The sequence below is a fragment of the Schistosoma haematobium genome, chromosome 7 (genome assembly GCF_000699445.3).
Source record: "Schistosoma haematobium chromosome 7, whole genome shotgun sequence".
Lineage (NCBI taxonomy): Eukaryota > Metazoa > Platyhelminthes > Trematoda > Strigeidida > Schistosomatidae > Schistosoma > Schistosoma haematobium.
In genome coordinates this window covers 2,477,526-2,613,091 of record NC_067202.1, presented here as the reverse complement: position 1 = coordinate 2,613,091, position 135,566 = coordinate 2,477,526, and the positions used below count along the sequence as shown (strand labels likewise).

Here is a 135,566-nt window from a genome sequence, read left to right as displayed (position 1 = left end):
AGTTAAGTAGACATTTGACAATGATGATTGTGGAGATAGTTGACATGAAATTGATCTGCAATTAATTTTTCCCATTGTTCGCATTTTTCAAAATTTCACATGATTTGTACAGTAGCTATTACTAACTGTAAAATTTTCGTTTAAAATACTTTGACCATGATTTTCTGTTCCTGAACTCTCGTAGCAAGTCGGATTGACTATCGCTCACAAAAACACTGCTGCATACACATACTTCTCGTCCTCACTTATCAACCCTGATATATTTGCTGCCCCATCACGTGATTACCCTTTATACATATCTCGGATTTTATCAATCATATTGAAGATGCTACGGGTATTTGGAGTTTGATAACGCTTTAATCAGTAACACCGACGACTGAATCGTACCCACCTGGTGAAATCAAAAGTCAAAAGCGAGGAGGTTCGAAGATTTGTTGACAAACTATCAATACATCGAGAATCAACAGATGTAAACTGGCTAGTGATTGCACGAGAAGTTGAACACGGCGTTCCCACTCGTGATCGTGTGCGGGTGCATGACCGGGGGCCTTCAGCTAGGTGGATTCATTGAAACTAATGTGGTCAGCATCCAATGTCAAAGACTAACAGAGCTATTTATTTTGAGGATTTATTTGCCTCTATAATATTAAGAACCTTTAACTACTTAGAACCGTGGATCACTGAGCGAAAAAAGTACTCAGATACACCCTCTTCTGATAATTTAAGTAACATCCCAAATCTTCCTTTGTATGTGATTTATACTTCGGCATATTATGTGCTGTCTCTACATTTTTGTAACAACTTTATCGGTATTTCGGAGTTGATATATTTGGTACACCACAAGATGCATGGCCGGTCGCCTTCAGCTAGGTGAATTCATTAAAACTAGTGTAATCTAATGTCGGAGACTTACAGAGCTGTTGAAGATTTATTTACTACTACAGGTCACTCCCTCTCAGTTGTGTAGTGATGACCGTAGGACGTGGCCAGCCTTAAGTTTTAACCCCCAAAGAGTTTGTCGCTGGTAAACACCTCTGATAACTTTCAACGTTCAACAGATTCTGGTCGTCTTTCTTCACGTGCTACAATATAGTAATAGAGAAACAGCTAGAATGAAAATTTCGGTTAATCTTGGACTTCGTCGCTCTTTTTTCGTCTTTTTGAGCCTGAACGAAAACGGAAAAAAGGTTGTGTAAGTGCATGTCGAATTGCACTTATACGCACGTAAAGACACAAAGCGGGCGACAAAAAGGAAAACTCATGCACATGCGACAGCGTCGAAGCGATTTTTAAAGAATATTTTTGGGGATGTTTTTGAAGAAAAAATTGAATATACACATATTAGCAAAATATTTTGTTTGTTTTTTTGGAATAAATATGTATATCTAAGCATATTAAAAATTTTTTCATTCTATGAAATGCAAAGAAGGATAGAAACATAACAAAATATTGAATAGTGTCTTACGTGCAATAATCGTCTAAATGTTCTGGAAATCATACTCTTCGTCCAGAACTCGTCGTTTCGAGTTTATTTTCAAATACTGCCGAAGTATCATCGCGCATGTTGGCTATCAGATCAAGTATTATGAGTGTAGAAGTCGTGTTGTGCGATTGTACCGAAGGGAAATCGTCGTAGATGAGACTTCCTTCTAAATACGCTGCTTTGAGGCGATTGATGCTGATGCTATCGTTAGTTACGTTCTTATCGACTATATAGTACTTCGGTTCGCGTTGAAGAACTTTGAAAGGTCCTTCATATGCTGATTTGAGAGGTCGTCGATGCGAGTCTCGACGAACGAAAACGTGTGTACTATATCGTAAGTCAGGTTGAACGAAAGCATCAGTTGATTGAGGTCGAGTGGAAACAGGTTTAACTGAACGCATTGCGTTTGTAAGCCTGTTCGTGTAGGAGGTTAGATCCATGTTCACTGAAGAGGACGAAGGATCCACGAATTCTCCTGGAAGTCGAAGTGTCGTTCCATAAACGGGTTAAGCCGCAGTGTATCCAATGTCAGCTTTCACTGCATTGCGAATACCTAGTAAGACGAGTGGAAGAGCGTCGGTCCACTGTGAAACGTTTGCAGCTGATAGCGAAGCTTTTAGTTGTCAATGAAGACGTTCTACCAACCTGTTTGCTTGTGGGCGGTAGGCAGTTGTTCACAACCACGTTACTCCTAATAGTGTAGTCAGACAAACGTCCAGATTCGAGCCGCCGTCCACGGTCTGTAGTGAAATTTGAAGGGCAGCCGAAGTTTGCTACAAACCGTTCGACGAAGGCGCGGGCCACTATTTTAGAAGTAATGTTCTTGATGAGTACTGCTTCTGGTCACTGAGTGAAACGGTCTACGCAAGCCAAGAGATAAAAATCTCCATTTTAATCTGGTAAAGGTCCTACCAAGTCCAGACGAACATCGTTGGGAGTTTTGAATGACAAGAAGGGACATTTGTTGTGTCTAATAACCTTATATTTCTGGCAGCTTACACAGGAGTGCGCCCACTCCCTCACGGCTGTATTTATACCAGGCCAGCAAAACCGTTCTGCTGTAAACTTGTTGGTCGCACAAACACATGGATAAGAAAGTTTGTGCAACGTATTGAAGACGTTGCGTCGATAATATTTTGACACGATTGGGCGATCCCTACCTGTAGATGTGTCACATAGTAAGGTTTCCTTACCTGTTCCCATCTGTTTAATGAGCAGTTTAAGGGTTGTTGAGGATGACTCGTGCTGAAGATCAGTGTCTTCTTTCTGAAGTTGGGTAAGTGCAAGAAGGTCGATTCCCTGAAAACCGTCCAAAGAATTTATGCGAGACAAGGCGTCTGCGACTACATTTTTTGCTCCAGAAATGTGTTGTATATCTGAAGTTAACTAAGGGATGTAGTCCAGTTGTCGAGACTCTCGAGGTGAGTACTTGTCTGGAGTTGACCTTAAAGAGAAGGTAAGAGGTTTATTCTCGGCCTCCTATAGAGTGTTGAGAATGCCGTACAGCACAATACAGAGGTAGAAATTTTCTAACAAAAGTGTTATACCTCGACTCGGTGTCTAGCAACAGTTTCGAGAAGAATGCCGAACGTTGCTAATTGTGATTAACATATTACTGTAAGACTCCTCCGATTGCTCAGTCGGATGCGTCTATTGGGATACTAATGGGTGCTTGGGTGTCCTGGTGTCCAAGTATGGTTGCTTTGCGGTAAGTCGCTTAATTGTGAGGAATGCTTTTTTAGCGGTATCGTTCAAACTTACGGATTTCGCGTTTCCACGAAGCTGGTCGGTTAGAGACGCGCATTTTGGTATGAACCGTCTATAGAAACTTACTGGGCAGTTAAACGTGCTTAATTATTTGATTGTAGTCGTTTCTGGGTAATCCAGAATAGCGACTACTTTTCTTCTCAGATGCCTTGAGCATCTATAGTGTGTCCGAGGAAATCTAGTGAGTCAGTTCCGATTTGGCATATCTGAATGTTTTCAATAATGCCGTGCTTTTTCAGTCGTTCGAAGACAAGGTTCAGATGCTGCAGATGGGATTCTCTGTTTGGACTTGCTATCAGGCAGTAATCAACATACGCATGTACGCAGTTGAAGCCTCGAAAAACGTCATCGATGAATCTTCGGATGGTTTGGACAACATTTAGTAAACAGGAATGCATGCGCAATACTCATAGAGACTGAAAGTAGCGATGATAGTGGTTTTAGGAATACCGTCACTGGCCATAGGAATTTGGCTATAGGCTTTAAACATGCCGATTTTCGAAAAAACAGTTGTACCTTTCAAGGTAGCTGTCAAACCGTGAATATGGGGCAACGGGAAACGATCAGGAATGGTTTTTGCTTTCAATCGCCGATAGTCACCAGTTGGATGCCAGTCGTTGCTGTCCTTCTTAGGTACCATTTACGAAGGAGATGCACATGGACTGTTTGACGATCGAATGATTCCTAAATCTACCATGTGGTCGAATTCGTTTCTAATCAACCTCAGCTTTTTGAGAACCAGTCGGCGCGCTTTCGAGAATGCAGGTGGTCCTGTAGTCATGAAGTTATTTGTAGCATTTGGTATATCCCAGAGTACTTATCGAGCAATTGCTAGAAGACTGGATCTATCGTGTGCCTAAATGTGACTGCAGATAATCTACAACCAGAAAAAGAAGTTACACAATTATATAAATTAATGTTTCCGTCTACTAGCCTCTGTTTCCTCGCGTCGATGGGTAACTTATTTTGTAGCCGGTCTATACCAATGATTAGCATAGAAACGCTAACTACTGCGCCAGTATCAATGAGGTAGCGAACTTTCGTTATCACATCTGTGACATGACAGAAGTCTTTTTTCGCTGGATACGGTTGCCGTTAACGCGTGTCGGCTGGGAAGTTTCCGGAATTGTTTTTCGTGCCGATCGATTTTGATTTCAGAAAATGACAGGGATTTCTTTAATTACTGGAGGATGTTTCGTACTGGTTATTAAACCAGTAACAGTCGGGGATATGTCTCTCGTGGTCTAGAGACAGATCGCTTACGTGACGTACTTCGTCGCGAGGTTTGTGACCGCTTACGGTCATTACGAAATCAAAGGTAACGTGTCAACGTATGACACAGTTATAATAACGATAATAAATTATTCTCAAATAACAGTTTGTTACATGAGGAATGCCAGTTTACAGGCAAAATCAAATTATTACGAAAGATACAATTTTCACTGTAGTAAATTACTCAGCTGGGTTGATACTTTATAACACATGAATGTAGATGGTTTTAATGAGGATCGTCGTGTCAGTATCGCAGTTGGCGCGCTTTATGAAGGTTGCGTTGTGACGTGCAACCGATGGTCGAGAATAGATCCATGTTAAGTTGGGGGCTTCTAGAAACCACAACCTTATATCCCTCTGGAATATCTGAGGCTTTAATGATGGTTCAGGAAGAAGTCATCCGTTCCATATCTGTTTTCAGTGGCATATCCCAAGGGGCTGAAAAGGGATGCAAGAAAAAGAAAGAACGAGAAGCAGAGTAGACAATGTTTATGAAGGAATAGTTAAGGCATGACTACTCAGTTCATTTTTTTACTAAGGTATTTATTAGGCAAGAGCGTTCTAATGGGTTAAAGACAATAAGTGTAAATAACGTACGAGTGGATAAACAACTGACAAACGGAGGTGGTTCAAAAAGAAGCTGAAAATATGGGATTATATGTAGTTATAATATACAGCGCTGAAAACAATATTCCGATACACGAATGGCTGTCTCCCTTTTTTGTCGAAGCTTTTTCAGACCAAGGAAGGCCAAAGAACACCTTACGTTGGGAAATAGAAGCAGATATGAAATTAATGAATAACAACTGGAAAGATCTGGAAAGGATTGCCCATGACAGGGTTGGATGGAGAATGTTGGTGAGCGGCCTATGCTCCTTCACGAGTAAGTAAGTAAGTAAAAAGTATTTCAGCCCATTTTTGTAGATTTTATAGGGTCTTGAGCAGGCTTCATTTTTAGCAAATCGTCTAGTTTGCTTGTAATAGGATTACTCGGTAGGAAGTGAGACCGATTCAGCGTTCTAAACACGATTTAGTGAGGTATTTCGCATAATAAATCAGCATCAATACTATTGGTTCGTGACATTGTACTAGACCATAAGGAGTCGTAATTAAACAAAATTTTCTGCCCTACAGACATGGGAGAATTGAAGTTATCTCCTCACCATCATGTTTGCTGGTCATTAACGCCTCCCTCTCTCCTTTTGTGACGTTAGGCTCTCTTACGTGTGTGGCAAGTATTAATATTGCTTTAATCAAAGCCCATAGTTGGAATACACTGTCTCTACTAGTTCCACGTTACAAGCAGATCAGATAGTCAAAGCAATCCTATTATGAGTTAGACATCCATATAGTAGATCACACTTTTATGAAGATAACTAGTGGTAAAAGTTAAATAATAATATATTTCTGCATGCTCAGGTACACGTCAGTTTTACAGGAATGACCTACAATTTACAACACTTGTTGGCGCACAGCATGCTTCTCAACTTATTAAGTTTATAGTTGTTATAAAGTAGACTCGTAGAGTGCTTGCTGTAAACCATGACCTTGAGGAGACGCGTACGTCAAGTTTGTTCCAGACGTCAGAAGTTCCATAGCTGTGCCCTCAAAGCAGGATTCCGAAGAAAGAAAACAGAGAAGCAGAAGAGCAGCAAGGCACTTGGATATGAACGCCAAACATCGCTTCACATTGTGTAGCAAAACAAACAGAGGTATAATAAATTAGGTTAAATTCATATTATCTCTTGTTAGAGTGAAATGAAGTCAGAGGCTCCATATAAGAGAATGTAGTAATAAAGAACAACGATTTGTGATGTTTAACAGGTTGGAGTAAGCTCACATGAAGGAAGGGAAGTCAAGGTTGGTACAAGGAAAGCGTTTTATTAGAGGGGAGTGTGCATATAGAGGGTGAAGTGTTAAAAATACTAGTGACTATATCTTTTATTGTCTTTTTTTCTTTTCTTTTCTTGTCCACCCAATGTCAGCCACGCAATTCTAGTGTAAAAGTCCGAGTTAGCATGTTGTAGGTTGTCTTAGTAGAATAGCTATACGGCATAAAATTGGAAACATGAGTCTGAATGGTGAGCGTAGGAAGAAAATCCATATCACAGATTGATTGACCTGTTCTCAATCACCAAGAGCCTGATACATACTAAATGTTCTGCCCCACAAACATGGGTGGATTGAAATCATCTCCCTCAACATCAATGCTTGCTGGTCAGTAACTCCACCCTCCCTCCTTTTGTGATGTTAGGCTCATTTAAGCTTATTTTTGGATATATGTCATACCTCACACAATCCTCTGTGTTTCATAACCTGTTGGAAAACACTATTTCTATGAGTACCATTTTACAAGCTTATCAGGCAGTTACAAGTTATGGACTGTGGGTAAGGCATCGATACAGTGCTCTAATTGACTATAGTATAAAGTATAGTTTGCCAATCAGAGTATAAGCATTAAGAAGGGTATAACGTAGGATAGTTGTTTATTAAAGCAGGCGGAAAAGTATGGAAGTATATGAGTTGTAGATAAGATACCGAGTGAAGAAATAATAACAATAGCTAGTCAACATAGTGCACGGAAGAGTAAAAAGCTAATGAAGAATAAACAGGAAGAAACTCACATCAACTTGGTGCTGATGTTATTTTGTGTTGTGATAACCAGTTGATGGGTAACAGGCTTCATAGATCCAAGACCACTGGTAGTAGGCAGTGGGTTGTGTGGTCCTCTTGAATTTTTAAGGTGGTAGTGAGTGTCCATTAGCGACCGAGTTTAGTTGAACATCATCGATAGATCCAGTGAGTTACCTGTTTACTTCAAGTGAAGAACTAGGCTGGAAAAAGTAACTAATACAACCACAAAGTAGGAAAAATAAGGTAAACTGAACTTGACGTCCATTTTGGTCTGGATGTGTAAAGAGCCTATAATGTATGAGTGGGGCGCAGATGTGTTCGTACGTGCTGGATCAGTGCAATTGAGGGCTTGATCGAGCAGTTTCACAAACGTATGTAATTCATCTGCCATGCGTATTTCGGAGGGAAGACTGTTCCATATTATTGCATACTTGATGAAGAAGAAGTTTCCCCGAGTTTTTGATCTGTATTTTTCAATTTTGACGGTAGAAACTTTGTTACGAAGTTCGTATTCATGTGAATCTCGGGCGAGAACTATCTTACATTTTGAATAAGTAAGTTTTTTCAGTAGTTTGAAGTAGGGAATCAAATTAGACCCAAGCCTTCTCTCCTAAAGTGGTGCTATTCCTAAAACTTGGCGTCGGGAACTGTAGGCAATGACTGAGTCAGTCTTAAGTATTTTGCGCGTTAAGTCTCGTTGTATTCCTTCCACCTTTAGTATATCAGAAAGCGTAGGTTGGAAAATAAGAACTAGCAGTATTCAACGATGGGTCTTACACAAACTTTATAAAGAAGGATTTTAGATTCATTTTGATAGAAATTACGGAGAATGAAGCCAAGCGATTTCTGCATTTTAGATGCTCTGGATGAGATGTGTTCAGAGAAATTAAGACTGTGTGAGCAATGTACGCCTAGTTCAGTTACTGATGCTAGTCTGGGCAGTGTGTTGTTGTTAAGTGTTAGTTTTATTTTAAGAGACTTGTCTCCTATACATAACCAGCTGCATTTCTCTGTGTTGATCTCTATTATTATTATTATTAGAAGCTTTATTCAACATTATATTTTTGGTACAACATAGAATTCTCAGCATAAAGTATTTCAACAAGTTTCATTTTCTTATACCTTGATCGATTGTGACGATAAATTTTGAATGATGACCAGTTAGGTGTTAGGAGTTCGGTAATCCACATTTGATTAATGTTCATTCGTTTCAATGCATATTGCCGGCCACCATGATGTTGCTGATTGTGCCTTTTTGTATCCCGTATAGCGAAAGGTTGTAAACTTTTCATAAACGCGCCTGAATAGATTGTGTGCACAATAGACATAATGATGTGCTAAAACAAACAACAAAACAAATAACTTGATGAAATATCTAGATCGGAGGAACAGGTAGCCCAGATATTCAAGCAGGCCACCTGTCTAACGTCCAGCGTTTGCATCAGTCGTCTATCATGTGGAGTTCATGTTGGAACGTTTGCATGGTACTACGTACATCGCAAATGTAAGTTTTATAGATGACTTTTAAGTCATCAGCGTAAAGGTAGGTCTCACCTGTGCTAAAGCACGTGCATATATTTTTGATGTAGATTATAAAGAGCAATGGACCCAAGACACTACCCTGCACAATACCACTGGTTATTGGTCGAGGTGTAGACGTTTTAGAGTTAATCTTGGTTATTTGGTACCTGTTCGTAAGAAAAGACTTGATCCATTGCAAAAGGGGATTTATAATTCCAAGTGACTTGAGTCTGCTGATTAGAAGATTGTGAGGTGCTTTATCAAAGGCTTTCTTAATATCGAAATATAGTATAACCACTAGTTTCTTCTGGTCACGTATGCGAGTAACCTCGTTAAATAAGTCTGTCAGACACGACCTTGTTCTAATGAGGCCGTGTTTTGACGGGTCCATTAGATCTTCCTTAGGTAGGTGACCAGATAGTTGATTTCGTATCACTTTTTCCATTATACGTGATATAACTGGAGTGATATTTACGGGTCTGTAGTTTTCGACCAGGTTTCTCGGTCCGGATTTGTGTTTGAGAAGAACATACGTTACCTTCCAGGTTTCCGGATATGTACCTATCTCTAAAGATAATGTGTATATTTTGAGTAGTAGCGTCTGTATATCCGGTCCTGACATTTTATAAAGGATTGAAGGGATGTCGTCGACACCGGAACTTGCATTTGGCTTAAGGGTTTTAATGGCAGTATGTATACTCCTAATGTCGAAGTTTATGGTATTAACATAATTTTTGCTGATGCACTTTAAGTTGATATCTGGAGCATGAGATGTATTTCCATTGTGGGAAAACCATTCACTTAATAGTTCACATATGACAGTTTGGTCATTATACGTCACTCCATCGTGCAGTAAGGAGTGAATGCTGTGATCTGCGTTCTTTCTTATGCGTTTTGTGAGGAGACGACATAGGGCTTGGGCTTTAGATACAGCAGTGAGCGCAGTACGTTCATCTACCTGTTTATGCTTGTTGTTTTGACTTTGTATTCCGTCAAGTACAAAGTATATCTGGTGCAGTACAATGAAGTCTTTTGATATATAGTACGTCCTTTTCAGTTTTCGCAGTTTAGACCTAGTCTTTTGGTTTATATGGGGAGTAATTGTTTTAGAACCAATTTTAGGGGTATAGTAGTGTCTAGTGCAGATTTGGTGGTGGTATTGAATATTTCTAATGTTTCTAAGAGGTTATCACTGATAAAGAAACTGCTCCAGTCAGAGTGCTTTATTAGAAATAGAAAGTTTTCCCAGTCAGCGTTTTCATAGTCTCTATATTGGAAACGCGTACTTAATGTCATTAATTTGTTGCACATGGCAAGAATCGGAAGGGTGCATAGAAATATTTTATGATCGCTGTTGTGAAACCTTTTGCTAACCACAATTGATGTTGGTATGACATTATAACAGAATATCAAGTCAAGAATGTTGTGATATCGTGTAGGCAGGTGTACATGTTGTTGCCAACCGTGTATGACTAAGGACCAAAGCATACTTTCAAAGCACAATCGGCCAGGATGTGTCGTCCAGTTGATGGTGGGAAGGCTGAAATCACCACATACAATTTTGTAACTGAAGTCGAGCGAGGCAGCCTGAGCAAATGACTTACTTATAATAGTTCCAGTTGAATTAGGAGTGTTAGGAGCTCGATATATGCATCCGATTAGTATTTTGCATACATGAGTTTGCACAGTAAGCTATATCGAACCGGGAAGTTTTCTGAGGACATGTCAGTCAGTCAGAACAACGTAGAACTTCGTACGTACGTACATCAGTTCGAGTTGCCACACCACATTAGCACAGAGACGCCAGTTGTCGACTCAAATCCCGTAGTGGTAGAGGTAGTAAGAGTATAAGCAGTAATCGGAAACATTAGGGTTTGGAGATGTTATTTAAAGAGTATAATACAGTGAAATAAATTTGGGAACAGAAAAAAGAGACAAGGAGGAATCAGGATATTAGAGTTTGGAAGAACACAAAGAGTGGATGCACCTGCACCATTGCAAACGATTTTGAGACATGTTATTCAGGGTCTCTAACCATCGGTTGCTATCATCTCGCGGTCCCCAACTACGTAGTCTACACCTACCAACATGAATCAGTCTACTTGTCAGTGACTTCATGGACTTGTGCCATGTTTTTGTCTGGCCGCCCCTAGCTTTCTTCCAACCTACTCCTATACCATCGAACATCGCACGTCGGGGCAGTCGGTGGTTGAGCATACGTAACATGTGTCCCAGACATCTCAACTGATGAAGTTTCACTACTTCATCAATGGATTTGCCATCCTTACCTAGTACCCGTTTCCCAACAACTGCGTTACTTACTCGATGGTTCCAGGATATACGAGCAATGTTTCAAAGACATCTATGATCAAATACTAGTAGCTTACGAATATCCTTTACTCTTGCAGGCCATGTTTCACTGCCATAAATTAGGACAGAACGAGCTGCTGAGCAGTAAACACGTCCTTTGGTTGGTAGACGGATAGCTCTCCTACGCCATAAATGACGTAGGTTGGTAAAAGCTAGTCGAGCCTTCTGTATCCGTGCTGAGATTTCGTCACACACCAAACCACAAGGGCTGATGAGACTTCCGAGATAAGTGAAGAGGTCGATACGTTCAACTACTTCACTCCCTATCATTAGTTCAGGAGGCCGCCACAGATTTCTGCTCTCAAATTTTTTGATGCATAAACAATACAACCACCACCCTTCTTGGTGACTTGATCACAGAGGAAGAGCTCATAGGTGTGTATTTGTAGATATGTGTCTGTGGTACCGGAGGACAGCTAACCTTCCGTTATCAAAACAAGTGAGGGGTTGTTTAAAAGTAATAGGGTGCGTAGGTGAGTCATCTTACCTTGTACAGATCGAGCGTCGATCAACATAAGTGTTAGGTACGGTGAGTGTTTGTCTAGTAGAAAGGTATGATGTAAACCCAGTGGATTGTCTGTTTTGCTATGATAAAAGGAAGAATTGGGAGTGTTGACTTCATATTGATGAGCGTTTAGTTTATTAACAATAGGGTTAATGCGAGAAAGGTAGTTGGAGGTTAGTTTGGTGAAAGAAGTATGTTTAAGAGTGAAAGGTAGAGTTGAATGGTTAGGTAGTGTGTTCGGAGAGTTATCAGGAGGTTAAGTCAAGGAGCTTTTAAGACTAAAGACAGTTATCGACGTTGAGAAGGATATGCCACTCCCCATTAGGTCGTAGTATAGAGACGGTCTCAGAATAGTGAGATTGTTGCCCCCAACATTTAGAGACCCCATAGGAGCACTATTGAAGGGGGAGTGATAAAAAAATATGAGATGGTGTATATGTCGAATTAGGGGGGATTAAAGAGTTGTGTAGGATGGCTTGACTTAGATAGTATCTAGAATCAGTAGGTGGGTTCCCAAGTAGGCCAACGTTATGCCTTCCTTGCGTGCGGTGGGCAATTTTAGTCCTATTATGGGTAGTTGGGGAGGTTGCATGTTTCTGGTAAGGAATGAAGGATTGCCTGATAGTGTCGCCAAGAGAGATGCTTCTGTTGTGTGTAGTTGTGTGCTGGTTTATGGAGCTTGCAAAGTTGACACTATATGACTTACGGGTATCACGTTTAGGTGTGTTTCTTTTCGAGTGTCGTCTCACGTTAGGATGAGTGGGCGCTACCAATTCACTATGTTTGTCGTATGGCATCCTAGTGCTATGACACGGTGCGTGTTTTGGGTTAGGGGTGCTGGAGTACTGGTGGGTTTTTACAGAGAGTTTAGTATTACTTCGTACAGCGGTGTCTGAGCGTCTGTAGCTGTTAGCGCAATTTTGGGAGGGTCATTTTTAGGCTTTTTATTGGGTTCGCCAGGGCAATACTGGGGTACTATTGAGGCCTAAGTGGATTGGAATTTTGGGGTAGCTGAGTGTTTGAGCCGAGGATGAGTGGTTGCAGCTACTTTATGTGCAGTCTTGTTCCTAGAACTAACAGCAATATCCGACGTGCCTCCGTTTTTGGGAGGGGTAGTGTATGATGTTTTAGGATCTGTGCAGTGGCAAACGCTGTAACTACCGTGGCTACGTAGTGTGCGTTGATTAGTTTGTGTTCCATTGAAGATTCGACGGTGGATAGCAGTTTTGTCATGGATGATTCTAATCATTTTAAATGTTGGAAAACGTCTCAGTAATGACTGATTATTGAGGAGGTGATTAGCCTCAGTGGTACTACCAAACTGAAAAAGAATGGGACAGGAGGCTTTAGTGTGTGCTTTACGTAACCTTATTGTTACACACCAAGATTGCGACAATCGAAATTCTTGTAGTAGCGTATTTTTAGCAATCTTCACGTTCGCACTGTCAGGTATATTATACACAATGACATTCTGAATACACTGAAGTCTTTTCAACACTTCAGATGATATATGGTCAATTACTTTTTCAGTGTTTTTTATAATTTCGAGATCGTGATTTTCTGGAACATTGATTAAATATTTGTACGATAATAAGTCTTGGATAGTTTGGGTGATGCTAAGTTCTGTTTGGCTGCTTTTAGATCTACCAGTGGCGTTATTATTAGAATTTATATCAAAGTTTTTAAGGTCGATGTGGTTACATACAGACCTGTTGCAACTGTCTACCGGTTGGTCACCTTGTGCATACTTAGTTGGGGGACGGAGTATATGTCTGGGTGAGTAGTCAAGATCTACATCATCGGGCTGGCTATGTAGGCGGCTTACATGTACTCCGTGGGCCACTACTCAGGATGGCCGATTGTAAAATTGTCGGGTGTTTGGGGTCCGCCACACTGTCTAAATAATGCTCACATGTGATACTTTTGTTTCGACTGACAAATGGTGTCGACTCTAACGGTATGTGACTGCTCTTATTTATATCTACAAGCGAGATACAAGGTAGTGATATGTCATTCCCAAGTAAACGATGCACGTTTAGTGTAGCTAAGGGAAGATCAGAGTAGGATGCAGACTGATCAGTGTATTTATAAGGTTTCACATTATTCGCTTTAGTGACTGATTTAGATCTTTTGCAGGTGCTATAGGCATCAGTAAAAGATTTTTAAATCTTATTTTATTCATTTATTTTTTTCGATCGCTGGTTTACTTCAGGGGTCGATATTCATTACACAGTCATTATTCTTATCATCATGGTTTAACCTTGTCACATCGCAACGCAACGTCTATAAAGCGCGCCAGCTGTTATATTGACAATACGGATCTTACTATTATTATTTGCATTCATATCTGAGAAGTATTGTACCCAATACTTCTATGATCAATGTATGGAAATTTATACCTTGTCCTATGATGGTAGTACTATTCTGTATCAAAATCTTCCCATAGTATCCAACCCCTGATCTTTTGACACGCTTGTGACATTGTACATGTAATAATGGAGTTTTACATCATAGTGTGAGACACAGAGTTTACAGTATGATGTAATTCTGATCAAATCATCACCTTGAAAGTGCAAACGTCAAAAACAAAGGGTTTGTGGAGTTGCTGACCAACAAACACCTGGGGAAACGTTGAAAGTTTCAATCCGTCAATGTTTGTGCGATGAAATATCTCGTTCGCTTCAAGCTTTAACGACCGAACCGCCAATATTCGTTGTGAACGCAGAACTAACGATCCAAAATTTATCCGATTAAACCAGTCTACGTTCTTCTGTATAGCGTACGAAGCGTTTTTGAGTTGCTCGTATTAAATTATAGCAAAACACAAACTCTGCTCAATTCAAACGGTTACTGTCTGTACATCTCAGACTTGATACAACCACAAAGGAATCACGGAATGGAGATGCTGGCTCCAGAAAACGTAACGTCAGAATGACAAAACAAGATCAGTGACGTCAACATCACTGTTTCCTTGGCAGTGTATCTCTTTATCACGTTATGGATTATCTTAGGAAGGCGAGTTGTCATGCTTATTTCCTCCACTTTGTTTTGATCATCTTGATTCCCATTTCAATATCTGTCTGCGGACACAATTCAACGAGACAAACCAACCCAACTTAATCCGTATTTTGTTTTATGTTACCGTCATCGCACAAACGGTGTTAGCCTGGGCGTGTTGTACTGGATTTAACGGATGGTTTATGCTAGTATCTTATTCATTTATGCAAATTGGAAGGAAATCTAGCAACCTCACTGCCCCAGAATAAAAACATTTAACTTTGCCGAGGACACATGGACCTACGAACAACTGTCAATTTAAAAAGTATTATTGAGAACGAATGGACAACAAACATATCTGATATGGAACTGTACATTGGAAGAAGAGTGAAAAGATTATAAAAATAGTGTATAAATAGTTCGACATGTAGTACAGATAGTTGTTGGTTTAAGTTTATAAAAACTGGTTCACCAGAAAAGTAACTAGATTTTAAGATAACAACAAACGGCAAATGGACTTTTAATTTCGTATGTAATTATCTTTAGCATTCGGCTTGAATTTTTCTGAGGTTTTCAACTGACATTATCAGATGCCTGAAGCCGTAGCGAAATGATATGAAGCAAGAGCAAAGAAATCAACTTCTCGTGCAATCGCTAGCCACTTTAAATCGGTTGATTCTCGATGTATTGATAGTCTGTCAACATATCTTCGAACCTCCTCGCTTTTGACTTCACCAGGTGGGTACGATTCAATCGTCGAAGGTGTTGTTGATTAAAGCATCGTCAAACTCCAAATACATGTGACATCTTCATTGGTGAGCCCGACGTGATCTGGTACACCGAATTGCAAACTGTGAGTCTTTTCATTTTTGGAATTTCAAATATCATTGCTTTATTTTAATTTTTACATAGTGATATTTTTTCCACGTTCATTCCTGTTTTTCATATTTGCCATGACGGAACAGACACCTAAGGTACTTTAGTTAAAGACTATGACTCTACCTTTATTCTAGCTAATGCCCGTTTGGCCAGACATCATTGAAGCCCGGTTCTGCTACGCAGATGCTAACTTCTACGAGTACGGCGTGAACGATACATATGCACAGTTCCTCGCGTTAATCAAGGTACTACCACGCGACGTCAGCAGATACGTCACAACCGGTATGTTTACTAGCGATATTTTGGGACCTTACGAAACTCTTAAACGCTGAGACACAGCCGATCAACAAAGGTTATATCAGCTCTTTAATAATATCGATATGCAACACGGCTCAGCGACGGACATGTTGTTATGAATGAGAGAGGCGATTAGCCAAAGAACTTTTGACGATGGCCTATTCAGACAATTTTTTTTACCTAAACACCCTCAAAAGATTCAAGCTGTGCTGGTTTCGTTCCAAAACAGCGCCGTAGGCGACCTGGCTGCATCCGCCAACCGCATTATAGAAGTCATCAAATCTACTAACGTCGAGGTTTTGTAAGTCAAACAAAAACCTTAAGCGACACAGAATAACATTAGAATGACACTGCTTCTCGAACTATTTGCGACATCGCTCTCTACAGCGTGTTACCGTACTGCCTCGAAAGCTACACATATCATGTCGAAAGTTACCGGCCCATAAACATAACTTCAGTGGTATCTAAGGTGATGGAAGAAGTAATTAAGGCGTCGGTAGTCTAACATCTACTTACTAATAATCTCATCTCGACCTCCCAGAATGGGTTTCTTAGGTCTAAATCTTACGATGCATGCCCAGTAGACTACCTGAATGATATAACTCTGAAATGAGACAACGGACGCCTTGTATCAGTCCTATTCTTAGACTTTAAGAAAGCCTTCAATAAGGTCCCATATAAAAGGCTTCTCGTCAAACTAAAGTCCTTTGGAATAAACAACCTACTATATTCAAGGTTTGCTTCGTTATTAACAGAACGTAAACAAATGGTAAAGTACAATGACTGTCTCTCATCACCTAGACCAATAACCAGTGGAGTCATCCAGGGCAGCGTATTAGGTCCACTCCTTTTTCTTATGTATACAAACGATATACGTAACATCATAAAATTAAGGAAACCATACTTATATGCTAATGACCTCAGGATAGTATACAACTATAGGCCTGAGACTATAAGTGAAAGTGTATTCCTGATTCAAAATGACCACAATAACTTAACTATCTGGAGCAAAAAATGGCGATTACCACTTAACCTCAACAGGTGCAGGATCATGCACATTGGAAAGCATCTGATGATGTCACAGGTATTCAGTGTTTGACAACGCTTCTACCAGTAACACCTAATACATTTCGTTCCCACCAAGAGAAATCAAAAGACAGAGTCGAGGAGATCGGAAGAGTGTATTTGGCGATTACCAATATATCGGAATTCTCTGATCTAGTCTGGCTAGCGATTGCGGTAGATGTTGAGCACGGCGTTACCACACGTGATCTGGTGCGGATGCATGACCGAGTGCCTTCAGCTAGATGAGTCCACTAAAACATATGGTCAGCATCCAATGTCGAAAACTTAGAGCTATTTATTTTGGGGATTTATTTACTGCTACACATCCATATCAACTGCAACTTTACTTCAGTAAAAGTAGGGTCCAGACACTCAAATCAGTACACGATCTAGGAATTATTTACACAGGAAGCCTGAAATTTGAAGAACATGCCTCCTCTATCTAGACGGCTAATTGGTTTTATAGTGAAATATTTCTTCACAACAGAGGCTAAGCTTACCCTCTACAAATTGTGTACGACCTTCCCTTGAATGCTGCTGTTTTATCTTCTCTAATATAAATACCACAGACAAGATAACAGTAAAAGATGTTCAAAGACGCTTCACACGCCATCTACTAGGAAATGACTCCACTCTCGATTACACAGATAGATGTAAGCACCTCCCTTTAGAACCTTTAAGGCACCGTAGGCTAAAGAACAATCTAATATTTCTCTATGAAGCAATATATGGACTCTCATTTCTAACTTTTTGCCCAACTATGGTCCGTGAAACAGACTACAGACCAAGAAACAACGCATATACACTAATTACCGTAAAACACCAAAAACATATGCGTTGTAAGTTTTTTACAGTGCGGTATAGTTTACTGTGGAACAGGTTGCCAGTGCCGTTCCGTAACTGTGACATCTTTATCAAATTCAAAAGGCTAATAACCCTGTTACTAGACTCTAGAGAGCTTCAATTATTCCTTGAACTCCTGCCCGCCAATGAGGCACTTTATTATGGACCGCCTAACATCTAGACGGAACATAAATATAACGTGCCCCATTGCTATAAACATGAATATAACTAAATTACAGAACACACGGTTTATCCTCTCCTATTATTCATAGATTTTTAATCACGGCCTTATGCTCCTAACCCTCACTTTCAGATTCTACATCTTTCAAATGTTTAAAGATACATCATTCTTCCTAAGTGTCAAGTCCTTTTTTTCTATTGCAAGTAGACAGATAACTCACTAGATTTATGGATGCTGATCAACTAAGGCCTATGATAAGTGGCTCAAAAGTCTTAACTTCTTGTGAGTTGCCCAATGTTTTACTTTTATTACCCTGAAAATCTTACAATCTTATACCCTTTCATATTCTTTGATTAGCTATTAATCCTTACCATCTTTAAATCACATTTAATCTAACCTGTCAAATTTGAGAAATACAGATCAAAAACTCGGGGAAACTTCTTCTTCATCAAGTATGCAATAATATGGAACAGTCTTCCCTCCGAAATACGCATGGCAGATGAATTACATACGTTTGTGAAACTGCTCGATCAAGCCCTCAATTGCACTGATCCAGCACGTACGAACACATCTGCGCCCCACTCATACATTATAGGCTCTTTACACATCCAGACCAAAATGGACGTCAAGTTCAGTTTACCTTATTTTTCCTACTTTGTGGTTGTATTAGTTACTTTTTCCAGCCTAGTTCTTCACTTGAAGTAAACAGGTAACTCACTGGATCTATCGATGATGTTCAACTAAACTCGGTCGCTAATGGACACTCACTACCACCTTAAAAATTCAAGAGGACCACACAACCCACTGCCTACTACCAGTGGTCTTGGATCTATGAAGCCTGTTACCCATCAACTGGTTATCACAACACAAAATAACATCAGCACCAAGTTGATGTGAGTTTCTTCCTGTTTATTCTTCATTAGCTTTTTACTCTTCCGTGCACTATGTTGACTAGCTATTGTTATTATTTCTTCACTCGGTATCTTATCTACAACTCATATACTTCCATACTTTTCCGCCTGCTTTAATAAACAACTATCCTACGTTATACCCTTCTTAATGCTTATACTCTGATTGGCAAACTATACTTTATACTATAGTCAATTAGAGCACTGTATCGATGCCTTACCCACAGTCCATAACTTGTAACTGCCTGATAAGCTTGTAAAATGGTACTCATAGAAATAGTGTTTTCCAACAGGTTATGAAACACAGAGGATTGTGTGAGGTATGACATATATCCAAAAATAAGCTTAAATGAGCCTAACATCACAAAAGGAGGGAGGGTGGAGTTACTGACCAGCAAGCATTGATGTTGAGGGAGATGATTTCAATCCACCCATGTTTGTGGGGCAGAACATTTAGTATGTATCAGGCTCTTGGTGATTGAGAACAGGTCAATCAATCTGTGATATGGATTTTCTTCCTACGCTCACCATTCAGACTCATGTTTCCAATTTTATGCCGTATAGCTATTCTACTAAGACAACCTACAACATGCTAACTCGGACTTTTACACTAGAATTGCGTGGCTGACATTGGGTGGACAAGAAAAGAAAAGAAAAAAGACAATAAAAGATATAGTCACTAGTATTTTTAACACTTCACCCTCTATATGCACACTCCCCTCTAATAAAACGCTTTCCTTGTACCAACCTTGACTTCCCTTCCTTCATGTGAGCTTACTCCAACCTGTTAAACATCACAAATCGTTGTTCTTTATTACTACATTCTCTTATATGGAGCCTCTGACTTCATTTCACTCTAACAAGAGATAATATGAATTTAACCTAATTTATTATACCTCTGTTTGTTTTGCTACACAATGTGAAGCGATGTTTGGCGTTCATATCCAAGTGCCTTGCTGCTCTTCTGCTTCTCTGTTTTCTTTCTTCGGAATCCTGCTTTGAGGGCACAGCTATGGAACTTCTGACGTCTGGAACAAACTTGACGTACGCGTCTCCTCAAGGTCATGGTTTACAGCAAGCACTCTACGAGTCTACTTTATAACAACTATAAACTTAATAAGTTGAGAAGCATGCTGTGCGCCAACAAGTGTTGTAAATTGTAGGTCATTCCTGTAAAACTGACGTGTACCTGAGCATGCAGAAATATATTATTATTTAACTTTTACCACTAGTTATCTTCATAAAAGTGTGATCTACTATATGGATGTCTAACTCATAATAGGATTGCTTTGACTATCTGATCTGCTTGTAACGTGGAACTAGTAGAGACAGTGTATTCCAACTATGGGCTTTGATTAAAGCAATATTAATACTTGCCACACACGTAAGAGAGCCTAACGTCACAAAAGGAGAGAGGGAGGCGTTAATGACCAGCAAACATGATGGTGAGGAGATAACTTCAATTCTCCCATGTCTGTAGGGCAGAAAATTTTGTTTAATTACGACTCCTTATGGTCTAGTACAATGTCACGAACCAATAGTATTGATGCTGATTTATTATGCGAAATACCTCACTAAATCGTGTTTAGAACGCTGAATCGGTCTCACTTCCTACCGAGTAATCCTATTACAAGCAAACTAGACGATTTGCTAAAAATGAAGCCTGCTCAAGACCCTATAAAATCTACAAAAATGGGCTGAAATACTTTTTACTTACTTACTTACTCGTGAAGGAGCATAGGCCGCTCACCAACATTCTCCATCCAACCCTGTCATGGGCAATCCTTTCCAGATCTTTCCAGTTGTTATTCATTAATTTCATATCTGCTTCTATTTCCCAACGTAAGGTGTTCTTTGGCCTTCCTTGGTCTGAAAAAGCTTCGACAAAAAGGAGACAGCCATTCGTGTATCGGAATATTGTTTTCAGCGCTGTATATTATAACTACATATAATCCCATATTTTCAGCTTCTTTTGAACCACCTCCGTTTGTCAGTTGTTTATCCACTCGTACGTTATTTACACTTATTGTCTTTAACCCATTAGAACGCTCTTGCCTAATAAATACCTTAGTAAAAAAATGAACTGAGTAGTCATGCCTTAACTATTCCTTCATAAACATTGTCTACTCTGCTTCTCGTTCTTTCTTTTTCTTGCATCCCTTTTCAGCCCCCTTGGGATATGCCACTGAAAACAGATATGGAACGGATGACTTCTTCCTGAACCATCATTAAAGCCTCAGATATTCCAGAGGGATATAAGGTTGTGGTTTCTAGAAGCCCCCAACTTAACATGGATCTATTCTCGACCATCGGTTGCACGTCACAACGCAACCTTCATAAAGCGCGCCAACTGCGATACTGACACGACGATCCTCATTAAAACCATCTACATTCATGTGTTATAAAGTATCAACCCAGCTGAGTAATTTACTACAGTGAAAATTGTATCTTTCGTAATAATTTGATTTTGCCTGTAAACTGGCATTCCTCATGTAACAAACTGTTATTTGAGAATAATTTATTATCGTTATTATAACTGTGTCATACGTTGACACGTTACCTTTGATTTCGTAATGACCGTAAGCGGTCACAAACCTCGCGACGAAGTACGTCACGTAAGCGATCTGTCTCTAGACCACGAGAGACATATCCCCGACTGTTACTGGTTTAATAACCAGTACGAAACATCCTCCAGTAATTAAAGAAATCCCTGTCATTTTCTGAAATCAAAATCGATCGGCACGAAAAACAATTCGGGAAACTTCCCAGCCGACACGCGTTAACGGCAACCGTATCCAGCGAAAAAAGACTTCTGTCATGTCACAGATGTGATAACGAAAGTTCGCTACCTCATTGATACTGGCGCAGTAGTTAGCGTTTCTATGCCAATCATTGGTATAGACCGGCTACAAAATAAGTTACCCATCGACGCGAGGAAACAGAGGCTAGTAGACGGAAACATTAATTTATATATTTGTGTAACTTCTTTTTACAGCAAGCACTCTACGAGTCTACTTTATAACAACTATAAACTTAATAAGTTGAGAAGCATGCTGTGCGCCAACAAGTGTTGTAAATTGTAGGTCATTCCTGTAAAAATGACGTGTACCTGAGCATACAGAAATATATTATTCTTATTAATTCGTCTCAAATAAATTCACGTTTCAGGTCTTAATATTCCAACTGCAAATCTAAGATCGATGTCCGTGCAGTAGATGGTGACCTAAAGGTCACCCACATTAAAATCGAGCACAACCAACCCTGCCTAGAACGGTATATTTGTGTAGATTATTCGAGACGAAGGTCAACGCCCAGAGAACGATTATTCTTAGGGCCGTTTCCCCAGTAATGCGAAAACCCATGGCATTCGGCATCTGGTTTTTAGAAGTTCTACAGGTAGACTACCAAGGACGATGTTGCAAACATCCGGTCACAGTTGTATCCAGTTTGTTGAACACATATTCTAACTCATTGATTTTAGACATGAAACATATCAATAGTATTTTACAACGCGCCACAACTATCCCCTTCAAACTTCACACTACCCAAACAGATCCACAAAACTCAGTATTCTTTGACAGTGATTCGATTCCAGGTCGCTTAAATCGGTCTTGTCAATGGACAGAAATCTGCAGCTTAGTGATACTACTAGGATGGCCTCAGAAATGCATTGCTCAATAAAGTGCTAATTGGTAGATCTTTCGTCCAACCCTTACTACGACGTTGGGTGGGGCGATTACCAAACCGTTCATTCGTCAAGATCATAATCTGGGTTGAAGAACAGAGGTCTTATCAACAGAGATGTGTGGCTTTTGTCACTTCCATTCTATTCAACCTTTAGGGCAGCAGTAGTAGCATGGTCGCAGCTACCACGTCGCCGATAATCGTTAACAAACATTTCATAATGTGTAACTAAATATCATCTCCACTTCCAATTATTTTCTAAGAGCAGTGGAGCGAACCATCAAGTTTGGCCGATTTTATGCGTGCATTTACTCATTGAGATAGACTTTATTTTATTCTTTCGACTTTGAGACGAATTAAGAGGCAAACGGTTAAACGCCTGATGGCCGAATAGATGATGGGGAAATCGTATGTAACGCCACTCCCTCACATATTATTGCTTCTTCACCTTGTTCACCTCACTAACTCCGGTTCTCATATGAACGATGAATATGAAAAATCACAAATGATAATTCATAATGAGAACATACATGTTGCTAGGGATGGGAATAAAATACAATGAGAGTAGGTGCCCGCAATAAGTTGCTTATAACTGCTAGATCGACAGTATTTGTTATCTATGGAGAGTGCCCTAATTTCAAGTTCTGAACATGCTACGGAATCTCTCTACAAGGTGACGACATTTTCCACAGCTACCAAACAACCATGTTCATAAACATAGGGATGTCACGGATATTCAGGGCTTGACCACACTGTTGTCCGCAACACTTTTATAACCGAGTATCTCAAACCCAGTGAAACCAGAAACACTGAATGAAGGAGCTCTGAGACATGTTTGGTTGAAAGTCGATATATATATATGTATCGAAAACTGTGTGATGGTGGAGAAGATTTGTAGCTCAGGTGGATGATTTTGGTGGTGTTTTGTTCTCTGAGCTGGATGGTTTGGTCGTGGAGCTTTCATCGTTCTTCTGAACGACATCATCAGCACAAACTTCAGATAGAAGTGAAGTGTTCGAATTTCTCCATATGTGTTTCACAGCTTGTTCTGTGCACCTCGATGTTGATTGGCACAGAACAAGCTGTGAAACACATATGGAGAAATTCGAACACTTCACTTCTATCTGAAGTTTGTGCTGATGATGTCGTTCAGAAGAACGATGAAAGCTCCACGACCAAACCATCCAGCTCAAAGAACAAAACACCACCGAAAACTGTGTGAGCTAAGCTGGCTAGTTGTAACGAGAGATGTGTAGCACGGCGTAGCGAACGGTGATCTGATGTGGATGCTTGACAGAGCATATTCAGCTAGAGTGTGTTCGATGAAACTGATGAGATCAACATAGATATTACAGATTAACAGAACCATTTTTTAGATTTGTCTACAGCTATGAATCACCCATCTCCTGGTAGTGTGATGATGACACTAAGACTTGGCTGACCATAAGTTTAAGCCCGGCATATGTGACCTTGGCAAACTTCTCAAATAGCTGGCTACGTCTAACAGTGTATGGTGGACTCCTCCAACTTTAGGGAGTAGTACGGTACACAGTAACAATCAGGAACGTTCAATGACAAGATCAGTTCATAGTATTCCTCCTTGGTCTCTCATAATCCTCAGTGGTTTCGGAAGAGAAAAACTAAAATGTAAGTGCGTGTTCAAATTAACTTAGACTCACGTAAGCAAGAAAAGCGTGAGTAAGCAACGCGATATATCTGTAGTATGAGACAGCGATAAAATTCATAGACAAAAAGGTGATTTTCTGGCCCCCTGTGAAAAATGTGTATACATTACAAGTCTGACCTGTTTCAGTCTGAGAGCAACTGATTTTCTTGCACTGATTTCCAGATAGCCAGTGTAAGTGAGCGTACAAAGTTATTCTCCACTTTACACATATAGAAACAGTACAACTGATATCAGGGAAGGAAACCAAAACCATCGACAATGCTATTTAGTATGATTTACTGAACCCAATGACATAATAATGTGTATGCGTCTGAGTGGAAACAGTCAAAGAAACCCACCCAGTTCTCTTGTCTAAATTCATCGTCCACAATTATCTTTCAATGTGGTTTTATTCGATTCCAACTTGGTGTCGTGAAATAGTAATAGGAAAATGTATTGATTATAGGATTGCTCAGTTTAATAACAATCTGCCCAGTAAATGGAATATTCACTTAACTCCGAAATCACCATTATGCCACTGATTTAAAGTTGCTTGTTTTGTAATTGATTTCTGTTTTGTTTGATAATTTGAAATGTAGTCACATTATTCTGTTCACAGAAAATTGTTGAAAAACAATTCCATTGAAACATGCCGTTGTGGAAGTGCAGAAATATGATTTGTGATTCTCTGTTGAGAAATCCGTACTCAGAGTGGATTGGTTCAATGAAGCTGTCGTTTTCGAATTTGTTAACTTATATTTGCACTGTGAATCGATGAGATATGTAGCACACAAACTTCATGGAAAATAAAAATCTTCAGTTAGTTGCAGAGTGCTGCGTGCCTATAACAATCGGTTTGGAACTGGTGATAGATATTCTAGATGGTTGTTTATTAATAACATTGTACCAGTGTAGATTTTGTAGTTATATATTGGATTTCGCTGCCACCAATAACGAAAGTAGTGTAAAATGAACAAATTGCTATTCGTTACTGTTTCATTTCCTCAGAGTATTTCACATACTGAATACTAGAGAAAAACAGCAGTTAACAAATACAGTGAAACAACTTCAGCGATCACCGAAGTTCAATTTGGAGAAGACTTTCAGAGGACTACAGAAACGACTGAAGATTATTCGGTAACTATTTGATATTTAGTAATGATTGTACTGCTTTATTTTCACGGAAGAGATCAGAAGCTCAATATTCGAGTAGGACAACATTTAACCAAGAGGTATACACGACTTCAGCAATGAATGAGGATGAGTTCAGGGAATAACCTAGAACTAACTAATCAACCCTCAGATAACTGAACATGACTTCGAAAATGAAGAGCAAAGAAAGTCCAACCATTACTTGCACACTGTCATACCAATAGTTGTCACATTCATTGTTGTATGCATTGGATGTGCCATATGGTTATGCTTGTATAAAAGAAGGAAAAGTAACTTATGATTGTCCAACTTGTTTTCATTGATCTGACTGTTTCTTTGCTTGATATTTTATCAACAGTCTTCATATTTTGTTATTTATTCATTATTGTGGATATTGTTCATGTGGAATGTTGTGCACTGTGTATAATTGTTTATGTAAATATTTGTGTAGTTTCCTTCATCACCACAAAATGTCATACATAGTTTTTATTGTGTATGTGACTGTTTACATTGAATAGAAAAACAAAAACTAATTTGTGTTACAAGGCTATTAAAATATTTTATTAGTAAATTAGCAGTATTGTGTAAAGGTGATATTGTACTAAATGCGATCAATATTGAGTAGTCCGTTGTGAGTGTTATGTTTAATGAAAAACGTCATTAGAATGCCGTTTCTTTATTACTACCTAATTTACTAATAAAATATTTTAATAGCCTTGTAACACAAATTAGTTTTTGTTTTTCTATTCAATGTAAACAGTCACATACACAATAAAAACTATGTATGACATTTTGTGGTGATGAAGGAAACTACACAAATATTTACATAAACAATTATACACAGTGCACAACATTCCACATGAACAATATCCACAATAATGAATAAATAACAAAATATGAAGACTGTTGATAAAATATCAAGCAAAGAAACAGTCAGATCAATGAAAACAAGTTGGACAATCATAAGTTACTTTTCCTTCTTTTATACAAGCATAGCCATATGGCACATCCAATGCATACAACAATGAATGTGACAACTATTGGTATGACAGTGTGCAAGTAATGGTTGGACTTTCTTTGCTCTTCATTTTCGAAGTCATGTTCAATTATCTGAGGATTGATTAGTTAGTTCTAGGTTGTTCCCTGAACTCATCCTCATTCATTGCTGAAGTCGTGTATACCTCTTGGTTAAATGTTGTCCTACTCGAATATTGAGCTTCTGATCTCTTCCGTGAAAATAAAGCAGTACAATCATTACTAAATATCAAATAGTTACCGAATAATCTTCAGTCGTTTCTGTAGTCCTCTGAAAGTCTTCTCCAAATTGAACTTCGGTGATCGCTGAAGTTGTTTCACTGTATTTGTTAACTGCTGTTTTTCTCTAGTATTCAGTATGTGAAATACTCTGAGGAAATGAAACAGTAACGAATAGCAATTTGTTCATCTTACACTACTATCATCATTGATGTAGAGCGTGATCGATAAACGAACCCACAAATGAGAACATGAAACTCTCACTTCCATATTAACTGTCTTTCATGTTGTCTGACTATACTTTGTTTATTGATCAATCGTAACTTTGTATTTATCATAAACGATATTCGTTTTGTTGACTGGTTTTTCCCAACCTCTAGTTATTGTTCTGTATGTTATTTATGTCTCACGTTTTCTGTTCAATAGACTGTGTTGATTTGTTTATTTTGTATATTAACAGTGTTAATTTACGTTTTGTGAACAGATAAACTGTATCAATCCAAATAGCTTGCTTGTTGTGACTTTGGCTAAGCTAAGAAAGTGTGTGGTGAACAGTTGAGGGAATAGTTTAGAATTGCATCTGTAGGGAATTACTTCGTCGAAAGTTTTGGGATAGTAAATTCTATAAACCCACTGGAATAACTTCGAAGAAGTGTAATAATTCTGAAGAGATTTCGGAATGGTCATCTCATCATGATCATCTGGGATATTATGACGAAAACCAACTTGAAAGGGATGGACCTGATGAGTAGTAATTCATTTCATTGACAGTTAAGAATAAACAAAATTAGTCGGTGATGTGAAGGAAGACTGGTGTGTTATTGTCAATTTTTATTTGGAAGAAGAAAGTGAATTTCAGAAACCTTTCTATAGATTTGAAAATGAGATTGATTCAAGAAGGTAATGGAAAGATGAGTGTGAAATGGATAAAGTTTGCTGTTGTTAAGTAATTCACAGAAATGTGAAGACAATGAGAGTAAAGATATATTATCGTATAGTGTTCAACTATAGATCAGTGGTAATCTCTTGAATTCCTATCCATAGGTCTACAATCTGAAGAAAATGGCACAGCTGTCAAGGTCATACAACCACATGAATGTAAGCGACAGATTGTAAATGGAAGTAACAGATAACATTAGTGTAGATGATTGCGGCTGGTGTATGAGATAATCGGTCCATCCATCGCCATCAATGATAATGTTTCTATGATTCACCTGGTTAATTTCAGTCTGTGATAGATTGTCGCACGAATTCTCGAGATTTATCTCGAATTATGTCAATAGTGAGTACAAATAACTAAAGTTTGATATGTGGACTGTTGGACACCACCTTAGTTGTCTGACGGTTTATTGCACTGAGCCATGTTGGTAGGTGTAGACTACCTGGTTGTGATCCTCGAGACGATAACAACCGATGCTTAGAGGCCTTGAATGGTGTGGCTCGATATCGTTTGCAAGGGCGCAAGTGCATCCATTCTTTATATCCTCCCAAATTCTAATCTTCTGAATTCGTCACATTCCTTTTTTACCATTTTCAAATTTGTTTCACTGGTTTATACTCGATGATCCGTAGTGTTGCAATTTGGTCTGTGCACGACCTATCCTTACGGAATCCAGCTTGTTGATCTCGAAGTTGGGCGTCTACTGCATCCTTCATCCGGTTCAGCAACACTCTGTTGAAGACTTTCCCTGGTATTGACAGTAGTGTAATGCCTCTGTAGTTTTCGCATTTGCTCAGATCTCCTTTCTTTGGAATCTTGACGAGGTGTCCTTTCCAGTCCATCGGCACTTGTTCCTCCTCCCAAATCTTTTTGAACAGTATGTTGTCGGGTCCTGCTGCTTTCCCGTTCTTGATTTGTCTGACGGCCATTCTAATTTATTCCGTCGTTGGTGGGTTGACATCTATAGGAAGATCTATGTGTGCTGCTTCGATGTCCGGTGGATTCATTGGAGCCGGCCTATTCAGGAGTTCCTCGAAGTATTCTGCCCATCTGTTACGCTGTTGTTGAACTTCAGTGATTGGCTTGCCTTCTTTGTCTTTGACCGGCCTCTCTGGTTTACTGTATTTCCCTGCTAGTTTCTTCGTTGTATCGTGAAGCTGTTTCATATTTCCTTCTCTAGCAGCTTTTTCTGCCGTCGTTGCTAGTTCTTCCACGTACTTCTTGTCGGCTCTAATGATCCTCTTCACTTGTTTGTTTGCTTCTATGTATTCAGCCTGTGCTTGGAATTCTCTGCTCGTGTTCGGCTGTTGTTTATTGCTGCCTTCTTGTTCTTCCTTTCTTTGATCTTGTCCAGTGTTTCTGTAGAGATCCATTCCTTATGATGGTATTTCTTTAGACCCAGAACCTCTTGACACGTTGAAGTTAATGCTTCCTTGATGCCTTTCCAGTTGTCCTCCATAGTAGTTTCTTCTTCCTTCAGTAGATCTTGTAAGGCTTGGAACCTGTTGTTGAAAGTTATCTTAGATTAGTTGAGTTTGTCAGTATTACGAAGGAAGGCTGTATTGAACCTTTGTAATGCTGTTTGTCCAGTTGTACAGTGTTTCTTTAGCTTCAGTTTCATCTTGGTCACAACCAGGTGGTGATCTGAAGCTATGTCAGCTCCTCTCCTGATTCTTACGTCTTCCATTGTCCTTCGGAATTTTTTATTGATGTAAATATCTATCTGGTTCTCTGTGGTGTGATCCGGTGAGACCCACGTAGCTTTGTGTATACATTTGTGTAGAAATATTGTGCCGCCTATGACCAATTTGTTGAATGCACATAGATTTGCAAATTTTTCCCCATTTTCGTTTCTCTCTCCCAGTCCATGTCGTCCCATGATATCTTCACATCCGGTGTTGTCCATTCCGACTTTGGCGTTTAGATCTCCCATCAGAATGGTGAGGTCCTTTCTTGGACACTTCGCTATGATTTATTGCAACCTATCGTAGAACTGATCTTTATCGTCGTCATTGTTATCATTGGTGGGTGCATAACACTGGATAGCATTCATTGTAATCCCCTCGTGTTTTGTTTTGAATGATGCTTTGATGAATCTGGATCCGTGAGATTCCTATCCTACAAGTGCATTTCGTGCTTGTTTGGACAGCATCAGAGCAACTCCCTGAGTGTGTGGATCATTTTCCTCTTCGTGACCGGAGTATAGCAGCACCTCTCTCGTATTTAGCCTTTGCTGTCCAGCTTGGGTCCAATGGGTTTCGTTGATTCTCAGTACTGCCGATTTGTATCTCCTCATTTCCGTTGCTATTTGACTGGTCTTCCCGGTCTCCCACATTGTCCGGACGTTCCATGTACCTATAAAAATTGTTGCTCGAGTTGTTAGAAAGGGCATCGGCCTCGTGACTTCCGAAGGAACTCGGCTTCTATCATGAGGCGTCATAATTATTCCTTCAACTCAGAGGGCAGAGTTTAAATGTTTTAAATTGTTTATTCTGATTAGCGTTTTTCTAGCAAGGTTATTTCCTTTGGAATGGGGCTTCCAACTCCTGCTCAACCCTCCTCCTTTACCCGGGCTTGGGACCGGAAGTAACTCTAAGAGGGCTACAGGTGGAGTTAATGGAGATAATACGTAAATCATAATTCCTACTCGTGTTATGGGATTCATTATCATTTAACAAATATAAGCCATTTAAGTTCAGTTTCATACGAATATGTCTCCAGTAAACTAGATTTCCTAGGTGCTTGATATCTTTTCGTACTCATTGGCGTGTGTATACTACAGTGCTGGGACTTTTGATTGTAACCCTCTAACTACTGTGTAAACAGTAAATAAGAAAGGAGGGTTTCTTAGCTGAAATTATCTATTCCACACTTCGACTTCCAAAACTTCGGTGGTTAAACCCACCCACTATTTTATAGTGGTCCATTAATATTTCACATTAAATGTCCCATTATTGTGTTGTCTTCTGGATCAATTTCATTAAAAAGCAACCATAAACATAAACTTAGTGTAAGCCCCTTGCTCAGAGAATGATCAAACAAATTAAATTAACCCAAATTCACTTGTTGTTTGCTTTTTTACGACTGGAATCGATCAGTCTCTTGTTGGCATATGTGCATCCTGTGGGGATGGCCTCGACATTGCCTTAAGTCATAAGCATTACAAGCCAAAAGTGATGGTGGCTAGCAGTGAAATTCAGAAACAGCGTTTCTTGTTATGTAAAACTGCTTGCTGGCTATACTTGCATCCCAGAATTGATGTCTACTCCGCGACTCGAAAACAGTAACTTTCCCTTCGAACACCATCGCTTTATCTACTTAGGTATTGAGCTAACGAGTCCCAAATAGGACGAAATACGCATTCTGGATCCCACCACTATCCAACATCCATTTCGGCTTATAAATTAACACATGGTTAGATGGTACAAAGCAACATAGGAAGAATATTTTGTGCAATCAATCAAAAATAGGTCTGAACAAGTCAATATCATACCATTCCGGTCAAGGTGACTTATATGAGACATCTTTCTGTGTATTTGTGTGTATGTATGTTAAGAGATAAAAGAGGTGTGGAATTTGTAATGTGAAAGGAAAGAGTTGAATTTGTGTGTACGGTAATGGTGTGAGATGTGAATAGAATCAGATGTGGTAGCACGAATAGATGGTGCAAGTTGGATGGATAGTGAGGCCTTGTTTTCGATTGATAACAGTAGGATTAAGCGATATATGGAAAGTTTGAGCTACTTGCGTTTCCTTGCAATTGGAAAAGCCATTTTGTATTATTTTGATAATTTTAATATTGACTTGTTGGTTTTTGAAAATGGCATGAACTGCTATTGCCGATATAATTTGAAGTCTTTCCAGTTTTACAGGATTATTCGGCGATTTCTTTGTGCAACTAAGATAGTCTCTGGCTCGAGTCAACATTTCATGAAATGACTGTCCAATGTAGAAGGCATCACAATCGACACATCCTAAGTTGTAGACACAGTTCTGTGTTGACAAAAAGGTGGAAGTTTTCCTTCAAGCAAACTAAAGAATTTCCAATGGTGTGCGTTGTTTCATCATATACCTTAATTCCATGTTGTTCTAAAATTCTTTGAATTTCTTCTGTTGTGTCATGGCATCTTGGTGAAACGACAGTATCGATCCGTGGTATTTCATTCAGATTATTATTTAGAAGTAAAACGTCTCGTTTTATTTCACTTTTCGTAGTCGTCATAGGAAAAGTATCACATTTAAAGGTGTTAATTATATGCATTTGGTCCTTTTGTTTGTCCTCTTCAGATATAATAATGTTGTTTGCTCTTCTGAAGAGATTTAGGTTTGGAGGAATTTTTGCACTGAATGGATGTGCTGAATTGAAGTCGATATAACGATTTGAATGTGTTGGTTCTTGGTAGACGGCTACATTTAAAATAAACAACTGTACCAGGAAACATGGGCAACTTATGTAGCGTGGCGTCGTGTTGAGATTAACACCGCTACCAAGAAACACGTGCCAAATAAATCAGAAGGCGAGGGTTGAACGTAACCAAATAAATCCATAAAATCCCCGAGAAGCCAAATACCAGAAGGCAATTAATGGACCATATCGAGATATATATTTGCTGGCGATCTCGTGGTATCGAAAGGATACCGAGATCGTGCCAGGATACAAGCTTGGTTACAGAACGTAACCGAATTCGCGCGAAGTCACAATCAAAAGTGTAAGTATATGAATGGAAGCACAAAATAGCTGTCATTAGCACAGTCAAACAAAAGCACATTAAAACAAACACTGGTACAGTTGGTTATAATAATAATTGTTTTTATTAAACCAGTCGTGTTCTCGTGATAAATGTGAGTCACTACACTTACATGCACATTCCAAGATGACTATAATTTCTGTAAGCTGGTGCTTTTGATCTTCAAATGTAAAATTGACACTGAACCACATGAGTTTATTTCAATATAATGCGGGTTTGATCAGTCTAATTTAATCCTGAATTTACTTCTCTACGTTACAATTTCGGGATATCCCATTGCCAGTGTCACTTCTTTTCTCATACGATTACTGGTGATTCTGAGTGACAATGTCGACATAAACCTAATTCCATTGTGAACTGATCTGATTCTCGTGTTATTCCATTGCTACTACAAATATTACTATTTCAATACAGTTGTGTCTTATTAGTCCTACCAATCTTTGATTGTTTATTACTAATTCACACGCTAATGAATTCTAGTTCTTGCTTAACTCATTTATATTCTGTCGAGTATAGAAATAATGAATGTAAAGGTCCTCCACTTGCAACAGTGCATTCCCTTCTTGTTGTTAGTTGAATACTGCATGGCTGCCCTATACGTGGTTATTCAAAATGATGGATTTCCCAATGCGTTTTCACTTGAACTCCACAACCCTATGCGCAACTACCAGTAATATCGCATTTATCAGGCCTTAGAAACATATCACAATATGAAGCATCAAAATGTTTTGCAATTCGATCTTGTACCAGTGGAAAGCCTAAAACACCCATTAACTGTCTAAAAGAAACATTTTCAACCCCGAAATAATGTGACTCCCTTTCTGTGCATTTTCTATGAGTTTCATATCGTTACTTAATGCCTCTAAGGTGTTGCATAGCTATACCGTTTCGCCTACCTATCTGCTTCTGTTAAATCATATTTTGTATGGAAACCCGTACGTTGTCCTCCGGTGGTGGTACGATGCTGTTTCGATATCTTCCCATGGTCTCTAAGCCCTAATCGTCTGATAGGTTCGTGACATTGTCCTTGTGATAATAACATTTCACATCTGGTTGTGGAACCTAGAGGATACAGTATGATGTGGTTGTGATAAAATCATCAACCTGAAATAGCATAACATCACAAACGAAGGGTGGGTGGAGTTGCTGACCAGCAAACATTGATGGGAACGCTGACGATTTCAATCCGTCCATGTTTGTCGGACGGAAAATTACGTTCATCTCAGGCTCTTTGCGATGAAGTTGAAGTAGCTGGTAAATGATATCTAAAACGAATGATTACAGAGAATGCTGATTAATTAAATGATTTCAGTACATACAGTTGATGCGGTCACCATGAATCCGGATTTTATCTTCATCATGTTGAAATGACAACCAGAAAACCGGAATTTTCAGCATTCCTATACATATATTTTAAAATATTTACTTTTTTTGAGGGAATAAAGTTGATCAATCTGTATTGTAGATTTATTGTTTTCCGTGCAGTTAATCTATTTCGTGATATATACGATCATCATAGAATTAACTAAGTCAATTACGGTCGCTAGTATTTAATCAAATGGTTGACTACTAACAGTAACTCGAAATCGCAGTGGTTTGCTCTATTCTCCTCTTCACGAGCTTTGGTTAGGCGTCGAAGTATCATTGAAGCTAATATTTTAGACATTATATTAGTCAAACTGATTACTCTTTGGTTGTCACAAGAGGAATTCTTGTCCTTTCATATAGACAGACACAATCAGTGATTGAGACCATTCAAATGGGATTACGTATCGTCTCCAGATTCCACCTAAGATCTCAGTTAATCTCGCTGCTAATAATGGACTGCCATCCTTAAAAACCCCAGGAGTAAACCTGTCGGGACCTGCTGCTTTTCCATGCTTCAGATGTGGTACGGCAACTCGAACTGATGTACGTACGTACTATGTTCTACATTGTTACTGACTGACTGAGATAGAGGAATTGTAATTTTATAAACACGAATAGTCTGAGACATTTTTTAAACCACTAATCTTTTCTTCATGATGTCTCATGATATATAATGGAATTTCTTATTATTAACTAATCCCATACTCATATACAACGCACAAATTCAGTCCATTCACCGATTTATCCTTATTACTATTCTTACTTATATTTCTTACGTTTATCATAATTGTGGTTATATATATTTTAGCGTAGAAACCACACACCCTTCTGACAATTACAAGTAATTCACATAAAATGCATGTGTGTTTCTTATTTTTGTTGTTGATTCCATTAACCTACTCTTTTTATAGGTTTCGAAGTAGTAACTGAGTTAAGATAATTTCATTGGTTTATCACAATCGTTATATATGCAACCATCCAATATTCCTTTGTTTGATTGCCTATCTACCGATCTATGGTTTCCGTACTAATTGATGATTTCATTGAACCTGGTTATGTGCTTATCATAAATTCCAAATATGATACATCCACTTGTGCTCATCCAGTTCTACCTGGCTTAAATTGAACTATTCTGGGAATTATGAGCTAGCACACTAATTCGATTACTTACAGTTATCATATGATCGGTCAGTCAGAAAAAACGTAGAACTTTGTACGTACGTACGTCAGTTCGAAATGCTATACCACGTTATCCCAGATATACAATTGTTGATTCAAATCCCGTAGTGGTAGATGTAGTGAAAGTGTAAGCAGTAAAGATTGCACCCAAATGCTATGGTACAGCTGAGAGTTAAGAGAGGCAGCTCCACCTCTCGAAATGCTCTTATATGGTCACGTGCATACAACCATTGACAGGGAAGTCCTACTCATTTCGTTCTCGCATCACGGGTGTTGTTTGAGAAATTGAGAGGACGAAAAGCGAATGTCCGGCGCTTTAACCGGGTTGATAGACACGGAGAGTTCACCCAGGGGAGTTGGAAAACCCTGACTCCAAACCAGTGGTGTACATGGGCTCCAGGATGCTGAAGGAAGCCTGTCGGTCCACTCCGAGTGACCGTGAGTTTGACCACAGACGACGACTGTTACATAATGAAATTGAGCAAAGCTTGCGTAAAGACCGAGAATCCCAGCGGTCGGAGCGTGCCAATGAGTTGGAAGCAGCAGCTGCATCTGTCAGCTGTCGGAAACTCTTTCAATTCATCCAACCCAATGGCAGCAAGAACTCTGGTGTAAGCGAAACAATCTGTGAAGATGACGGGACGCGAATCACAAACGTTGTATTGGACGATGGGCAGTTCGACTGGTTTGCTGCCCCGACAACATCGATCAGACTGCCCTGCCCTCCATGGCCGGTGACGACTGACCCACCAAATGAGGCAGAAGTCCGCAAGGAACTCCAACTCTTGAAACGCTACAAATCACATAGTCCAGATGACTTACCTCCAGCCCTTTTTAAAGATGGTGGTGACTTTCTGACTAAGGAATTGACGACGTTGTTTACAAAGGTTTGGAAGTTAGAGAGTGTTCCAACATCATGGAATGAGTCGATAGTTGTCTCTATCTTTGAAAAGGGTTCGCGTCATCTACGCAAGTACTATCAGAGATAAGTATACTTCGGATTGCGTCCAAACTATTTGCTTCCGTCATACTTCGTAGATTGTTAAAAACCAGGGAAAAATTGACTCGCAACGAGTAGGCTGGTTTTCGTCCTGGTCAACGATGTATTGATCGTATCCTCACCTTCCTCCAAATGTTAGGATATCGTCATACTTATTACAGGCCAACAATCGTAGTGTTTCTTGACATTAAAGCCGCCTTCGATTCGTTGGAAAGGACTGTTCTCTGGGATTGTCTATTGAAGAAGAGTGTGGCTGAGAAGTTTATTAACATCCTAAAGGCCCTATATACAAACACCTCAGGCAGAGTGAGGGCATACAACCACCTCTCTCCATTGTTCCATTCGAGCAGTGGGGTTAGGCAGGGTTACCCAATCTCACCATTCCTCTTCAACTTTGCCATCGATGACATTCTGGAAACAGCTCTGATGGATGTAAGTAATGGCGGTGTGGATCTGTTGCCAGGAGAACGACTTCTCGACCTTGAGTATGCGGACGATATTGTCTTACATTGCGATAATGCCCAATCCATGCAATCCGCACTTAATCAGTTAGCAATTAGTGTCCGTTGGAAGTGAATAGGACACACATTGAGGAAAGCACCCAACTGCGTCACAAGACAAGCCCTCACATGGAATCCTCAAGGCCAAAGGAAAAGAGGAAGACCAAAGAACACATTACGCCGGGAAATGGAGACAGACATGAGAAAAATGAATAAGAATTGGATGGAACTAGAAAAGAAGGTGGAGGACAGAGTGGATTGTAGAATGCTGGTTGGCGGCCTATACTCCATTGTGAGTAACAGGCGTAAGTAAGTAAGTAATTTAGTAATTAGTGTCCGTAGGTACGGTATGTGCTTTGCACCTTCGAAGTGCAAAGTACTTCTACAAGACTGGCAGGATTCTAATCCTGTACTCACCCTGGATGGTGAACAGATAGAAGTAGTCGAGAAGTTCGTGTATCTAGGTAGCTGCATAAGTGCTGGTGGTGGCCTGGGTGATGAGATCAATTAATGTATAGAGAACGCCAGAGCGACTTGTACCAATCTGGGCAATCTTTGGAGCCTTCGTGATGTTAGTCTGGCTGTACAAGGTCGGATCTACAACGCGTCGGTGAGAGCAGTTTTGCCATATGCTTGTGAAACCTGACCTCTCCGAGTTCAGGGTGTTAGACCACTCTGTTTGTCTGATCATCGTTGTCTCCAAAAGGTTGCTGACATCCAGTGGCAGTGCCATGTTAGTAATGCAGAGGTTCAGCATCGTGTGTTCGGACACAGAGACGATAATTTAGTTGGTCTCACTATCATGAAACATCGACTTCAGTGGCTCGGACATGTTCTACGAATATCGTCCCGGAGAATTCCACGTCGTGCATTGTTTACCGACTGGTTGGTATAAGCGGAGAGGTGGTCAGTGTGTGTCATGGTGTCGCGGTATGAATGAAAGCTGTACAGGACTGGCTTCTGTCGATTCTTTACGGCCCCCTGGGTGGGGTCCTAGAGATGGTGCAACGCAGTGCTAGAGACGTTATCAGATATGGTTCAAAATAGAAGCCAGTGGCGATCCTGATGTAACTTTATTTTACTTTATTCATAGAAAAAGACGTAACCTCTTTAAGAGGAAGAATTCTCTATGGCTGTACTTTTGCTAATTGGCCAGGTACTCCCGTTATTGATATTCCATTATCATACACTAGTTTCTGTACATTGTTGTAATTATTTTTCCTTAAAGCACCTTAAATTCTTTATGTCTTCACATTCTCATTATTATTGTGTGGCGTACATATATCTGGTTCCCCTTTGTACCAATATTTCTGTGTTCAAATAAATAAATAAATAAATAATCGGAAGGATTAGAGTATGAAGATATTACTCAACGAGTATAAACCAGTGAAATAAATTTGAAGATAGTAAACAAGGAATGTGACGAATTCAGAAGATTAGAATTTGGGAGGATATAAAGAATGGATGCACTTGCGCCCTTGCAAACGATATCGAGCCACACCATTCAAGGCCTCTAAGCATCGGTTGTTATCGTCTCGAGGATCACAACCAGGTAGTCTACACCTACCAACATGGCTCAGTGCAATAAACCGTCAGACAACTAAGGTGGTGTCCAACAGTCCACATATCAAACTTTAGTTATTTGTACTCACTATTGACATAATTCGAGATAAATCTCGAGAATTCGTGCGACAATCTATCACAGACTGAAATTAACCAGGTGAATCATAGAAACATTATCATTGATGGCGATGGATGGACCGATTATCTCATACCCCAGCCGCAATCATCTACACTAATGTTATCTGTTACTTCCATTTACAATCTGTCGCTTACATTCATGTGGTTGTATGACCTTGACAGCTGTGCCATTTTCTTCAGATTGTAGACCTATGGATAGGAATTCAAGAGATTACCACTGATCTATAGTTGAACACTATACGATAATATATCTTTACTCTCATTGTCTTCACATTTCTGTGAATTACTTAACAACAGCAAACTTTATCCATTTCACACTCATCTTTCCATTACCTTCTTGAATCAATCTCATTTTCAAATCTATAGAAAGGTTTCTGAAATTCACTTTCTTCTTCCAAATAAAAATTGACAATAACACACCAGTCTTCCTTCACATCACCGACTAATTTTGTTTATTCTTAACTGTCAATGAAATGAATTACTACTCATCAGGTCCATCCCTTTCAAGTTGGTTTTCGTCATAATATCCCAGATGATCATGATGAGATGACCATTCCGAAATCTCTTCAGAATTATTACACTTCTTCGAAGTTATTCCAGTGGGTTTATAGAATTTACTATCCCAAAACTTTCGACGAAGTAATTCCCTACAGATGCAATTCTAAACTATTCCCTCAACTGTTCACCACACACTCTTTCTTAGCTTAGCCAAAGTCACAACAAGCAAGCTATTTGGATTGATACAGTTTATCTGTTCACAAAACGTAAATTAACACTGTTAATATACAAAATAAACAAATCAACACAGTCTATTGAACAGAAAACGTGAGACATAAATAACATACAGAACAATAACTAGAGGTTGGGAAAAACCAGTCAACAAAACGAATATCGTTTATGATAAATACAAAGTTACGATTGATCAATAAACAAAGTATAGTCAGACAACATGAAAGACAGTTAATATGGAAGTGAGAGTTTCATGTTCTCATTTGTGGGTTCGTTTATCGATCACGCTCTACATCAATGATGATAGTAGTGTAAGATGAACAAATTGCTATTCGTTACTGTTTCATTTCCTCAGAGTATTTCACATACTGAATACTAGAGAAAAACAGCAGTTAACAAATACAGTGAAACAACTTCAGCGATCACCGAAGTTCAATTTGGAGAAGACTTTCAGAGGACTACAGAAACGACTGAAGATTATTCGGTAACTATTTGATATTTAGTAATGATTGTACTGCTTTATTTTCACGGAAGAGATCAGAAGCTCAATATTCGAGTAGGACAACATTTAACCAAGAGGTATACACGACTTCAGCAATGAATGAGGATGAGTTCAGGGAATAACCTAGAACTAACTAATCAACCCTCAGATAACTGAACATGACTTCGAAAATGAAGAGCAAAGAAAGTCCAACCATTACTTGCACACTGTCATACCAATAGTTGTCACATTCATTGTTGTATGCATTGGATGTGCCATATGGCTATGCTTGTATAAAAGAAGGAAAAGTAACTTATGATTGTCCAACTTGTTTTCATTGATCTGACTGTTTCTTTGCTTGATATTTTATCAACAGTCTTCATATTTTGTTATTTATTCATTATTGTGGATATTGTTCATGTGGAATGTTGTGCACTGTGTATAATTGTTTATGTAAATATTTGTGTAGTTTCCTTCATCACCACAAAATGTCATACATAGTTTTTATTGTGTATGTGACTGTTTACATTGAATAGAAAAACAAAAACTAATTTGTGTTACAAGGCTATTAAAATATTTTATTAGTAAATTAGGTAGTAATAAAGAAACGGCATTCTAATGACGTTTTTCATTAAACATAACACTCACAACGGACTACTCAATATTGATCGCATTTAGTACAATATCACCTTTACACAATACTGCTAATTTACTAATAAAATATTTTAATAGCCTTGTAACACAAATTAGTTTTTGTTTTTCTATTCAATGTAAACAGTCACATACACAATAAAAACTATGTATGACATTTTGTGGTGATGAAGGAAACTACACAAATATTTACATAAACAATTATACACAGTGCACAACATTCCACATGAACAATATCCACAATAATGAATAAATAACAAAATATGAAGACTGTTGATAAAATATCAAGCAAAGAAACAGTCAGATCAATGAAAACAAGTTGGACAATCATAAGTTACTTTTCCTTCTTTTATACAAGCATAGCCATATGGCACATCCAATGCATACAACAATGAATGTGACAACTATTGGTATGACAGTGTGCAAGTAATGGTTGGACTTTCTTTGCTCTTCATTTTCGAAGTCATGTTCAGTTATCTGAGGGTTGATTAGTTAGTTCTAGGTTATTCCCTGAACTCATCCTCATTCATTGCTGAAGTCGTGTATACCTCTTGGTTAAATGTTGTCCTACTCGAATATTGAGCTTCTGATCTCTTCCGTGAAAATAAAGCAGTACAATCATTACTAAATATCAAATAGTTACCGAATAATCTTCAGTCGTTTCTGTAGTCCTCTGAAAGTCTTCTCCAAATTGAACTTCGGTGATCGCTGAAGTTGTTTCACTGTATTTGTTAACTGCTGTTTTTCTCTAGTATTCAGTATGTGAAATACTCTGAGGAAATGAAACAGTAACGAATAGCAATTTGTTCATTTTACACTACTTTCGTTATTGGTGGCAGCGAAATCCAATATATAACTACAAAATCTACACTGGTACAATGTTATTAATAAACAACCATCTAGAATATCTATCACCAGTTCCAAACCGATTGTTATAGGCACGCAGCACTCTGCAACTAACTGAAGATTTTTATTTTCCATGAAGTTTGTGTGCTACATATCTCATCGATTCACAGTGCAAATATAAGTTAACAAATTCGAAAACGACAGCTTCATTGAACCAATCCACTCTGAGTACGGATTTCTCAACAGAGAATCACAAATCATATTTCTGCACTTCCACAACGGCATGTTTCAATGGAATTGTTTTTTCAACAATTTTCTGTGAACAGAATAATGTGACTACATTTCAAATTATCAAACAAAACAGAAATCAATTACAAAACAAGCAACTTTAAATCAGTGGCATAATGGTGATTTCGGAGTTAAGTGAATATTCCATTTACTGGGCAGATTGTTATTAAACTGAGCAATCCTATAATCAATACATTTTCCTATTACTATTTCACGACACCAAGTTGGAATCGAATAAAACCACATTGAAAGATAATTGTGGACGATGAATTTAGACAAGAGAACTGGGTGGGTTTCTTTGACTGTTTCCACTCAGACGCATACACATTATTATGTCATTGGGTTCAGTAAATCATACTAAATAGCATTGTCGATGGTTTTGGTTTCCTTCCCTGATATCAGTTGTACTGTTTCTATATGTGTAAAGTGGAGAATAACTTTGTACGCTCACTTACACTGGCTATCTGGAAATCAGTGCAAGAAAATCAGTTGCTCTCAGACTGAAACAGGTCAGACTTGTAATGTATACACATTTTTCACAGGGGGCCAGAAAATCACCTTTTTGTCTATGAATTTTATCGCTGTCTCATACTACAGATATATCGCGTTGCTTACTCACGCTTTTCTTGCTTACGTGAGTCTAAGTTAATTTGAACACGCACTTACATTTTAGTTTTTCTCTTCCGAAACCACTGAGGATTATGAGAGACCAAGGAGGAATACTATGAACTGATCTTGTCATTGAACGTTCCTGATTGTTACTGTGTACCGTACTACTCCCTAAAGTTGGAGGAGTCCACCATACACTGTTAGACGTAGCCAGCTATTTGAGAAGTTTGCCAAGGTCACATATGCCGGGCTTAAACTTATGGTCAGCCAAGTCTTAGTGTCATCATCACACTACCAGGAGATGGGTGATTCATAGCTGTAGACAAATCTAAAAATGGTTCTGTTAATCTGTAATATCTATGTTGATCTCATCAGTTTCATCGAACACACTCTAGCTGAATATGCTCTGTCAAGCATCCACATCAGATCACCGTTCGCTACGCCGTGCTACACATCTCTCGTTACAACTAGCCAGCTTAGCTCACACAGTTTTCGGTGGTGTTTTGTTCTCTGAGCTGGATGGTTTGGTCGTGGAGCTTTCATCGTTCTTCTGAACGACATCATCAGCACAAACTTCAGATAGAAGTGAAGTGTTCGAATTTCTCCATATGTGTTTCACAGCTTGTTCTGTGCACCTCGATGTTGATTGGCACAGAACAAGCTGTGAAACACATATGGAGAAATTCGAACACTTCACTTCTATCTGAAGTTTGTGCTGATGATGTCGTTCAGAAGAACGATGAAAGCTCCACGACCAAACCATCCAGCTCAGAGAACAAAACACCACCAAAATCATCCACCTGAGCTACAAATCTTCTCCACCATCACACAGTTTTCGATACATATATATATATCGACTTTCAACCAAACATGTCTCAGAGCTCCTTCATTCAGTGTTTCTGGTTTCACTGGGTTTGAGATACTCGGTTATAAAAGTGTTGCGGACAACAGTGTGGTCAAGCCCTGAATATCCGTGACATCCCTATGTTTATGAACATGGTTGTTTGGTAGCTGTGGAAAATGTCGTCACCTTGTAGAGAGATTCCGTAGCATGTTCAGAACTTGAAATTAGGGCACTCTCCATAGATAACAAATACTGTCGATCTAGCAGTTATAAGCAACTTATTGCGGGCACCTACTCTCATTGTATTTTATTCCCATCCCTAGCAACATGTATGTTCTCATTATGAATTATCATTTGTGATTTTTCATATTCATCGTTCATATGAGAACCGGAGTTAGTGAGGTGAACAAGGTGAAGAAGCAATAATATGTGAGGGAGTGGCGTTACATACGATTTCCCCATCATCTATTCGGCCATCAGGCGTTTAACCGTTTGCCTCTTAATTCGTCTCAAAGTCGAAAGAATAAAATAAAGTCTATCTCAATGAGTAAATGCACGCATAAAATCGGCCAAACTTGATGGTTCGCCCCAACGGTCCCGAGCATTTTCGTTCTTTCGGCGTTGACTTTCGTCTCGAATAATCTACACAAATATACCGTTCTGTGCAGGGTTGGCTGTGCTCGATTTTAATGTGGGTGACCTTTATGTCACCATCTACTGCACGGACCTGGATTTCAGATTTACAGTTGCAATATTAAGATTTGAAGTGTGAATATATTTGAAACGAATTACGCAGAGATGATCAACATTATCTTCACTGACTGGTTTGTGATGGTGGGTCAGGTGTATGATCTTCAGAAGAATCTAGCAGAATGGCATGAATTCATTTTATTTCGTAGGTTCTCGTCAGCTGCTTACAAGCTGTGATCTTTTAAATCATAATGGGTTCGTTGTCCACTCATATCATACCTACGCTTTTTTCTTTTAACCTGCTAGAATGCTCTTGCTTGAAATGTACCTTAATAATAGAAAATAAAACTAAGTGTTCATACCTTTACGATTTCACCACAAATGACTCAATTCCAATATTCACGAGCATTGCGTGCTTTGCTTCTCATAATTTCTTTTTCCTACCCTCTTTCTCGGCCCTCTCAAGATATGCCACCAACAGCGCATATGGAGCGGGTGACTTCATCTTGATCCATAAATAATGCCTCAGATGTTCCAGAAGGATATGGGGTCATAATTTATGGAAGCTCTCAAATTTACATGATCTCACTCTCAACTACCAGCTGTGCGTCACAACGCAACCTCGATAAAGCGCTCCAACTGTTATATTGACGATACGGATCTTACTATTATTATTTGCATTCATATGTGAGAAGCATTGTACCCAATACTTTTATGATCAGTGTATTGAAATTCGTACCTTGTCCTATGATGGTAGTACTATTCTGTATCAAAATCTTCCCATAGTATTGTGGTGGACCAGACAATATATAAACGCAAAGGGTATCAACAAAGTTAATAATAACCAATAATAATATTAATATATACAAGTTAAATGTTACAAATACAATAATAATTAAGGACGTTACTTAAATTGCCCAAACGTTGCGTGTTCTGATTAAGTCCAGTAATGTAAATCCACAATTATAAATGCTTGATGACTCTGAACAGTTTGGTGAACTCTCTAGCGATATAGTCCAACGTAGGATGTGATATATTCCGATTATAGTCTATAAATGTAGATAGTATTCGATTTAAACTTCCATTAACTCAATCACAAATGAAGATAGAACGAGGAATGCGAGAGTAGTAATGTATTTGTTAACCAGCACGAATATGTCACGCTATGTAGTAGCTCAACGGAAAGTGTCTTCAAGGTCAATGACTAAAACAACATGTACAGTCATTTAATGATGAATGTACATACAGTGAAAAATTGACAAAATAAATACAAATAATATTAAAAACTATTTACAAAATAAGCTTGTTAGAGTTATCTCCACATAGCTCCCCCCAGAGTGTCCGGAGGTAACACTGGTTATAATAACAACAAAAATGTGAGAATATGATATGTATATAAAAAAAAATTTACAGTTATAACCAACAAAGATGTGGAGATGCGTATGATATGTATATTAGTGAGACATACCGTGTGTTATCGAGTGAAAAAAATAACAGTGATGTCACAGAATAACAAACACAAAAAAAAACGAATATACTGTCATTTAATGTCTTGTTTAGCTAACAATGATAATGTGTAAAACTGTTAATGACCCACACACACACAAACAAAATTGAACCGTTTATTTTTGTGACAAAATTTTTTTTTGAAAAAGTGACAAAACGAATAATTGTGGGAAAATGTGATTAATCATATACTGTTAAAAAAAATTTTTTTAGATGGGATTGATAGTGTAGGTCCCCGATAATTGTTTGCTTTGATTGTTTTAGTTTTTTTATATGGCAAAATGTACGTAACGCTTTGGTTTTTTTATAAGTCTCCCAGAACGTGTTAAACAAGAGGGTGTAGTGCTAAGTTTTTCCTCTTCCTCTTGTTTCTTAGCAATAGATGGGAGTGATTGTTTGTTCGCAGTATTGTCTTCTGTGTCTTGAGGGACTTCGTAGAAAGCTGGTTTTATTCGGTCTATAGAAATTGTCTCATGGTTCCCATTTTTGTTGATAATGAAATATTTGTGAGTGCATTTTATCACTTTATAAGGGCCTTCATATGGTGGTGTTAGTGGCGTTTTTACCGCGTCTACTCGAACAAAAACAAACTTGCACGTTTCTAAATGTTTATCGAGATGGACTCGATTGTTGTATTCTCGAGGTGGTATTGCTCTGATGCTCTGCATCATTTGTAGTAATCTGCTTACAAAACGAGAAGGGTCTCCTGGTGTTGTGGTTTCATTCTTGACCAGTTGTCCTGGTAACGTTAATGTCGTGCCATAGACTAGTTCAGCGGCCGTGCATCCGACGTCTTCCTTTACAGACGAGTGAATCCCAAGGAGAACGAGCGGTAAAGCATCGCTCCATTTTGAAGGGTCCGGTTGTGCCATCAGAGAGCTTTTTAGTTGGCGATGGAATCTTTCAACCATGCCATTAGCTGCCGGATGATAAGCTGTCGTTTTAACATGATTTACTCCAAGAAGTTTAGTGAACTCGTTGAATAGAACGGATTGGAATTGGGGACCGCGATCTGTTGTGATTGTTGATGGTACGCCAAAGTTGGATATCCAGCGGTCGAGGAAAACTGAAGCCACTGTCTCTGCCGGTGTGTCTTTAATGGGGCATGCTATGGCCCATCTTGTGAACCTATCTATTGCGATGAGGATATGTGTGAAAGAGTTTGATGGTGGCAGAGGCCCAACTAAATCTAAATGCACGTGCTGGAAGCGTTTGTCAGGGATAGAGAACTTCCCAATTGGACTGTAGGTGTGTTTTTGCGTCTTACTGCGTTGGCACTGGAGACAGTTACGTGTCCAACGTTTAACATCCGAGTTGATTTTAGGCCACACAAAACGTTCGGTAATTAGCTTTGTTGTTGCTCTGATGCCTGGATGTGAAAGACCATGCAAATGCTGGAATATTTTTCGTCGGCAAGCATGTGGGACAAACGGACGATTGTTGCCTGTTGAAGTGTCGCACATGATGAATTCGTCTGAAAGGGGAATAGGTACAGGTTTGAGGTCTAAGCTAGACTTTTCTTTGCAGACTTTTAATTCTGCATCGTCTGCTTGTAATTTAGCCAAGGTTTCAAGGCTGATGTCATGATTGAGTACCATCGTATTGATATCCCTCCTAGATAGTGCGTCTGCAACAATGTTCGAGTGACCTTTGATAAACCTGATGTCTGTGGTAAATTGTGAGATATAATCAAGTTGTCTTGCTTCTCGTGGGGAGTGTTTGTCATACGATGTGCTAAAAGAATGGCAAAGGGGTTTATGATCTGTCATAATGATGAAATCACGACCCTGTAGCAAAACGTTGAAATGTTTTACTGCTAAATACATAGCTAAGAGTTCGCGTCCAAAAGTACTATAACGTTCTTGTGCTGGCGATAATCTCTTGGAGAAAAAGGCAATGGGGGTAATCGTGTTGTTCACCCGCTGTTGTAATACTGCCCCTACGGCTTTTGTGAAGCATCCGTGCATAGGATCAACAGTGTTGTGGGGTCAGTATTTAGGTGTTGGAGCATGGTAGCATTAGCAATCATGGATTTAGCTTTTTCAAATGCTACTTTGGCATCGGAAGGTAACTTGAATATTTGGTTCTTTTCTTTCTTGGTACCTGATTTATCGTTTTTCAGTAAATCTGTCAATGGCTGTAGTACGTCGGCACAATTTGGTAGAAATCGTCGATAAAAATTACATGTTCCAAGAAAACGGCGTAGTGATTTTACTGAGGTTGGTTCTGGATAGCTGGAGATGGCTTTGACTTTCTCTTCAAGTGGTTTAATTCCTTGGGAATCAATGTGGTGTCCCAGGAATTCCAGAGATGAGGCGCCAAATATACACTTCGAAGGGTTGATTACAACACCATAACTTTTGAAACGTTCAAAAAGCGTGTGTAGGTGTTGAACATGTTCGTCAATGGAAGAACTAGAGATTAAAACATCGTCGATATAGACAAATACGAAATCCAGACCTCTAGTTACTTCGTCCATAAATCTCTGGAAGGTTTGAGCGGCGTTTTTTAGTCCGAAAGGCATCCTCAAGAATTCAAACAAGCCAAAAGGTGTGATTACAGCTGTTTTCTCGATATCCTCAGGTGCCATCGGTATTTGATGGTATGCTCGGACTAGATCTAACTTTGAAAAAATCTGTTTTCCATGTAGATTTAAAGAAAAATCATGCAGGTGAGGGTTCGGATACCGGTCTGGGATAGTCTGGTTATTCAATCGGCGATAATCTCCACATGGGCGCCAGTCTTGATCTTTCTTGAGAACCATATGCAGTGGCGAGGCCCAAGGACTGTTAGATTGTCTGATTATCCCAAGTTGCATCATATGTTCGAATTCTCTCTTAGCGAACTGCAACTTGTTTGGAGGGAGTCTTCTCGCCCTGGCGCGAATAGGTGGTCCTGTAGTAGTAATACTGTGTTGGACACGATGTGTGGAGCGTTCGTTTTGGTAATCAGCTCTGGTTATACTTTCATAATTCGATAGGATATCGGTGAAAATTTTGTTTTCAGGTCTTAACATACGGACTCCATGAATTTCGTAACTGGAGATAGTTGTGCCACTGACCTGTAAGCTTGTGTTTTTGTCGATTAGTTTCTTTTTTGCCATATCTACAAGTAGGTTGTAAGCACCGAGAAAATCGGCCCCGATAATGGGTTGTTTGATTTCAGCTACGATGAAAACCCATGTGAAACGTCTCCGGAGACCGAGATCTAAAATAAGTGATTGCTCGCCATAAGTTTTAATGACTGTGTTATTGGCTGCGACTAGAGACAATTTAGTACTCTGAGGGTGCCGTCGTTGAGAGAGCTGTAATGGGATAATGCTGATTTCGGCTCCTGTATCGACCAAAAAATCTGAGCCCGAAATTCGATCCCTGACATGAAATAGACGGCTCGGGAAGTGGCCAGAAACAGGCGCCGCCATCACTGTCTGGCCGGGTCGTTTCCCTGATTTTCTGTGTCAGACGCAGAAAATGTGCACGGTCGTGTACAACGCCGTGCTTTGGTGCCGTATTTTTGGTGGTACCAACAAACATCAAATGTTCGCTTCGGTGACCGAGACCGTTGTCTAGAAAAAGATCTTCGTCTGGAGGGGGATCTCGATTGTCTAGCTTGGATGGTTGCTATGGTCGATTGCAGTGACGCCAGCTGGCTCGTTAATTGTGTTAACTGCTTTTGAAAGGAGGCTAAACAGCTAATATCTGTTGGTCCAGGTGGTTGCAATGAGTTCACACAGTGATTGTCGTGGTATACTTCCATCATTTTATCTGCCATGTCGGCTAAGTCATCAAGTGCGACGGATTTCCCTGAAACACTGAGAATTTGTCGAACGCTGTGTGGTAATCTTTGAAACCACATTTGCTTTAGGAGGGCTTCGTCTAGCTTGTATGGACCGGCGAGTTGTTTCATGTGGCGGAGAAGTTGCGAATGTCTTTTATCACCCAAGTCACAAGATGTTAACAACTGTTGTAGCCTTTTCTCATCTGAGACCGTGGTGCATTGAATAACTGCTGCTTTTATCTTATCATATGGTTCAGATTCTGGCACGTGATCGATTAAATCACCAACTTCAGCGGCAATCTCGACAGGAAGTGCGCCGACTACGTATGCATACTTTGATGCCTAAGATCTTATGCCTCTAGCCATGAATAAAGCTTCAATTTGAGCAAACCAGACTCTGGGGTTATTAGCTCCATAAGTTGGGAGTCTGAATTCTGAGATAGAACTAACTGGACTAAAATTATTTTCGGGAGAGTTCGACAATGAGACAAAAGTTGTTACTGGAGGCGAATCCATATCAATGAGTTTAGTGGGAGAGGACATTACGAGAAAAAAATAAGCCAGTAAATTGTATGAAATGAAAAACAAAATAACCGTTAGGATAAACACGAGGCTCACCAAATGATTGTGGTGGACCAGACAATATATAAACGCAAAAGGTATCAACAAAGTTAATAATAACCAATAATAATATTAATATATACAAGTTAAATGTTACAAATACAATAATAATTAAGGACGTTACTTAAATTGCCCAAACGTTGCGTGTTCTGATTAAGTCCAGTAATGTAAATCCACAATTATAAATGCTTGATGACTCTGAACAGTTTGGTGAACTCTCTAGCGATATAGTCCAACGTAGGATGTGATATATTCCGATTATAGTCTATAAATGTAGATAGTATTCGATTTAAACTTCCATTAACTCAATCACAAATGAAGATAGAACGAGGAATGCGAGAGTAGTAATGTATTTGTTAACCAGCACGAATATGTCACGCTATGTAGTAGCTCAACGGAAAGTGTCTTCAAGGTCAATGACTAAAACAACATGTACAGTCATTTAATGATGAATGTACATACAGTGAAAAATTGACAAAATAAATACAAATAATATTAAAAACTATTTACAAAATAAGCTTGTTAGAGTTATCTCCACAGTATCTAATCCCTGATCTTCTGACACGCTTGTGACATTGTACATGTAATAACGGGGTTTTACATCATAGTGTGAGACACAGAGTTTACAGTATGATGTAATTCTGATCAAATCATCACCTTGAAAGTGCAAACGTCAAAAACAAAGGGTTTGTGGAGTTGCTGACCAACAAACACCTGGGGAAACGTTGAAAGTTTCAATCCGTCAATGTTTGTGCGATGAAATATCTCGTTCGCTTCAAGCTTTAACGACCGAACCGCCAATATTCGTTGTGAACGCAGAACTAACGATCCAAAATTTATCCGATTAAACCAGTCTACGTTCTTCTGTATAGCGTACGGAGCATTTTTGAGTTACTCATATTAAATTATAACAAAACACTAACTCTGCGCTCAATTTAAACTGTTATAATTAAAGAAATCAGTCAGTCAGCAACAATGTAGAACTTCGTACGTACGTTTATACTAATATCCGATTTCACTCTGTTCACTATTACATATATCTACATGTATTTATCCGAGTGCAGTGAATGATATTTTTCATCTTATTTTATCCATTTTTTTTCGATCGCTGGTTTACTTCAGAGGTCGATATTCATTACACAGTCATTATTATTATCATGGTTTAACCAGTTCACTAGGTGTGCATTTCTTTTCTCTTTTCCATCTCAATAAATAATATTCTTAAGATTACGAAGTTTGTGATCAAGAAAATAATTGTGGTACACGTAAATTAACTTCTCAGACTTGTTTTATCTTCACTATGGATATATGACTTATACATATTGATATTTGGTTATCCTTTTCACTTATTTAATACTTTCATAGCATCACCCCAGACTATGACTGCACAAACATTTATTCTAGCGTCATATTTTTTCTTGATTATTTTCTATTTTATTTTTGGTACTAATTTGACGACGCATACATAGTCGTTTATTCTTGTTCTGTGCTCATAAAAACGCCTATTAAACTATTTGCGTATTTCACGTCTCCTTCATATATATTGCCTTATTTTCTTCCTTTCCTTCTTTAAACTCAATTCGATATTCTTCTCAACCTGATTTATGATTATTATTCTATTATTGTTACTCTTTCAAATATGGCAAATATAATGCTAACGTTAATGAAACCTGTGAATTACTGCATTTTCGAAGATACCCGGAATGGTTTCTTCACAACACTGATGTAACCATAAGATGGTTGTGAATAATAATAATAATTAGGGTTTGAAGATGTTATTCAAGAAGGATAATCAGTGAAATAAATGTGGGAAGAGAAAAAAGAAAGGGACATGAAGAATTCAGAGGATTAAAATTTGGGAGAGCACAAAGAGTGGATTCACCTTCTCCATTGCAAACTACTTTGAGCCATGTCATTCAAGGTCTCCAACCTTCAGTTGCTGTCATCTCGCGGATCCCAACCACGTAGTTTGCACCTACCAACATGACTCAGTCCACTTGTCGGTGACTTCATGGATTTGTGCCACGTTTTGGTCTGGCCGCCCCTAACTTTCAACCAGCCTACTCCTACACCATAAAACATCGCTTGTCGAGACAGTCTTTGGTTGAGCATACGTAACACGTGTCTCAGCCATCTTCACTGATGAAGTTTCACTACTTCATCAATCGATTTACCATCCTTAACTGGTACCCGTTTCCCAACAACTGCATTACTTACTCGGTGGTCCTAGGATATACGAGCAATGCATTGAAGACACGTATGATCGAATACTAGTAACCTACGAATACCCTCTACTCTTACCGGCCATGTTTCACTGCCATAAAGTAGGATGGAAAGAACTGCTGTGCAGTAAACACGTCCTTTGGTTGATAGACGGATATCTCGCCTACGCCATAAATGATGCAAGTTGGCAAAAGCCAGTCGAGCCTTCTGTATCCGTACTGTGATTTTGCCACACACCAGACCACAAGGGCTGATGAGACTTCCAAGATAAGTAAAGAGGTCGGCACGCTCAACTACTTCACTGCCTATCATTAGTTCGGGTGTCGATGCAACCCAATCCTGAAGCAACATCTAGAAAATATACCAAATTATATAGAAATAAAAAATACCTCGAACATTTTAACCTTAGCGATACAGTAAAACGTTTCTCTAACACAAATGGGCGTGCTAAACGTTAGAAGAAACAGTTAATACAAAAGCGTCAATACCAGAGAATCAGTAAAAATATTCCCAACAAGATGGGGTCAGATATCTATCAGCAGGGATTCCAGTAATCTTATCAAGCAGAGAGTCAAAGGTTAACAATCACACGCTGAACCACGCCGTGACTTTGAGATTAGTCAAACACGAACTTATTGTCAATAGTCCGGCAATATGCAATAAAATTAGGTAACAAAATGTACGTCTTTAATCCGTCACATAACAAAGGCTCAGGAGAGGAAGACGGAAGAACACAAAGTATGGTCAAAAAAGGTCTGAACAAAGGTTAAAATAAACGATAGGGAGAAGAAACAAATAAATGACTCCAATGTCCAACAAAAATGGTGTGGAGGGATTTTCAACCTTTTCTATCCGTTACATAGGATATTTGTGATGAAGTTGAAGCAGCTAGTAAATGATATCTAGAACGAATGATTACAGAGAATACTGATTAATTAAATGATTCCAGTACATACAGTTGATGCAGTCACCATGAATCCGGATTTTATCTTCGTCATGTTGAAACGACAACCAGAAAACCGAAATTTCCAACATGCCTATATATACTTATCAAGACACAGATCGAACGAGATGTAATGTGTTTATGTATATGTGCATAAATTCTATACAGAAGATTAGAAGAATACCATTTCGTGTGTAAATTTTCAAACCATTGTATCTACACAGTGTATTATATAGTATCTAGCTTGAGTAGTGCTAACTGAATCGCACTGTGTGGACTTTGCGTATTAAGATTCGAAGAACAAATACTATCACAGGCCTGGTAATGTTTACGATTTTATTCTGGCTTCCATGCTACAGACTGGCTATCAGTTACACATAACCTAACATCACAAATTGCCAAGTGTCTGAATCGGTTCACTATTACGTTTACTAAGGTGATTTCCACTGACTAATGGGTTAGGTTTAATTCCTCGAGTGTCCTGATATTTATGTGATATTACTTTGCTCTATAATGAAAAACACTAATTCGTGATTGTTAAAATCAAATGATATACAACGAGTAGTGCTACTTGTGGTATGGTGCCTCATTTAATAAAGTCTTCGTGGTGGCAACACAGAATCCAGTTCTAAGAATTCGGAGCAAATAATTCAATTAGACTGCTAACAGATATTGGCCAAACTAACCGCATTCGACACATCGAAACATCACAGGTTAGTCCAATGACACAAACAATAAGTACAAGAACTCACATGATATAACGTATATTCAAAACTATCACCGACTGAATTCACCCAGGTGAGGCATGGAAACATTATCATTGATGGCGATGGATGGACCGATTATCTCATACACCAGCCGCAATCATCTACACTAATGTTATCTGTTACTTCCATTTACAATCTGTCGCTTACATTCATGTGGTTGTATGACCTTGACAGCTGTGCCATTTTCTTCAGATTGTAGACCTATGGATAGGAATTCAAGAGATTACCACTGATCTATAGTTGAACACTATACGATAATATATCTTTACTCTCATTGTCTTCACATTTCTGTGAATTACTTAACAACAGCAAACTTTATCCATTTCACACTCATCTTTCCATTACCTTCTTGAATCAATCTCATTTTCAAATCTATAGAAAGGTTTCTGAAATTCACTTTCTTCTTCCAAATAAAAATTGACAATAACACACCAGTCTTCCTTCACATCACCGACTAATTTTGTTTATTCTTAACTGTCAATGAAATGAATTACTACTCATCAGGTCCATCCCTTTCAAGTTGGTTTTCGTCATAATATCCCAGATGATCATGATGAGATGACCATTCCGAAATCTCTTCAGAATTATTACACTTCTTCGAAGTTATTCCAGTGGGTTTATAGAATTTACTATCCCAAAACTTTCGACGAAGTAATTCCCTACAGATGCAATTCTAAACTATTCCCTCAACTGTTCACCACACACTCTTTCTTAGCTTAGCCAAAGTCACAACAAGCAAGCTATTTGGATTGATACAGTTTATCTGTTCACAAAACGTAAATTAACACTGTTAATATACAAAATAAACAAATCAACACAGTCTATTGAACAGAAAACGTGAGACATAAATAACATACAGAACAATAACTAGAGGTTGGGAAAAACCAGTCAACAAAACGAATATCGTTTATGATAAATACAAAGTTACGATTGATCAATAAACAAAGTATAGTCAGACAACATGAAAGACAGTTAATATGGAAGTGAGAGTTTCATGTTCTCATTTGTGGGTTCGTTTATCGATCACGCTCTACATCAATGATGATAGTAGTGTAAGATGAACAAATTGCTATTCGTTACTGTTTCATTTCCTCAGAGTATTTCACATACTGAATACTAGAGAAAAACAGCAGTTAACAAATACAGTGAAACAACTTCAGCGATCACCGAAGTTCAATTTGGAGAAGACTTTCAGAGGACTACAGAAACGACTGAAGATTATTCGGTAACTATTTGATATTTAGTAATGATTGTACTGCTTTATTTTCACGGAAGAGATCAGAAGCTCAATATTCGAGTAGGACAACATTTAACCAAGAGGTATACACGACTTCAGCAATGAATGAGGATGAGTTCAGGGAACAACCTAGAACTAACTAATCAATCCTCAGATAATTGAACATGACTTCGAAAATGAAGAGCAAAGAAAGTCCAACCATTACTTGCACACTGTCATACCAATAGTTGTCACATTCATTGTTGTATGCATTGGATGTGCCATATGGCTATGCTTGTATAAAAGAAGGAAAAGTAACTTATGATTGTCCAACTTGTTTTCATTGATCTGACTGTTTCTTTGCTTGATATTTTATCAACAGTCTTCATATTTTGTTATTTATTCATTATTGTGGATATTGTTCATGTGGAATGTTGTGCACTGTGTATAATTGTTTATGTAAATATTTGTGTAGTTTCCTTCATCACCACAAAATGTCATACATAGTTTTTATTGTGTATGTGACTGTTTACATTGAATAGAAAAACAAAAACTAATTTGTGTTACAAGGCTATTGAAATATTTTATTAGTAAATTAGCAGTATTGTGTAAAGGTGATATTGTACTAAATGCGATCAATATTGATTAGTCTGTTTTGAGTTTTCAGATCAATATTCACAGTCCGTTCTTCTTTGCCTGCAAAAGTACTGATGTTGACACATCGCAACTCGCCTGCACTTTATTTTTACGCTTGTACGAAATATCCTGTTCTGCGGCTGGTTTCAAATCCAGTGTATCTGTAGTTTAATGTGATTCACCGTCACGACATTCGGTGTGATATGCAGGTGAGGTACTGTAAAAAGCTGCTATACACTGCTTCAGGATTATAGGTCAGATGTCTTCATATCCTGGCGACCTTCCTGTGTACAGGGATTTGAGTCTACTGAATTCTAGTTCGGGAGTTAGTCGGATGTCTATCAGAACCTCAGCTGGTGCTAGAGTTGAGAGATGTTATGCGATTGTGGGCTCCAGATAAGGTTGTTTGATGAAATCAGCTGATAACATATCACTAAGTAATCTAAGTTTGAGGGTTTCCGGTTCCTGACACACCTCGTGAACTTCTGATGTCTGCAGCAGGTCGCTCATGGAACCGCCCTGTTGGGGTTGTATTCTACTTGCTGTGGTTTGGGGTTGGAGTGTTGGAGTCTCTATCTAGGAGCATTTGCTAAGAATCCAGGTGTGGAAACCTTAGTATCCCCTCTATTTGCTAATCTTTTGGCTTTTAGAGCCTATGGGCGATCGGTATATTCCTTAAAGTGATAATTTCATACCGTTCACATGGAAGAAATACCAGCATGACTCCTTCAGATCAGTTAATTCAAAACTACGTGGTGCTGCGTCTTATGAAGCAGTTTTTAATGTACTTCGCCTCTCATTTTCGCGCTGAGTGTACATCATTGTGTTGGAAACTGTCATATCTTGCGAGCTCCCTTCATCAGTCGTGATGTCGTTCGCGGTAGCCATCTTCCAGTGAGGATTATAGTCTTCAGGTCTAACTGAAAGGAAATGTATCTGATTTCAATTATTCTGTATCATACCTAGTGGATTCTTTCACATGTTGTACTGAGGCACGTGAGATAATCACGCCAACTAGGTCCTATGTGGGAGAATTCTCTGACTACTCAGCCCTTGGATTTATCCAGTCTAGTGGTTGCTTCTGAGTGGGATTGCTGGCACAAACGCAAGCGAATACTTTTGCCAAACCGATTGGAAGCCACAGGCCTTTTATCTGCTCAATTTTCATGGTACCATCCTTTCCAGTGTATGACACATACCACGGAGTATCGACAACTCGGGAGTTGGTAGTTGTGTTTTTGCACTGTCCAGTAATCATCCGGAGGTCTTCAAAAAAGAAACTGGACGGAAACGGTAAATAGAGACAAACAACTGGCAACCATAAAAAAATAAGAAGTGGAGAAGTGAAAACTGTTAGATCCAAAAGTGCAAACAAATACAAAAAGAACAGTACAGGGGATAAATTACTTTTGTAAAACAGATACTCTTGCCGCCACTTTTACTGAAATAAATTCAAATAAAGTTCAGACAGTATTCGTGATGTATAATAAGCGATCGAATCCATAAAGTTAGCTCAGAGAGGGAACATATCATTATCATTTTAAAATAGCGCGCAGGAATCATCATCACTATAGCACCACATTCGTCACCTAAAGAATAAAGGCCACCAAACATAATGCGTATAAACTGAAACCAAGTTTAAGATTGTTTTGATTTGACTGCTTGGGGAAAAACACAAATTGTCGAGGTGACACATCAATCGATTTACGACGGTTTGACCTTCAAGAGCTCAGTAACCTTCGTCAACGGACGATATCACTGGATTGTTGCCTTGAGTCGGCTGCTAGATCTGTACAACTAGGTAGGACGGTAATGTTTTTCATCGGTTTCCACCTCAATAAAATGAATCTTTCTATTCCCATTTTCTTTAACCTGTCACAATACCTATTGAGTAAGGCACTTCTATGTACTCTTATTCTATCCAAATATCATGAATACCCAATCTCCAGATTTCAGGTCAATTCTGTGGAATTTCGGAGGGGAAACCCGGATCAGAGGAAATTCCGACGTTTTTTACTTAGCTTGACAATATTAGCACAGGACCTATCACACCATTTCACTAAAGCTTGCCATGGTTCGCCCGAGACAGTGAAGTTACTGTAGCGTATCAACATTAGATTCAGACCAATCAAGCTATTGCCTGATTGATCCTCAACTACTATATTGTACAGTCGCTGTATTTTATACATGGATTGACCTAAAGTCTATCTGAGGATTTAGTAACGTAAAATCAGGTCCATTTAATCAAAACGAGTAATTTTGTTAAGTTTATTTTTGAAAATGTGGGTGGATTTTTCGCCATTCGTCCCAGTTAGATTCTCATTATTCCCTACTTTGTGGATAATTCAGTTTTATACAAATAATGTCGTACTCTAGTTGTCAAGATATATATTAGAAACCAAATATTGTCAAGGGATTTGATCGTGATATTCTAGCTTTCCGAACTAATTGCACTCAGTCTCAATTATCTGTATCTTGCGAAGTGTCTTGAACTTATTTCTCAGTTTAACAAATTGCAAGTCACTTTTAGTAACCTCTGGGTGAATAATCAAATTTCATCACGTGTGTATGTAGCTGAGATCATCCGCTTGATCACGGTTTCCCACTGGTCATATCCCATTTTTGTATTCACTTCTATGTTAGTTTCAATGTTAAGTTAGCCTGTTCTTGACATCAAAGATACTGAGTTGAATACGACCGTCGTTACTAGATTCAGCTGAATTCAAAGCGGCTAGATCCGATGCTTCTATCACCTGGTCACTAAAAGCATAGTCTGAAGTAACGACTTGTCCTTTAGGTAAGCAGTAATCACACAGGCTGAAATGTCCAATCATGTTGGTTGTGCTAAATCCTCAAATATGTATTCCGGAAGCATCAGTCTTTAAATTTATTCATTAGAGTGGGGCGATTTTCGTCGATTAACCTTGGCGTTAGATAATCCAGTATGAGTTTGAATAATTGATTTCAGTGACTTCATTTGTACTAATTTTTCAATGTTAAATTAGTTATTTGACTTTCAATACATCTTTTCATTGTATTCATAGATTCCCTGTGATTTAGTGCTTAAGCAACAATTGCCTACTTGATAAGTTTTAGTTAATAATCAGAAGTTTAACCGATATATAGTTATCGAAAATATTCCTCTCGCTCCAAATAACAGTTAAGTGACTCGCATTATTATTATTATTATTATTATTATTATTATTTTCTACGTCATTATTCACCCTTTTTTATTCCCACTCTTTATACTTATTTTTTCGACTTATACAGCAGCTCGTCTATGGTGGAAATTCGGCTCTATCTAAACGTTCTCGAGTCACTGTCCGGTTGAAAATTGTATGTTTCCACCGAATACGAGTACTGAAGCAGTGTTTCTGAAACCACGTGCACCATTCAAACTGGCTGCCTTCAACGTTCGCACACTTATGCAGGTCGGACAACAGATAGGGTTGGCTATGTCTTTAGAAAGTCTTAATATTGATGTTTGTTGTCTATCCGAGACCCGTATTCAAGACTCTGGTGAAGTACTACAAATTCGCTCTCCATCTGTCGCTTCGAAAAGCTTGTTTTACATGCGTTTATCCGGGGACCCTGTGGCATCTTCGTCTGGTCTTGCTGGCGTTGGTGTCGCACTAAGCGCTAGAGCTAAGGCAGCACCAATCGATTGGATCCCCATTAACAGTCGGTTATGTGCTGTTAGATTAGAAAGTTCCATCAAAGTGAGGAGAAATCGGCGTGAGAAACGATGTCTTTTCGTCATCTCCGCCTATGCCCCGACGGATTGCAGCCCGGATCCAATCAAGGATGAGTTTTACCACTAGTTATCCGTTCTTCTCCAGGAAGTGCGTTCGACAGATATTGTAGTACTAGCCGGAGACTTGAATGCTCAGGTCGGGCGTCTAGGCACAGAAGAGAGTCGTTTAGGTGGCCAATGGGGACTTGTTGGTCGCAGGACAGATAACGAGGACCGTCTACTGCAACTGTGCACAGACCACATCCTGTTTCTGGCTAGCACTAACTTTCGGCACAGTCATCGCCGATGTGCCACCTGGCGTGCTCCCTCTGCATCCCAAGCCTGGACTCAGATTGATCACATCGCGACCAGCTACCGCTGGCGTGGTTGTGTACAAGACTGCCGCTCCTTTTGGAGTACCTATCTGGACTCTGACCATGCTTTGGTCTGCGCCAATCTTACCTTACTTTTCAGTGGACAACGAAGTGACTGCCACCAACGGATTGATGTTAGCAAGCTGGTTGCAACTTCTGTTGCTAGTAAGTATCGAACCGAGCTAGTTTCTAGGCTAGCTACCATTCCACCGAAAAGTATAGATGAGCATTGGTTGCAATTGCATGACGCCATGAAAATGGCGGGTACAGTCAGTTATGGGTTCGCGAAACGTCCCGCTTATAAGCACTGGATTTCTGCAGGTTCCTTACAACTCATTGAAGCCTGTCAGTCTACTCCAGGTGACCGTGAGTTTGACCATAAACGAAAGATGTTACGTAAGGAAATTTGTCAAAGCTTGCGTAAGGACCGAGAAACCTGGTGGTCGGAGCGTGCTAATGAGCTGGAAGCAGCAGCTGCATCTGGTAACTACCGGAAGCTCTTCCAACTCATCCGAGCCACTGTCAGCAAGAAGCCTGGTGTGAGTGAAACAACCTGCGAGGATGACGGAACACCAATCACTAACATCCATCGACGTCTTGGACGATGGAAAGAATTTTGAAGGGCAGTTCAACTGGTCTGCTGCTCCGGCAACATCGATCAGACTGTCCTGCCCTCCATGGCCGGTGACGACTGACCCACCAAATGAGGCAGAAGTCCGCAAGGAACTCCAACTCTTGAAACGCTACAAATCACATAGTCCAGATGACTTACCTCCAGCCCTTTTTAAAGATGGTGGTGACTTTCTGACTAAGGAATTGACGACGTTGTTTACAAAGGTTTGGAAGTTAGAGAGTGTTCCAACATCATGGAATGAGTCGATAGTTGTCTCTATCTTTGAAAAGGGTTCGCGTCATCTACGCAAGTACTATCAGAGATAAGTATACTTCGGATTGCGTCCAAACTATTTGCTTCCGTCATACTTCGTAGATTGTTAAAAACCAGGGAAAAATTGACTCGCAACGAGTAGGCTGGTTTTCGTCCTGGTCAACGATGTATTGATCGTATCCTCACCTTCCTCCAAATGTTAGGATATCGTCATACTTATTACAGGCCAACAATCGTAGTGTTTCTTGACATTAAAGCCGCCTTCGATTCGTTGGAAAGGACTGTTCTCTGGGATTGTCTATTGAAGAAGACTGTGGTGTTCTCTGTGTCGCATTTAAGGACCTTGGTTTTCCCTTTGTGTATGTTGAGGCCTATTGAAGAATAGGCTGCTGCTACACTAGTTGTCCTCATCTGCATTTGTTCATATGTATGGGATAGAAGAGCTAAGTCATCTGAGAAGTGCAAAACGTCAAATTCGTTTTGAGCTCTCCAATGTATTCCGTGTTTTCCATCAGATGTCGAGGTCTTCATAATCCAGTCGACAAGTGGAAGAAAGAGGAATGAGGAAAGTTAGCAGCTTTGTCTGACTCCGTTCCTCACTTGGAATGCATGTCAACTGTCCTCCATGCACGACTTTGCACTGTAATCGGTCGTATGAATCACGGATGATGTTGACGATCTTCTCAGTTGCTCACTCTATAGTGTCGAAGAAGTTTCCATAATGTTCTCCTATCCACACTGTCAAACGCCTTGTCATGATCAATGAAGTTGATGTATTGTGACGAGTTCCACTCAACTAATTGTTCGATATCTATGTGTTAAAATAAATAATAAATAAATTGTTCGACGATGATCTGTAGTATCGCGATTTAGTCTGTGTATGACCGGTCCCTACAGAATCCAGCCTGTTGTTCTCGAAGTTGGGCGTCTACTGAGTCTTTCATCGGGTTCAGCAACACTGTTGAAAACATTTCCTGGTACTGACATTAGCGTGATGCCTCGGCAGCTCAGATCTCCTTTCTTTGGAATCTTGATGAGGTGTCCTTTCCAGCCTGTCTGTGGCACTTATTCTTCTTCCTAAATCTTCCTGAATAGAACGTGGAGCATGCTTGCAGTTGCTTCTATGTCTGACTTCAGAGCTTCAGCTGGTATATTGTCAGGTCGTGTTGCTTTCCCACTCTTGATTTGTCTGACGGCCATTCTGATTTCTTCCGTCGTCGGTGGAGTGACATCTATAGGAAGGTCTGTGTGTACTGCTTCGGTGTCCGGTGGATTCATTGTAGATGGTCTATTCAAGAGTTCCTCAAAGTATTCTGCCAACCTGTTCCTCTGTTCATGAATCTCGGTGATTGTCTTGCCTTCCTTGTCCTTGACCAGTCTCTCTGGTTTACTATATTTCCCCGCTATTTTCTTCGTTGTATCATATAGTTGTTTCATATTTCCTTCTCTTGCAGTTTTTTTCCTTCTGTCGTTGCTAGCTCTTCCACGTATTTCTACTTGCCGGCTCTAATGCTCTTCTTCACTTGTTTGTTTGCTTCAGTGTATTCAGCTTGTGCGTTGACTTTCTCTGCTCTTGTTTGGCTGTTGTTAATTTTTACCTTTTTGTCCTTCTTTTCTTGAATTTTGTCTAGGGCTTCGATAGAGATCCATTCCTTATGATGGTATTTCTTTAGACCCAGAACCTCTTGACACGTTGAAGTTAATGCTTCCTTGATGCCTTTCCAGTTGTCCTCCATAGTAGTTTCTTCTTCCTTCAGTAGATCTTGTAAGGCTTGGAACCTGTTGTTGAAAGTTATCTTAGATTAGTTGAGTTTGTCAGTATTACGAAGGAAGGCTGTATTGAACCTTTGTAATGCTGTTTGTCCAGTTGTACAGTGTTTCTTTAGCTTCAGTTTCATCTTGGTCACAACCAGGTGGTGATCTGAAGCTATGTCAGCTCCTCTCCTGATTCTTACGTCTTCCATTGTCCTTCGGAATTTTTATTGATGTAAATATCTATCTGGTTCTCTGTGGTGTGATCCGGTGAGACCCACGTAGCTTTGTGTATACATTTGTGTAGAAATATTGTGCCGCCTATGACCAATTTGTTGAATGCACATAGATTTGCAAATTTTTCCCCATTTTCGTTTCTCTCTCCCAGTCCATGTCGTCCCATGATATCTTCACATCCGGTGTTGTCCATTCCGACTTTGGCGTTTAGATCTCCCATCAGAATGGTGAGGTCCTTTCTTGGACACTTCGCTATGATTTATTGCAACCTATCGTAGAACTGATCTTTATCGTCGTCATTGTTATCATTGGTGGGTGCATAACACTGGATAGCATTCATTGTAATCCCCTCGTGTTTTGTTTTGAATGATGCTTTGATGAATCTGGATCCGTGAGATTCCTATCCTACAAGTGCATTTCGTGCTTGTTTGGACAGCATCAGAGCAACTCCCTGAGTGTGTGGATCATTTTCCTCTTCGTGACCGGAGTATAGCAGCACCTCTCTCGTATTTAGCCTTTGCTGTCCAGCTTGGGTCCAATGGGTTTCGTTGATTCTCAGTACTGCCGATTTGTATCTCCTCATTTCCGTTGCTATTTGACTGGTCTTCCCGGTCTCCCACATTGTCCGGACGTTCCATGTACCTATAAAAATTGTTGCTCGAGTTGTTAGAAAGGGCATCGGCCTCGTGACTTCCGAAGGAACTCGGCTTCTATCATGAGGCGTCATAATTATTCCTTCAACTCAGAGGGCAGAGTTTAAATGTTTTAAATTGTTTATTCTGATTAGCGTTTTTCTAGCAAGGTTATTTCCTTTGGAATGGGGCTTCCAACTCCTGCTCAACCCTCCTCCTTTACCCGGGCTTGGGACCGGAAGTAACTCTAAGAGGGCTACAGGTGGAGTTAATGGAGATAATACGTAAATCATAATTCCTACTCGTGTTATGGGATTCATTATCATTTAACAAATATAAGCCATTTAAGTTCAGTTTCATACGAATATGTCTCCAGTAAACTAGATTTCCTAGGTGCTTGATATCTTTTCGTACTCATTGGCGTGTGTATACTACAGTGCTGGGACTTTTGATTGTAACCCTCTAACTACTGTGTAAACAGTAAATAAGAAAGGAGGGTTTCTTAGCTGAAATTATCTATTCCACACTTCGACTTCCAAAACTTCGGTGGTTAAACCCACCCACTATTTTATAGTGGTCCATTAATATTTCACATTAAATGTCCCATTATTGTGTTGTCTTCTGGATCAATTTCATTAAAAAGCAACCATAAACATAAACTGAGGAACAAATTTTATCCCTTTTTTTCCTGAAAACTCTAATTGCAGACTGTATGGTATAAAAGAATAAGAGGGAATATCATGATTTATCACATTTTTTATAGCCTTTTTTATCATAATGGTTTTCCTAAGTTTCTATTTCGGGACAGTACTCTATCTGCTAAGCATAAACCACAACATTTCGTGGTAGCCGTTTTAAGTAAGGACCTGCAAGTTGTGGAAGTCATTCTTCAAGGTTGTGTTGGCTCCATATGTTAATTCACTGAAAAGGAAATAATGAATATTTTGAGATCCAACATCTCTATTCGGTGTGTAAAGTATCTAAAACCCTTATTCAAAGCTATGTACACAAACCTGTATGCAATTACTGGTTTGTTTCGCTGATACTGAGGTTGACTCTGTCCTTATTATAATTTTTTTAATTATTATTTGAACACAAATATTGGTACAAGGGGGCCACCAGATACATATGCCCCACACAAGTCCCATTTGATTTGTGTGAGGGCTGTGATACTGCCCGGGTACCCAAACCGGAACAGGTGGTTTTCTTAGGGGGCTACACCCAAAACCTTCGACCTGAAGGTCTGATCCAAAAGGCTATGGGGCAACGTAAGGAGATGTAGTCCCATGGAAGCCGGTGACCAAAAATAGGTTCGTACGCCATTTGTTCCTTTAGGATACTGGAGTCCATGTACACCATTGGGTTGGAATTAGGGTTTTCCAACTCCCTTAGGTGAACTCTCCATGTCCACCAACCCGGTTAAAGTGCCGGACATTCGATTTTCGTCCTCTCAATTTCGTAAACAACACCCGTGGTACGAGAAGTTAGTGAGTAGGACTTCCCTAGTAGTGACTGTATATGCGTAGTCATGTGAGAGTGTTTCGAAAGGGATGCTGACTCGCCTCACTATCAGCCGTACCAGGACATTTGGGGGCAATCACTATAGGGTTGTGGAAATTAATTTGTTGATTGAGATCTTGAACCGATTGATGTTAGATCACCATTGAAAACCTGGAAGCATTATACGGCCGTTTCGTCCTATTATGAGACTCAGCAGTAAGCATCCACAATCCCGCTCGTGGGGTTCGTACCCAAGGCCTTCACTTTCGACTCTGTCCTACCATCTTGTTGAAGTAATATTTTACTCAAGGTACCTCCTGGTGAGTACGTGGAATCCACCAAGAGGAGTTGGAAAACCCCGATTCTAAATCAATACTGCACATGGGCTACAGAATCCTAAAGGAACAAACGGTGTATAAACCTGTTGTTGGTCACCGGCTACCATGGGACCGCATCTCTTAACGTTCCCTCACTGCCCTGTGAATTAGACTTCTAGGTCAAAAGCGCGGTGAGTGGCTTAAGAAAACCAACTGTTCCTGCTTGGGCACCAGTGCAGTGTCACAGCCCGCACACAAATTCAGTGGTTTGTGTGGCGCATAAATATTTTGGTGCCTCTGTGTTGATGTGTGTTTACATAAATAATAACTCTTTGGAGATGAAAATTCCAATGCTAGAAACCACTATAATATATCAAACGCTAACTTCACCAACATTCTGCTATTTCCGCTTGAAAGAGAAGAAAGATTATTGTGCTAATTTGTTTCGTATTTTCATTTCAGCCCTGGAGTTTTTTCTGTTATGTTTACTGATCAACTCTTGGAACAGTTAACTTTTGGCTGCCAAACTTTATTTTTGAGAAAAACATTAACCTAAGTATTTGATCCATAAAACTTCTCAATGTCCATCAAGGAAGGTTATCTGAAAAAGTGGTCAGGTACGAGCATTGTTTAAACCATTATTTCATTTCAGATCGTAAAAATTGGCACAATGTGTACTGTAAGCTGTTAAATAATGGTTGGTTTCAATGGTTTGATGATGCATCTTCCACCTCACCCAAACGAAGTGTTGAAATTAGAGTTCGTTCTTAACATTGTCTAACTTTTCGCTTTAGCGTGTAGCATCGTTCCTAGCGTTTGGAGAACCTTTTCACCGTGTTCCATGCAACCCGACCTCATTAACAGCTTCAGAAATTCCTTTGGCTTTTGGTGTTCTCTACGGACCTCATATGGGGACTCAAATGGCTTGGTTTGCCTGTCCGGATCAAGCAACATTGAGGTATTTTTTCAATGCTTTAACAGAATTTTACTATCTCTACGTTCTAAATCTCGTTCAATACGATAACTGAACAAAACTACCCAGTTCAAGTGATTACGGCTTTTTTATATCTCAGCGTAGGCTCCAACTACAACATTATGAGTGTATTTAAATTAATTAAACTAGCAAGATATCACACGGACCGTTGGACAACAATACAGCCAATCACCCGACCGTTGCTGCCACCTTGACGTGGTGGTCGGGCTTGCCTATCGTGATGAAGCAACCGAGCTATACTGGCTGCAACCAACCGTTCCTCAAGATCCTACCATGTCAGACAGGTCGGGTGAAGAGCGGTAAGACTAAAAGCAACAAACCCGAGGTCCGAAGGCGAAGTCGTACTGCTGACTGTACAGAGGTGTTTCCTTCAGACAACCAGCATAACATCGATGCTGCTTTCCTGCAAGGAGGGGTGGGGTTAGAAAAGGTCGACCCTAAAAATGCGCATCTCGCCTTATCCCATGGATTTTCGTTTCCGGCGGTAAGGTCGTGTGTGACCGACCTCAAGCAATTGTCCCTTGGGCACTGCGGTCACGCTCCCAAGTCACTAAGACCACCTCTAATCCGATTTCCTTTTCAGGTACCTCCAGAAGAACCCTTCCACGGTGTGGGCAACCGGGAAGTGATAACAGCCCTCATACTTCTAACAACATTCAAGACCACTGTATTCATAATCAACCTCCCGATTTATTTTCTATTATTCCTCCTACATCCACTTTCAACTCTAAACTTCCTCTTTTGGCTTGCTCCTGAAGTGCTTCTATGGCCTACGATTCTAGTGCGCGAAACTCTGTATCAGATCTACTGAAACCTCGCTCCAAACTACACATTGGAGCCTTCAACGTACGCACCCTATGTCAAATCGGTCAGCTGACCTCCTTGGCTAAAACCCTAGAATTTCGTAGCATCGATGTATGCTGTGTCTCTCAAACACGCATACAGGATCCTAGTGTGGTCATTCATTTGACCTCACCTCGCCAAAACGGAAAGCCGACGAGATACACTTTTCGTGTATCTGGCGTCCCGATGGCTAGTTCTTGTGAACTGGAAGGTGTAGGCATAGCACTAAGTATGAGGGCAGAACAACCACTATTAGAACGGATCACCGTTTACAGTTGCCTATTTGCTGTTCGGCTAAACGGCTCCGTAAGAACTCGGAAGGTTAGGGGCGGACGTCGTTTCTGCCTACACTCCCACTGTCTGCAGTTGGGATGAAGTGAAAGATGACTTTAGCAGACAGCTCTCTGAACATCTTCAAAAAGCTAAATGCTCAAACATAGTACTCGTAGCAGGTGACTCTAATGTCCAATTAGGTAGCCTGTAGCCCTCTTAGAGTTACTTCCGGTCCCAAGCCCGGGTAAAGGAGGAGGGTTGAGCAGGAGTTGGAAGCCCCATTCCAAAGGAAATAACCTTGCTAGAAAAACGCTAATCAGAATAAACAATTTAAAACATTTAAACTCTGCCCTCTGAGTTGAAGGAATAATTATGACGCCTCATGATAGAAGCCGAGTTCCTTCGGAAGTCACGAGGCCGATGCCCTTTCTAACAACTCGAGCAACAATTTTTATAGGTACATGGAACGTCCGGACAATGTGGGAGACCGGGAAGACCAGTCAAATAGCAACGGAAATGAGGAGATACAAATCGGCAGTACTGAGAATCAACGAAACCCATTGGACCCAAGCTGGACAGCAAAGGCTAAATACGAGAGAGGTGCTGCTATACTCCGGTCACGAAGAGGAAAATGATCCACACACTCAGGGAGTTGCTCTGATGCTGTCCAAACAAGCACGAAATGCACTTGTAGGATAGGAATCTCACGGATCCAGATTCATCAAAGCATCATTCAAAACAAAACACGAGGGGATTACAATGAATGCTATCCAGTGTTATGCACCCACCAATGATAACAATGACGACGATAAAGATCAGTTCTACGATAGGTTGCAATAAATCATAGCGAAGTGTCCAAGAAAGGACCTCACCATTCTGATGGGAGATCTAAACGCCAAAGTCGGAATGGACAACACCGGATGTGAAGATATCATGGGACGACATGGACTGGGAGAGAGAAACGAAAATGGGGAAAAATTTGCAAATCTATGTGCATTCAACAAATTGGTCATAGGCGGCACAATATTTCTACACAAATGTATACACAAAGCTACGTGGGTCTCACCGGATCACACCACAGAGAACCAGATAGATATTTACATCAATAAAAATTCCGAAGGACAATGGAAGACGTAAGAATCAGGAGAGGAGCTGACATAGCTTCAGATCACCACCTGGTTGTGACCAAGATGAAACTGAAGCTAAAGAAACACTGTACAACTGGACAAACAGCATTACAAAGGTTCAATACAGCCTTCCTTCGTAATACTGACAAACTCAACTAATCTAAGATAACTTTCAACAACAGGTTCCAAGCCTTACAAGATCTACTGAAGGAAGAAGAAACTACTATGGAGGACAACTGGAAAGGCATCAAGGAAGCATTAACTTCAACGTGTCAAGAGGTTCTGGGTCTAAAGAAATACCATCATAAGGAATGGATCTCTATCGAAGCCCTAGACAAAATTCAAGAAAAGAAGGACAAAAAGGTAAAAATTAACAACAGCCAAACAAGAGCAGAGAAAGTCAACGCACAAGCTGAATACACTGAAGCAAACAAACAAGTGAAGAAGAGCATTAGAGCCGGCAAGTAGAAATACGTGGAAGAGCTAGCAACGACAGAAGGAAAAAACTGCAAGAGAAGGAAATATGAAACAACTATATGATACAACGAAGAAAATAGCGGGGAAATATAGTAAACCAGAGAGACTGGTCAAGGACAAGGAAGGCAAGACAATCACCGAGATTCATGAACAGAGGAACAGGTTGGCAGAATACTTTGAGGAACTCTTGAATAGACCATCTACAATGAATCCACCGGACACCGAAGCAGTACACACAGACCTTCCTATAGATGTCACTCCACCGACGACGGAAGAAATCAGAATGGCCGTCAGACAAATCAAGAGTGGGAAAGCAACACGACCTGACAATATACCAGCTGAAGCTCTGAAGTCAGACATAGAAGCAACTGCAAGCATGCTCCACGTTCTATTCAGGAAGATTTAGGAAGAAGAATAAGTGCCACAGACAGGCTGGAAAGGACACCTCATCAAGATTCCAAAGAAAGGAGATCTGAGCTGCCGAGGCATCACGCTAATGTCAGTACCAGGAAATGTTTTCAACAGTGTTGCTGAACCCGATGAAAGACTCAGTAGACGCCCAACTTCGAGAACAACAGGCTGGATTCTGTAGGGACCGGTCATACACAGACTAAATCGCGATACTACAGATCATCGTCGAACAATTTATTTATTATTTATTTTAACACATAGATATCGAACAATTAGTTGAGTGGAACTCGTCACAATACATCAACTTCATTGATCATGACAAGGCGTTTGACAGTGTGGATAGGAGAACATTATGGAAACTTCTTCGACACTATAGAGTGAGCAACTGAGAAGATCGTCAACATCATCCGTGATTCATACGACCGATTACAGTGCAAAGTCGTGCATGGAGGACAGTTGACATGCATTCCAAGTGAGGAACGGAGTCAGACAAAGCTGCTAACTTTCCTCATTCCTCTTTCTTCCACTTGTCGACTGGATTATGAAGACCTCGACATCTGATGGAAAACACGGAATACATTGGAGAGCTCAAAACGAATTTGACGTTTTGCACTTCTCAGATGACTTAGCTCTTCTATCCCATACATATGAACAAATGCAGATGAGGACAACTAGTGTAGCAGCAGCCTATTCTTCAATAGGCCTCAACATACACAAAGGGAAAACCAAGGTCCTTAAATGCGACACAGAGAACACTATCAAACGTTTTGGCGAAACCCTGGAAGATGTGGAATCGTTCACGTACCTGGGAAGCATCATCGATGAACAAGGAGGATCGGATGCAGACATAAAGGCGAGGATGGCTAAAGCAAGGGCCGCATTCCCACAATGGAAGAAAATATGAAACTTAAAACAACTGTCAGCCACTATCAAAGGCAGGATTTTCAGTACTAACGTCTAGAGAGTTCCGCTGTACAAAGCTGAAACTTGGAGAACTACTACAACCATCATCAAGAAGGTACAAGTATTTATAAATAGCTGTCTACGGAAGATACTCAACATCGATTGGCAGGATACCATCAACAACAGCCTTCTGTGGGAGAGAAGAAACTAGCTTCCAGCTGAGGAGGAAATTAGAAAAAGACGATGGAAGTGGATAGGACATATAATACGGAAATCACCAAACTGCATAGTGGGACAAGTCTTAACTTGTAATCCTGAAGGGAAGCGTAAAAGTGGAAGGCCAAAGAACACATTACGTCGGGAAATAGAAGCAGATATGGAAAGCGTGAATAACAACTGGAAAGAACTGGAAAGGATTGCTAGGGACAAGGTTGGTTGGAAAGTGCTGGTGGGCGGCCAGTGCCCCTCTACGAGGAGTTACAGGAGTAAGTAAGGTAGCTTAAACCAAGCAAACAGACATTTAGATAGGTATTTTAGTATTCCGGCTGAGCGAACAGATAATGGTGATCGTCTGCTGCAACTGTGCTCAGACGATCGTTTATTTTGGCAAACACTAATTTTAAACATAAGGAGAGACATCGTTCTAACATGGCGACCCCCTGCACCAAACCAACGATGGACTCAAATAGACCCTATTGCTATCAGTCATCATTGGAGAGGCTCGATAAAAGACTGTCTCTCGTTCTGGAATACTTGGACTCTGATCATGCTCTGATACGAGCATGCGTTTACTTGCTCCTCACTGGACACAGAAAAGCCACACTAAGAAGACCCATTAGAATTAAACTGAGTGGTGAAAAAGCCAAAAGTAGATCCCAGAAACAACTGAGGTAACACTTAGGTATTTCTGTAAATGAGGCCGACCCAGATGTTGCTTGGAAAGATATACGAACAGCTGTAAAAACAGAAGCGACATGTATTGGTGATTTGAACCAAAAGGTCACGAAAAGCCAATGGACTTCTATTAAGTCAATTGCACTGAAGGATTCTCGTAAAGTCATCCCATCAGGCTCCGAACACGATGAAGAGCGAAGGCAAATCAGATCTAGGTTAACCATAAGTCTAAGGAACGACCGTGAGCAGTGGTGGGCAACGAAAGCAAAAGAGATGGAAAAGGCGGCGGTTATAGGGAACACAAGACCTCTTCAGATTAGTAAAACAAACTGGAGTGAGACGATCTCGGAAAAAGACGACACCCTCATCTGCTCTCAGTCCAGACGTTTAGAACAATGGGCGGAACATTTCAGAGAACAGTTCAGCTGGCCTTCAGCTGCTCTACTACCACCCTCCATTCCCAGACAGTGTGAATGGAACATTGAAGTAGGTCCCCCAACTCTAGCAGAAGTTCAAAAGGCTATTGTTAATCTGAAACGAGAAAGAGCAGCTGGTCCAGATGGATTGGCTCCAGAGGTCTTTTAGCCATTAGGTTGACTAATATTTTAGCTAAGATCTGGGAGTTAGACGTGATTCCATCTGACTGGTCACAATCACTTATCGTCCCAATATATAAGAGAGGGTCAAAATCATCCTGTGACAACCATAGAGGGATTAGTTTAACTAATATAGTATCTAAAATACTAGCCTCGATAATTATCAGACGCTTAACTAAGACTCATCAACTGCAAACACGAGAAAACCAGGCTGGCTTCAGACCTGGTCGTGGCTGCATCGACCACATATTCACCATTCGTCAGGTTCTAGAACGTAGGCATACTTATCGGCGTCCGACAATGGTGGTCTTTCTTGACTTAAAAGCAGCATTTGACTCGGTAGATCGCGAGATTCTGTGGCAGTGTCTGTTATTGAAAGGCGTACCTCAGAAGTACATAAGCCTTGTGAAGGCTCTTTACTCGAACACTACTAATCGAGTCAGAGCTTATGGCGAACTCTCATCTGCTTTTGCAACCTCAAGTGGTGTCCGTCAAGGCTGTCCACTTTCTCCATTTTTGTTCAATTTAATCATAGACCTATTGATGGAAATAACATTCTCGTTGACTGAATTCTCGGACATTGGTCTCCTTCCAAGAGGTCCACTTATCGACTTACAATAAGCAGATGACATAGTCCTGTTTGGTGAAGACGCTGATGAAATGCAGAGTCTTCTGGTAGCACTGAGCAACAATGCCAGAATGTTTTGAATGCGCTTCTCTCCCTCTAAATGCAAGTTGTTACTTCAGGATTGGTCTGCGTCAACACCTGAACTAAGGATAGGGAGTGAAGTAGTCGAACGCGTCGACAACTTCACTTATCTTGGAAGTCTGATCAGTCCTCATGGGTTGGTGTCTGACGAAATCTGTGCTTGGATTCAGAAAGCTCGTTTGGCTTTTACCAACTTACATCACCTATTTCGAAGACGAGATATCCGTCTATCAATAAAATGACGAGTATACTGCGCGGCAGTCCGTTCTGTTTTACTTTACGGCAGCGAAACATGGCCTTTAGGAGTAGAAGATTTTCGTAAGCTACTAGTATTTGACCACAGTTGTCTTAGAAATATTGCTCGCATCTGCTGTGATCACCTGGTATGTAACAGTGAGTTTAGACGCAGGTTATTAGGGAATGGTGATGGTATATCAGTTGATGAGGTTGTTAGTCTTCATCGACTGAGATGTTTGGGCCATGTGTTACGTATGCCTGAACACGGATTACCATGATGCGCAATGTTAACTAGTGTTGGAGATGGTTGGAAGAAAGTTAGGGGCGGCCAAACCAAAACGTGGCATCAGTCCTTGAGGTCACTAACTTCAAGTCTGAGCCATGTTGGTAGATGCAGACTGTTCGGTTGGGTTCCGTGTAATTATCGTAACCAGTGGCTGAAGTAACTCTTCTATGAATTTGGTATTCATGTTGTTTTGTTGATGAGGTATGGCAACTTTGACCGATGCATATATGGACCTGGTCTTACGTTGCAACTGACTGACCGACTGACAGCCACCCACATTTAAAAATACACCAGTGCTTATTTGGAGCATTTTTAGCTAATTGAGGTTATACACTGTATTTGACTATTGGAAGACAAATAACTCTAAACACATAGACTTTTTGGCATTAAGCACTTTTCATCTCCTCCATTAACGAATTTAAATTATCCTGCTATGTGTTTTATTCACATGATTCTTTGTATTACAATTATACTGATTATAACTTGACACTACCGACGAATCACTCTGACCTTTATTAAATAATCTTTCTAACTTATAAATAACACCACTTTGAAGTAGTTACGTCGTAACAGATGCGGAAGTTCACCATTTTTACCATATAACATTATCAGATTCATTGATCTGTGCCTTATTTTGGCGTTTGTAAAATATTACATTAATTATGGACTTATAACCGTAGATCCTGATGATACAGTTATTGAAAACAAATGTTCTTTGTCTTTGAATATTCTCTATGGATTTTTAAATAAGCACTTAGTTAATGCACGGTATATTCGTTATCAAACAACCGATTGAGGAAGTTAAATTCTTTTTCTTGTTTGAAAACCATTTTTATCAAAGTAAAGGGTATGTCACACAGGTTTGTACAACTGTGTTTCATACTCAGGACTGTAGTGATGAATTTTCTGGATAGTAATGGTGTTATTGTGTTACTTCGTATATATCTAAGCTAATTGTCAGAGTATGGTTAGATTTCTTCCCACTCGAGAAATCCAGAAGCAAAGTACTAGTTGACTTGGAATCAATCTTTATTAGGAGTGAATTAGTTGAATAGATTACATGTCAGGATATTCTTTTTTATTTATTTAACGTATAAACAGTGGTATAAGGAGGCACCAAATACATATACGCCACACAGATCTCATTTGATATGTGTGAGGGCTGTGATACTGTCCGGGTACCCAAACCGGAACAGGTGGTTTTCTTAGGGGGCTACACCCAAAACCTTCGACCTGAAGGTCTGATCCAAAAGGCTATGGGGCAACGTAAGGAGATGTAGTCCCATGGAAGCCGGTGACCAAAAATAGGTTCGTACGCCATTTGTTCCTTTAGGATACTGGAGTCCATGTACACCATTGGGTTGGAATTAGGGTTTTCCAACTCCCTTAGGTGAACTCTCCATGTCCACCAACCCGGTTAAAGTGCCGGACATTCGATTTTCGTCCTCTCAATTTCGTAAACAACACCCGTGGTACGAGAAGTTAGTGAGTAGGACTTCCCTAGTAGTGACTGTATATGCGTAGTCATGTGAGAGTGTTTCGAAAGGGATGCTGACTCGCCTCACTATCAGCCGTATCAGGACATTTGGGGGCACACATCAGCAGTCCAACCAGACATACCAAGAGAATGTGTAGAGTGTATGTGTAGTGAAAAGCCGTGACTAGTTTAACCCACTTGTCGGGAGTAAAGTAGTCATTATCGATGGGCAGTGACGTCGCCAGTGGGCACTGCTGAAAAATCTTTCACTAAGATGAAACAATTAACTACTGTGTGGATTTTAATGACATTTTCGACTACTCTCAATCCTTTACTAAATTTACAATGGATTTTAAAAAATCAGGATGAAATTTATCCTTAAATCTCACTGTCTATGTCACTGCTCCTTAAACACTATGATTACTGGGGAAAACGTTACTGGTGCACCATTAGCGTCTTTATTTTTCACAAGTAATAGTATCAGAAATTTTTTTATGTATATGGAGTTTGACTTTAGGCTGTTTTTGTTATAACTTGTGCCCCGTGTCCCATTAATATATAACGTGATGACACCGCCAATTAGAGAACAGTGAATTATCTATCGGACCAATGACGCATAAAAGAAGTACGAGCAGTCTAAAGTCCTTATCGGTCCTGTTTCCCGCCTAGTCCATAATACCAATCTCGACCTCTGCGATATGATTCATTTATTTCAAACACACTGGGTTTATATACCAACCAAACAGACCACATCGTACCATAAAATAGAAAACAACATTTACACAAGAGTTAGCCAAATGTGGCTGTGAATATGGCAGGTAGTAATGAATAGTCTGGGCATAACTCAATAATGGTAAATCATATAATAGTTCATAGGTTAAAACATAGCTTATAATAAGAGGAGCACGAATATGAATAGTTTAGCTAATTAACAATTATACGATGAAAGTATACGTATAGTATTGATCCGTAAATGGATCCCAAAAGTTACCATTCGTTATTCTCATCGGGATATAACAGTTTTAATCGAATACATTTTCAATCTACGTTGTGATTTTATCCATCCTATTATCTTTTCATACTTTAGCTCATGGACAAATGCGTTAATTTCATTGGTGAGTAGTATTTCAATAGTTTAATCTTGTTGCTTTTTCATATTCGTTTATAATTACTATGTTTTTTATGTTAGTCAGCTGGAGATTATCAACAGAAAACCTTGTTTGACTCAGGTTTTGAGCCAGTTAGCACATATTAGCAAAGCGTACCTGCATTTTTCAGAATGGTGTTATCGGATGTGTTCGAACCTTCAAATACTTGACATTTGAACATAGTGCAAACACGACGTTTAATCGCTTAGACAATAATGTCCACATTGTAACTCAATCGATATAATTCGATCAACAGTACTTAGGACTAGACAAACATGGCATTTGTAGATACTGACTGATTATCCAGTGCTTAGGAACTTTATATGGTGACGTAACTTGATATCGGTTGCCATTGGCACAATAAGTAAATAAACAGGAAATATATCTAAGTTGATAGTTTGAATGTCACTCTATACTTCTAATTAATTCTTTAACCTAATTGATTCCTTCTAAAGATCTAAGTATTTTAGCACTACTTAATATTAATCATTTTGACTCATTTGGTCTTCACCTTGTTGCTTTACTATTGTACTATGTTTTTAAAGCATCCCACTTCCAGCCACTATGTCGCGCGGTAAAACCCCTCACATTGATGATGACTGATTAACCGACCCTTTGCTTAATCTGATTTGATTCGAACAGTTGTATTGTGTCATTACCCATTAAATAACGAAGACAGAGTACATAAACCTTTACTTGGTAACTAGCCAAGGGGTTGCTTAGTGGTTAATGTTATGTCCGGGTGGTGATTAAATTATAGGTAACTTCCAAGATCTATTAATAAAGTAATATTATATATATATATATATATATATATATATATATATATTCTTATTGTCTAACTATTCAGTAACTAGTTTATGAAAATCTATATTCGCCTTATTATAAGCTTTATTTGGACCTATTGACTATTATGATACGATTTACTATTCTTAAACTATACTCAGTTTGTTGATTCCAGTCTCCCACAATTACAGCCACTTTTTGGCTTGATCTTGTACAAATGTTATTTCTTATTTTGTGGTGTGATGTGGTCTATTTGGCTGGTACATAAACCAAGTATGTTTAAATAAATAATTCAAATAGTGGAAGCTGTTATTGGCGTTCTGGGCGGGCTAGGAGAACAAAGAACCGATCAAGGCTCTAGGCTGCTCATACCGGTCGAACGTCATTGGCTTGGCACAGCACTAAGATTGTATAAGTCTCATTTCGATTGGCGAATAAATCACGCGATAGTTAGCCGGGGTTAAAATCACAACAGTTAAGCCGTTCAACTTTCAGCCACAGGTTCAAAACCGACCATCCAACTATTTGGTTTTGGAAACCGGCTGGTTTTATTAGTTATCACACTCGGGGGGTAGTTCAGCCCCAAAATGCCCTGGTATGGTCGAGGGTGGAGAGAGCCAACTCTCCCTCTCGAGATATCTTCACCTGGCCACGTGTATACAACCACTGCCAGAGAAGTGTGGCGCGTATATATATTTGGCGCCCCCTTGTACCAGTATTTATGTGTTCAAATAAATAAATAAGGAAAGTCCTACTCACTACCTTCTCGAGGCGGGGGTGTTGTTTACGAAATTGAGAGGACGAGAAGCGAATATCCGGCTCTTTAAACGGGTTGGTAGATATGGAGAGTCCATATAGAAAAGTTAAAAAATCCTGATTCCAAACCAATGGTGCACATGGGCTCCAGGATCCTGACAGAACGAATGGTGTCTCCCATTAGGATGATGAGGTCTTTTCTTGGACACTTCGCTATGATTTATTGCAGCCTATCGTAGAACTGATCTTTATCGTCGTCATTGCTATCATTGGTGGGTGCATAACACTGGATAGCATTCATTGTAATCCCCTCGTGTTTTGTTTTGAATGATGCTTTGATGAATCTGGATCCGTGAGATTCCTATCCTACAAGTGCATTTCGTGCTTGTTTGGACAGCATCAGAGCAACTCCCTGAGTGTGTGGATCATTTTCCTCTTCGTGACCGGAGTATAGCAGCACCTCTCTCGTATTTAGCCTTTGCTGTCCAGCTTGGGTCCAATGGGTTTCGTTGATACTCAGTACTGCCGATTTGTATCTCCTCATTTCCGTTGCTATTTGACTGGTCTTCCCGGTCTCCCACATTGTCCGGACGTTCCATGTACCTATAAAAATTGTTGCTCGAGTTGTTAGAAAGGGCATCGGCCTCGTGACTTCCGAAGGAACTCGGCTTCTATCATGAGGCGTCATAATTATTCCTTCAACTCAGAGGGCAGAGTTTAAATGTTTTAAATTGTTTATTCTGATTAGCGTTTTTCTAGCAAGGTTATTTCCTTTGGAATGGGGCTTCCAACCCCTGCTCAACCTTCCTCCTTTACCCTGGCTTGGGACCGGCACTAACACTAGAGAAGTTGTAGGCGGAGTTTCATTCAATATGTGATAAAGTAATTTTTGTTCAGTTCAGGCATGTTGGATAAAAGCGGGTTCATAAGAATTATGGTTGGTAGTGGGAATGGAAATATTAATGAAAAGTAACAAGCGTATTTGATCGTAAGAGCATTACGAGCGCTTTTATAGCTAGTAAGGAGGTTGTCACTTCCCGGTTGCCCACACTGTGGAAGCATATCGCTTTTTGAGATATGTAAACAGAGAAAACCGGCTTAGATTTCTTGGTCATATCGGAGGGTGACTGGATAACCAAGAGACAACTGTTTGGAGGTAGCTAAACGGGAATTTTTGTGAGCTCCGTACTCTGATAAGCCTTACTTCTGAAGATGAAGGTTAGCGGGGTTAGATTTCTTCTTTGTGTCGTTTAGTTTTTAGTAAACATTGTTATCGGTGTACGTGTAGCGTATTACTATTATTTTATATATTCAAATGTAATGCAGTTTAACACATATTCAGAATGATTTAAAACAAGTAATTCAGAAGAATAACATGATTTCGCTTTATAGAACTCTGTCTAAGGTACTTATAATCTCAGTCAATCAGCTAAATACAATGTGTAACCTGGAACATATGGGAATTGGTTGAAGTTGCCACATTTTATTATCAACTCACCAAGATGAAATTATCAAGATAAATATCAGAGTAGTTAGCAGTAATAGATTATTGTGTTTAACGAATAGTAAAGATAGATACCTTTGTATATTCTTCGAAATGTTTTAAATGATAATATAAGATTAATGTTTGCTACCATTGAGTAAAAACGACAATGTTAAGTGTATCGAAATGCTCAATTGTCTGTAAAGTGTATATAACAGGCGAATTGATAATATTTTAAAATACGTCTTAATCTGATGGGACTACATTTCAGAGATGAATTAGTCATATAGCATAACGGGAACTTTTAAGCGAAATCTATCCATCCATATGACTAAACAGAATTTTTACATGATAATTAATGTCAGTTCGTAATTAAAACCTCAATCTTTAATCTTTATCCTATGTACCTAACCTTAAGTAGGAACAATGTGAGGACTCTTTCTATATAAATTAACTTCTTTTCTATAAACTATTTGTTTTTATAAGAGCTGTTTTTTGATTGGCTATAAAGTAGCTGTAATCTCATCGCAGTTGTTTTAAGTTCATCCTTATAGTGTACTTTTACCCTGTTTAAAGTACGTACTAATTAATCACTGTCTAAAAGACATTGAGAGCTTCACAACGAAACAACTATCCAGTTAATTGGATAGACATCCTTCTGAGTAACAAATCACTTGCTTCATTATATATATATCTATATCATAAAGTACCTTGACATCTGTTGTATAACAAAATACAATCGTGTTTCAGTTTCAGCAAACTTCAACACTTCCATCTGCCCCTCCACCATATCAACCTTCACCGGCACCAGCTCTACCTACAGGATCAATCGGTTTTGGAAGTAAATATAATAATATTTTTGTTTGTTGTTTTTTTCCATAAATACAAAACACAACTTTATTTTCATGTTGACATGTTTCATTGTGTAAGAATGTGTTAATCAAGGAAAATTCTATAGTTTACATCACTTCAAAATTGTTAGAAATAATGATAGAATTCTTATTTATTAGTGTCTTTATACATTGGATAATTTGAAAACTATTCTACAATTCATTTAGGGTCAAATTGGTTCCTCATGTGTAAAATACAGCTTGAGGAGCTGGACTTTGATTGTATTAACTAAATTCAAATACAAATATTTTGTCCTTGACTCTATTGGGATGGCTTCTGAGAACTACGATGGAGTCTCTGGAAGCTCTAGAAGAACCGAATAATTCCATCTAATCAGAACGCAATGTAGCTTTCTAGAATATCAATATGGTATGCTACTATTGGTCAGTAGCATAAAATGCCTCTTTACAGATTGGTCGAATTTAAATATTTTAACAAACGCTAATATCTATAAATACTCATGATTTTCTGTATATTTCGATTTTTGCCCAACAAACACTTTCTGCAGTCTTCTTCTGTTTTTCCATTTGTGACTTGGGAGGGTTCTAGCGTCCGGGTGCTCAAATCATACGCGGTATATTAAGAATCTAAGCTTCTAGATATAACATACTCTACCATCGTTATGTCGTATTTAATGTTCAGTAGTCTTTAATTGATATGGTGGTGACCGAGGTTTCAATTAATTTGAGTGTGACTGACAGATGATATTGATTTTTTTTTCCAATCATCTCGATGTCATGTAGTCACAGTTTGAAGAGGGGGGGTGATTATATTAGTAATATCTTTCCCTTATAAGGAGTTAATTTTCTGATAATGTAAATATCCATATTAGTAGTCAGAAAATCATTTGAATAATCAATATCAAGTACTACACAGTTCAATATATACACAAATCTAACCATTAATTAATGTAAATCATATTAAAACCAGTATATATTTCAAAAGTACATTTTGATTTATATTGGGTTCCAAATAAATCTTCAATAAATCGTCTTCATATTATACTACAGATCGTATCAACTTGCAATGGTTTCTATTCTTAAGTATTTAACAATAGGATGGAAAGATTTTAACATTGACATTCTGTGATAATCATCTATAAATTGATATTTAAATCTTGTTCCATGCATATCAGGATTCTGATGTAAATGTCAAAATTAGCATTACATATAAAGATCAAATATTTTGATCTTGATCAGTTGTATATTTGAAATCATAATTGAATTGTATTATAAGGATTTTTTGACAATGAAATTCACATATTCATCATGGATGTCAAGGTTTTGCAAAAGTTAGACGACAGTGATTGTTTTTTTTTTTCATTGCTTAATCATCAAGATTTGAATATTCAATGCTTAAACTATCCACAGTAGTAAACCTTTATTATTTTTTACAATTAGTAACACTACTTTCTCATTAGTTGTGATGGCTCTGTTTTATTTAGCTAAAGATGTATGTGTGTATGTATCGATATTTATATTCATTTACTGTTTGCTTAAATTAATCTTCTTTGAACTGTTCAACTAAGTGCTAGACGGTTGTCTCATCCCATTGTGGGACTCCTCATCAGTGCCCCCAAATGCCCTGGTATGGCCGAGAGTGGGATGGGCCCGTCCTCCCTCTCGAAATGCTCTCACACGGCCACGCGTATACAGCCTCTGCCAGGGAAGTCCTACTCACTGCCTTCTCGCGGCGGGGGTGTTGTTTACGAAATTCAGAGGAAGAAAAAGTGAATGTCCGGCGCTTTAACCGGATTCCAAACCAATGGTGCTCATGGGCTCCAGTATCCTGCGGGAACAAATGGCGTATGAACCACTCGTTGGTCACCGGCTACCATGGGATTGCATCTCCTTACGATGCTCCACTGCCTTGTGGGTTAGACCTTTAGGTCAAAGGCTCGGGGAGTGGCCCCCTAAGATAACCACCTGTTTCGGTCTGGGCACCCGGGCAGTATCACAGCCCTCACACAAATCGAATGGTTTATGTGGCGCACATCTATTTGGTGCCTTTTTGTACCAATGTTTATGTGTTTAAATAAATAAATAAAAACTCCTCATCAGTGAGCACCCACGATCCCGCCACTCGAGATTCGAACCCAGAACCTGTCGATCTCGCGCTCGAACGCTTAACGGTGAGATCATTGAGCTGGGTGGCATCCAATGGTGTTAATGTTTAACTTCAACTGACCCACGAAATCAATTTGTCAATCACTGTTCGAGTTATTGATTTCTTTCTTTAATCGATTTATTTGTATTCTATTGTTAGTTAAACTTCCGTAATTGCTTTCTCCCATCTTTTCTCAATTTTCAGTGCCTGATCCAACTGCTTATGGTGGAAATCCTGGTATGTGAATTTCTCCTAGATTATTTTCTAAATTTAATATACAAATTCTTTTTGGGATCACGAATTGACTTAAGTAATTATTGAACATCTTGTGGTTTAGGGTCGTACATGACGAGTAGTGAAGGGTCCCTCTATTGGGAGTAAACAGTTGTCCAGAGTGCTTCCAGCTTTCGAATAGTCGTTCAACTTACATCTGTTTGTGATCTCGCACTAAAATTCAACAATTTCCACAACCCCCATACTAATAAATATCTCTGAATTTTATAGGTGGTTATGGGCCTCCTCCCCCGATTAGTCAACCCAATTATGGATACCCAACTAATAATTATGTTCCACCAACAGTACCCCCTGCACGACCACCAGCACCAGGTGCTTATGTGCCTGGGACAAGTTCTTATAGTGGTTATCAACCACGTCCACAAGATCCACAAAGTCAATATTTTGTCGGGCAAAATGGCCAACCATATCAAGTGGTCTATGTAGATGGTAAACCGAAAAAGAAGAAATGTAAAGGATTGAAAAATGCAGCAGTTGGTAAGTTGGATTGATTTCTTTTTGTAATCTACATCCATTTTATGTAATGATTAATATTGCTTTCAGTGATGTTGTGTGAGTTGATAGTTCCTTTTTTCAATTATTCCATTGAAAGAGAATGTGTAGACTTTTACTTCGCGGCTACAGATACCAATTCCATCATTTTTGTATCTTTTTATTACACTGATATCCGATGCTGGTTTACTTAATAGAGTAGTTTAAAAAACTAATTAGTGACACGAAGCAGACTAAGACACCAAGGCATCAACTTATTTAAACTTATTGACCTTTAATCTGATCATCATAGGATGGTACAAACTGCTTGATGTTTCGTCCTCCGCCGATGACACTCTTAGATGATGTTTGGAGGTGATGTTTTTTTGTGTGAAAGAGCCCTCAAATGGCCTGGTACGGCTGAGTGTGTGGAGAATCATCTCTCTCTCTCTCAACCAATGGTGCACATGGGCTCCAGTATCCTAAAGGAACAAATGGCGTATGAACCAATCGTTGGTCACCGGCTACCAACTTTCAACTTACAGATCTTCGTCACCATGTCCATAATGTTGACTAACATCTATCTTGTATAAAATAAAATGTAAAGTAGCTTTTATTTAATAATACCAAACGGGTTTCAATTTATTTCTCATTAAAATTTTCAATTATCATAACATCTTACAATTCCGATCACGTTTTGTACTTCACATATAATAATTTCTAAGTATAAGTCAATTGGTTCTTTTATATTCATAAAAGATGAATCGATTTATTTTTTATTGCCAAAAGAAATAATCAATACCATTCAAGGTCAACAATAGATAATCAAAACAAAAACGATATTATTATGGCTACATAATTTTTTTTTATCATAAACAATTATTTATTTATAGAATTAATAATAATAACATGGATTTTTTTCTTTTTTGTTTATCCAATATATTGATTAGTTGCTACTGTTGCATTCCTCTTTGTTTTCTTTTTGTATTCGAATTAATACCTAACCTTTTCTATATACACTTGTGTAACTCTTCCCATTGATGTTTAGCCTTTCAGTCAGTCAATCAGTCAGTAACAACGTAGAAATTCGTACATACATACATCAGTTCGAGTTGCCATACCACATTAGCACAGAGATGCAGTTGTCGATTCAAATCCCATAGTGGTAGATGTAGTAAGAGTATAAGCAGTAATCGGAAACATTAGGGTTTGAAGATGTTATTCAAGGAGTATAATACAGTGAAATAAATTTGGAAAGAGAAAAAAGAAAGGGACATGAAGAATTCAGAAGAATAGAATTTGGGAGAACACAAAGAGTGGATGCACCTGCACCATAGCAAACAATTCTGAGTCATGTCATTCAGGGTCTCTAACCATCGGTTGCTATCATCTCGTGGTCCCCAACCAGGTAGTCTACACCTACCAATATGACTCAGTCTACTTGTCAGTGATTTCATGGATTTGTGTTATGTTTTGTTCTGGCCGCTCCTAGCTTTTATCCAACCTCCTCCTATAGCATTGAGCATCCAGAAGAATGTCTAGTCCGACGACGACTTGTAGTAGTAGTGGTGATAGGATGACTATCATCAGTATCTTTAAATTTGTACGTTCTACGTCGAGGAGTAGATCTTGGGAATGAGCCTACTGTATTCAGACTTGACATAGGTTGAACATCGTTTTGTAGAAATGGTTTCATAGTGGAGATAGGGGAAGTTGTAGTAACTTGTGCTGGATTTAGACAGTCTGTATTTATCTGAGTTGTTGCTGTAGACAATTGAGAGCAATTGTTTTTTGCATTCGGAGTACACTTGGTCGTCACATTAAAAATGTTTTTACGAGGGGTTTAGCCTTCAAATGCCCTGGTACAACCGAGAGTCAGCTCTCCCTCTCGAAATGCTCTCATATGGCCACGTGCATACAAAAACTAATAGGGAAGTTTTACTCACTGCCTTCTCGCGAAAGGGGTGTTGTTTACAAAAATGAAAGGACGGAAAGCGAATGTCCGGCACTTTAACCGGGTTGGTGGACACAGAGAGTCCACGTAGGGGAGTTGGAAAACCCTCATTTCAAACCAATGGTCACATGGTCTACAGGAATCTAAGGGGACAAATGACGTACGAACCTATTGTTGGTCATCGGCTACCGTGGGACTACATCTCTTTGTGGATTAAACCTCTAGGTCAAAAGTTCAAGAAGTAGCTTCCTAAGAAAATCACCTGCTTCGGTTTAGGTACGCACAAAGTATTCCAGCTCTCACACAAATCGAATGATGAAGTGTGATGCATATCTATTTGGTGCCTCCGTATACCAATGTTTATGTGTTTAAATAAAATTAAATAAATAATAACTGGAATTGATAAATCTCGTATCGTTGTTTAATTTAAAGAAACATTGTGATTCATGTATTGATATAAGTGGATTATCACTTTAATCAATCTGAAAACTTGAAAGAATTCTAAAATAGTGAAAACATTCAAGTTGTAGTCTCCCCCCCCCTCAAATAAATATGATATTACTTACAAGTTAGTTGTCATCCAATATTGAAGAGTGTACTAGGTGGTCACATAGTTACTATTCATCTTAATTCATTCATATATATCTACTACACATATTCACTTACTGATATTTTTTTTTCACAGTGATAAGAATGACTGATTTAATTGTTCTGAAGAATAACAACCGTCTTGATTCCTATTTAGATTATCAAATATAATACAATATTAATATATAATTTGTAAACATCTAAATTATTCAGAGAATCATAAGACAATACAATTTTATTTATAAAAATATCTATTAATCTCATTATTGTGTGTGTTATGTAATCATTTAAAATTATGAAATAGTATAGATGAATAGAAGCTTTTTATTCAGTTCCATAACAACTATCTCAAGGAGGTCACACCCGGAGCCTTTGATCTAAAGATCTAATTCACAAGGTAGTGGAGCAACGTCAAGAGATGCAGTCCCATGGTAGCCATTTGTCCCTTCAGGATGCTGGAGCTAATGTGTACCATTGGTTTTGGAATGAGGGTTTTCCAACTCCCCTATGTGAACTCTCTGTGACCACCAACCCGTTTAAAGCGCTGGGCATTCGCTTTTCGTCCTCTCAATTTCATAAACAACATCCATGGTGCGAGAAGGCAGTGATTAGGACTTCCCTGTCAGTGGTTTTATGCACGTGGCCATGTGAGAGCATTTCGACTAAATAATATTTTGAATAAAATAATATATATATATATGAATTTATGAGATATAATAAAGAATAAATGTAACTAGATCAGTTGATGTGGTTATGCGTTTTCATCAATTGAGGTAGTTGTTTGACACGTCTATTGTTAGATGTCCATGAAGTAACTAGGATTAGTGGTTGCAGATTTTGTATGATCTCACTTAGGATCTGTCATAATCGCTCAAATCCATTCATCTTAATTTAGATCTTTAGTTCTAATCTCTCTTCATACATATTTTTTTTCATTTCATCTTCTTGGACTATATTCCCAATCTTTGGTCGTTCTCATTTCCATTGTTTGTATATTATTTAGATCTCATTTGATATTCGTCTTATTATTCTCATCTTGTTCTGGTTTGTTGTGGAAACTTGGGTTAGTGCACATTCGCGCCTTCTCACAATAAAAGGAAAGGGTTAGAAAAGACCGGCCCTAAAAGTGTCACCACTCACGTTGTTCCACAGTTGTCCACCTTACTACCAGAGACAGAAAGTTATATAGTTGAGTTGTGATATTTTCTAGGCCATCCTTTTATAACCTCTCCTTTCCTTTATAAGAAGGCAGCATCACAATGTATGGTAATTGTCTGATAGAAGCACCTTATTGCTGTTACACCTCTATACAGTATTCGACAGTATGACTTCGCCCTTTGACCACAAGTTTGCTAATTTTAATCTTATAGTTCTCCGACCAACTTCAGAAATAATGTAGGATCTGCAGAAAGTATAGGTCGAATGGTTCATCACGATAGATAAGCCAGATCACCACGTCGAGGTAACAACTACGGTTACGTCAAGTCGAATATCTCTGGCCAGAATGAATTTTACTAAGCAAAGTGAAAGCATGATCCATTGTTAGTTATGTTATTTCGAAAGTTGTATGAATTTTGATAAAGCTAACTTAGAAGGGTGCATCAAAGAAGTTGTTACAAGTTCGAAGCGCATATGTCTTAATAGAATGTTGTCTTTTGAACGTCGATGATAAGCTTAAGGTCAGCAATACGATTTATGTTTCTGAATAACGATTTAAAGTTATGTATGTATGATGTTTTCTGATTGACTAAATGGATTCGCTTTTCTGATTGTCTCATTGTAGTAAGTCGGTTTGGCCGCAATATTCAATTCATGTGAAATTTCCAATAAAGGTTTAACAATATGATATTTATGAAAAATCTTTCTTTTAGGGCACAAATAAGCCAACTAAATTTTTACTGAATAGTTTACATGTTATTCTTATTTATTTGTGTGTAGGTCTCGCTTCAGGAGTAGCTGGTGGTTATTTGGCAAGTCGTCTATTCGGTGGTTTGGGTGGTTGGGGTGGTGGATTTGTGGGTCCAAGATGTGGCAGTTGGAGTTCATTGTCTAGTCTCAGTTGGTCTGATTAAATTTAACTCTATTTGACTACGCCTCTCCCCTTCTATATATATATGATGAAGTTTTATCGCTCTTTACCTGTAATATCGACAACCATGGTAAGTATATTACCATCTATTTATATAATCGTATGAATGGTTGAGAAATTCAGTTTCCTATTTCTCAATCGTTATATTATATATCTATCTTTATACCTCATTCGACAAGATGTAACTAGAGCACAGCCAAATGTGTATGCAAGTGTTTGCGTCTGTTTCAAAAATTGCATTCACTATCAATACTTACTTGATTCCTTTCTTCTTTGGTATTTTGATCAAATCTAAAGTCGATCTGGAATTTCTCTCAGATTATTTGCCTTCTTCACGTTTCACTTGAACATCAGATGTTGATAAAAATTTCACGTGTATAAACTGTGTTAGTTTGGCCTAATCCTATTAAAATAGTAAATAATATCCAATTGACTATGTGCCATATTAATTGTCTATTATGAAATATTCTAGAAAAGAAAAGTGTATTTCTGACAAACTATACGTATAAACTACAGTGATCCTATGAAGTTTGAACTGTATATGTGTGATTTGTGAATGAATATGCGAACTGACCATAGTATTATATGAATTGATATAACAATCCAGTGAGTATATTAGAAATCTTCAATTGAGAAGGATATATTGTTATATTAAGCCGGTTAGGAATCATTAAAGTGGAAAATTCACGTGATTGGCCAAGGGATGACTTTATTTTGTAAAGGATGAGAGACATAAACCAGTGACAAGCTTGATTATATCACTACCTGGACCTAGTGACAAGCCGTGACTAATGAAGTTCACCTATGTTTTGTGTGAGACAGTTACCTACCTGTAAACGATATTGAAATTTGGTCGCTTAATATCGGATAGAATACCTGCTAAGTGGTTCTGCACTTGTTGTAACACTTAAAGACTGTTTGTTCTATCTCTAACAAGATACTTTGTGTTCACTGCTGAATAGTTTCATACTAGAACTAAACAGTTGTTCAACATTTTATAAATTAGAGTGTTTGTCAGTTCATAAATATATAATCAAGAGGGACGATTATACTGCGCGGCAGTCCATTCCGTTTTAATTTACGACAGCGAAACATGACCATTAAGAGTAGAAGACACTCGTAAGCTACTAGTATTTGACCACAGATGCCTTAGAACTATTGATGGCGTCTGCTGGGATCACCGGGTAAGTAATAGTGAGGTTAAACGCAGGGTATTAGAGCATGATGATGGTAAATCAGTTGATGAGGTTGTTAATCTTTATCGACTGAGATGTTTGGGTCACGTGTTGCGTATACCTGAAGACCGATTACCACGACGTGCAATGCTAACCGGTATTGGAGATAGTTGGAAGAAAGTTGGCGGCGGCCAAACCAAAACGTGGCACCAGTCCTTGAAGTCATTAACTTCTAGTCTTAGCCATGTTGGGAGATGCAGACTACTTGGTTGGGGTCCGTGTGACTATCTTAACCAAGGGTTGGAGACTTTGGGTGACATGGCTCAGAATCGACATAAAGGCGTAGGTGTATACAACACTCGCTGTCCTCCCTTAAACTATGAGATTAAAATCACTTCATATCTTTCTTTCTACGAAGTAATTCTTTCTTCCTGTACTATATCGTTATATGCAATCTTTCTCTTATACATTACTATCATTGAAATAACTGCTTCTCTGAATCTGGTATCCATCTTGTTGTGTTAATGAAGTATGGCAACTTCGACCGATGCATATATGTGCCTGGTCCTACGTTGTAGCTGACTGACTGATTATAATCAAGAGAGTAGCACTAATATCTCACGAGTTGTTTTTTTCTTTATTCATAGTTTACTTCTTTTTATATTTTTCACATTTTTTTTACAGAATTCAATTCATTAATGCATAATTCTATTGGAACTTTGATGATGAAAACCTACTTTCATTATGTATGTATTTAAAGAGGATACAAAGTTTCTTGTGTACTTGTTTATTTTACTTATTTATTTATATAATCATTCATTCATTCACTTTAATCATCATCACCTCTCCCTCCCCCACCACCACCACCTCTCCATTTCATTCCCATTCGCATGTGTTGGGAGATTGATTTCTATGTTTAATTTAAAGATTATGCTTTTAATAGATCCCGTTAGTAACTAGATTATTATTATTATCATTATTATTATGAATAATGGTATATTCATTCAAGATTTCACTTCATCTGAGTAAGTTACATCATTTCTGTTTGTATATTTTATTAAAATACTTTTGTTTTTCTTATTTGTCATTCAATTCAAAGTTTTTCCAAGTTGTTTATGCTTGTTTGTTTGTTTTGTTTTGATTCTCCTTGATCATGGATACAATTTTAATGTGTTATGCGTTAAATATGATTAGAAGATGAATATATTGTAATGTCATTAGATTGTTTTTGTTGTATTAATTAGATTAATTGGATCATTGACTATAATTCTAATCTAGTTTATAAAGTGAAACTATAGTCTTTGAATGATGGTTGAGAAGAAAGTTAGGAGGGGGGTGGGTCAAATCAAAATCTGGCCATCATTCCATAAAGTAATTCTTATAACTTGTGACCTGTGTGCCCTGTTAATGTATAACCTAATGATACCGTCAATTAGAGAGAGCAATGAATTATCGATCGGACTAATGATGCCTAAAACTCATACGAGTAGTCTAGAGTTCATATTGGCCATGCTTCGTGCCTAGCCTACCCAGTTAAGTCCAGAACACTAATCTGAGCAATCTCTGCAATATAAATCATATATTTCAAACATACTGAGTTTATATACACCAGCCAAACAGACTATATCGTACCAATAAAATAGAAAATACACATTTGTACAATATTTGGCCAACAGGAAAATCGCACACCATTTCACATTCAAGAATAGCATTACACTTAACAGAATTATTCTTGGGATATTTTTTCTGAATATTCCAACAAGATAAAGAAGAGAAATAGTTTATGAATGAACAGCTTAAATAAATGATTTTATCCAAACAAAAGAAAAAAAAAAAGTATTCTTTGCTAAATTCACTTTTCCCCTTAGATATGTTCATTGATTAAAGTCTAGAAATACTATTTACAATCAAATGAAATAGACATAGAATAGTAAATATTATAAGTAGAATTCTAATGTGGTGAATTGTGAACACATGAATATCGATTATAGATCTATCTGACTATTATTGATTATTTAATATGTATAGGATACTTTCTTTTAATTGTTGAAATGTTTTTACTGTTATTGTTATGACCTTGGATGTCTGACTTTTCTATCACGCGACTTATCAACCAATCAGGATCCGGTTTACACAATCTTCGCACTATGCCAAACCAATGACGTTCAAACGGTATGAGCAGTTTAACGTCCTTATTGGTCCTATGTCCTCCTAACCCCTCCACTTGAGTCCAGAACAAGATACCAGCTTCTGTAATATGAATCAAATCAGAGCAGATAATTCCCATTTAAACATGTTTTAATTTTAATGTTTAAATCAGAGCAGATCAGACCAGATCGTTTATTTCAGACATACCCGGTTTATATATCAATCAGACAGACCACAACGTACCATAAAATAGGAAATAGTATTTGTACACAAATAAGCCAAAGAGTGGCTGTGAATGAGGGGGACAGTGAATAATAGACTGAGCATAGATTAAGAACCGTAAATCGTATAATAATAAATTATAGGTCAAAATAAAGCTTATAATAAGAGGAATATAAATATACGTAATGTAATTGTTGAATAATTATACAATAAGAATATTTATAGAATATTAGTCCATGAATAGTCCCCGGGAGTTACCTGTAATTTAATCTTCACCGGATATAACAGTTATTAGTACCCTCTTTCATACAATTAAGTTTGTTTACGGTTAATTTTTTTTGTCAAACTCTTCAATGAACATATTCATCTATTATTTTGTATGATCATGTGTACTTGAAAATATGTGACAACCGACGCATATTATCTCTTTTTCTAGCTTAAATAGTTTAGTCGTTTAAATATCGCTGGATGAATCATTCCCTTTCCTACATATATCTGTGTACTTTAATCTTATTAATTACTTTGTCTGAATCCACTTGATCAAATTCCTTTGGTTGTGCTTATAGTTTCGTATTCTGAAAGATACAGAAATAAACTGTGGTCGGTGCATCGTGTATTGCCTTCTGAATTTATTAAATAACGATTCTCAGGGTAATTAATATATGAAGCATAAGGAATTATCTCAAAGTCAAGTCATTGTATTGTCTCTTACTTCGATAGGCGTTGAATTCAGCTAACATAGTGGTGTCCAATTCAATGCAATAACTAACATGCGATTCTTCCCCTTGAAAAGCAAAATGTTGCTTCACGATTGGGTTGCATCTGCACCTGAGTTAATGATAGGCAGTGAAGTAGTTGAGCGTGTCGACCTCTTCACTTATCTTGGGAGTTTCATCAACCCTTGTGGCCTAGTGTGTGGCGAAATCGCAGCACGGATACAGAAGGTTCGACTGGCTTTTGTCAACTTGCGTCATTTACGGCGTAGGCGAGATATCCGTCTACCAACCAAAGGACGTGTTTACTGCTCAGCAGCTCGTTCCGTCCTACTTTATGGCAGTGAAACATGACCGGTAAGAGTAGAGGGTATTCGTAGGTTACTAGTATTCGATCATACGTGTCTTCAATGCATTGCTCGTATATCCTAGGACCATCGAGTAAGTAACGCGGTTGTTGGGAAACGGGCACAAGGTAAGAATGGCAAATCGATTGATGAAGTAGTGAAACTTCGTCAGTTGCCATGGCTGGGACATGTGTTATGTATGTACAACCACCGACTGTCCTGACCTGCGATGTTTTATGGTGTAGGAGTAGATTAGAAGGAAGCTAGGAGCGGCCAGACCAAAACGTGGCACAAGTCCATGAAGTCACTGACAGGTAGACTGAGTCATGTTGGTAGGTGTAGACTACCTGGTTGGGGACCGCGAGATGATAGCAACCGATGGTTAGAGACCCTGAATGACTCAAAATCGTTTGCAATGGCGCAGGTGCATTCACTCTTTGTGTTCTCCCAAACTTTAGTCTCCTGGTTATTTCTTGCCTCTTTTTTCTCTTTTCAAATTTATTTCACTGTATTATACCATTTAAATAACATCTTCAAACCCTAATCTTTCTGATTACTGCTTATACTCTTATTACTTCTACCACTATGGGATTTGAATTGATAACTGTATCTCTGTGCTAATGTAGTGTGGCAACTTGAACTGATGTATGTAAGTACGAAGTTCTACGTTGTTGCTGATTGTCTGACATGTAAGAAATTAACAAAAGAAAATTATAATCCACTTCAAGGTTACTGTATATTTTTTAAAAAAAAACAACCAAGAATTCAAGTTACAAGGTGGTAGAATAAAAAGAGAAATTAACGAGTTAATCATGCATTTAGAATGTTCAAACACACATACACACAAAAAGATAAAAGAAGTGAGCAGGAATACATTTGTATAATTGTTTACATTTTCCCAGATAGTTTTTTCCAATAATGATAATGAAGTATAGTTTTTATTTTGGTAATAGGTTAACCGTGGGCTTCACCTTTCTTCCCAGAGACCTAAGGTTTATTAAATACATAGATATAAATAGAATTTAACACATATCATATATATATATATATATATATATATATATATATATATATATATATATATATATATATATATATATAGGTCAATAGTCGTATTGACTTTGTTACCAGTCTGCAAATCTTTCCACTATTTATGTAAGTCTTTGGAAGAGTACCAACTCTCAAAATCATTGTACTGATGATTTTTAAACGAATTATCACCACTTCATGATTAAGCCACTAACCACAAAGAAACCAATCACATCAAAATTATCTAAGGTATTATTGTTCTTAATCACTTCAACAAAAAAAACAAGCAAAACATGACATCAATAAAAATTGTAGCAGCTGTTAGAGATATCGAACAAGTTGTCTATGTTCTTCCGTCTTTGAGTAAAAACTATTAAAATCTGCTATATGTATTTGTGCTTGTATCCATAAGACAACTACTGTACAGACGATATGGATGATGGGAAACTGACAAAGTATTGAATAGAAGGCAACCTAAACCAAACTAGGGCATTTTTAAAATATACAAAGATTATTCCCATTGAACTCCGATTCATAGTGATTTATGTCCCAACAAGTATGTTTATGAATGTGACTTGTGATGTGCGTATGGATATATAGATACGAACAAACCGTAATCCATAACGGTTTATAGAAAAACAAATTCACTTAATGTTTTTCAATGACTGTAAATCTATAACACTGACAAAATCCATTTCTTAATTTACTCAGCTTGGAACCACCATTTATTTATTTATTTTAACACACAGATATTGGTACAAGGAGGCATTAAATACATATGAGCCACACAAATCTCATTCAATATGTGTGAGGGCTGTGATACTGCCCGGGTGCCCAAACGGAAGCAGGGCTAGTGATACAAACCTGAAATGTTCATATATATGATTCAGTAAGATTTAAGGATCAAGTGCTTTTTCTATGTGAATAAATTAACTTTCTCAAATTAGTTGGATATTGCTTTAGACAATTTGACATTTCTCAGCCTTGGATCCCCCCCCCTTATAACCTTAATGAATGACATTAGTCAACTACAATTTTTTTACAAACCAATCTACATAGGTAAATCATGAGTGATATTTCTTTAAGGAACACATATGTATGTGACAAATGTCCTGGTATGATCGACGGTGGGTTAAGTCAGCCATCCTTTTCCAAATGCTCTCACATGACCATTTAGTATATCAAAATCCACTTGATTACATCAAAAATGCATTGAATAAACAAAACTCGAGTCTTGTCAATGAGTAACTTTAATTGAGATCAGGAATTGATCAATGTTATACCACTATCGGAAACCTAGGAGTACTGGACAGCCGTTTCGTTCGGTATGGGGGACTCCTCAGAAATGCGCATTCATGATCAATGCAGATTAGAAAAATGGACTAGTGGTATTATATTCGGTGGTTAAAGAGGGTCGGAACAAACGTTTGCTTGAACTAAGGGCATTTTGCTAGTCAGCACTTGTCAACAAGGCGTAACCCCAGTCTTGGAGCAACTGACGCTTTTTGTGCGATCTAAATCAGCGTCAACAATCTTTACAGTCTTTAATGTTAACACTGAGCTGTAGGACTGAGATATTGACATTTTAAAAATTCCATTACAATTTTCTACATTATGTGCGTAAGTTTGAATCTAGTCCTTTGAAACTTAAAATTCTAATTGACTAACTTTCAAAGATACCTCGAAATTTTCACCACTATAAAAACCAACCACTTTAGGATGAAGGAATATCGAATTGATGAATCTGTGAAGTAAGACGAAATGTGCATCCTTGATTACAGTGCTAACTATTTTCTACCTGTATGTATGAATGTATAGCTTGAAATCGAGTATACTACTAGGCTGTCCAAAGAATGTATCATTTACATTATTCAGTAGTAGTCAGTCATTGAATTTATACGCATATATATAGTAACAGTGATAATAATGATAATAATACTAAACTCACCCTTTTAAATTCATTCATATTGATTGTATTCACTGGATAACCATAGAATTTTAATGTATCAATTCGAGTTTGATCAGTTGAGGTTTGATTATTTTTCACAAAAATCTATGACAATACAATCAACAACAACAATAGGGAGTATAGAAGAAGGGAGACGAAAGGAGTTTAGAGTAAGGATTGTACAAAAAAAAAGGAAATTGGGCAAGATTATAATTAATGCACGAACCAATCAGATATAAGATAGATAAAACATCTTGGATTTTGGCTTGATGATTGATTCATTCATTTGGCCAAATAGCTTTTTAGCATTTTGACCGATGTCAGTTCGTGATGAAAACCTTAAATCTAATTACTAAGCCTAACCATCAACTGTGAACTGAACACCGATTACCATGATGCGCAATGTTAACTAGTGTTGGAGGATGGTTGAAAGAAAGTTAGGGGTGGTCAAACCAAAACGTGGCATCAATGCTTAATATCACTAACTTTTGGTCTGAGCCATGTTGGTAAGTGCAGATTACCTGTTTGGGGTCAGTGCGATTATCGTTACCAGTGGTTGGAGACTTTAAGTGACATGGCTCAGAATCGACCACAAAGGTGTAGGTGTATACACTCTTTGTCTTCCCTTAAACCGTGAGATTAAAACTGGTGTATTTCTTTGTTTGCACCAACTAATTCTTTCTTCCTGTACTATATCCTTATAGGCGAGACTAATTTAGCGACGAGCCAATCAGAAGTGTTTGAGCAATTTCAAGGTCACGGAGCCAAGTTCAACACGCGATGCTAACATACGGTCGGTTCACAGCGGATTTTAGAGAGGAGGTGATTAGTGAGAGGTTAAAACAGATGGGATGGGGAAACTCTAATTTAGGGACGAACCAGTGAGAAGCGTTTGAGCAATTTCAATTATTAGCCAATCAGAAGACAGTATAAAGTAAAAATATATTACAAGAAAGTAATGAATTACAGTGGATATTCTTCTTTTACATGATTAAAAAACTTGTTAAGATTTGATAAAAGCTCAGAAGTTCTGAATTCATAATGCATACGGTATAGAAACTCGTGCATAGGGTTAGGGTCAGGCTGCTAACATGAGATCGGTTTACATCGGATTTTAGAGAAGAGGTGTTTATTGAGAGACTACAACCCTTTACAACGGATTTTAGAAGTTAGGGTTAGGGATCTCGCCTCTCAATAAACACCTCTTCTCTAAAATCCGATGTAAACCGATCTCATGTTAGCAGCCTGACCCTAACCATATGCACGAGTTTCTATACCATATGAACTATGAATCCAGAACCTCTGAACCTTTATCAAACCTTAACAAGTTTTTAAATCATGTAAAAGAAGAATATCCACTGTAATTCATGACTTATAATATATTATCACTTTATACTAAATGTCTTCTGATTGGCTAATAATTGTCAAGGTCATCTAAAATTCGTGCAAAGGTCGTCCCTAAATTAGAGTCTCGCCTCCTTATATATTACCACCATTGAAGTGACTACTTCTATGATTTTTGTGTTAATGAGGTGTGGCAACTTGGACCCATGCACATATATGCCTGATCCTGCGCTGTAAATAACTGACTGACACTATTTTATAACTCTCATTTAGTCCGACTTAGTAAGTGGATATTCTCAAGGTCAATTTGGGGTTGCTCAAAGGTCGTTCATCAGTTTATAGTCTCACCGAAAATTGTACTCTCTTTTCTCATCATATTCATTAAACTTTATACATGGAATTCATTTAACATTATATAATTGATACACTTTATTCTGAATTTGTAAGTAGTATATATGTATCTTAAATGAAGTAGAAATTATGATGGAGATCCATTTAATATATAAGTTGTATTCATTACTGATTTTACTTCGAACTTTTTCAGAAGTTCTATGACTGAAAAGTTTTAACGTTGTAGAGAAGGAGAGAGAGAGAGAGAGAGAGAGAGAGAGAGAATGGAAATATAATAGGAGTTAGTGAATCAGTGTGTAATTCATGGCATTTGACGATCATTGTATTATTGATGACAAACTGATTTAATCTAGAAATGGAATTTCAATTTAGTTGACTAAATGACACCTGAAGGTCATAGGGGTTGATAAGATCACAAAACACAGTTGTAGGTGTGTATCGATGAAGGGTCTCATATTAAAATGAGGCAGCTAATTATTTATAATCAGTGATATCAGATGAAAATCTAGCAGTTACTATGAAAAAAGATTTTATTGATTAAAGAATGAATGACATATAAAGTTGATTTCTTTAACCAAATATCTTTGACATGACATAATCACATTTTAAAAAGGAGTCATTATATAGATTGTATGATAATGGTAAATATGTATTTACATGGGAAGTTATCAATTAACTTATGTTAAATACTATCTAATTTATATCATACAATTCTGACTTTCAATGAAGACTGACTGTAAATAAGTTGCATAAAAATCAGTATATTCAGAGGTTCATTTTAATTTATCTTGAGTGTCAAATAGATCCTCAACAAGTCATCTTTGAATAGTCTTCAAATGCCGTGCTATGTCTAAAAATGGAAAAAGTCCACTCCCTCTTGAACTGCTCTCACATGACTATGCGTAAATAGCCACTGACTAGTAACTTCTACTTGGAGCTTTCTAGTATACAGGAAATTCTCTACAAAATTGAGGATGAAAAATGAATGTCCGGTGATTAAACCGTATGGAGGACACGGACATTCTACATAACTAGGAGAGTTGGAAAACCATGATTTCAAACCGATCGCCCATATCGACTCTACGATTCTGAGGGAACAAATGACGTATCAACCTATTTTTAGCCAATGGCTACCATGAGATCGCATCTCTTAACGTTGTTTCACTGCCTCATAGATTAAATTTCTGAGTAAAATGCTCAGGGAGTGGTCTCCTAAGAAAACCACCTGTTTTCGTTTGAGCAACCGGTCAGTATTGCAGCCCTCCACATACATAATTTGATGCCCTTTAGTACCAATGTTTATAAGTTTAAATAACTAAGTCTGATTTTTTACAGTTTGCTTATTGAGACAACAAGAAGATTTCACACACACACTTAATAAACAATAATGATAAGTAATAATAATATAGATTGATCACTTACTGTAAGTGTACTAACATTCTGAAATTTTACAAAATTCAATTGTGTTATTCCACCATGTTTAATATCCTCTTCTGTTAATCTTAAAGTAAACAAGAGAGAATAAATATGTGACAAGGAAGAAAAAAAAAATTAGTTTTGGTGTTTAGAATAGAAATAGTTGGGAGAAAAAAATAGTTCATATTTGCCAAGGATTAAAAGTGAAAATTACATTACACTGTAAATAGAATGTATAAGACATAATCAATACAATGCTATTAAACGTTTGCGTATTCGGGTTGCCTATTTATTTATTTATTTATTTAAATACAGAAACATTCGTACAAGGAGGCACCAAACAGACATGCACCACACTCCGTCATTCGATCTGTGTGGAGGTTGGGATACTGCCCGGGTGCCCAAACCGAAGCAGGTGGTTTACTTAGGGGACGACACTCTGAGCCTTTGACCTAAAGGTCTAATCCACAAAACAGTAGAGCAACGTAAGGAGATGCAGTTCCATGGTAGCCGGTGACCAGTAATTGGTTCATACGCCATTTGTTCCTTCAGGATCCTGGAGTCCATATACATCATTGGTTTGGTATGAAGGTTTTCCAACTCCCCTAGATGGATCCTCCATATCCACCAATCTGGTTAAAACACTGGACATTCGCTTTTCTTCCTCTCAATTTCGTAAACAACATCTACTTTCACGAGAAGGCAGTGAGTAGGACTACCCTGTCAGTGTTTGTATGCACGTGGCCACTTGAGAGCATTTTTAGAGGGAGGGCTGACTCTCTCCATTCTCGGCTATACCAGGGCATTTGAGGGCATTAGGGTTTCTAATCGACCTACAATAAATTCTACGTAAGAACGATTAAGAAATCTAATGTGAATACAAATATTGGGAACTCAAATAGGCCGAACCTCTAACAAACAATAATACTTTAACGTTAATCATTTATAGGTTAATATGAAATAAAGAAGAAAAGATTTCTGCATTCTGAAGAGAATTCGTAAAGTGAAATGAACTTGGAATAATGAAATTAACAAACCAAAAGTGATAATAATCAATCAGACAATCGAAAAACCCATTGAGGAAATAGGAATTAGTAAAACAAGAATATGTCATCAAAAATATGCGTTAAAGAAGCTACTGACATTGATAGTGATAAAAAAGACAACTAAATAACTCGAACTTTCTTTAACAAATGAGCAACCGAAACTTCATCAAGCCACAAATTCAGATGAATTGAAAGTGAGTAAATGCTGTACCTTCAAGATCACTAAGTAAGAGTCGGTTAATTCATGAAACAATTGTGACGACATTATCCAGTATTTGCCGTTTAGATCAAGTATAAAAAGAAACATTGAATTGTTGAGTGTAGAAGACAAGTGTTTTACTTACATAAATGAAAAGATGCTTTTTATTTTGAAGACAATTGGTGAGTCGAAAACATTTGACACATTTTCATGATGATTGGCACACCCAAATGCCCTGTTACTGCCGTGAGTGGGAAGAGTCCGTTCTCCCTCTCAAAATCCTCAAACATGTCTGGGTGCGTACAACCACTGATAGGGAAGTCCTATTCACTGCCTTCTTACACCACAGGTGTTGTTTACGAAATTGAGAGGAAGAAAAGCGAATGTCCGGAGCTTTAACCGGGTTAGTGGATATGGAGGATCCATCTAGGGGAGTTAGAAAACCCTCGTACCAAACCAATGGCGCACATGGGCTACAGGGTCCTAAAGGAACAAGTGGCGTATGAACCAATCATTGGTTGCCAGGTACTATGGGACTGCATCTCCTTACGTTGCTCTACTGTTTTGTGGATCAGACCTTTAGATCAAAGGCTCCGGGTGTCGTCCCCTAAGAAAACCACCTGCTCCGGTTTGGGTATCCAGGCAGTATCTCAGCCTCTACACAAATCGAATGACGAAGTGTGGTGCATAACTATTTGGTGCTTCCTTGTACCAATGTTTATGTGTTTAAATAAATAAATAAGATAATAATTCATGAATAACTCAACCTTAATTCCAATGTGCACAACAGAGTAAATAAAAGAAACAAGATGAACGAAAATTCTTCGAAAAAGAGACAATACATAATTGTATGTTTCAAAAGTGAGTTACACTATTTCATATTTTATATAATGAAACGAGTAATATGGAATCATAACTAAGTGAAACAATCATACAAAGGTTTACACAATTCGAGTATTAAAGGTTACAAAAATATCGTCAAGTTAATTTCGCCTATTTACTAATACGCAACGGTAATATACTGTACAGTTCAAACATTAGTTCATTTCAACAATGTTTGTTTTATATTCTCTGTTCTGATTTACTTCCCTTCGACTCTTTTGCGTATTATTTTATACTACTTATTAATATTCAGTAAATAGTTGTATTCCTAGTAATTTCTGCGTTTATGTTGTAACGTAACGCAGCTTTGTCGTGTAATAATCTTGAAATATTTACATATACTTATAACATTAATTGTATTTATCATAAATAATTACTTTATCTCAATCATTGTAGCAGTTATTCGCGATTTTTTTGCGGTCGTTTAACCTTTGTTTAAATGCAATGGTTTCTATACTGTTTGCTCTTAGTTTCGAAGTTTGGTTGTTGATAAACTGTTGTGGTGTGTGCTACTTATATTGACATGAGTAGTATATGATGTTAGTGGTGAACAGAAGGTCTGGCAGTAGAGACAAGAAGATCAAACAGTAAAGAATGGAAACAAAATGCAATTTGTATGAAAATGCAAGAATAATGAAGTCTGAGTCATTTTGGGACAATCGATGAACATTTAGCAAATTAAGCATTTACTTTATGATTGTTAAGTTTTATTAACAAGTCCTGTAGTGTTGTTTTAAATACATTCGATTGTCCCTACCCGTGTTCTGTTCACTAAACTGTTAGCAAGTTTAGAAACAGTTGTCTTTTGGACTATCATATTGTTGTAATTATTCTTTATATTATTGTTACAGGATACCCTTATTTATTTCAGACAAAGAGACGGAGTGAACGGCGTAGACACCTCAAAAATTGAGGTTTGTAACTAATGTTTGTATATTATCCAATAAAGAACTGCTGTTTCAGACAAATCATCATTGTTTTGCAAACTTCGATTTTGCGCGTATCTCAATTGGATGACGTAGACGTTTTGATAGACTCAACAAATGTTTAGTGGTAAACAAACTAAGTCCTGGAATAAATCAACATCAGTCCCAATTGTCAGATTTCACATCAGTTCACACACACACACACACACGCTAGAGGATAGAGCCAGAATTTACTCGATGAATGTCAAATGAGTCAAAATAAGTGATGCAAATGATAAAGATGGAGTTTATACGTTAGGAATAAAACTATATACAAATTTTTGTTATTATAAGCAAAGATGGATGGTTGGTTAGCAGTGGGATCCAGGACGTGCGTTTCGTCTTATTCAGGGCTCGTCAGCTGGATGTTCACGTTGTGATAGACAAATTGTTTGTGATCATATTAAACATTAGGTGTACATTTTCAATTGTACTGAGTCAAAAATGAATTCACTAAGAAGCGGACTGACTCATGGTTGAACTTATCTCTTGTTTTTACATCTCATTGGGTGTATAGAGTATTAACACTTATTCGATTTGCCCTTGAGAACTTGTGGATACGCACTGTTGAGGAGTTCCATAATAGAATTGTCCAGTGGTTCCACGTTTTCAATGATGATTAAACTTAGATCGATTCATGGTTACAATGAAAGTTAACAATCTCCACAAGCCTTCACTGAGAATTTATTATGAAGTTGTAAATATCCTGTAGGAGTTAAATCGTCTTTCATAGTTATTATGTTAGGGATGATAGATCTCCAGAAACCACTTGATAAAAGTCTCATTTTTGTAATTTGATTATGAGAACTCGAATCTCTCATCTTCGCGCCCAAAGAGCCCAATTTTTCACCTGTCTATATTTCTTAATTGGAAGGACTTCAAGTGTCATTTGTTCGTTTCCTCTTTTAGTACACTATTTTGTGACGTTCCCCGAAGACATTTTTGTGTCACATACATGCTCATGAGTTGTGTGCTTATTCGTTCGCGCTTCTGACTACTTGCGGAATATATATATATATATATATATATGTATATATATATATATGTATTTCCAAGCTGAATCTAGTCCTCTCCCTCTAATTAGCAGGTTTGGGGCGCAGTGGGATAGTTAGCTTGTCCTGTTGTTGACTTTCATTTATTTCGCCGATCCTCGATGATACCGTAATCCCTCGGACATAACATATATTATTTACATTAGGATACAGATTATTATGATCTTTCGATTACATCATAATCTTTATTCAATTTTTGTATTTCCTTACACAGAATCTTGTTTTTTTATACTATGAGTTAACTTTTCATGTCCAAGTAGTGGAGTGGTGAATAAAATATGCATTATGCATGTTTTATTTTCTTAATTAATTGATAGGTATTATCGTTTGGAAGTGTTTTCAGAATGCTATCCCAGTGAACTTTGTTGCATCATGGCATGAATTATCAATGCTGAGAATTGAATGTGAAGAGTAGATAGATGATCAGTTAGTTACTGATATAATGGGGGTAATATGAAAAGAAAGCTGTATAGAAATACATTAGTCAGTCGTCCATTACAACTCAACAGATGAGTAGGTTCTAGAAATCGTTCGATATAATGACTTGAAATTTTACAAGATACAATATAAAATAGAAGCCATTGACAGTGTTTTTTTCCTTTTGTAGTTGTTATCTAAGTTTTTTCATAAAAGTGTGAGAGGGATATCTCTTAACTGAAAGAACATTAAATTGTATAGCCTGTTATACACTATTCTTGTTCACATTTTTTATTGTACTCTGTGACGACGGACCACCGGTGAACTCGAGGAAGCTGTAAGAGGCTCAGAAGGAACCGAAGACGTCCGACCCAATCACCTTTCGGAAGAATGTTCTAGAATTCCAACGTGTAGCTTCCCGATTGGATAATGCTAATAATCCCCTGTATGCGGATTGGAAGACTGTAATGATGATTTCGTTCTCACTAAAAACTATAAATACCTGACAATTTTGTACTATGATTGCCACTGTTTGGAATAATATTCCTTTCGTTAGCCTTCTGTCTTCTTATTGCGACTTGGAAGGGTTTTGGTGTTCTAGTGCTCTGTTATACGCGGTATATCGAAAAATCAGCTTTTTCAAGATATAACATACTCCCCACCCCCTCTTTTGTTAATTTTCTTTTCCTTACAAAATTATCTCTTTATTTTATATCGACAATATGAATGTTGATGCCCAAATTGTATCAGGCTTTATGTGAATTAAATTAAATAAAATCAGAATTAATTAGACAATGGTTAGGACTAATCACAATTGATTGATCACTGGATGGCGATCGATTTCATGCGTGTCTAGTCCTTGTTAGTGCAGATCGAATGCTATCGACCATGTTGAAGTGTGGCCACCAGTCTAGGTAACTCGACACTGTGGGCACTACATATTGAGATTAGATAGTGGTTGAATAGCTCAGTGGTAACGTCTCTGACTGTGAAGCTGGGTGACACGAGATCGAATCCGCTAGGGAGCACCAGTTCCCTCAAGATTACAGGTACACCTTACTGACGAGTGCCAAGTAGCACGAAACCCGGGTCCAGGGTTTCCTGTCGACTACCTCCAACCACCATCTAATCTCAATGGTTAGGACTAGCCTGTATTTTACAATAAATATGAGTCTATTTGATAAATTACACAAGCAAAGGTCTTACAAAATTTAAAGGTAGATCAATTTAAGTTTATTGAGTAGGTACGATGACATAATCGGTCAGTCGGTTACAAAGTAGGACCAGGCACATATATGCATCGGTCCAAGTTGCCATACCTCATCAACACAACAACATGAACACCGGATTCATAGAATTAGTTAGTTCAGTGGTTGTAATATATAAAAGAGGATTGGGTATAAGGATATAATACAGGAAGAAAGAATTAGTTCGTAGAAAGAAAGATATGAAGCGATTTTAATCTCTTATTTTAAGGGAAGACAGAGAGTGTATACACCTACGCGATTGTGATCGATTCTGAGCCACGTCACCGAGAGTCTCCAACCATTCGTTAAGACAGTCACGCGGACCTCAACCAAGTAGTTTGCATCTACTAACTATATTATGGATGATATAATATAGTTATTGATTGAATTACAAACCAGCATAAATTGTCGACAATGTTCAAATACATTGTGTTACATATTACTGAGTAGATTATGTAATTTTATGGAAACCATAACTTTCATTGATGAGTGACTAAACTAAAAAAAGTTGTCATTCCCAAACTCAGAGTGACTCAAAGTGTTCAGCGTCGAAGGATACAATGTTATGTGTCCATAATTAACAACTAATTGGAGAGATTATATACTAACTATATATCAAATAGTTTTCTATAAGAAAACACTTCACGAGTGTGTCTGAAGAGTAGCCACTAATTTGGTAAGAGGATTTTCAAAACTGCCGTACGAGGAACAACTGAAACGATCAGATTTATTTTCCCTATTTTGTTGTACAATATGAGAGGATTTCACATAAGGATCCTGTATATCTTGAATAAAGCTAGGGTATTACTACTTACTTACTTACACCTGTTACTCCCAATGGAGCATAGACCGCCGACCAGCATTCTCTAACCCACTTTGTCCTAAGCCTTCCTTTCTAGTTCCATCTAATTCTTGTTCATTTTTCTCATGTCTATTTCCATTTCTCGGCGTAATGTGTTCTTTGGTCTTCCTCTTTTCCTTTGGCCTTGCGGATTCCATGTGAGGGCTTGTCTTGTGACGCAGTTAGGTGCTTTCCTCAATGTGTGTCCTATCCAATTCCAGCGCTCCTTCCCGATTTCTTCCTCCGCTGGGATGTGGTTTGTTCTCTCCCACAGTACGTTGTTGCTAATAGTGTTCGGCCAACGGATCTGAAGTATTTTGAGGGTACTACTACTAGCATATCTTATTGTTTTCCTCCCTTTAGGACTAATCATTTCGAAAGGTCATCACAAAAGAAACATATCCAACAACCATGATTAAACAAACTCAGAATGGAATTCCATTGTTCTCGATGACTAACCAACAACTGGAACTCATTACACGGACAGGTGATAATCAGCCCTATCGAAGAAGAAACTCAATCTCCACTAGTAAACATAACATGAATCGAATGATCTACTTTCATTAGTGTTGAACTCTGAAGACCACATACTTTCGAAAAAATAAATGCAGATTATAAACAAACAAGAACTTACTCTAATGTTTGTACAGCTTCACCAATTTCACAACTATCAAAATCAGGTGTTGATGTTTGATTAACAAATAGTTTTACTGTTTTTGGTGCATTCTCTAGAAGAAGAAAAAAATATGACAAATTATTCAAGGTACAATATAGAATGAAAATGTTAATTTAGTATTTAACTGAGATCACGAAATGAATTCAGTTAGACAATCACCAAAAAGTCTGGAAGCTCTAGGATAGCTGTTTCATCCTAGTATGAGACTCTCTCCACAACAGGGGATCGAATTCAGAACCTTCAGTCTCACGCGTGAACTGAATCAAAGTTCTTATTATGTACGGTGCAGTTGCTCGTTGTCGAGTCAATGAATTGACAAAAGATAACAAACAGACAGATGTGTAATAAGTTAGATTTGATAAGTGTAGGAATGATAAAGACAACATGAGTTTATATGATGTAAAAACTCTTTTCTTATTTCATGTTTTTTTTAATTTACAGGAGGATAGTGTTGAAAGCTAGGTCAAATTCTGTCCTAACCTTCCATTTCTATTTAGATAATATTGAAATATTTCTGAATGATTTCAATATTACCAATGGCGGTTGATGGAGAAAGTAGAACTTTCATAGAGCAGACTACGAACAGATCTTAGCTAAACCGAAATTGAAAACTAGGAAGTATTTGATAGTTATTTCATCCCAGCATGGGACTCCTCAACAGTGAACAGACATCGAACACAGGACCTTGAGGTCTCGTGGTGGGTGCTTATTATCTAGATTACTGAGTCAACCTCCGGTGATGTACATGTCTAACTAAAATCGATCCACGATATTGCACAACATGTGTCTTTTGATTTACAATGGTGGTCTTAGCTAAGAACAGTTTGTGGTTTCAATATTATTAAAGTTAATCCTATGGAATAAAATTATAGCGTGTAGACATTTACAAAATCAGTTTCAACTCTTAGAGTGACGTACTAATTGCACACACACATATACACACAAACTCCCATAAGAGAAATCGTCTGAAAAGAATGAAAACAATGGCATTAAACACATTGTTCGTTTAGTGGTACCCTCGTTTCTTTGATCAATTAGAGATAATTCATCACTAAGAATATAATCTGAAGATATTTGCACAGTTCAGAGATCATTTTTATGATTGAACGACACTACTCAGAAAGGTAGGAAGATTTTTACCGCAAATAATCATAAGATCAGCCCGAAAAACAACACACATACACAACCCCCTTGCCTCATAGATTTTCACTCCAGGTAATATTATGCAAGAAGTTCAAAAAAACGTTTGGTAAAACAAGCCTATTATTAGGTAGTAGGTTTAAATATAAAAGACTGAAAAGATTCTCAATTTGTTGTTCATGTCTCTCTCTCAAGAAGAAATATTTCTGCATGGTCTGACCGACCTGAAAATTTCAACTGATCACGGTATATTTTCTTTTAGTGAAAATTAATCGCCAAAGACTATGGATAGATTGTACAGTATACTATTTCATGTTGTCATATAATGTGTGTAGATTTATTCAGTGTTCCCCTCTTTTACAATCTCCTGTGACAAAAGTACACTAACTCATGATCAACTATCCTCGGCTATCACGGAAATAATGTTACCCTTATGTAATCAGCATTTGTTTTCCTACATAGAAATGAAAAGATTAACGCTAAATATAGCACATCTCACTTGATCCCATGAATTTTTGTCTCTCATGGTAAGGCATTTTAAGCACAAAACTAATTAACAAAACTCATATTTCATCGACTTCAAACAGTTTCCCCGTTGAACTTTACAATCAAAACTCCTGTATCAACAAAATCACATCTAACCTAAGTTTCTCTCCTTAAGAAGTATCCTCCTACAGTTTGAATAACCAAGAAGTGACAATCACCCGTTTACTTCTATAGCAGAGCTAAGAATCATATTAATATCAATTGAACACATCTAAAAAAATGGATAATTACATATATCTAATGACTAATAATGATAATGATGACAAAAATCAAATGTACCTTTAGGTCCATTAATCTGTACAGATTGAATACGAACAAATTGTGAGAATGTAATGTATATAATGAGCTTTAAGAAAGAAAAAATAGAAGGAATTAGTCATATAAGACATCAATATGACAACAATATTGACACAAGTCGATTAACTTCAATATAAAATTCATCGGTAAACATGATTTATTAGTTACTAAATACAAGATTTCAGTTCTAAAGCAAATTAATTGCCAACTGAAGAGTTTAGTGATAAGGTTGTAGACTGTGAAGTTGAATTCTGTTAGGTTCTAGTTCTATGGTGCTAAACACTGACTTCGGTGACTTGGACATGTTCTACGATTGTCGTCCCAGAGAATTCCACGTCGTGCATTATTTGCCGACTCTGGGACTGACTGGAAAAAGCGGAGAGGTGGTCAGTGTATGACATGGTGTCGTGGTATGAAAGAAAACTGCGAAGGGCTGGCTTGCGTTGGTCCTTCACGACTCCTTGGCTGGAGTCCTAGAGATGGTGCGACATAGCGGCTAGAGACGTTATCAGATATGGCTCAGAATAGAAGTCAATGGTGATCCTGCTGTAACCTTCTTTTACTTTTTTCATAAAAAAATGGTTGTTTCTTCCTTAACTGAAAGATTTCTTCTGATTGTACCTTTTCGTTTCCCCCATTATTACTATTATTATTATTACACTACCTTACACTAATCTGTTCGTTATTGTTCTTTTTTCTCTTCGAATTCTCATTGTTTTGTGTGGCGCATATATATTTGGCGCCCTCTTGTACCAATATTTATGTGTTTAAATAAATAAATAAATAAACGGTGCCTAATCAGTTACTCTAAAGATTTTTGGTACATCTTGCTGACAAATACAAAATAATACTAAACCTATATCCACCAAAGTTTCCTGTCAATTGCATTCGATTAATTAACATCAAGTATTGTACATAGATATTTTATTTATTTAAACACATAAATATTGATACAAGGAGGCACCAAATATGTGCCACATAAAAAATTCGATTTGTGCGAGGTCTGGGATACTACCCGGGTGCCCAGAACGAAACAGGTGGTTTTCTTAGGGGACCACACCTGGAGACTTTGATCTAGAAGTCTAATCCACAAGTCAGTGGGGCGACGTAAGGAGATGTAATCCCATGGTAGTCGGTATCAGTTAATCAGTCAGATAAAACGTAGATCCAGGCACATATGTGCATCGTTCCAAGTTACCATACCTCATTAGCATAAAAAGATAAACACCGAGTGGAGAAGATTTGTAGCTCAGGTGGATGATTTTGGTGGTGTTTTGTTCTCTGAGCTGGATGGTTTGGTCGTGGAGCTTTCATCGTTCTTCTGAACGACATCATCAGCACAAACTTCAGATAGAAGTCTTCTATCTGAAGTTTGTGCTGATGATGTCGTTCAGAAGAACGATGAAAGCTCCACGACCAAACCATCCAGCTCAGAGAACAAAACACCACCATAAACACCGAGTTCATAGAAATAGTTAATTCAGTAGTGGTAATATATAAAAGAAAGATACATATAAGGACATTGTACAGGAAGAAGTAGTACGTAGAAAGAAAGATATGAAGTGATTTTGAACCCACAGTTTAAGGGAGGATAGAGAGTGTATACACCGATCGGTGCCACGTTTTGGTTTGGTCTCCCCTAACTTTCTTCCAACCATCTCCAACACTAGTTAGTATTGTGCATCATGATAATCGGTGTTCAGGCATACAAAACACGTGGTCCAAACATCTCAGCCGATGAAGATTTACAACCTCATCAACTGACTGACCGTCATTACCTGATACCCTACGTATAACCTCAGCATTACTTACTCGGTGATCACAGCAGATGCGAGCAATATTTCTAAGACATCTGTGATCAAATACTAGTAACTTATGAGTATTTTCTACTCTTAATGGCCATATTTCGCAGTCGTAAAGTAGAACAGAACTAACTGCTGCGAAGTATACTCGCCCCTTAATTGATAGACGGATATCTTACCTTCGCCAAAGGTAACGTAAGTTGACAAAAGCCAAACGAACTTTTCGAATTCGTGCACAGATTTCGTCAAACACCAACCCATTAGGGCAGATCACACTTCCAAGATAAGTGAAGTTGTCGACGTGTTCGACTACTAAACTCGTTATCCTTAGTTCAGGTGTTGACGCAGGCCAGTCCTGAAGCAACAACTTGGTTCATACGCCATTTGTCCCTTCAGGATACTGGAGTCCATGTACATCATTGGTTTGGAATCAGGGTTTTCCAACTCCTCAATGTAGATTCTCCATATCCACTAACCCGGTTAAAGCTCCGGACATTCGCTTTTCGTTCTCTCTTTGGTCGCCGGCTACCATGAGACTGCATCTCCTGACATTGCTCCACTAGCTTGTGGATTAGACCTTTAGGTCGAAGGCTCTGAGTGTAGTCCCCTAAGAAAACTACCTATTTCGGTTTGGGCATCTAGGCAGCCCTCACACAAATCGAATGACGGAGTGTGGTGCATATCTGTTTGGTGCCTCCTTGTACCAATGTTTATGTGTTTAAATAAATAAATAGATAAAACTTGATGTATATTAAACACGCACACTAACCTGTTCATCTGTATCTGACAGTAAATATGCCTTGGAATTATTATTTTCAGAGGAATTTAATAATTGAGCAAGTGAATGTGTATCATCTTCATTTAAACATTCACATTGATTTTTTGACAATAATATATCCATATCATACTATTAGTAAAGAAGAGATTTAAAAAATGAAACGATCAGATATACATGAACGTGATGATTAGAAACTATATTAGTCAAACGCAAAATAGAACCTTGGAAAAAGTGAATATTGATTCAAGTTGTCACACCACATCAACCTATTTTGGTAACTGGCTTCCATGAAATAGCATCTCTTGACGTAGCTTCACTGTATTGTAGATGAGACCTCTACATCAAAAGATTGAGGAGTGGGGCTACCTGAGAAAACCATTTTGTCCAATCTGGACAGTCGAATGGCATCCTGGCCTACATATAAAGAAAATGATCGACAATTACAAAAGGAATGATCCACTTGTCCTATTGTCATAAATCATAAATTACACTATTCTATGATCAAATACTTCTAAGGTAAATATATATTGTGACCTGATTTAGTAGTTTCCCAATCCAATTACTAAGTAATCAAGTACAAGATAGAAGCGAATTACACTCTAAGTTATACATTTTGTAACTGAAGTCCAAAATACCATTTACAACCCGCCCTAAACCGTAGTGTACTCAACACCTCTTACTCCTCATGGATTATAGGCTGCCCAAAAGAAGTCTGCAAACAATTCTGTTCTGGGCTTTCCTTTGCAGTCGTTGCTAAGTGTTATTCATTATTTTGATGTCTGTCTCCAATTCCCGAAGGAACGTGTTATTTGGTCTTCCCTTTTCTTATCTCCTTGAGGACTCCAAGTTAGGGCTTGCCTCATGATGCAGTTTGACGGTCTCCGCAATGCGTGTCTTATCCACCTCTAGCTTCTTTTCCTAATTTACTTTTCAACTGGAAACTGATTCGTTTTGTCCCATAGTAGGTTGTTTCTGATGGTTTCTAACCAACGAATCTAGAGTATCTTGCGTAAACAACTGTTTATAAATATCTGGACCTTTTTGATCATGGTTGCAGTAGTTCTTAAAGTTTCAACTCTGTACAAGAGAACTGTCTTGAATTTTGTATTAAAAATTCCGACTTAAGTGTTGGCTAACAGTTGTTTTGAGCTCCAGATTTCCTTCAACTGTATGAATGCACACTTTGTTTGCTGAACTAAAGTGTATGTGGAGTCAGTTTTGAAATGATTTACCCGACGATTAAAAGTTGTTGCACTACACTGAGTCACAGTGTTATAATTGTCATGTTTAAATAGTAACAACGAAATCAGAACATTTAGAAAAAAAGTTAAATGTCAATCCCGTATGAAAATTGATTCGAAGTAAAAGGATGCGTACTTGTTTAGAAGACTGTGGGCTTTTATTTGAGCCACTTTCATGAGAGTCTGATCCAGAGAGAGCAAGTTCTTGTACTTTATCTCTTAACTTTTGTGGAACTCCACCGGTAATCCGATCAATTTGTTCAGCTCCACGTAGAAATATAAACGTAGGTAATGATCTGACATTGTAACGTTGTGCAACGTCCTAAAGTATAAAAAATGCAGATTGAAAAGAAACATCAGTAATAACACTAATAGTAATCTGCACACTAGAGACTACCTTTGAAGATGGACTACCTGAACTCCTAGCAGGAAGCTATGATCGGTAAAGTTTGTAGTGTCAGTTATTATGGCAAGCCCATATACCTTATTCTAACTTCCGGACATCCTATTTTATTCATTTTACTTGAGCCATATTTTGACCTTGTTAATTATTCGCTTATTAGCCTTGGCTGTTTTCACATGAGCGTATATGTGTGTACACTTCATGTCCCATGACTCATTGTATGTCTGTAGCTTATTTTGTCTGACTATAAATATTGAGTAACCCTTAATTAAAATGGAGTTGGCATCCCAGCCATCCTCCCTGTGCGTCATTTTGCTTGGCTCTGTTTCATTCACTTCATATACAGAATATATGTATTCACAAATCAATTCTCGTTATTCGACTTATTTAATTCCGTTATTGGATAACGCGATTTAAGTCGACGAAGATATACGAGAATCAGCGATAGCAAACATTTATACGATCTTGGAGTCAGATCCACGAGCCACCACAAGTTATCTAAATACGGTGATAAGGTAGAAAAAAAAAACAGATTTCTTGTTAGTTATCTTTGGGGCATATGTGATCGGACGGTATTACGAGAGAGTGGTTATATTGGTATATTCATAGTACTGATTATTTCATATAGACTGTCTATCTAGTACCGATAGTCCTTCGGATAACTAGTAGTGAGATCACAGCCGAGAATAAAATTTAACGAATACAAACTCCTTTTAGATGCAAAGGTTAAGTTTGTGAACATGGATTGCAATGGCTTCGGCAATGTGCAAAAGACGCACTGGTAAACCATATGGTAAATTTGATGGAATATGGTAGATAACCTTAAAAGCTTTATTCAGTTCAACGTGATGACCTCTGTCAACCAAGTGAGCGAGAATAGAACTCTTAATCAGTCTTACCGAATATTAGTACAGAATCCAGCTCTCCTATGCTCGCTAGCTCGATAGTCACAACAGAGCAAAATACAGCAAGCGGATAACTTCTAACAAACAGTTCAAATTTATGAATCACTCATAAAATAAAACAGAGCAAAATCCTGAACGTGCATCAACGTAATTAAGAAGTTAAACTCATGGCATTACTACACCATAAACGGATGAGAACCGAGTCAGTAATCAAGTGACAGTAACTTAAGAAAGGTACGACACTACAACAGTTTATACATCCCGGGAAAGCTTACAAGCAAAAGAATTCGAAAATACAATAACTTAATCATACAATAAAAATAAGATAAAACCACTCTGAATATGAGAGAATGAAAAACGAATGTCCGGTGATTAAGCCGTATGGAGGGCACGGACAGTCTACATACCTAGGGCAGTTGGAAAACCCTGATTTCAAACCAATTGCCTATATCTACTCTACGATTCTGAGGGAACAAATAATGTACTAACCTATCTTTGGCCGCTGGCTATTATGAGATTGCATCTCTTAACGCTGCCTCATTGCCTCGTAGATTAAATTTCTGGGTCAAAGGCTCGGGGAGTGGTCTCCTAAGAAAACCACCTGTTTCGGTTGGGGTACATGGACAGTATTGTAGCCCTCAAACAAATTTTGTGTGCCATATACATATTTTTGTGCCCCTTTGTATTAATGTTTGTGTTTAGATAATTTAAATAAAAAATAATAAAGTGTAAGTTTATTTTGTATTGGTTGTCTCGATATTGCCTTAATTCACAAGCATGATAACAAAGATAGATGGTGGCTAACAATGGGATCGAGGACGCGTGTTCCATCCTATTCGAGATTCATCAGGTGGATGCACCTGCATCCCAGAATTGATGTTCACTTGGCTTATAATGATTGTGAACTAAGGAAATATCGAGACAACCCGCACAGTATGCAAATATGCCCATAATAGACTGAGCAATTGCAGTCCTAAACATCAACGGGAAGATTCAAGTAAACAATACCAAGTGAATTTAAACTTCACCCCATTGCACAAGCAAGTGACTATCAGGACTCAGTAGCTAAGTGGATAACGCGATGGCGTTTGAAGCGAACGGTATTCAGTTCGAATACTCGAGCGAACGTCAACTCTGGGATGAGAGCACATCTAGCTGACGAGTCCCAAATAGGACGAGACGTGCGCCTTGGATTTAACTGCTTACCGCCATCCACCTTTGTTTATAATTAAGTGTAAGGTTTGGCAAAACATGTGGATTGGTTCAAACTACCAGATACTGAGAAATTAAAATAAATTCATACTGAAGAAATCAAAACAATAACATTATTATTGATTGGACGAAACCGGAAGCAAGGAACATACTTATAGGGAAAAAATGAAAAGAGCATAAGATAGTATCAGAACATAAAATTTAAAAGATAAAGGATAAATATATTTGGACTATTGTGACCGATTATTAGCCATGTAACCTAAAATCTTCAACCATATATTATGAATATCTTATCAAACTCAATCAGGAAGTGTACACCTCAGGACGACGCTTATTCCAACAATCAATAACCTGATGAGCTGATTCCATGTAGCTAGTGTTTTTCCAACCTGTTTTTACACAAGTTCACCAATATACGTCAACGTGATTGATGGCTGGATATGTGTAACACATACTTAGGCCACCTCATCTAACAGAAATCTATTGTCACAATGACCGATTTGCCGGCTTCATCCCACGCTTAGCCTGGACAGTATTTACCAGGTAAAGATTTGTGTACTCAGCTTTCAGCTATATTTCACATGCGAGTACTAGTATTACTACTCGGTTCCATAAGCCGAAGTAAATGGATGGGAAATGGAACTTGCTACCTGGTAGTCGAAAGTGGGACACTTTAATTAACAAAACAACATTCCACAAACTCAACAATAGTCAGTCAGCGGTTTCATTCCATGCGAGTATTTTGATCAAATATGTTCAAATACTAATAACCTATATATACACCTTATCTTTGAAACTCATAACATACCTTACGTGGCAGAGTCTAATTCAATTTAATCAGAATGCTACTTCTTGTAGAAACATAAATGTGAGGTTGTTCTTTATGCTAAGACTGGATATTTACTAATAAACGTTTAAATCCTGAGTTCTAAACTATATTGCCCGTCAAAGCGCCATGATGTTAATGGGAGGACTGAAGTTTGACCAGTAGTATTAATTTAGTGAATATAAGACTTAACAATTACAGTGTTATTTGAATTGAATTATAAAGTTGAAAAAAGCTAAATGTTTATGTTTATATGCCCAAAGATTAACGTAACCATCATACGGGGCGAATTAGTTGAATGAGTCGATATTTTTACTTATCTAATCAATCTTGGTGGGTTGATATCTGATGAAATCTCGGCATGGATTCAGAAAGCCAGGTTGGAATTTCCCAACTTACTATGTCACCTAGGGAGTAGGTGAGATATCCGTCTACCGATCAAAAGATCTTTACTGTGCAAAAACTCACTCATTTCTACTTTATGGTTCTGTAAAATAGCCATTCAGAAAAGAAAATTGTGGGACACCAGTAAATACGGCAAATGGATTGATGGGGCATCGAATCTTCGTCACCGCCTACCTCGACGAGTAGGTCGGAATCTAGAAGGGGTCAAATCAAGACATGACACCAATTAATGGGGTCATTGACATTTCAACTGAGCCGTATAGGTTAGATGTAGACTATCTGGTTTGTGTCCGTATAATTACCGTAATCAATGGTTAGCGACTTTGGGTGATATGGCTCGGAATCTTTCGGAATGGGGGAGGTGAATTCACACTTCCTCTCCCCTCAGATTGTTAGTCCTAAAATTCCCTTACATTTCTTTTTTGATACCCAATCTGTATCATTACTATAGATACTGTTACTACTTTGAAATTTGTCTTGAAATAATTTTATCTCGGTTTGTTGATGTGGTGTAGTAGCAACTTGAAATAATCCATGCTGTATTTCAGGTTTTACATTGTTTATGACAAACTGATTGACTGATGTTAAAATTAAAAAGTATCATTAAATGTTTACCTCAAGTTTATCAACATCAATTTTAACAAATTTCATATTTTTATACTTGATGCTTAATTCTTGAAAGACAGGAGCTATATCTGAACAAGGACGACACCATGAAGCATAAAAATCCATTACTACAATGCTTGGACCATTTGTTACATTATTTGCCTGTTGTAAAATTTGTTCAAGATGATGTTTATCTGTGATATTAATCACAGTAGCCATCTAATAAGCAAATTTCTAAAATAAAATTTCAAAGATGAAACATCAATTTACTTTAGAAAATATATTATAAAAATCAGTTAGTCAACTAAAACGTAGGACCAGGCATATATATGCATCGGTCCAAGTTGCCATACCTCATTAACACAACAACATGAACACCGGATTCATAGAATTAGTTAGTTCAGTGGTTGTAATATATAAAAGAAAGATTGCATATAAGGATATAGTACAGGAAGAAAGAATTAGTTCATAGTAAGAAAGATATGAAGTGATTTTAATCTCATAGTTTAAGGGAAGACATAGAGTGTATACATCGACGCCATTGTGATCGATTCTAAGCCATGTCATCAAGAGTCTCCAACCATTGGTTACGATAGTCACGCGGACCCCCAACCAAGTAGTCTGTATCTACCAACATGGCTCAGATCAAAAGTTAGTGACGTCAAGCACTGATGCCACGTTTTACATCATAAAACTAAATTTGATGATAACCACCTGGCTTCATTTCGTTCCAATGGTGTAATTATAGACATCACTGCAACCATGATTGGATGTATTCAAATACATTTATTAGAAACCAATATAATGTCCATTAACTTAAAATGAACAGCTCAGATGACAAGTAAACAATATATGTTACTTAATGATGAAATTTATGATTACATTCTACGGAGTTCTAAAGATGTACAAATTAAAACTGTTAAGTAGTAGAATAAGCTGTTCTTTAGCATAAAGAATAAATCTGTAGCTTGATTTTTTTAGGCGCTCAACTTGGAACTATTCAGTCAAAGGTATTACTTTTTCTGACAAGGTTTTAATAGCCCTCACAATTAATCGAGCTAAATCAGATGGTAGACAAGTTTTTAGTACGTCATCTGATATTATGTGGATGAACCAGTCAGTGAGTCATGACTATCTTAGTCATGAAAAGACGTGCGTTGTCACACGACATCAAAATGAAATAAGAAATCAACCAGACGAATGGCGAAGGAGTCCCAGTAATTGTAGCGACAACAGCAATGACAAAAACTAAACACTGAAAATATATTTCGAGAAGACAAACTGAGGTTTACATGAAGGAATGCTGCAACTGAAGATCTAGAGTAAGATAAAGTGTAAATGTATTTGTATCGTTGTAACCAACTAGGAGCCATATCACATGTCTCCACTAACTGATCGTTGTTATCACACGGACCTCACCTAATCAGGTAGTCTGCATCCATAAACATGGCTCAGATCGATAGTCAATGACTACGTAGACTGATCACACGTTTCAGTCTGACCGCCTCTAGTTTACTTACAACTTACTCCTACATCAGGCAACACTGCATGTGGAAGGCATGAAGTAAGACAAGTCTCAAACATTTCAGTCAATCATGATTTACAACCTCATTAATCAATTCGCCACCTACGTTTAGTAACCCACCACCGCTCATTCAATCGTTCCAAAATATGCAAGTAATTTTTTAAAGACATTTACTCTCAGAGTAAGCATACCTTTTACTTTATAAACCATATCAAAAACATTCATAGGCCGAGTACTTTTGATATAATATTCGTTTGCAGAACAAAATATTCAATGTTACCTGATGTAACTTTTAATTTAGAGAAAATTTTCTTTTAGACAGTTTTATTCTCAAGGCATGTACAATCATCATCATACGTATATAGGGAAATGAATGTTATGAACAGGTTCTTTTCTGTCTGTATTTTTCTTTGTGTATTAGTTTAAAACTTTATTGTGTTTGTTACTGATTTTATCTTGAATTCACACGTTGTGTTATCTCCATTTTTTTAGATTTGAATATATTTCACTAACAACCATTACAATGTTATTATTCCAGAGTCATTTTTTATCGATCCTTATCAACTCGAACTGATGTAAGTACGTACGAAGTTCTACGTTGTTACTAACTGACTGACTGAATTATGATGACCCACCAGTTTAAAATCACATGAAAACCTCTCATACTATGGTTGCATTCTTGACCCTTATTCTGTCATATATCCCATGAATTCTATTCAGCTTCATGATTTATTTATTTGTCAATAATCTATTTTGCCCATCATTACAAACTCTAAGCCTTGATTCCAATTCATTTTATGTATGATGAAGAACTTCTTCACAACATTGGTAAGATCAAAACTTGAAAACTGCGTTCACACTGCAAGCCCCTGATAACTTGGAGAAAATTACAGAGAACAACTATCTGTGCAATTAAATACACAAAGCGCATCTTCAGAAGTTATACATTCTTACTCTGCCCTACAGCTGATTAAGAAGTGATCTAATATTTATGTTCAGAAAACTAAGAAATGATTTTGGACCTAATATACTCTCTCTTTTGCTTAAAACTAGGTGAGATTAACTGGGACATAGCAGAAGAGTTTAAAAACCAACAAGGAACAAAATCCCTATTGGTATAAGGGTTTTGTCACCGAGTAATTAACTCTTGAGACACACTACTAGGAGTATTTTCCGCATCTTCAGTTGATTCATTCAAGAGAGGACTAGATACTCACAGAAACTTAGTAGTAAAAGAACTGACACAAGCCACTGACCTTTTAACCTCAGTGAGCTAATGTGAATCTCAATAAACCCATACAAATATGATTCTATCACAGCTTTTGAAAATAGAATTGTCGAGAAAAACTCTTCTGTCTGGTATATCTGTGACAGCTCATTTGGCCAGTAACGAAAGAGCATAACAGCAGATAAATCAGTAGTCATGTAGAATGTATTGACATGTAACGGTCATCAGAAGTGTACTTAGAAGTACCTCATAAATACGTAGACCTTGTGAAGGCTCTTTACTCAAACACTACTAGTCGAGTCATAGCTTATGGAGAACTGTCATATGATTTTGCGACGTCAAGTGGTGTCCGTCAAGGTTGTCCACTATCTCCATTTTTGTTCAATTTCATCGTAGACATACTGCGGGAGACAACGTTCTCGTCGACTGAGTTCTCGGACATTGATCTCCTCCCAAGAGATCCACTTATCGACTTAGAATACGCAGATGATATAGCCCTGTTTGGTGAGGATGGTGATAAGATGTAGAGTCTTCTGGTAGCACTGAGCAACAATGCCAGAATGTTTTGAATGCGCTTCTCTCCCTTTAAATGCAAGTTGTTACTTCAGGATTGGTCTGCGTCAACACCTGAACTAAGGATAGGGAGTGAAGTAGTCGAACGCGTCGACAACTTCACTTATCTTGGAAGTCTGATCAGTCCTCATGGGTCGGTGTCTGATGAAATCTGTGCGCGGATTCAGAAACCTCGTTTGCTTTTTGCCAACTTACATCACCTATTTTGAAGCCGAGATATCTGTCTGTCAATTAAAGGAGATTGATTATGAATACTGTGATCTTGAATGCTGTTAGAGGTGTGATGGCGGTTATCACTTCCCGGTCGCCCACACTGTGGAAGGGTCCTTCTAGAGGTAGCTGAAAAGGAAATTGGGTTAGAGGGGATCTTAGTGACCTGAGAGCGTGATCACAGTGCCCAAGGTACAACTGCTTGAGGTCGGTCACACACCATTTTGTGGGTAATTTTCATGTTAGCTCCACACTTGTTGAGATGTGCATCCCTAGAGTCGACCTTTTCTAACCCCACCCCTCCTTGTAGGAAGGCAGCATCGCTGTTATGCCAGTTATCTGAAGGAAACACCTTACTGCTGTCACACCTCTGTACAGTCAGCAGTACGACTTCGCCTTCGGACCTTGGGTTTGTTGCTTTTAGCCTTAGCGCTCTTCAACAGACTTGTCTGGTATGGTAGGACCTTGAGGAACGATTGTTCCGGCCAGTATAGCTCGATTGGTTCATCACAATAGGCAAGCCCGACCACCACTTCAAAGTAGCAGAAACAGTCGGGGCGAGTATACTTCGCAGCAGTTCTGTTCTACTTTACGACTGCGAAACTTGGCCATTAAGAGTAGAAGATACTCGTAAGTTACTACTATTTGGTCACAGATGTCTTAGAAATATTGCTTGCATCTGCTGTGATCACCGAGTAAGTAATGCTGAGGTTATACGTAAGGCATCAGGGAATGACGGTAAATCAGTTAAGGAGGTTGTAAATTTTCGTCGACTGAGATGTTTGGGTCACGTGTTGCATATGCCTGAACACCGATAGTCATGATGCATAATGTTAACTAGTGTTAGAGACAGTTGGAAGAAAGTTAGGGGAGGCCAAACCAAAACATGGCATCAGCCCTTGAAGTCAAAATTCTAGTCTTAGCCATGTTGGTGGATGCAGACTACCTGGTTGGGGTCAGTGCAACTATCGTAACCACTGGTTGGAGACTGAGTGATATGGCTCGAAATCGATCACGATGGTGCAGGTGTATACACTCTCTGTCTCCCCTTAAACTGTGATTAAAATTACTTCATACCTTTCTTTCTACCAACTAATTCTTTCTTTTTGCACTATATCTTTATATGCAATCCTCCTTCTATATATTACCACCATTGAAGTAACTACTATGAATTTTGTGTTTATCTTGTACTAATAAGGTATGGCAACTTGGACTGATGAATATATATGCCTGGTCCTACGTTGTAGATGACTGGCTGACATTGATGTAGTAGAGAGGCATTATAGTGCCCTGGAAGTGTTTGTACTGTAGCCAGAAATTCCTGACAAACCATCACTTATCTACGTACCTACTTCCGCACGTGTGTTACGCTGATACAAATTAAACTTGTGTAGTGAGAGTACGCGTGTTCATACGGAGTTTGAAATTAGGACACATTTTTAGCGAATAACGCATTCATCGTCAACTATGACTTCGTCAACGACAATCAAAATTTACATTTATAATGATGTGTGACAGTAAACCGACTGTTAATCTCCTTGCAAACAACGATTCCGTTCCTAGTAAATGTATTCTATCAAGCAGATCTAAATCTAGTATCCTGTGTCAAAATTTTTGTTTTGTAGTAGAAGTAAAGGCGAAAAAATGAGACGCTAGGGATAAAAGAAAATCTTGTGTGAACTTCTAGAAATTTTAGATAAGCTGCAAGTCATGTTGCGTAAATGAACTGGACTAAAATTATAGTGAGACAAGTCGACTACCCAACCTTGTTATTTTGGGGGAAATTTTGTCCGTTTTTTGATAAATTTTGGGGGAACTGCAATAGAAAACTTTAGGTAGATGACACAAAAACACCGAAATTTTCTCGAACTTTGGGGAAAACCATATTTCTTACGACTTTGGGGGAAACCCAAAAATAGGGAAACTCGGTACCGAAACCACAATAATGCAATGCGAAACTCGATCATTCGGTTGGAATTGCCGCTAGAGTGAATACACCAATTAGATGAGTATACATACCCAACTAATCGAGGATTAGAAAATTCTCGGCTCAATTACTAGACTCTGAATCATCCAATTAGCTTCCAACTAACTGCAACTGCCCAATCAAAAGTACCAAACCAACCAATCAATTAATTAATGATTTAAGACCGTCGTTTCTATCTTACTGTATCGCTAGTGTTACAAATAAAAAGCTTTGGAACGTGCACCAACATGAGAAAAGCGACTCAAGTTACCCGGCAAAGTTTGGAAGTTTGAAAAACTGCCAGGCTGAAATATCCAAATTTTTGAGAAGAAGAATCGAACTAAATTTTTTCCCTAAAGGACATGTGAAACATTGACGGAGATTCTCATACACAGATAGATCCTTTTGTTAACTTTCTATGTAGTTTATTGAGTGGTTGTAGGGATACACATGGAATATACTCCTAGACCACCGTGAATGCAATTGTTTAGTCCCAATTCCATTTTCTATCTTTTTGATAACGTAAGAAGACCTAAAGTAAGTGTTAGTCGCAGTAATTAGTGTCCAGGTCGAACCGAATTTATCTTTACATAATCAGTAAGAAACATCATTGCTAGATGGTGAGACAGTGAGTTTCACCACATGGTACCGGAACGAAAAGGTATATAAGTAGGAGGCTCTAGACACTCAAGAAATTCTTTTTTACATCCCAATGTCACGCGATTAGAGGAACAGGAGAGATGAGTGTCATGCCAAAGCTCATTATTTGATAATGTGTTGTTAAAAACCCGGTTACTCTGTATCACCGTTTATGACAAGCGAAGTTGACCCAGCCAAACTGATTTCGCATCACACAAGAACCCAATATTGTTTTATCATGATCCTTCGGACCAGTTTCAGCAGCTCACAATGTTTCATAAAACATGATCTAGCTGGTTGTATAACACACCCAAACTTCCTATAAACACTCACCCTCCATGAATATTTTGGTCTGAAAGCAGCTGAAAGTTTTACCTCCCACCGAAAATGTCCTAGAACTCTTGAAAACTTTTGCTATACGGTCCTCATAGGTTTCCAGGACCTGAGTGACTATAACCACTAAGTAGTTACATCTGTATTGTGGGTGATTCAGTGTTTTATGGTTTGTATCTACAGATTCAAATGGTTCAAATGGTTGTGGACGGAATAGAAGAAGCTTGCGCTTAAGAGGCTTCCGTGTCTAGTAGCAGGGGATCACCAAATCCTCCAGGCAGGAACCTAGGTATGTTAACAATAAAAGAGGAAAAGAAATTGGTAAATCATAGTGTGATGCTGTCCTTGGTCCTTAAGAATAGGTCAAGTTGCCTCTTGAAGGACTCCTGAGAAGTCGCTTGGACTAGCTCGGCCGGCAGCGAATTCCAGCTTTTGACAACTCTTAAGGAGTAGAAGTTATGTCTACATTCCGTCTTGCTGTGTTGTGTTTCCAGTTTCTGGGTGTTACCCCTTAAGTTATTATTCGAACTAAGCTTAAGTAGGTGTTTAAGAGGATGTCCAGAAGTGTTAAGAATACTATAAGCCATTAATAAATCACCTCTAAGACGCCTATATTCTAATGGGTAAAGGTCTAGTGAACGGAGGCGTTCTTCGTAAGGCTTAGATTTGAGTCCTCGAACTGATTTCGTGGCTCGCCGTTGGATATGCACCAAAGTGACCTTGTCCTTTTGGAGTGAGGGGGGAGTACTATGTTTCCGTACTCTAGATGGGGACGGATGAAACTATTGAAGATTGTGTGGAAAGTTCGTCCGTCAAACTGTCCAAAAATGCGCTTCAACGTTACCAGTGCAAGGTTTGCTCAGAAGGCATTTTTGTCACAGTTAGCGTAAGACTTTAAATCATGGGGCACCAGGACTCCTAAATCTTTTCCGACTTGGGATACTACTAGAGAGGAGTTTCCTAAGTTGTAACTGTAGTTTGCGACATGTCGCAGATGGACTACTTTACACTTTGAAGTGTTAAAGGTAAGTCCGTTATCGTCTGCCCAACTTTGAAGTCGAGTCAGATCCTCCTGAAGTAACTGTATATCGTCTTGGTTGCGTATCTCTCTCCAAATTTTCACGTCGTCGGCAAAAAGTAATAAGTCTGACGTTACCTGTTGAGGAAGATCATTTATGTAGATCAAGAAGAGAAGAGGCCCTAGTACTGAGCCCTGGGGGAACCCACTAGGACATTCCATAGCCTGAGATAAAGTGAAATTAACCCTAACCTTAAAGTGCCGATTTTTTAGGTATGAAGTAAGCCAATCGATTAGAGGTGGTTTGATACCTAGTCGTTTGAGCTTATTGATAAGACACAAGTGGTTAACCTTATCAAAAGCTTTTGAGAAATCAAGGTAAATGATATCAACCTTTCCCTTGCGGTCGAGGATGCTTGTCCATCTGTCCACTGAAGTCAGCAGGTTGGTTATACAAGAGTAACCCTTCCTGAAACCATACTGTTGGGGTGAGAAGAAATTTAAGGACAGTAGATAGTCGTTTAAACCGTCGCACATCAGGGACTCCATGAGTTTTGAAGGTAATGACAGAAGAGCCACCGGTCGATAACTTGGAGGTTCATTGAGTCGACCTCCTTTGAAAATTGGTGTGATGTGAACCAACTTCCAATTTTCCGGTAATTTGCCTCGGCTAAGCGAGTGTGAAAACATCACGCTAAGCGGCGTTGCCAGGATTGAGGCTGCCTCCCTCAGTATGGCAGGGTGAACCGTATCCGGGCCAGGAGAAGTATCTAGTCTTAAGTGCTGCAATTTCCGGAACACCAAGTAAGCGCTTAGGTCCACTTCGGAACGTCCTGTGGAATTGCAGATGAAACTGTCGTCAGTAAAGTTGATGTCGGCCGGTTGAAATGTTTGAGAGTAATGTGCCGCCAGGAGGTTAGCGGCGTCGCCATCGTTGTTGGTCGGGCCGTTAAGACCTAGCAGTTGAGAAACTCCTGTTTTGGCTTGACGAAGAGAGGCTGCATAACGGAATAGGCTTCTAGGGTTAGAGGCGAATTTGTCCATAAGCTTTGTTTGGTACTGAAGCCCATCTTCTCTTATAGCCTTCGTGCATATGTTCCTTATATGTTTATATTGCCTATACGCTTCATCGTTATTAGTTCGCTTGTATTCCGCCCAACAGTGCCTTTTGCGGCTTAGCAGGCGAAGGGTACGGTTCTTGATTACTGTAGGTGGCTTGCAGCTTTTTGGAACCGTTTGAGGAACTGAATGGTCTGTAGCACATAAGAGCGTGTGCAGTAAAAAGTCCCAATGACCATCCACATCGAGTTGAGGGTTAACATCCCAAACCACCTGTTGTAGATAGTCATGTAGAGCTGGCACATTCAGCCGTTTAAAATTCCAACGCAAATTATTGTTGGGATACCTTAGCTTAGTTTTGCTGACAAAACTGAAGGCTATGACGGCATGATCGCTCTTTCCCAGAGGAGCCAGGATTGAGAGGTTGTCGACTAGGAATTCTTCGTTAGTGAATACACAGTCTAAGCGCGATGGTGTCTGACTGTTTCTCCAACGAGTTGCCGACCTCACATTTTCATATAAGCCCAACTCATCGATGAGGTCGAAGAACCGAGCTTCAGTTGGGTTTTCACCTCCAGTGTACGTGTGTTCCGCGAAGTTGACTCTAGGGAGATTAAAGTCCCCTAGAATCAGGATGTGTGTGAAACCGAGACGGGTAGAGAGGGATAGTCCTTCCAGCATACGACTATCGTACTCGATGTCGGCAGTTGGCTTCCTGTAAATGACTCCGACTAGACACCTCGAAGTACTAGACAATCTTGCAGAGCACCATATGGATTCCTCAAGATTGTTAAACTCGGGGTTGTGAACTTGGTGCACCTCCAAGCAAGAACTTATGTATATGGCTACTCCGCCCCCAATTCCTGTTTTTCTGTCGTTGCGGAACAAAGTCATCCCAGGTAATGCTAACTCTTGATCCGAGAACTGAGAAGGTATCCAGGTCTCAGATATTCCTATCAGATGGACCTTATTAGCGTTGCTAAGTTCACGTAGTTCATCCAGTTTGTTTGGTAGACTCGCGGCGTTCATATATAAGCAGTTTATGCTTTCAATTTGGAACGCGTGAGTTTCGTCCTGTTTTTCTGTATGAGCCTTATGTGAGTGGACAGGTAGCCCACCTATATGAGGTTTGCCGAGTTGGTAGGCCCTGTCCTTTACACGTTTTTTTTATCATTTAGACAGTCCACAAGTGGAATGGTCAGCTCCAACTTGCCTTTGTTCTTGGTCCTAGCTTCGTATGGCCTATCCGGGTGCATGTGTATTCCAGGTGGCAATCGACGTCTGTTGGCACGAAATGCTTCCAGAACTGCAGCCGCCATGTGGGAAGATGGGAAGGTTATCTTCATTAGACGGGGTCTAGGATCACCGTCCTTCTTGGCTAGTCTAGTCACATGTTGAGTCAGTATGTGTTTGAGCCTCAAGGACTGTTTGATGAATTTCCATTCCCTGATGTCAGAATTTGATTGAGTAGGGTCTGCATTTTCCGGTATACCTTGAACAATTATGTTTCTTTCGCGGAAAAACTTCTCGCGAGATTCTCTAGGGATGTTTCGTATGATATTGCGCTCAGAGTACGGTATGTCGGGCAATATTCTCACGTTACCATCTGATTTTAGCAAGTGACTTGCTAGCAAGACGTCCTCTACGTCGGTAGCATTCTTAAGTGTTACTCGGAGAAGCCTCGGGTGATTTAGATGCTTAGAATCCTTTCCTCGAGTGAGCCGGGTGACCGTCAAAGGCTCTATTCTAGGAAGTTCGAGCTTCTTGTTCAATTCACCCCAGAGCATCCTGTCGTTTTTGTCCTGCAGACTGAGAGGAAGGCCAGGATTGTAAACGAGGTTCATGATAATGAGAGAATCGTCACGAACTGTTGTTAATTTACCAGGTTTCACGATGGGTTCAGGTTTAATAACTTGTTGTTTGGAGGTCAGTGTGCGTTTTTGAGTCTTGGGCTCTTTATTGACCGGACGAACAGTCTTGGGGGTAGACTGTGCGACCAAATCCCCACTTATTTTCCGTGCAGCAACACTTGGGTTGCTCGGCTTAGGCGGTGATGCCTGGTTCTTTTGGGCCCTCTTAACGTGGGTCGAATCACCTACAAGGTTTTTGGGAACCACTGTTGTGTTCAGGGACCCTGAGCTGGGAGACCCGAGTTTGCTTAGGGAGTCTAGTACCGTCGACGTGATGATGGTGCTGAGCCTCGACACGTCGTCATTAGTGTTGATGGATGCTCCATCGATGGTATACTTATCGACATCCCTATTTTTGAGTCCGTCGCACGCTCTTGTTTGTCGACCGGTATATCTCCATCCTTTATATATATTACAGTTTACATGACAATATTATTCGGCTTTTTCAAAAAAAATCAGAAGAGATATTTGACAAATTTCGCCACTTACTAAACCCTATAAAATCCTCCTCACCTTGTGTTACCATTCTTGATATGAAATTGCCTGCATCTAGTATGAACGATAATATCAGAAAAGTGGTTTGGGCCTATTTTCCGATCCACAATCAGTTGCATTTTGACCTGGGTGATATTTTCAAGCAAGGGATGGGTATGTTTGAGGTGTATATAATATAAACATCCACCCTAAGTCCATTCATGGTGTCTGACTTCACAGAGCAGTTTGCTGAAAACTTAGCAGGGATAGTTCAATTATTATCTGGTAATGGTAGGCAAATAGTCATCGGAATTTAGCCAAATTATGGAAAAATAAAGCCAAGTGATCGTTCTCAATTAGTATTTACAAATACTCAGTCTGTCTACTACCAAGAACACGTTAATCATTTTGTTCATTAAAAATACAGACAAAGATGACAAAAATCGAAGTATTTTCGAAACTCCGATTTACATGTAAACCGAGAAAGTTTGGAACACATTGTTTTGATACTAAGACAAGCGAATTGGTTTTAATAGAAAGAAATCTGTGTGAGATATGAACAAGGTGGAGAGTGAAAATTTTCACTTTGCTTGTTACTAGGGGCCTGCCAAGTGATGTTTAATTGGATTCCGCCTTTCTGTTCAGATTGTTCTGATTGATCCATGCACATATAGCTCCTGTTGTCAATCATTTTTTGCGCACATCAGACTTATTTTGCCCGCTCCGAAGTTCATGATAATAACGATATTTGATTTCAAAATAACAATATGTTACACGAGGTAGGCCAGTTTACAGGCAAGATCAAATCATTACGAATACTACAGGAATCACTGTAATAAGTTACCCAGGTTGGTATGTTATAAGACAGACTGGTCATAGAAACTGCGGAAAGGGTCTTGCACATTAGAATATGAGTGTTATTAGGACTCATATATTGAATATCTTGTGTCCTGTTCTGGATGAATGTAGCGTCATCAACGTTGTGTATTCACATTTTTCAAGATCGACTTAGTCGAACCCCAAAAAAATGATGGAATATTTAAATGAAGAAACAGTAAAGACCATGATCATTAACGAACACAAGAATTTAAGGGATGAAGCCGTTAAAGTTTCGTACCATATATACTCTGCCAGGTCGCGTGAACTTAAAACCCATTTTTGACAAGTTAAAATCACTGGGAAAGCTGTTTGAATATTTTGATGGAGATTACAATAAAATGTTACCCATATACTTTTGTACACTCCGCCATACAGAAACCTATCAGTAATTTCTTGAGGTAGTTGATATCGAGTCTACTTAATATGCCCTCAGCATTGATTATTTCACCCATTTTTATTTCCAACATTCTGTTCAATTCATGCACTTTCTTATCGTGCCACAAGAGGATATGAGGACCCCTGCTTCTTGGCGTCCAGCCAAACGTAGGAAAATGACACAATCTAACATTATTACTGACACGATTTCCGACAGTTTTAGCGAAACGAGCTACTCCGTTCATCCGGGAGCAGACAAGCTTTTACCCGTTGTTTCCATTCCAGATATGTTGAAGACTCTGTTGGTAATCGCAACTGCAACCATATGGGTGCTATAAAGAAGTTACAAGTTGACGTGATCATTCTCAATCCGCTTAAGTATCTCATCAACCCCAACCTCACAGAGAACCCAGGTCAAATGAATGCAATAAGTAATTTCTTAGATCGTGTTGCATAAGAGATATTTGAAAGAATAAGACGATCTAGCAACACAGTTGTGTTTAATATACCGGATACATATGCCCTTAAAAATATCAAATCTAGTCTGCTTTGAGCCAGCGATATGACACACGTACCATGTGTATTACTTACTTACGCCTGTTACTCCTCGTGAAGGAGCATAGGCCGCTCACCGGCATTCTCCATCCAACCCTGTCCTGGGCAATCCTTTCTAGCTCCGTCCAGTTGTAATTCATCGTTTTCATATCTGCTTCTATTATCCGACGCAATGTGTTCTTTGGCCTTCCTCTTTTTCGCTTCCCTTCAGGATTCCAAGTTAGGGCTTGCCTCGTGATGCAGTTTGACGATTTGCGTAATGTATGTCCTATCCATTTCCATCGTCTTTTCCTAATTTCTTCTTCAGCTGGAAGTTGGTTTGTTCTCTCCCACAGGAGGCTATTGCTGGTGGTATCCGGCCAATGGATGGTGAGTGACTTGCGTAGACAGCTATTTAGAAATACTTGTACTTTTGTAGAACTATGGTCCACTACGATATTAGTACTGCTCTAATAATAGACCTAATCCTAAATTTGTAGATTTGTCATGATATAACTGCCTAATCTATAAGATCTTACGTGGAAGTCACACCATCGACTACACCAACTCACTGTATCGCATCAATTACCAATACATGATGTAGAACAAGGTTAGGCTAGAGAAGGAACAATATATTTAATATGAATAGAAGATATAAGGTAACATTCAGCGGAGACCACGCCTGCATGGCCGAGCCATGCCACTCGATCAACTCCAGTCCATTCTATTCATTCTCCGCGCCTTCTCCATTGTTAGGTATTTCTCCGCGTTAAATATTGAATATCTATTTTCTGAGTAGTCTCGTGTTCACAGCTTTGTGGATTGTGTGGCTATTGTCCAATACCACTACACTACTCTCCCACCAGAATCAACGTGATGTTGGTTCGATACCAAATTGGATAGGATCGTCGCGCGCCGGAGGTTACCAAGAATAGTAAGAATCCTCCGGGTATTGGTAAGCTGAAAGATAAATCAAAAAGAAAGCGGCAGCATCTGGTCGGGAAATACATGTAATAATTTTAAAATATCTTCCTTCATGCCTAAAACGCTTGAAATGAAAATTTGGGTGAAGATTATTTGAGCTATAAAAAATGGGGTTACAATAATAATAATAATAAAATGATGCGTGTTAATAGCCGCTGGTTAATAACTTAACGTATAGGTAGTAAGTATTTTGTGTTTAGAAATATTAAAGTGATGAATATTGTAGAAATGTTAATATTGGTATTAGTTTTGGTTTAAATTATGAAATCAAATAACGATTATGCCGGTAAGTTGTCCATATGAGTTGAATTCCAATTGCATCTGTATTAGTAGGCTAACTGAAGGAACAAAAGTATACCGTGGAGAAGAATTCCAACTAGTGTTCTAGTTAGTTTGATACGGTTTATTTAGTTACGGGGAGATTTTCTCAACCTCATTTTTACTTGACCGTGATAGAATTTAGTAATACTACTAATACACATGAATGGTTATCAAAATAAAATTGAAATACATGAGTGATAATTATATGAATTTTAGACAGATAGCTAGAAACAAATCGTTAAACATGAGTGTATTCGTAAGAGACATGCTCTGGACTCAATGTTCTGATCTGCGGCAGACTATTTATTTATATTTATACTTGCTGGCTGATTGGGCATACAAGTTAGTTGCAAGTATGCAGTTCATCATAAGGCGGAATACGATTTAATTGAGATATAGTGGTTATAAGTTATTAAAATCAGTTAGGCCTGTGTCATATTACGAAGTGATGTGGTGCTGCAAGATGTATTTAGCTAAATAAGTTTTTACAAGATGATTAATAGTGAGTGATGCTCATGTGATTATCAGGGAGAACATAAGTTGTAACCAGGGGGAGTACACTCCCAACTCATGTCTATGATAATGGCTTGAACCTTAGTCAGTGTTGGGGTAAATTCGACATTGATGTTTTCAGTTTGCAGGAGATTTGCTCGACTGCTTATACTGATTATTTGCATGCATGATTGTGTCGCTAAACCATCAATTAGACTGACAAGATTTTGAGATATTTACTGAATGAGCAACTGATAGAGAAACATACTGTAATCATCTGTGATGGATGAAGATACCAAGAAAACAACACCATTTAATGGTAATTATAAGTCAATTTGTTGACCGATTTCGTTAATAGTTTCATTAATTTTATCAGTCATATTACGTGATTGTCAAGTTATGACAATGCTTTATGACGATATCCTGAAACTATTAAATTTAACTAGTTATAGTGTTGATTGAGGATTAGTCAGTGGAAAAATAGGTATTGTTGCTTTAGGTGATTCGAAATCATCAGAAATTTATAACGTTAAAGAATTCGAGACGCCTAATTTAATTATAAATTTCAATTCAGAAATATTCGTTTAGTGTTAATTCTAGTAGGCTACGGAGTTTTGATTTTAAACGTTTGTTTAGCCGACAGCTACCTGAGGATTTAGTTATTTTACTAGTGCAGTTGATAGTACCTAAATTTTTAATCTTATTATCTAAACTATGTTCGCATTTTAGGCTGCTAATATGATAAACCAATTCATAAACCCAAATACGATTAGCAACAACGACTATGATGGATTTACTGATAAATATTAAAGACGATTCAGATGATTTCTAAATTTAGAAGACATGAAGATATAGTGCAACGCGTGTGTGGGTGAGGTTAACATGCAGGTTCTTGACGTATATGACAATTTAAAAATAATGAACATGACCAGGAAAAGTGATTTTAAAGTCAAGACTGCTTATGAAACTTCAAGCAGGAATGTAACGCATTATAAACTTTTCATGAGAAATTCCTGCATTTAGCCTAGAGACACTGACAAATATATGGCACAAGCAACTGGAAAACATATACATGTTAAGTACAAAGAAAATCGTCCAGTAAAATAGTTAAACTCGCCTGGATTATTTTTGAAAATTATATTATTCAGTGGACGACATATATAACGCCATTCGTGAGGAGTAGTAATGATCCAAAAGTATCCAGAATAAAACATGCAGTATGGCAATTAATTCCAGGGTGCTTGATGCTGTTGAGGTTTTTGTCACTTGCTCGGATCAGAACAGTTGAATGAATCCAGATAATTATGTAGTTGTTATTGAACGAGCCATCTGAAACTCACCGTATGTTTTTGCAGTTGTTTGGCAATGGAACTCGAAAATATGAAATTAGGCAGGCAGTGGTCGGAAGAAAAGATATTGCAGGATAGTGCATAGTTTAAAACAGAATGAGGTGTTAAGTGAGGAAACACTGAGAATTAGGTTCATATAACTATTTATTCCTTGATCGCAGTTAGTCAATGTATATTTACGCTATTTACAGGTCATATTTGCTAGAGCTTGATGTTTAAACAAGACTATGTCGCTGAAGCATGTAAATGCTATTACAGCTTGTTAACAAACCATCAAAGCTAATTAGTTAATATAGACGACCAGTTTTTATTATCGATTGAGCTAGTTTGTCATGAGGACTAATCAATATAACATTACGATAATGCATGTGAGCATTAATCAGAGGACTATTAGAATACAGGGTTAACATAAATATAAAATCGATCGAGAAAGTTGAAGTGGAAATAAGGATTAATAATAATAGGTTGCGTTTCTTTAGTTGGACTCACCAATGTTGAACTATGGTCCACTACGATATTAGTACTGCTCTAATAATAGACCTAATCCTAAATTTGTAGATTTGTCATGATATAACTGCCTAATCTATAAGATCTTACGTGGAAGTCACACCATCGACTACACCAACTCACTGTATCGCATCAATTACCAATACATGATGTAGAACAAGGTTAGGCTAGAGAAGGAACAATATATTTAATATGAATAGAAGATATAAGGTAACATTCAGCAGAGACCACGCCTGCATGGCCGAGCCATGCCACTCGATCAACTCCAGTCCATTCTATTCATTCTCCGCGCCTTCTCCATTGTTAGGTATTTCTCCGCGTTAAATATTGAATATCTATTTTCTGAGTAGTCTCGTGTTCACAGCTTTGTGGATTGTGTGGCTATTGTCCAATGCCACTACACTTTCTTGATTGTGGTTGTTGTAGTTCTCCAAGTTTCAGCTCCATACAGTAGAACTGCCTTGACGTTCGTGCTGAAGATTCTCATTTTGATATTGGTTGACAGTTGTTTTGAGTTCCATATGTTCTTCAATTGTAGGAATGCGACCCTTGCTTTGCCGATCCTCGCCTTTACGTCTGCATCTGAACCTCCTTGTTCGTCGATGATGCTTCCTAGGTATGTGAAGGACTCTACATCTTCCAGAGTTTCGCCATCAAGAGTGATTGGATTGCTGTTTTCCGCTTTGAATTTGAGGACTTTGGTTTTCCCTTTGTGTATGCTGAGGCCTACTGATGCAGAGACTGCTGCTACACTGGCTGTCTTCATCTGCATCTGTTCGTGTGTACGTGATAGGAGGGCTAGGTCATCTGCGAAGTCCAAATCGTCTAATTGATTCCGAGCTGTCCATTGTATTCCGTGTTTTCCTTCAGGTGTCGAGGTCTTCATAATCCAGTCGACCACCAGAAGAAAGAGAAAGGGAGAGAGTAAACAGCCTTGTCTGACTCCAGTCCTTACTTGGAATGCATCTGTCAGCTGTCCTCCATGCACTACTTTGCATTGTAGTCCGTCTTATGAGTTCCAGATAATATTGACAATCTTCTCAGGAACTCCGTAGTGTCGAAGAAGTTTCCATAACGACCTCCTATCCACACTGTCAGATGACTTTTCATAATCAATGAAGTTGATGTATAGTGATGAGTTCCACTCAACTGATTGTTCGACGATGATCCGTAGTGTTGCAATTTGGTCTGTGCACGGACGATCCTTACGGAATCCAGCTTGTTGATCTCGAAGTTGGGCGTCTACTGCATCCTTCATCCGGTTCAGCAACACTCTGTTGAAGACTTTCCCTGGTATTGACAGTAGTGTAATGCCTCTGTAGTTTTCACATTTGCTCAGATCTCCTTTCTTTAGAATCTTGACAAGGCGCCCTTCTTTCCAGTCCATCGGCACTTGTTCCTCCTCCCAAATCTTTTTGAATAGAAGGTAAAGCATGTTTGTAGTTACTTTGATGTCTGACTTCAGTGCTTCAGCTGGTATGTTGTCGGGTCCGGCTGCTTTCCCGTTCTTGATTTGTCTGACGGCTATTCTGATTACTTCCTTCGTTGGTGGGTTGACGTCCATGAGAAGATCTGTGTGTGCTGCTTCGATGTCCGGTGGATTCATTGGAGCCGGCCTATTCAGGAGCTCCTCGAAGTATTCTACCCATCTGTTCCGCTGTTGTTGAATTTCAGTGATTGGCTTGCCTTCTTTGTCTTTGACCGGTCTCTTTGGTTTACGATATTTCCCTGCTATTTTCTTCGTTGTATCATCTAGTTGTTTCATATTTCCTTCTCTAGCAGCTTTTTCTGCCGTCGTTGCTAGTTCTTCCACGTACTTCTTCTTGTCGGTTCTAATGCTCCTTTTCACTTGTTTGTTTGCTTCTGTGAATTCAGCTTGTGCTTGGACGTTCTCTGCTCGTGTTCGGCTGTTGTTTATTGCTGCCTTCTTGTTCTTCCTTTCTTTGATCTTGTCCTGAGTTTCTATAGAGATCCACTCCTTATGATGGTGTTTCTTTAGGCCCAGAACCTCTTGGCACGTTGAAGTTAATGCTTCTTTGATACCTTTCCAGTTGTCCTCCATAGTAGTTTCTTCTTCCTTCAGTAGATCTTGTAAGGCTTGGAACCTGTTGTTGAAAGTTATCTTAGATTAGTTGAGTTTGTCAGTATTACGAAGGAAGGCTGTATTGAACCTTTGTAGTACTGTTTGTCTAGTTCTTCTTTAGCTTCAGTTTTAAATTGGCCACATCTAGGTGGTGATCTGAAGCTACGTCAGCACCTCTCCTGGTTCTCACATCTTCCATTGTACTTCGGAATTTTTTGCTGATGCAAATATGATCTATTTAGTTCTCTGTAGTGTGGTCCGGTGAGATCTATGTAGCCTTGTGTATACGCTTGTGTGAAAATATTGTGCCGCCTATGACCAATTTGTTGAATGCACATAGATTTGCAAATCTTTCTCCATTTTCGTTTCTCTCTCCCAGTCCATGTCGTCCCATGATATCTTCATATCCGGTGTTGTCCATTCCGACTTTGGCATTTAGATTTCCCATTAGAATGGTGAGGTCCTTTCTTGGGCATTTCTCTATGATTGACTGCAGCCGCTCGTAGAGTTGATCTTTATCGTCGTCATTGCTATCATTGGTGGGTGCATAACATTGCATAATATTCATTGTGATCCCCTCCCTCTTTGTTTTGAATGATGCTTTGATGAATCTGGATCCGTGAGATTCCTATCCTACAAGTGCATTTCGTGTTACTTTGGACAGCATTAGAGCGACTCCCTGAGTGTGTGGATCATTTTCCTCTTCGTGACCGGAGTATAGCAGCACCTCTCTCGTATTTAGCCTTTTCTGTCCAGCTTTGGTCCAATGGGTTTCGCTGATTCCCAGTACTGCCAACTTGTATCTCCTCATTTCCGTTGCTATTTGACTGGTCTTCCCGGTCTCCCACATTGTTCGGACGTTCCATGTACCTATAAAAATTTTTGCTCCGGTTGTTAGAAGGGGCATCGGCCTCTAGGCTTCCGAAGGAACTCGGCTTTCACCATGAAGCGTCATAATTCTTCTAAATGAAGACCTTCTAACTCCCAGGGCAGAGTTAAAGTGGTTTGAATTATTTTTTCTGGTAAGCGTTTTTGTAGCGAGTTAGTTTTCTACGGGATGGGGACGCTAACCCCATGTCCAACCCTCCTCCTTTACCCGGGCTTGGGACCGGCAGTAACTCTAGAAGAGCTACAGGCGGAGTTGTATCATGTGTATGCACAAGATTAAAAAGAAGTCATTCTGGTGTGCACTCACCGATCTTGTTCAAATTCAACTCATCTGTAGACGTCAGTGAATTTTTAAATTCCTCCAATTCATTGAGACAAAAACAGATTTTCAAGGATATTAAGACTCTTCCGGATAAAACACCATGCCAGCGAAAAGCAGGAAGAGATAGCTACAGATCACCAGCGTCAAACTCCCAAACGCATCATAATCCTAACGGTCGTAAAATTAAGTCCGATTCTACGAAGACGTCTAGCTTTACAAGTATGCCGCCACCGAAAAAGTCTTCTGAATCTCCTAAAGTTCAAAACACAGAAGAAAGTAATCCCGATGTAGGTGGTGTCCATCCTCTTAAGAATCTAGACTTAGATTCGACTCGAAGTAGTTGTGTTGATGACGAATGGGATAACACAGTCAAAACCCCTGTTAGTGCAACACCCAGTTACAGCAACTGTGCAACGGATAACAGGAAAACTAACCATAACATTTATATAACTGACCTTACACTTAACATCTATATATTCGAACCTTGCAAATCATCGCAAGTATGTTCAACAGCCCGCGGTTCTTCCCAAATTACGAAGGAACCAAAATCTACCACAAACCTTGGAAATAAACGTCTGGAACATGTCGCCCATACATCAGGTATAAATAGTAATCTGAATTGTAAATGACCACTTGGTCGCACATATGGACATGCTAGCCTTCTTGGTCTGGCTCTCAATATGTACACCATGCCTTTATCAGATGTTATACCCAATAGCAATGAGAAGACGTTTTTGTAATTCCACCAGCTTCTCTGCCGGCAACAGTTAACTTATTTCAAATGATGAAAAAATTGTTGAATCCATTTTCCCTCGCAACACAACTCTTACCTTAGTCAATCCTACGAGTATTCATGGAACTATCTATTGCGATTTATACTCTAACCTGCCTCACCATGATAACTGTGAGTTTCTTATTCTTTCGTTCAGTGCCCGCTCTCTGTCCAATGAAATTACTCATCTTAAAACCCTTTTATTCCTTGTAAATCCAAACATTGTACTTATCACGGAAACGTGGTGTAATTCATCTATATCCGATCACTCCTTGAATGTAAATAACTACGTTTTCTTTAGAACCGATAGATGTTATGGAATAGGAGGCGGTACAATTATTTATGTCCGTTCAGACATTCAGGCGTGCAAATTTGAGGATAAGTCCCTTGATGCTATAGACGACTCCACTTGAGTTACTGTAAACTGTGGATCCCAAAATTATTTACTGGTGGGATGCATATATAGACCACCTCATGCAGATACTAAGTTTGACAGATTACTAACAAACATCTTTTTCATTGCTTCGCACCAACCGCATACTTTTAAAATCATCTGAGGTGATTTTAATCTGCCAAACATTACATGGGGTTCGACTGCGGTACCAGCTCGATATAACATGCTAGTCGAAACGCCAGAAACTCGTGGATAGGTTCAACAGGTGCGAAAACCGACCAGGGGGAATAATATACTTGAGTTGTTGTTTACAATCAGCATACGCTATCTCAGTCCATACCAGTCATGAATTTTTTATGAGTGATCATTGAGTATTCATTCTTCAAACGCCATACAATTGAACTCCAAAGCTTCAATAATGTACCAGAGCAGATATTTAGATCAACAAACCTGGAAACAGACTGAAACTCTTATTCAATGTTTACCATGGGAAACTTATTTTACCACAAATAATGTTGACATTGTGCTTTCCAATCTATACCACAACTTGATATATTGCCTTGACTGCACTGCTTCAGCTATTGATC

The 135,566-nt window shown here is 38.5% G+C and overlaps 2 protein-coding genes across 5 annotated transcripts; one reads left to right on the top strand and one right to left on the bottom strand.

The window, feature by feature from the left end:
• The first annotated feature begins 56,242 nt into the window (after positions 1 to 56,242).
• Positions 56,243 to 88,360, top strand: MS3_00009428 (uncharacterized protein). Of its 3 annotated transcripts, XM_051217795.1 has the most exons (11): positions 56,243 to 56,542; positions 57,786 to 57,900; positions 64,635 to 64,789; positions 64,825 to 64,931; positions 64,967 to 65,130; positions 74,487 to 74,514; positions 78,323 to 78,413; positions 80,774 to 80,806; positions 81,074 to 81,340; positions 85,815 to 86,035; positions 87,825 to 88,360. In XM_051217795.1, the coding sequence occupies exons 3-10, from the start codon at positions 64,753 to 64,755 to the stop codon at positions 85,946 to 85,948; spliced, it is 861 nt and encodes a 286-aa protein (XP_051064218.1). In that variant the 5' UTR covers positions 56,243 to 56,542; positions 57,786 to 57,900; positions 64,635 to 64,752; the 3' UTR covers positions 85,949 to 86,035; positions 87,825 to 88,360. The 3 variants fall into 3 exon arrangements, with proteins under 3 accessions (XP_051064218.1, XP_051064220.1, XP_051064219.1); XM_051217797.1 differs by lacking the exons at positions 57,786 to 57,900; positions 74,487 to 74,514; XM_051217796.1 differs by lacking the exon at positions 57,786 to 57,900 and having other exon boundaries at positions 64,635 to 65,130.
• Positions 88,361 to 91,282: 2,922 nt separating this feature from the next.
• On the bottom strand, positions 91,283 to 120,095 carry TXNL1_1 (Thioredoxin-like protein 1; the record flags this gene model as incomplete). Of its 2 annotated transcripts, XM_051217794.1 has the most annotated exons (8): positions 91,283 to 91,557; positions 93,548 to 93,652; positions 96,665 to 96,743; positions 103,942 to 104,035; positions 105,949 to 106,015; positions 108,538 to 108,675; positions 109,924 to 110,109; positions 114,154 to 120,095. In XM_051217794.1, 8 exons carry the CDS (start codon positions 114,361 to 114,363, stop codon positions 91,525 to 91,527), a joined length of 912 nt encoding a protein of 303 aa, XP_051064217.1. The 2 variants fall into 2 exon arrangements, with proteins under 2 accessions (XP_051064217.1, XP_035587745.1); XM_035733743.1 differs by lacking the exon at positions 91,283 to 91,557 and having other exon boundaries at positions 93,494 to 93,652; positions 114,154 to 114,363.
• Positions 120,096 to 135,566: the final 15,471 nt, after the last annotated feature.

Coding starts and splice junctions, on each gene's coding strand:
- MS3_00009428 (XM_051217795.1), top strand. CDS start 64,753: ATGTCCATCAAGGAAGGTTATCTGAAAAAGTGGTCAG. Junction 80,807..81,073: donor TGCTTATGGTGGAAATCCTG/GTATGTGAATTT, acceptor TGAATTTTATAG/GTGGTTATGGGCCTCCTCCC. Junction 81,341..85,814: donor ATTGAAAAATGCAGCAGTTG/GTAAGTTGGATT, acceptor ATTTGTGTGTAG/GTCTCGCTTCAGGAGTAGCT.